General features: G+C 42.8%; 4 protein-coding genes across 4 annotated transcripts in view; all 4 read right to left on the bottom strand.

Annotated features, from left to right (window-relative positions):
* Positions 1-3,392, bottom strand: part of LOC311181659 (SLAM family member 5-like) — a gene marked incomplete at both ends in the record, with an annotated part of 13,325 nt that extends 9,933 nt beyond the window's left edge. The window contains one exon of the mRNA XM_084250101.1: positions 3,347-3,392. Coding sequence (XP_084106227.1) covers positions 3,347-3,392 — 46 coding nt within the window. The remainder of the gene's footprint in view (positions 1-3,346) is intronic.
* Positions 3,393-29,681: 26,289 nt separating this feature from the next.
* LOC311181658 (SLAM family member 5-like) lies at positions 29,682-44,878 on the bottom strand (the record flags this gene model as incomplete). Its single annotated transcript, XM_084250100.1, has 4 exons — positions 29,682-29,725; positions 30,590-30,841; positions 32,166-32,507; positions 44,833-44,878. The coding sequence occupies 4 exons, from the start codon at positions 44,876-44,878 to the stop codon at positions 29,682-29,684; spliced, it is 684 nt and encodes a 227-aa protein (XP_084106226.1).
* An 18,964-nt stretch (positions 44,879-63,842) lies between these two features.
* On the bottom strand, positions 63,843-75,697 carry LOC311181657 (SLAM family member 5-like; the record flags this gene model as incomplete). The annotated part of the gene is made up of 5 exons (XM_084250099.1): positions 63,843-63,886; positions 64,359-64,478; positions 64,822-65,073; positions 66,724-67,065; positions 75,652-75,697. The coding sequence occupies 5 exons, from the start codon at positions 75,695-75,697 to the stop codon at positions 63,843-63,845; spliced, it is 804 nt and encodes a 267-aa protein (XP_084106225.1).
* Positions 75,698-88,637: 12,940 nt separating this feature from the next.
* On the bottom strand, positions 88,638-120,047 carry SLAMF1 (signaling lymphocytic activation molecule family member 1; the record flags this gene model as incomplete). Its single annotated transcript, XM_084250098.1, has 7 exons — positions 119,960-120,047; positions 111,217-111,552; positions 109,080-109,358; positions 98,373-98,475; positions 93,958-94,021; positions 89,081-89,173; positions 88,638-88,688 (listed from the first exon to the last, which is right to left on the bottom strand). The coding sequence occupies exons 1-7, from the start codon at positions 120,033-120,035 to the stop codon at positions 88,638-88,640; spliced, it is 1,002 nt and encodes a 333-aa protein (XP_084106224.1). The 5' UTR covers positions 120,036-120,047.
* Between the last annotated feature and the right edge of the window lie 24,132 nt (positions 120,048-144,179).

Below are 144,179 nucleotides of genomic sequence, written 5' to 3'. Positions count from 1 at the left end.
AGGCTCTTCCGTCTTCTACCCCAGTCAGTGGATGGCAGAGGATCCTTGTGGTGATAGCCAGAGAGAGGCACAATGTCAGAAGTCATGATAAGACAGTTGAGGTTATTGCTTAAGGCTGTGAGTCTTGGTTCTTAGAGAAAACTGCTCCAACCCGGAAGAGTCATGAGTTTGCACACTCAGACTTATTTCCATAATGTCAAGAAAAAATGGGAAATTTCTAACTTCCTTTCTTCACTACTTCTCCACTGACTCAATACTCTGAATTCCAGGGAAGTACATAAGATCAGTGTTGATTCCTAAGCCTAAGGCTAAATTTAAGGAACCATTGTTGCCAGAAAAACAGCAGGAGGAACTTAGGGTGTATTTCTACATCAAAGAAATATTTGTGGATTAATCCGTTAAAGGCAAATAGATAACTCAGCAAAGACAAATTCTATGTGGAAGCACTTCTGTTTTTCACTTCTACAAAAGGAAACCCCAGCTCAATTCAACAGTCCCTGACAATGGATATCGCACCCTTCCTTGGTATCCTTTCTAGAACCCCAAGAGCCCACACCTAAGCAAAAACTCCCACCATTTTCTCCCACTCATTTTCTGTGGATCACCCCCAAACAGAGGCATGTTGCCCAGAACCTCTGGCTTTGGCCTTCACACTTCCTAAAATGATGTTAAAGCAAATCTGAAAACAGAAAAAGCCTTACCTAATACTTGTGCAGCACTTAGTATATGCAGGTACTGCAACAAGTGCTAAACATAGCTTGTAATTTTGATTCTCAAAATAATCATATTGGACTAGTAGTTCCCCATTTTAAAATTAAAAAAAGGCATGTTTATACAATTTCCCCAAAATCACAAAACAAATGGATGATAATTCATGACCGGTTGGATTTGACAAGCTTGATTTCAATTTTAGTAGATGAGGCGCATGTATCTCAGAACTGTCTTTTATTTCAGCATGTGTCAGTCCTCTGTAGAGCATCAAGGGTTTCAATATGTACTGAGTTGGGAAGTCAGAGAGAGCATGGGCCAGAAAGAGGAGCAGTCATGGGATTAGAAGATGAGTTCAATTTCTAATAGTACCAAGTTCAGGTTGTAAAATTTTAGATGAAGTATTTGACTTGAATCTTAATCTATACTTAAAAAAAAATAGGGGGCCTCCCTGGTGGTGCAGCGGTTGAGCGCTGGGTTGCCAAGCTGCCCACAGCCTCTGCACCGCAAGTTCGATCCCCGGCTGCTCCCCGGCCACCGGAGGAGGGTCCCACATGGCGCGCAGACCTCTCCTGCTGCCCGCTGCTCCCCTCAGCAATGTACTTCATCATTCTGCCTGCTCTGCTTTCCCATCTGACTCTGGTGAATTCTCTCACCCTAGCGCACTTCTGACAGTACCCAGTGCTTGTATAAATAAATCTTTTAAAAAAATTAAAAAAAAATGTGTAAAAAAAAAATAATAGGGGCCACCCGGTAGCACAGTGGGTTGAGCACAGCAGATTGAGTGCAGTGCTTGGGGAGCTGTTGCAGCCTCTGCAGCGCGGGTTCGATTCTAAGCTGGCCAAGGAGCTACCCACATGGCGCGGCAGACCTCTCCTATCTCCGCACTGCTCCCAGTTCCATCTGCCTCTTCTGCTTCCTGCTCTGTCTCTGGTGAATTCTCTCACCCTCCTGGGCCTCTGGCCTGTACCCCAGTTCTTGTATAAATAAAAAATAAATCTAAAATAATAATAATAGAATAATAACAGGATTAATAATATTCATCTTGTTTATTTTAATGATTTTAGTATGGATCACAGGAATGTCAAGATCAAAATTGTAGAAGGCTTTGCAAACTAAGTAGTATCAAATGCATGATGGCCAGCCTTCTCTGGAAACTGGGGACATTCCTGTATTTTCCGTGTAGGTTCTATCCAACTGTTCACTATCTACTTGCATTTTCTGCCTCCTACATCAGGGTGACTAGCACAAGCTCCAAAGCCATAGCTTGTCTTGTGGGTGTAATCTCCATGATGCTTGAATTAAAGGAACCACAGCTATAAATGGTCAAGGTAATGCAAGAGACCAAGGTATATCAATTCCACCTTTTCAGGAAATCCTAACCCACTGGATTCTTTATATTCTAAATCATGCCAGGAATATGCTGGTGCTTTTACAGAACTTGTGAGAGATGCTATAGGTAGATTTATTAAATAAGAAATATAGTCAATTTTGACTTTAACAAGGCAGTTGTCTGGATGAAATGAGATAATATATACAAAAATACCTCAGACCTAGATTAATGATACAATTTTCTTTGTGCTAACAACAGCCAGTGGTCATTTTGTCCTTCATAATTAAGCCATAGTAAGAAAAGAGAGTTTTTCATTCAAGTTCTCCATCTCTTTTTTGAGACTTAGCTTATTTGTAATATAGGGATAGCAATGTCATCCCCACTTATTTTAGAGAGATTTTGGAGGATATAAGCAGAGAATAGCTCAGAATTTGCTTTGCAAAAAAAAAGGGAACATACAAAGATTAAGTTTTCAAAGTGATAATTATGATCATGCCTCACGCTAATCTGGTAGAGCAATGAAATATAACTGGGAAGTGCATGTCTGTCAAAAATAGGTAATACATTTTATTTTATTTTTTTCTAATTTTTTATTGTATCTCTTTTTCATTAAGGTAACATTGAATTATTTATTATTTTAAAGATTTATTTATTTGTACAAGCACTGGGATACAGACCAGAGGCGTGGGAAGGTAAGAGGATTCACCAGAGACAGAGCAGGGAGCAGAACAGATAGAAGGACTGAAATACACTGCTGAGGGGGGCAGTGGACGAGACAGGAGAGGTCTGCTGTGCCATATGGATTTCTCCTTGGCTGGCCAGGAATCGAACCAGTGCTGCAGAGGCAGCAGACAGCTTCACAGCGCCGTGCTCAACCTGCTGCACCACTAGGGAGGCCCATTGGTTTAAACATTGCATGTGATTCAGAGGTATAGGTTCATATCTCTTCAAATGTAGGAGGTAACACATTTTAACCCACCCCCCAAAGAATTTGCATTAAAGTTATTCAAGGTTTTGGATGATCTGTTCTTTCTTGGGGGTCTCTGGGAAGTTCAACCAAGTGTTAACTCTCTTAAACAGAAGAGTTCATTGCAGACCTTTGGAGGCTGGGCGGAGACAAAATTTTATTTAGAAATATAAACTCTAAAGCTAAAAATAATTATGTTTCTCCCCAGTCAGATGGATCCTTCTAGAGACCTAGGGTGTGTCTGTTAAGACAGATCAAACGTGCATTTCAGCATCTTTCTGAAGGGAAATTTCTAAAAGTAGAATACTAGTAAGGAGTTAGCAGGGGTCAAAACTCACAGGTTTGCAGGCAAAGGAGCAAGATCCATAGGAGGGGCTGAGCCATCTTCTCCAGGGCTGGTCTTCCGTGGGCAAGAATGGCAGGAACTCTGCTAGCAGGGAGTTGGTTTCACTTGTGTTTTTGTGCTCCATTTATAGACAGATTCAGTAGGAAGTCTGAAAAAACGTCTAATTTTCATCATCCAAGAGAAAATTAACCCCCTTTACCCAGCAAAATGCTGAAACTATATGTTATAAGCCAAAGCTATTTCAATAAAAATTTTTTACAAAAAGGAAGTATGAGTTAACTGACTTAGGAAAAGTTGATCTATACATTACGATGCTCGTTTTTTCCCTATTATATAACATTAATGCCTAGTATTATTTATTCAACAAGTATTTACTGACTGCCTACTAGGTGTCAGGTGCTATTTAGGGAACTGGCAATATAAAGAGCAGGAAAGTAACTATCTTGCTCTTTTCCTGAGCCCATGTTGTTGTGGGGAGCTCAACAATGAAACGGGTAATTTCAACATAGTGTGATAAGGAGAGCAATGGAGAAAATGAAGGGAAATGGAACTTCCTGGATTAATTATTTGATTTCACAGGATTTAACTATATCCCTCTCACATTTTTAGCAAGCTTGATTTCCTTAAATATATAATTACTGCATGTGCAAAAACTTACCTCTGTCATGTATGCACAGAGAAACAAGAAAGAACAACATGAAATTGCCACTTGCTGTTGAAAACCTGACTTTGTATTCCCTTTCTTCCATCTTCTTCTTTCTCAGCAGAATGCATGCTTTTTTAATGTTTTTAATTTTATATATTTTTGACATCATTTTTCATTTTTGAATAATGTATTCATTTTCATCTTGGTTATAGTCCCCGTTAAATTCCCAGCCCCCCTTGTTTTGATTCTACCCTCCCCGCTCCCCATGGTGTGTCTCTGGTTTATCGTTGCCTGTTGATTTTTTTTAAAGATTTATTTATTTATTTATACAAGCATGGGGTACAGTCAGAAGCGTGGGAGGGTGAGAGAATTCACCAGAGCCAGAGCGGGGAGCAGAGCAGGCAGAAGGACCGAAGCACACTGCTGAGGGGAGCAGCGGGCGGCAGGAGAGGTCTGTGCGCCATGTGGGACCCTGCTCCGGTGGCCAGGGAGCAGCCGGGAATCGAACCGGCGCTGCAGAGGCTGCGGGCAGCTTCGCAACCCAGCGCTCAACCGCTGTGCCACCGGGGAGGCCCTGCCTGTTGATTTTGATTTTCTCTTGATTATAATTAGTCTTTTTCCTGGTCTCTTATTTAGGTTTTCTAAATTCCTGCTATGAGTGAGACCATCCAGTATTTTTCTTTTTCTTTCTGGCTTATTTCGCTGAGCATGATCCCTTCCAGCTCCATACATGTTGCTGTAAATAGCATGAGTTTATCTTTTTTGATTGCTGAGTAATATTCCATTCTGCATATGTACCATAGGATGCATATATTTTTTAAGCTATTGCTCAGAGTCAATTATTATCACCTAATTCAGATCTTCAGTTCATTAGGAGACGTTCAGGTTTTGAACAGAATTCTTTTTCTTCCTGTTTTCTTCTTTCTTTTTCTCTTTACCTCTCCTACTTTTTTCAAAAATGATGGAAGTAAAGATAAGAAAAATAACTTAAAATAATAAAATTGATGTTAGGGTCCGCCCTGGTGGCACAAGGGGTTAATCATCAGCACTATGAAGGAATCCCCAGCTACTGCAGCATGGAGCTAACACACAAGGCATGGCAGACCTCTCCTGTCTCTCCTGCTGCTCCCCTCAGCAGTGTATTTCAGTACAGCTACCTGTTCTTCTCCCCACTCTGTTTCTGGTAAATTCTCTCACATTCCCCCCCCCCCCCCGCCCCCGTACCTCTGGCCTATACCCTAGTTCTTGTATGCATAAAAAATAAATCTTAAAAAAATAAAATAAAATTGATGTTAGTTTAAAAAAGTGCATGCTTCTTAAAAATTCCTGCAATCTGGAATTGGAGACAGAGATGAAAAACAAATGGAATTCTCTATGTAGGAAAAAGAATTATTCTGTGTGCACTGAAAGACAAATAATTATGGAAATTAAGCAGAACAGAGAAAGAAAAAATATTTGTTTACCAGGAGGGGTAATATGGCAGCTCTAAGTTAAAAGTGGTTCTTCCCCTTATTCTTTGGATTCTTTCCTTTTTCCTCCTTTCATCCTGCTTCACCAGTTTCTCCCTGATGAGTGGAGGAACACACAAATGTGATTTTTGGTTTCTCTAGTGTGTTTGTTTCATATGCAGATTTGCTGTTGAAAAACCGGCTTGGGCTTTGTCAATATTCTGTGTGTCTGTGTGTAATTTGTTTGTAGTGACTTGCTAAGAGATTTGATTTTGTGGAGATTGTTCTGTGCAGCAGTTTTACTCAAAAGATCAGGTAGTATGTTGGACCAATTGGCCAGATCAAAGATGGCGTCTGAGGCCACTTGGCAGGCTCTTGTAAAATTCAGTGGCTCTTGTTGCTAGGACTTTGGACCTTTTTTTCCCTTTCTTTTTGTGATCTCTGCTGTCTCATTAGCATTTCTAAAGGCAATAATGATTCTTCAGCATATGTTGCTTTGTCTTCAATTACTTCCTGACCTCTGCCTAAGGGGTTTTGCAAGCCAACTGTGGAGCTGTGGCATTTAAATTAGCAAATGTATGTCTTGGTGTTAAGGTAAGAGTAACCTTAAGCAGTAACTGGTAATTGCTGGTAGCCTTGATGGATTCTTGAAGAGAACTTGAATTTTTGCAAAGTCTGGATCAGAAAAATTAAAAAGATTTTGTCTGAGTCTGAAAGGATTTGCTGCCGTGAATTTTGTCTACACAATTTGTTTTGGGCATGTTTGCCATTTGAATTCCGGATTTAATTGCTGTTGTAAGACAAGATTTGAAGTTTCTGCTTCCTACTGAGAAAGGTCTGTTGTGGACAGCACTCTTTATGGTGCATCTTGTAACTGTACCAGGTTTTTGTTGTGCCCAAGGTCAGCAGACTTGGCAAGCATAGCCTCCAAGAACCCAAAGACAGCCGATGCAAACACAAAAGGGAATTTATTACAGACTCGAGTCCGGGCTCATGGCACCTCCCAATGTAGCAGCAGGTATCAAGAGCCCTGAACAAAGGAAGCAGGGTTTTTTTTAATAAGGTTAAATTATCCTGGCAGTTACTGACTACAAGGATACGTTCTCCAACTTTGCCCGGCTATCCTTCTAAGCTGACTGGCCTGGCCAAGATGCAGCTCCAGCCTGCAGCTCCAATTACAGCAACTTCGCCCTCATTGGTGACCAGAGGGCGAAGGTGGAGTGAGGGTCGAAACTGTTGAAACTATCTCTGGTATGCAGTCATCTTTCCTGGGACAGCAAAACCTAAAATTCTAAAATGGCAGTTACACACAAAATGACAAAGCAATGGCTAAAAATACTTATGCTTGGTTCCACAGTTTTCATACCTATGTTGTTGTCCCTTCCCAGTGTGGGGGAAGTGTAATCTGTGCTTTGATGTTGAATCTGCTCTTTCAGCTTCTGTCCCAGAGTGGCTAACAGAAGTAAGGGGATGACTTCTTTTAATTGAAAGTTAATTGCTGATATTTTGATTTTGTTTTTCAGGTTCTGTTCCAGGGAACCCAAGCATAGCCTGCTTGGTGGCTAACAAGAGATGACTCCTTTTGCTTAAAAGTTAACTGTTGCTTTTGCTCTTTCAGCTGCTGTACAGGATACCCTAACATTAGCTTCAAATAAAAAGGCTTAAACACTGAAAATCCTAAAGTCATAAACGAGGTCATGTAACTCTTGTAATTAATAAAGCTTTTTCTTCCTATTTCCAAAGCTTTAGGTTTGTAGGATTGTTATAGGGCAGCCCCGATACAAAACAGGTTGCCTGACTGTGGGTCCTTACCCACGTGCTTAAAAGGACTTATCAATACTCTACTGCAGGCACACATGAAAGGTTAATAAAAGGTTTATTTACAAGGGAAGGGCAAATGAGGAAATGTACAGCTCAGGGAGAAAAATGGGAGACAAAGTTTTAAATGCATCCCACCTGATCCGCCCATCTGGAATCCCAAATGGCACTCTGAGAGATGGCCACAAGCCTGGAGCTGTGAAGCCAGGAGGTGAGTGACAGAGCGAGACCCCAAGGCCCATGTGTTTGGTTTTTATACCCAACCTGGCTGCTTTACTCCACCCTCAGGTCCCAGGCACCTTCCCTTGGTGGTGAAGGGATTTGTCTTTCCCAATGCCTTTCCCAGGAGAAAAGGGAGAAACTTTGTGGAGTGTCTCAGGAGCTCTACTGAGGTTCCACAAAATTTCCTTGCATCAGCCAAATGACAGGCTACCAAATTTTACTTGAATTTAGATTTCTCAGAAGCTTTGCCATAAATATCAGAAAAATAACAGAAACAACAATATTCAATCTCTATGAAGGCACCAGCTTAGTTCAGTAGTACAATGTTGACAATGAAACCATAACCTTTGTGTTTCCTCATAATTGGAGACTCTTTTTTTTTTTTTCAATGTCTATGGTACACCATGTGTACCAATTTGTCAACCACTGGAGGCCAAGACAAGGACACAAGGAAAGGACATACAGACATACAACATATAGACACAAAGAGCTCTTTAGTTACCATTTACCATGCGTGGGATATCTCATCCAACTGCAGTTTCACTCATAGGCCAAAGTAACAAAAACAAGCAGAGAAAAGAAAAAAAAATCTCAAAGTTAAAAACAAAAAGTTGGGGCCTCCCTGGTGGCATAGCGGTTGAGCGCTGGGTTGCGAGGCTGCCCGCGGCCTCTGCAGCGCTGGTTTGATCCCCGGCTGCTCCCCGGCCACCGGGAGGAGGGTCCCACATGGCGCGCAGACCTCTCCTGCCGCCCGCTGCTCCCCTCAGCAGTGTACTTCGGTCCTTCTGCCTGCTCTGCTCCCCGCTCTGGCTCTGGTGAATTCTCTCACCCTCCCGCGCTTCTGACTGTACCCAGTGCTTGTATAGATAAATAAAAATAAATCTTTAGAAGAAAAGAGGAAAAAAAAAGTTAAAAGGAAATACCAAAATCAAGATTGAAAACCTTTCTGTGTAAAAAAAAAAAAATACTGGCAGCATATGCGTGATCCTAGATGTTATTTCATGTCTCCTAAATTTTGAAAGGAAGAAGATTGGTTAGAGCATGTTAGTTTCCTCAGGGTTTCTTCAGAAAAAGTGAGTCCTTGGGTATCCTGCAACAATAACTGGAAAAGAAGTCAGTAATTAATATTCAAGTTTTTATTTGTTTCTTAAACAAATATCTCAAGTCCTCAATGGGTTCACAAGACCAATGGGACTTTGTCTCTGGGTCAGTTCCTCCTGGGGCTTTCTTAACTCTGGAATGATGTACCCAGGGTTTTATGCCCGCAAGTTTCAGAGAAGTATGTGTGCTCAACAAAGCATCATAGGGACCAGTCCATTTTTCTGACAGCTGGTTTTGAGCATCCCCACTCTGCCAAGTCTTCAGTAAGACCTGATCTCCAGGTCTGAAGGGATGCAATGGTTGATCAGGAGGCATAGAGATCCTTGAGGTTGCAAAGTTATCAATTACTGCCAGAACCTCCTGGATGTGTTTCACATATTGTGTGATCCGGCAATCTTGAGCTATTTCCGGACTGGCTTTCAGAACTGAGGCCTGGAAAGGTCTTCCAAACACAATCTCAAAGGGGCTTAATTGTAGCCCACTTCTAGGTGCCACTCTTATGAGGAGGGCAAGGGATAGTACCTGGTCCCAATGAAGTTGTGTTTTCTTGGCACAGTTTTGCCAAGGTTTTCTTCAAGGTGTGGTCCATCTTTTCTGTTTGCCCAGAAGACTGCGGTCTCCATGCAGCATGCAATTTCCAGTTTATCTGTAACACACTGCTTACTGCATGAGTAACATCAGAGAAGAATGCTGGCCCATTATCACTCTGGATGGAGTTGGGCAAACCAAAGTGAGGAATTATCTCCTTCAACAGCTGTTTTGCAACCTCGGAAGCTTTTTCCGTCTTTGTGGGAAATGTTTCCACCCATACCGAGAACGTGTCCACAAAAACCAATAGGTATTTGAAGTTGCCTGTTGTTCTAGACATTTGTGTAAAGTCCACCTGCCAGTCCTTAAAAGGACACTTGCCCCGATATTGAACCCCAATGGCTTTAGGGTGGGAGTCAGTCTTGGGGTTTTTCCGGGCACATAATTCACAACCTCGGGTGATCCATTGTGCTATTTTGTGTAAATACGGGCCCTTCAAATATGGGTGCACTGTTTCTAATAAGGCATCTCTCCCATAGTGAGATCCTTCGTGAAGATGTTTTAGCAGCCGATATACCAGGGCCTCTGGGAGGAGTATCATCCCATGGGAGTTTACTGTCCAAGTGGAGCTGGGGTCAAACTCAATAAATCCCCATGCACGAGCTCTCTCCTCATCCTGCTTGGTGTACTCAGGAGCATACTGAGTCAGGTCCACAAGAGGGATGAGGGCACCCTGGAAAGCAGAACTGGCAGCGCCTTAGCCATCCGATCAGCTGCCCTGTTGCCCTTTGCCATGTCAGACCCACCCTTTTGGTGACCAGGACAATGCATCAAGGCAACAGCTGATGGTCAAGCTACTGCCTTTAACAGGACCAGGATTTCTAATGGGTGTTTGACATCCTTGTTACTGGCAGTAAGGAGTCCCCGCTCTTTCCAAATGGCCCCATGTATTTGGAGAATCATAAAAGAGTACTTGGAGTCAGTAAATGTATTGACTCTTTTACGTTTCGAGAGTTCCAATGCATGGGTCAGGGCTATTAATTCGTCTTTTTGCGCTGATGTACCTGCTGGAAGAGCCTTGGCCTCCACGGTGTTCTGGAGCGTCACCACTGCGTATCCTGCACATCAACAGCCTTTGTCCATGAAGCTGCTGCCATCTGTAAATAGCTCCCACTCTGGATCTGGCAGAGGCTGGTCAGTCAGATCTGGTTGGCTGGCATAAACTGTGTCTATGGTTTCTAAACAGTTATGGATTAAAGTGTCATCCTCAGGTCCATTTGCATTGCTTGGAAGCAGTGTGGTGGGATTCAGGGAATTAGAAACCTGCAGCTTCACATTAAGATTGTCCAACAGAGCTGCTTGATATTTTCTCATTCGCCCGGCAGTCAACCAAAGTCCACCCTTCTGCTCCAGCAATGTCAAGACCTGATGTGGCACCCACACAGTGATGGGCTGACCCAATGTAAACTTCTCCACCTCATGTAGGAGGTCACAAGTGGCAGCCACAGCACGCAAACATGGAGGCCATCCCTTAGTGGTGTGGCCCAATTGTTTGGATAGATATGCTTCGGGCTGCATTTCTGGCCCCAACAATTGGATTAGCACTCCTAGGCCAACCCCCTGTCTCTCATGTACATAAAGTTGGAATGGCTTCCTAAGATCTGGAAGCCCTAATGCTGATGCTGAGATCAACTTTACTTTTATTTCATCAAAGGCCTTTCGACATTCTGGGGTCCAAGACAAAGGCTCAGAGTCCAGGACTTTGAGAGTATCATATAAGGGTTTTGCTATTAATCCAAAGTTAGGAATCCAAATCCTGCAAAACCCAGCCATACCCAAAAATCCGCGCAACTGTCGCTGGTTGCTGGGGACTTTAAGGGCTGAAATTACCTGTTTCCTTTCTGTCATCAAGCTCCACCTGCCTTTCTTAATTTCAAACCCCAAATAAGTCACCGTTTGTTTACAGATCTTTGCCTTTTGAGGTGACACCTTATAGCCACATTCTGCCAGGTGGTTCAGTACCACTATGGTATTTTCCAGACAAGATTTCTAGTCTGGACTTGCAATCAATAAATCATCTACGTATTGCAACAAGATGCCCTGGTTTAATTGAACCTTCCTGAGATCCCTGGCCAGTATTTCCCCAAAAATAGTTGGGGAGTTCTTAAACCCCTGTGGAAGCACAGTCCAGCAATACTGGAGAGTGCTCTTGGACTTAGGGTCTTGCCACTCAAAGGCAAAAAGCAGTTGATCCTGGACATCTATTGGGATACAGAAAAAGGCATCCTTCAGGTCTAATACCGAAAACCACCCAAAGTCACCAAGTATGGCAGTTAATAAGGTGTAGGGATTAGGCATGGTGGGATGTAAATCCCGAACAATGTCATTAATGGCCTTTAAATCTTGGACAAAACGGTACTCGCCTGTATGGGGTTTCTTCGCTGGCAGAATTGGAGTGTTGTACGGTGAGCAGCAGGGCCGAATGAGACCAGATTGAAGGAACCTTTTCAATACTGGCTCAATTCCCCTCAAGGCTCCTCCTTTAAGGGGTATTGCTTCCTCCTCAGGGTTCTGGTCCTCTCTATCACTTCTATCTTTACAGCCTCTGCATTTTTCGCATGTCCTGGGGTACCATCAGCCCATACCCATTTACTTACTCTTTCAACAATTTCTCGAGGTAAAATTTCACCTTTCGGTGGAACATCTTGAGTAAGTAACATCTGGAACATCAGAGCATGCTCTGGAGGTACCTATAGGTGAAGCCTCTGATGTTTAGGTGAGAATATAATTTGTGCATTGAGCTTACTTAAAAGGTCACGACCAAGTAGAGGGATTGGACACTCTTCCATGTATAGGAAGCTAAGCTGGAGCTGTGTGGTGCCCAGCCGGCACTCCAAAGGGTGTAAGAAGGCTTTCTGTTGTGGCCTTCTCATAATCCCAGTGACTGCTACAGTCTCTTTGCTCATTTTAGTTAATTTTGAATTCAAAACTGAGTATGTCGCTCCAGTGTCCACCAAGAAATCAATGAGACGATCCCCCACAGCGAGTGTTACCTGGGGCTCTGAAGGGGTTATTCTAATGGGCTTCTCTAGATCTAGTGGAGCCACTGGGCACCCCTATTCTGCATCTGAACTTTATCCATGAACTATCATTTGTCTCCTATCCTCTGCACTTGGCTCTAGATTCCTTCTACTCTGTCTATATTCCCTCCTATCTTCACCTGAGGCTCTACCCTGTGCTGTCATTTGTCTCCTTTCCTCTGTACTGGGCTCTCGATTCCTTCTCTGTCTGTATTCCCTATCATCATCTGAGCCTCTACTCTAACATTTGTGCTAACATTTGTCTTCTTTCATCTCTCCTTGGTTCCTGGTTCTGTGTACTCCTATATTCCCTCCTGTAACCCCTGCATGAATCATCATATCGTGGTGTTCTCAGTCTTTTATCCTGACTTCTGTAATTATTGCGTCTGCCACTTCCCTGTAATCTGGGACAACTGTACTTCCAATGTCCCTCTTCCTTACAGAAAGCACACTAATTTCTTCCTAGGGGTTCATGTCTCTGTCCATTACTGTTTCCCTGAAACCCTGTTCTGTGCTCTCTTTGTAAGAAAACAGTCGCAGGTTTCAGTCTCCTGTCCTCTCTATTATAAACCCTAAATGCCAAGTCCACTACCTGGGATGGACTCATGTCTGTGATGCCATTCACCTTAGCTAACTTTTTCTTTATGTCTGGGGCACTATGGGTAATGAACGCCATAGTGATCAGACAAGCATTTTCTGGGGCATCTGGGTTTATATCTGTGTGGTTAGTGTACGTTTGAATAATTCTCTCAAGGAACTCTGATGGATCCTCATTAGCTTCTTGTTCGAGTTGTAATATTTTGTTGAAGTTTTTTTGTTTAGGGATTCCCTGCTGCAGTCCTACCAATAAACATTTTTTATACAGATACAGCATCGCCGTTCCTCCATTGTTAGGGTCTCATCCAGGATCTTCCTCTGGGACAACAACCTCTGGCTCTGGGGACTGCCTGTCCTGTTGGTGGAGACAGTCAGTCTCCTCCCTGGCTTTTCTGAATATCATCCTCTGCTCATCCAGAGTTAATAAAGTATGCAGCATGGACTGTATATCTGCCCAGTTAGGGCGGTGGGAGACAAAGATAGAGGCAAACAGGTTTGCCATCCTCTTAGGAGCCTGCCAGTACAAGGGAACAGAGCACCTCCAATTTAAGAGGTCCGCAGTACTGAAAGGATGGTGCGACCAAAAGTACCCAGCAGGTTGCCCATGTTCATTCAAGCCACCCATTGGCATCTGGCGAAGGGGAAACTGTCCTGCCTCAGGGTGATCCTTCCTGCCAAAATGGGTGCTGCTTCTAGTGTGGGGAGGAGATGCCATTTTAGTTTCCTTCCCAGAGGGCAGTGGAGGCTGCGAAGCCTCAGGAGTCTGCATGGGAGGGGCCTTGTCACATGGAAGAGGATTTTGTCCTGATGTATTTAAAGCATTTAAAATATGATGCTCCTCCTCTTCTAACTCTGCCCTCTGGCAGTCCTCATGGGAAGGGGAAGGTTTATCCTTTCTCTGTGCCATCAGCCAAGCCTCCGCCATATCCAATTTATGGAGGGCGACTTCTATCAGGTCCTGCATGCTTTTAAAAGTTTGATCTTGTATGCTTTTATAAACTGACTCAAAGATGTTATGGTTCTCATCTCTCATGCACTTAATAGTTAAATCAAAGGCCTGATTTTGTTGTTGTATGGCCACGTTAAAAGCCTGAATTTGTTGTTGCATGGCTAAGAGCCTGAATGTGTTGTTGCACATTCTCAGTATGTGAAGTAGAGCATCTACCTCTCATAGAAACAAGAATGTAGCAAATGGCACTTACACATATTACCAAAAAAAAAAAAAAACACCCAGAAGCACAGACTGTAAAGGGATGGCTTGTAAACCACCCATGTATGTATACAATAGCAAAATCATGTGCCATACACCAGGCTTCATCAAATTATTTACATTAATGAAACTGGTGGTGATATTTAATGGAAGAAGGCTACTGAAATTCAAGGCTGGAAGGAAACTGAAAGAACTCAAGCTAGGGATGAAACTGTATAAGCTCATGGTTGAGGCCATATTTGAGTCAAAAACACACCCACAAGAGCTGTACGCACAGGGAAAAACCGGACTTTTCAGGACTTGAGACAAAGATTACACTGTGAGTCCTGCAGACCTAGTGCTCTTGTGGTGACCAACGCAAGGGATGTTACTTTGGGTGGTTAACCGTGGGTGTAACTTGGAAACCACGTTGGGTGCCAAACTGTTATAGGGCAGCCCTGATACAAAACGGGTTGCCTGACTGTGGGTCCTCACCCGCGAGCTTAAAAGGACTTATCAGTACTCTACTGCAGACACACACGAAAGGTTAATAAAAAGTTTATTTACGGGGCAGACCGGGCGTGCAGGGGAGTGCGTCCCCGGCACCGGCATTTTGCAGCAGGGACCTTTCTTGCTGGAGACTGTGTGAACCCAGCAGAAGGCTCACCGAGGAGACACAGGTTAAGCTGGGAGGCTTGCCCACGCTGGGCACCTTCTAGCCTGCAGTTCCAGCCCAGAGGGGAGCAGCACCCACCGCTGGGGCAGACCGGGCGTGCAGGGGAGCGTGTTCCCGTATCGCCATTTTGCAGCAGGGACCTTTCTTGCTGGAGACTGTGTGAACCCAACAGAAGGCTCACCGAGGAGACAGAGGTAAGCTGGGAGGCTTGCCCATGCTGGGCGCCTTCTAGCCTGCAGTTCCAGCCCAGAGGGGAGCAGCACCCACCGCTGGGGCAGACCGGGCGTGCAGGGGAGTGCGTTCCCGCATCGCCATTTTGCAGCAGGGACCTTTCTTTGCTGGAGACTTGTGAACCCAGCAGAAGTTCCCCAGAGGAGCCAGTGGTGAGCTGGGAAGGTCGCCCAAGATGCCGGCCAGTACCAGCAACACAGTGTCACAAGGAATACGGCAAATTAGAAAACAGGCAGTAGGGAGTAGAAAAACCACATGCAACCCAGCAACTCCTCAGCAAAAAAGCACACCGCAAAAAGAAAACCATCTACCAGATTGCAACGACAGTAACTTGGAAGAACTTCTCAGCCTTCCAGATAGAGAATTTAAAATTGCTGTGATTAAAAAACTGACAGAAGTCATAAAGGAAAACAATGATATGGGGAAAATAATTAATGACCAGAAGAATGAAATTGAGTCCCTAAAGAGGGAAGTAAAAGAAATGCAGGAGATCAAAGAATTAATGGAGACGCTAAAGAACTCTGGGAAAAGCAATGAAAGCAGAATAGATGAAATGGAAGAACGAATAAGTACTCTTGAAGACACAGAAATAAAAAGAACTAAAACAGAAAAGGAAGGAGAAGTACGAAGGAAAAAGACCGAAGAAAGACTTCGGGAACTATCTGACTCCATGAGGAAAGGAAATATAAGAGTTATAGGAATCCCAGAAGGAGAGGAGAGAGATGTAGGAACAGAGAAAATATTCATGGATATAATTGAAGAGAACTTCCCAAACGCGAAGAAGGAGCTGAAAATTGATATACAAGAAGCAAGAAGAACACCAAACTTCCATGACGAAAGGAAAAATACAGCAAGACACATAATAGTAAAGCTCCCAAGAATCCAAGACAAGGAAAAAATAATGAAACTAACAAGAGGGAAGAAACAGATAACATTAAAAGGGAAACCAATCAGACTGACATCAGACTTCTCTGAAGAAACACTACGGGCAAGGAGAGAGTGGAGGGACATAGTCAACAGACTCCAAGAAAACAGATGCCAACCAAGAATACTCTATCCCGCAAAGCTCTCCTTCTTCTTTGAAGAAAGAATAAGGACCTTCCCAGACAAACAGAAACTCTGGAATTTTATTACGACTAAACCCCCACTCCAAAAAATACTACAAGGAGTCCTAAAGCCAGAACCTCAGAGGGACGAATAACAACAAAAGAAGGCCAAAGAAAGTTATTAAAAGAATAAATAAATAAAATCAAAGGAAAGACAAACACAATGGCAAATACAGGTGCTAACATATCAATACTAACTCTAAATGTAAATGGACTAAACTCTCCAATAAAAAGACACAGAGTTGCAGGCTGGATTAAGAAACAAAACCCAACCTTTTGCTGTCTCCAGGAAACACATTTAGCTGCAAAAGATAAAAATAGACTCAAAGTTAAAGGATGGAAAACAATTCTACAAGCAAATGGACCAAAAAAGAAGGCAGGAACAGCTATACTCATATCAGATAAAACAGATTTCAAACTTAAAAAGATAAAAAGAGACCCCAGTGGTCATTACATTATAATCAAGGGGACAATACTTCAAGAAGAAATAACACTCATTAACATATATTCACCAAACGAAGGAGCACCAAAATATATCAGACAACTATTGTCATCTCTGAAAACAGACATCAGAGAAAACACATACGTAGTGGGAGACTTCAACACACCACTATCAACAACAGATAGATCAACGAGACAAAAAATAAGTAAAGACACTAAAGCTCTAAATGAGGATCTAGAGTGCTTGGGCTTAACAGACATATATAGAACACTAAACCCCCAAAAATCTGAGTATACATTTTTCTCAAGCGCACACGGATCATTCTCTAGGATCGATCATATACTGGGGCACAAGACAAACATCAACAGATACACCAAGATTGAAATCATACCAACCATCTTTTCTGACCATGAAGGCATCAAACTAGAAATAAACCATAAAAAGAAGGCAAGGTACTCTCATACCTCGTGGAGATTGAAACCCACAATACTGGAAGTCCACTGGACTAATGAGGAGATAAAAGAAGAAATTAAAAAAATTCTTTGAATTGAATGACAAGGAGGACACCAATTTCCTAAATGTATGGGATGCAGCAAAAGCAGTAATAAGAGGAAAATATATAACAATAGATGCTCACATCAAGAAACAAGAAAGAACTCAAAGAAACAACCTAATCTCGAAGCTCAAAGATATAGAAAAAGAACAACAAAAAAACCCCAAAACCAGCAGAAGAAAAGAAATAATAAAAACCAAAGCAGAAATAAATGAAATCGAAACTAAAAAAATAATCCAAAAGATCAATGAAACCAAGAGCTGGTTCTTCGAAAAAATAAATAAAATAGATAAACCCCTAGCCAGGCTCACAAGGGCAAAAAGGGAGAAAGCACAAATAAATAGGATAATAAATGAAAGAGGAGAAATCACAACGGACACAGCAGAAATCAAAAGAATAATTAATAACTACTATGAACAGTTATATGGAACAAGTTCAACAATCTAGAGGAGATGGACAAATTCCTAAAACTCTACAATCACCCAAAGCTAGATAAAGAAGAAATAGAACACCTAAACAGACCAATTACAAGCAGCTAAATTGAAATGGTAATCAAAAACCTCCCCAAAAACAAAAGCCCAGGACCTGATGGATTTACAAATGAATTCTACCAAACATTCAGAGACGAATTGGTGCCTATCCTTCACAAACTCTTCCAAAAAATTGAGAAGGAAGGGATAATACCAAACACGTTCTATGAAGCCAACATTACACTAATACCAAAACTGAACAAGGACAACACAAAAAAAGAAAACTATAGGCCAATCTCCCTAATGAACACTGATGCAAAAATCCTCAATAAAATTTTAGCTATCAGAATCCAACAGTGTATCCATAAGGTAATTCACCACGACCAAGTAGGATTCATTCCAGGGACACAAGGATGGTTTAACATCCGAAAATCAATCAACGTTATCCAACACATCAACAAAAAGAAATATAAAAACCATATGATAATATCAATAGATGCTGAGAAAGCTTTCGACAAAGTGCAACACCCATTCATGATAAAAGCCCTTGAAATTCTTGGGATACAAGGAATGTACCTCAACATCATAAAGGCCATATATGACAAGCCAACAGCCAGTATCATTCTCAATGGTGAAAAGCTGAAAGCAATTCCATTAAGATCTGGAACAAGACAAGGATGCCCACTCTCACCACTGCTTTTCAATATAATACTGGAAGTCCTAGCCAGGGCAATAAGACAAGAGAAAGACATCCAAGGAATCCAAATAGGAAAAGAAGAAGTCAAACTATCACTCTTTGCAGATGATATGATATTATACATAGAGAACCCCAAAAACTCCACAGAAAAGCTAATTCAACTCTTCAATCAGTTCAGTAAAGTGGCAGGATACAAAATCAACACGCAAAAGTCAGTAGCCTTCCTATATGCAAACAATAAATCTGAAGAAGAAGAAATAAAAAAAACCATCCCTTTTATTATTGAAACAAAAAAAATCAAATATTTGGGAATAAATCTAACAAAAGAGGTAAAGGACCTATACAAAGAAAACTATAAAACACTGTTAAAAGAAATAGAAGACACAAAGAAATGGAAAAACATCCCCTGCTCATGGATTGGGAGAATAAACATTATTAAAATGGCCATCCTACCAAAAGCAATATACAGATTCAATGCTATTACAATCAAAATTTCAATGTCATTCTTCAAAGAAATAGAACAATTACTGATGAAATTCATATGGAATCACAAAAAACCCCGAATAGCCAAAGCTCTCCTGAAAAAAAAAGAAGGGAATGGAGGCATCACACTCCCAGACTTCAAACTCTACTACAAAGCCATAATCATCAAAACTGCATGGTATTGGAACAAGAACAGACATACAGACCAATGGAATCGAATAGAAAATCCAGAAATAAACCCACAGATTTATGGTCAACTAATATTTGACAAAGGAGCAAAGACTATGCATTGGAGCAAAGAAAGTTTGTTCAATCAATGGTGCTGGGAAAACTGGGTCGCTACATGCAAAAGAATGAAGCTTGACCACTACCTCACACCATATACAAAAATCAACTCAAAATGGATTAAAGAACTAGACATAAGACCTGAAACCATAAAATACATAGAAGGAAATATAGGCGAAACACTACGTGATTTGCATATCAAAGACATCTTTACAGACACATCACCCAAAGCAGTGATAGTGAAGGCAAAGATCAACAGCTGGGACTACATCAAATTAAAGAGCTTCTGCACAGCAAAAGAGACAATAACAAAAACAAAGAGAAACCCCACCAACTGGGAGAAAATTTTTGCACACAACACTAATGATAAAGGACTGATCACAAAAATCTACAAAGAGCTGATGAGACTCAACAACAACAAAGAAAATAATCCAGTCAAAAAATGGATAGAGGAGCTAAAAAGAAACTTCTCTGAAGAGGAAATGCGAATGGCCAACAGGCATACGAAAAAATGTTCAACATCACTTGCAATCAGGGAAATGCAAATCAAAACTACCATGAGATACCATCTCACACCAGTGAGAATGGCACATATTAAAAAAAACTAGCAACAACAAATGTTGGCGAGGTTGTGGAGAAAAAGGAACTCTTCTGCACTGTTGGTGGGAGTGCAAACTGGTCCAACCACTATGGAGAGCTGTGTGGAGATTTCTGGACCTACTAAACATAGAGCTTCCACAGGATCCAGAAATTCCACTCCTAGGTATTTACCCAAAGAACACAGAAACATCAATTCCAAAGAACACCTGCACCCCTATGTTTATAGCAGCACTGTTTACAATAGCTAAGCTTTGGAATCAACCCAAATGCCCAAAAATAGATGACTTGATCAAGAAGATGTGGTACATATATACCATGGAATATTACTCAGCATTCAAAAAAGATAAACACATGCAATTTGCAGCAACATGGATGGCACTGGAAGGGATCATGCTCAGTGAAATAAGCCAAAAAGAAAAAGAAAAATACCGGATGGTCTCACTCATAGCAGGAATCTAGAAAACTTAAATAAGGGACCAGGAAAATGAATAACTATAAGAAAGTGAAAATCAAAATCAACAAAAACTATGAACCAGAGACACTTTTTGGGGGGTGGGGGGCGGGAGGGGAGGGATTGGGGTCAGAATGGGGGGATTGCAATTGTATGGGGAATATAAAAATAAAATTAATTAATTTAAAAAAAATAGAGGAATGTTACAAATTTAACACTAAAATGTGTCATTCCTATAATAAAAGAAAGAAAAGCATTGGTTTCTAATCAATAAATATGATCTAATAATGATAAAATTTTGAATATTTTATGAACCAAATAAATATTTTACTAAAAAATGTTAGTAAAACATAAATAGTTAAAACACATTTCTATTGCAGGGCCTTTTTTTCCGCTCTATTTCTTCATTCTATCTTTGTTTTCATAAATCAGTTGTTTCAATTAAAAAAAAAAAGTTTATTTACAAGGGAAGTGCAAATGAGGAAATGTACTACTCAGGGAGAAAAGTGGGAGACAAAGTTTTAATGTGTCCTACCCAATCTGCCGATCTGGAATCCCAAATGGCACTCTGAGAGCTGGCCGCAAGCCAGGAGCCGTGAAGCCAGGAGGCGAGTGACAGAGCGAGAGACCCCAAGGCCCACGTGTTTGGTTTTTATACCCAACCTGGCTGCTTAACTCCACCCTCAGGTCCCAGCCACCTTTACTTTGGTGGTGATGGGATTTGTCTTTCCTGATGTCTTGATGACTTTGATCTGGAGTTGTGGTGGAGACCACAAAGCCTGTATGGGATTAGCTCAGAACATCCTTTCCCCCTAATAGGATGACAACTGGAAACTGATTTCTGCCAGCAACACTCCACATTTTTTCTGGAGTTTGAGATTTTTATCTGAGCCTATGGAGTAAAACTGCAGTTACATAAGATATTCCATGTGTCATAACTAAAAAAATTATCTGTCTGTATGTTGTATGTCTATATGTCCTTGTGTCTAACTGTCTTGGCCTCTAGAGGTTAAAAAAATTGGTATACATGGTGCCTATAGACATTTAAAAAAAAAAGTCTCCAGTTATGACCAAAAAAACCAAAGGTTATGGTTTGAGTGTCAGCATTGTACCACTGAACTAAGCAGGTGATTTTGTAACAGGGTGGTCCCCAGAAAATAGGGAGGTTCCAGGTTCCCTGCTCCACCCAAAAGGAGGGTGGAGCTGAGCAGAGAGAAGAAGCTGCAGAGGAGACTGTGGAAGGAAGTAGGATGCAGAGTCAGAAGGAGACCTGGAGGAGGCACATGGAGCCAAGACATGTGAAGAAACTACACTTGCTTTTGGTCGTGGACTGGGTGACACAGATGTGGGTGAGAGACCCATGGGGAGGTGACAATGGTGGTTTTTGTCTTGATTTTGATTTTGCTCTTTTCCCTCCAGATTTGTCTGGTTGTTTCTGATCCTTTTCTGTGGGTCCCCAGTGGAAGATGCTTTAGACTTGTGGCAGGCTTTAGGGCCTTGCTCTGGGCCAATCCCATTTAGATGGACTTTTACCCACGAGGGGACGGGTAACTTTGGGTGCTTATTTAGAAACTATATTCTTTGCCTTTTCTGTATTGTTTCCTAATTGTATTAAAGTTACTTCCCATTAAAGTCTCATATGTTTTGCGTTGATGCAGCAGATGACAGAATCCATTTAGAGTAGGCAGGTTTGCGGGATCTGGGCTGCCCCTCTCCCTGCCCTGTAACACTTTCATAGAGATTGAACATTGTTGTTGCTGTTGTTTTCTGATAATTATGGCAAAGTTTCCCAAAAATCTAAATTCAAGTAAAACATTTGGTAGCCTGTCATTTGGTTGATCTAAGGAAATTTTGTGGACCCTCAGTAGAGCTCCTGAGGCACTCCACAAAGTTTCTCCCTTTTCTCCTGGGAAAGGCATTAGATGAATTTGTCCTATTTGGTTTAACTAGTAAAGTAAAACTAGAAGGGAAGCATTGTCACTTGGGAAAATGGTAAATCTTTGGCAGATACAGAAATGTTAACATTGGTTTTCTAAAACGTGTATACAACCTCTCAAAACCTGACATGTATGTAAATTGTCAGTGGTGATTGTCGCCTTGTAATATTGTATACTTCAATTGTTTGATATCTACAGAAATTGTTTCTGTGAAAAAAATAGGGGGTGAAGGCCTCAACAGATTCCTGTTGATGAACTTTTGATGGGTAAAAAAATTTTACTACAAAGCACTGAATAGACTATTGGAGATACATCTGACGTTTCCTAAGTTTTGACATAATACTGGAAATGTTGTTGCATTTTGTTCTAATTCAACAGTTTTCTTGTTTTGACTGACCAGGACCTGCACCAATGTTAAATTATTTTTTTTTCTTTTTTCAGCAGAGCTAACTTGCGTTTGCATTTTTTTTCCCTTGATACCAACACAGCATGAAAATAGTGGTAGTAATTTTTACTACTCCTGTCAGTGTCTATTTATGCATAACTTCCATAGGGATTTTGTCTGCTTAAAACAAAAACAAATGGAGATGAGTTTCACTGTGTGGCTTTGAGTGGAGTTCTTTCAGGAAGTTCAAAAGGAGCTGAACCAACAAGAGGAGAATTTGTTGCTTTGTTTGTAGGGTTCCAGAGACCTCCAAAGACGGTGAGGAAGCTTGCCTCCATTGGCAGGACTGGACAACCCAAAAAATGAAAAAACCCTGGTACCCTCAAGAAGAGGAAGCCCAGGTGGAGTCTGGCGAGACCAACTTTGTTCTTGAAGCTTACGTGGACTGGATATCAAGAATTTGTTCTGATCCTATATGGAGTTTTCCAACAAAGTGAGCTAAAATTGCTGTTTGGTTATTCTGCTCTGATTTTATGCAAAAATGGGTAATATGGTTTAAAAGTACATTGCCTTTTGGTCGTGGACTGGTTGACACAGATATGGGTGAGAGACCTGTGGGGAGGTAACAATGGCGGTTTTTGTCTTGATTTTGATTTTGCTCTTTTCCCTTCAGACTTGTCTGGTTATTTCTGATTATTTTTTGAGGGTCCCCACTGGAAAGTGCTTTAGACCTGTGGCAGGTTTTGGGGACTTGCTCTGGGCCAATCCTGCTTAGGTGGACTTTTACCCACAAGGAGACAGGTAACTTTGGGTGCTTGATTTAGAAACTATATTCTTTTCCTTTCCTGTATTGTTTCCTAATTGTATTAAAGTTACTTCCGAATTGCAGTCTCATATGTTTTGTGTTGATGCGGCGGATGGCAGAACCCATTTAGAGTAGGCAGGTTTGTGGGGTCTAGGGTGCCCCTCTACCTGCCCTGTAACACCTTCTACCCCAACTTTGTCACTTTTTTGGCTATTCTGTCTGAAATTTCACTGTCACCCACACACTTCATATACCTTTCTCTTCTTGAATTATTTTCCTTGCCATTCATCACTACCCAATGTACAATTTCACTAATTTATCTTGCTTAGGGTTCATTCTCCCTCCGGAAGTCCTAAGGCAAACTTTTTTTTCCTGCATTGTTCATGATGTATTGTTAGAAACTAGAACAGTGTCAGGCACCCAGTAGATGCCCAATGAATATTTACTGAATGACTTGCCGAATTCTCCTTTCTTCTCATTCCCACTGGCAGCCAATCTAGTTTATTTTACATCTATGATGATTCCTGCTTCTCTCCTTTCTCATGTGCTACTACTACTGCCATATTGGTTCAATTGTCCTGTTTCTCAAAACTATTGCAAGACCTTGCCATCGGCTGGCTAAAGAAATTTTTTTTAATTTAAAAATTTATTAAATTTATATGTTTTCTACATCATTATTCATTTATAAAAAATGCTTGCTTTCTCCCCACCACCACCACCTCCACCCTGGGCTAATGAAATTTGAGCAAATTATTTTACTTCATTTAACTCCTCACTTAGAAATCAGGATAATAATAGTATAAATGCATAGAACTTGTGGATATAACCCAGGAAACTTGTTTATATAATGCATAGACATAACTTGACCCAGTGTCTGGGATAAAATAACCATTCAATGAATATTGACTATTTTTAGCTGCTCAGCAGGACTGAGTCTGGACTAGCTTCCCTGTCTCATGTCCTGCGCCACCTGCCCCACAATCCTATACTTCGACCCCAATGGATCCCTTGTAATTTTCCAAACAAGACATGAACTTTCAAATTTTCCACATAATGCACATCAGGCAGGACCAGCTCACATTTTTCTCTCTAGCATTCAAAGCAGAGTGGACAAAGTAGCTCTGATTTACATCAAAGGAAGTGACAGGTGGAGAACGTATTTCACAGTCAGCAAAAGCTAAGAAATCTGTACCTAGCGTTTTGTTTGGAAGCATCAATTTTGACTAAACTGTACTATAATTTTTTAAATTAGGATAATGAAACTCAGGAAGAAACAACAACCTACCTGCAGTTATACAGCAAGAGAGGAACTACTTTGAAGGAAGACTTATATAAACTTTGTACTCTTCACACAACAAAAGCCTGGGTATAAACCCCAGTGTCATTTCCCAGGCCTCAGCATATAATTCCCTTAACTGAGGACACACTTGAAGTTGCTGACTTGGAACCATGCCAAGGCAAAACATTTTCAACGTTAAGTAAAGGAGGCATCTTCTCAGGCACCACCATGAACCCCACACAGCACCTCGGCAGAGAGACAGATAGATACCTATATAAAATGTTTTAGGTTAAGGCAAGCTGCACAAAAATCAGAGCGTCACTCACTGACTAAATGAGTCACTTTGACATTTACCTGAACCAAGGCAGAAGATCAGCGTGAAAAACTGGAACAGCCAGTTCATGCTCCCAGCAGCGGAGATGTGCTAGTCACTCCACTGCCTTGTCATCTATCACATAACTGAAAGCAATTCTTTCTGAGACTTCCTCTACCTCTGAGAGGTCTAATAAATATCATCTCCCACACCAGCAGCACCAACCTTTAAAAAAATATTTATTTATTTCCTTTTTTTCTGAGCTAGGTACAAAAATCTTAAGTATGTAATATGATTGGAAATTTTGATATCTACATACATTTTCATTTTGGGGGAATTTTAAAACTTGTGGTAAAAAAACCATAAATTACATATTGTGGATATATACCCTAAAATTTATGTTTTTGCTGTGCAAGTGGTATTTAATTATATTAATTATATATTTACTGGAATTAATCATATTCACAAAGTTGTACAAACACCAACATTTTCTATTTCTAAAAAAGTGTCAATCCCTGTGATAATGTGATTTTTAAAAAAATATTGGAGAGTGATGTTACTAGGATGGAGACAGAGGTTGAGTTATTCCTGAACAACTATTCAGGAATAAGATACCACTGAGAGAATCCTTGAACATGGGAGTGAGGCTGAAGCATCCACCTGCATTAAAGAGACCAACATAGTCCACATGAGAATGGTAAGAGGAGCAGCTATGTGATGACCAAATTGTGCCTCCCCTAGATGGCTCAGCACCTCATGCAGAAGTCTCCCTGTGCCTTAAGTGGAAAAAAGATCCTATCAATTTAACTAGTGATTCCAAGGATGGTTTCCTAGAACAGTGACACTGAACAGGGCACCAAAGTTGTGTAAGTAGATGGGGTGGGGCACATTCCAGCCAAGGTCTGGACCTACAAAGACAAAGGACCATGGACATGCACGAGGTGTCAGGAATGAGTGGTGGGGATGTAGGGTGGGGTGTGTGGGGTGGGGGGCTGTGTCCAAATCATCATACAGATCCAGGTCCCTGCTTTTTCCATGTGTTCATCACCTGGAAGCCCTCTTCTTTCTACGCCAAATCCCACCCACTCTTAAAGGCTCAGCTTTAGCTCTGTGTCCCCCAAAGGTCTTTTTCTACAATGCTGGCTCATTATACTCTGGAGTTCAGAATTTAACTGCAGTGGCAGTGCTGGAGCTGCATCCTCGCTTCACCAGGGTAGAGGAAGGTTGCCTTACCCTTTGGGCCCTTGCAGCCCCCAACACAATGACAATGATTCATTCATTGGGACTCGTGCCTTCATCCTGTCTGCATGTAGTCCATTTCTGTTGTCCAGTCTGGGATTATTCATGGGATGTAATTTGGCTGATTGTATTTGCTACATACGCAGGAAACAATTTCTCAGATGTTCCCGCCAATGTTCTGCTTACTTGGTGGGGGTTTCTCAGCACTGCAGCTGGGTGGCGGAGGGTACAAAAGTCAGCTGAACCCCGTGCCCTCTGGGCTGAGCCTCTGGAACTGCCCCCAATTTCATCACCTGCACCTTCATCTCCTGAGTGTCCCCCTGTAGAATAACTCTGCTTCCTTCAAGTTCTCTTGTTTTGATATTTGGGTTATAGTCAAGTCCTTGCAAGTACCAGAAAAATAGCTCATCAAATCCTTTTTTTTTTTTTTAGTTTTATTTATTTTTATTATTATTTTTTTAATATTAAATTTTATTTTTATATTCCCCCATACAATTGCAAACACCCCATTCTGACCCCAATCCTTCCCCTCCCGCCCCCCACCCCCCAAAAAGTGTCTCTGGTTCATAGTTTTTTGTTGATTTAGATTTTCACTTTCTTATATTCATTTTCCTGGTCCCTTATTTAAGTTTTCTAGATTCCTGCTATGAGTGAGACCATCCGGTATTTTTCTTTTTCTTTTTGGCTTATTTCGCTGAGCATGATCCATGCTCATCAAATCCTTTTAGAGATGGAAGCAATGGGTATGGTTTCTTCTTGCTGAGGCTGCTTGGAGTATATTAGTCTGGTTCTGCAGAGAAACAGAACCAAAAGGAAAAATAATAATAATAACGGTGATGATGATGATGCTGTTATGCAGGCCAAGATGTCCCAAATCTGCTGTCTGTTAACTAGAGACCCCAGAGAAGTGATGGTAATGGTTTCCATCTGAGTCAGAAGCCTAAGAACCAGGAGAGGTGATGGTGTAAGTTCCAGTCAAGTCCAACCTCAAAGAGAGGAGAAGACCAACATCCCAGCAGAAGGCAGTGAGGCAGAGAGAAAGAGCTCCCCCTCAGCCTGCCTCTTTGTTCCATTTAAGCTTGCAATGGGAATGGTGATGCCCACCCACACTGGTGTGTGTGTGTCTCCTTTATTCAGTCCATCAATTCAAATTCAGTGATAACACCCTCACAGACACTGAATAATGTTTAATCAAATATCTGGGTCCCATCAAGTGGACCCCTCAATCAATCATTACAGAGTATTACAGAAGATAAGCTTGACTGGAGGGAAAATCCCACAAGGCTTTGGAAGCCTGAAGAAAACGCCCAACAGTGTGGTCCCCAGCAAAGGGATCTTTTCTAACCCTCCCTGGTGAGTGTCTGCATGGCAGACAGTCCCAGCCCAGGCTCCCCCAGCACTGCCCCATGCCCCTCCGCTGGTGGAACCCCACAGAAGTTTCCAAGACAGAAGGCAAGTAGAGTTCAGGGCATGCATTTGGGGAGGTTCCTGGGGTGCTGTGTGGACTGGCACAGGCCCTGTACCAAGCTTCTCGCATATATTGAGTGTGGGCAGGCCTCCTCGGTGGAGTGCTATGGTGTATTACAGGCACGCGAAGTTAGTCTTCTGGGCACTTGGGGTTGTGGGAAGAGTCACATCTTTGGTCACAAGAAACTCCAGTCATGAGCAATCTTGAGCATTGACCCCACTGTGCCATAAGAATCCTGCTTTCTACATGTGCTGTGGTGTGAAGAAGGCTGGGAGGCCCTGTGCTGGCACAATCATCCACTCCTTAGAGGAGAAGTCCCCTCCCTGGGCCAGACTGACTTTCCCTCCATGCGTATTCCAGGCAGCGGCCGTCCGGAGATCACTGCAAGAGCCTGTGCAGGCTGATCACCATGACCATTGCTGACAGAGCTACCAGGAGTGGGCTTCAGCTTTCCATCTGCTTGCCAGTCTGTTCCTGCTGTGGGCCTGTGTCTGCCCGGAGCTGGCACCTGTTTTCTAATTTTCATAACATGACCTAGCAGTGTGATATTACAGGCTGGAGTTTCCACAGAGTTCAGAGGCTGGGGGCACCGGCGTTTAAGAGTGGGATTAGTGTCACGGCCCATGGCTGGCATGGAGCTGGGGCAGGGCTGTGTGTGTATGTGATGGACTAGAGACCACAGCTCTCAGCACTCAGTCCTGAGACGGGAAGGAAGAGCCCAGAGTGCCCGCTGCCCCAGCTTGGGCAGACAGGGAGGGAGCACACAGGACAACAGGTGAAAAGTCAGGAGTGTTTACCTTTTCCAAGGGTTGCACTGTGTAATACACTGAGTTCACTGCTTCCTCCTTGGGCAGGGACACCTATAAAATACCCGTCGACCAATTCGTGAGGGAGCTCTGGAAAATATTAAGAACCCATGCTGATTCTGCTCTACCTGTCACTCCTCACTTGTGTCACTTTCCCCAGGTGGCTGCCTCTTGGGCCTCAGCTCTATTTTGGAGAGGATGGGGGTCAGGCAGAGTGGGGGTGGGACAGTGGGCACTAACTGAACAGAAACCTCTGGAGACACAAGGAGGGTTTGCATGGTTCAGACTGAGTTCTGCTTCCCATGTCCTGTGAGTCCAGCTGTGTTGTCCATCGAAATACAGTGCTCTAAGACCAGACTGAACCAGTCTTCAGGGATCAGGCTAGTGGAGATACAGAAAGTGATGCAGTGTAGACACCTGCTCCAGGATGGAGTTGAACAGGACAGGTGACAAGGCAGGTGACAGGAAAGGATGAAGATAGAGTGACTGAGTCTGAGGGAGGTGATCTCCTGCCACCAGGAACCCTCAGCACGCGTCATGCAGGTGTGGGTGAGGCTACATCAGAGCCTTCACCAGGGACTCCCTTAGCTTGGCCCTTTAGGTAGCGCTCTTCTCCTAGTCCTGACTCACCTGAAAGTCCAGCCCAGTGTGGAAACTCAGGGCCTCCAGCCTTGGGCACCAAAAGCTACCAGGGAAACAGTTGGCTACTTTCTGTCCTCCTAGAAGGACTCAAGGCACTGTTATCCAGAAGTGGCATTTCCAGTACGACCCTCCAGATCTTTGGTCATGGCCCTGTTCTAGGCTATTGTTCACTCCCAATCTGGGTGGGCAGATCACGAGAAGTGTGGCTTACCGTGGTCTGGGGGATTTAATCAGTCTATCCTGGATTCTGTTGGCCAGGTGGTCCTTGGAACATTTGTGTATATTTTCTTTGCATCAGCATCTGTGTCACAAATAAAAGTAAAACCACGGAATGTGAAAGGAAGAGGATTTTATGAATGATCTCTCTTTAAGATGAAGTAATGAGGCCTACCAGATTAACTAGTGCCGTCTCCTAGAGGAATTGCTATGGTCACGAAGACACTCAGGTTAGGCCTCCTTAAGCTCCATAGGAATTCTCTTCTACTCAGGAATCTACTTTAGGCTGAAGGGATTCTCCCTTTCCTCATGCAGGTACTCACAATAACTCTCCCACATGAGGTCTTTCTTAGGGTCTCTATATAGCTACTTATCTTTTTACAGGAGATCTCAGGTTTTCAATTAGGAGGTTTCTCTCCAGTTATATCTGTGTTAGATTCTTCCAGTGGGTACCTTATTACCTTAGTGTTGAACACATAGTAGATGCTCCTGCCTACCTTGCTTGATTGAGTCATAAAGTCAGACATTTATTAAGCTCCCTCCTGTGCCAGGAGTTGTGAGGTGATTGGTAGAAAAGGGAGATTTGAGGTGGACATGGGTAAGAGAAATAGGGGTTATGGGGGTATAATGATCTCCTTGGGGCCCAAGATAAGGTTTCCTGAATTGAGAATGGCATCATACAAAACGTCCCAGAGGGACCTTATGACAACCATGGAATACAAATGAGTACATGTCCCTTAATGACTCCCCAAAGATCGTGGTCAAAACTCAGTGGAACTGAAGTGAACCCGGAGACCCCTGGAGACCCTCTAGTCCAAACCTCACTTCACACATGAGAACACTGAGCCAGAGATACTGGTCTAATGAAGCACAGCTTGTTAATGTCAGCGCTAAACTTGAACCCAAGTTCCAGGCCCACCAGACTCTGGGGAACCCAGAACAGCTCTGAAGACCATTCAAGGCAATGTCACACAGTCCTTGGGGACCTCATTCTGACACTGGTGAGGTGGCAGGGAGGGGAGTGCAAGAGGGTTGATTCTCTAGAACAAAGGACCTCTCCACATCACTGGGGAGAAATAACTTTGGTTCCAGAGAGTAGGAAAATGCTTTCCCACATTTTTACCTTCTTGAAAAATCCTACCTTGACCTCTTTTGTACAGAAGCAGAAATACTGGCAATTTGATGATCATAAGCAAGGAAAACACAGCCATTGTACTCAGCAGCCCAATGTGGCGTCTCTGGTGGCTCAGCCCAGTGTCTGGAAAGAGAAGTTACAGTGGGACTACCTTCAGGGTGTGCCAAAGCTCCAGGAGAGCACTTCTTGCTATTAGAAAACTAATCAGAGGGGGCTGGCAACTCTCAGAAGACTCTGGACACTTTCAGGGCACCTTGGAGGAGACACCCTAGGACCAGCCCACTACAAGGGAGGTGTATACCCCTGAGAATGAAGCCCAGACTCAGACCTTGCAGCTCTTCTGAGTGACTGCTGAGGGCTCCGGGAGGACAAGACTGAGCTGCTTACCTGAGCAGAACTGCTGGGCAGAGATAGACTCAGAGCTGTTGCTGACAGGGTTCCAGGCTGTGCAGGTATAAGTATGCTCTGGGTCTTCGTGGCTCTGGAAAATTCGGATGATGTTCCCCTCTCTCCCCAGGGAACTCCAACTATATGTTACATTTTTGTCTTCTTCCTCCACAAAGCATGTCAGTGTGACATTACAGGTGCTGTTCACAGATGTCATTAAACTCGGAGTAATTTTTGGCTTCCCAAGCCAACCTGTGAGGGAAAACATGAGCAAGAAGTCAACTGGGGCTGGTTATACCAGCTGTGAGAGTCAACTGTTACATTTCAAAAAAACTGTCAAGATGGTGGTTAAATAGAGCTGTCACAAAATATTGAATTATAAAGACTTACAATTAAATTATATTAAAAACAAAACTAATAAATACTCAAAACTCACCACTTTCTATTTCCTTTTGGACATTTTGCTGTAATCTATGCTCTCAAAGTTATTTCACCTATTGTATATGTCCTTTGTAATGATGAATGAACTATTCCCAACTCCATATGTCTTTAAAGCAACCAGGATGAGGGCCTCCCTGGTGGCACACGGGTTGAGCACCACATTGTGAAGCTGTCCTCAGCCTCTGCAGAGCGGGTTCGATTCCTGGCCAGCCAGGGAAATTCGCACATGATGTGGCAGCCCTCTCCTGTCTTGTCCGCTGTTCCCTTCAGCAGTGTATTTCAGTCAGTCTGCCTGTTTGCGCCCCGCTCTGTCTCTGGTGACTCCTCTCATCCTCCCGCACCTTTGTCCTGTACCCTAGGTCTTGTATAAAAATAAATAAATCTTTAAAAAAAAAAAAAGCAACCAGGATGAGAATAGATGCACCAGAGAAAGTGAATAAAGTCAATCTTAGAAGCATGCATACTGCGTGATTCCCGATATATAACGTCTGTGAAGTAACATAATCATGTACATGAAGAAAGGATTTGTCTTCCAAGAATTTGGGAGGGAGAAGGGGTAAAAAGTGACTCTGAAGGGATGAATGAATCTCGTGGCCATGTTATTCTTAAGTGTGATTGTGGTAGTGCTCACGTGAAGCTACATGTGTGATTATGTTGAAAAGAGCTACTCCATGCTCACACATGTGAGTAAATGTGTAACATGTGGTGACATCTAACTACACTCTGTAGGTGGACCCAAGGTTGATTTTTGGTTTTGATGCTGTATTGTAGTTAGGTGAGATGTTACTATTAGGAGAGGCTGACTGAAGTGTACACAGAACCTCCTCACACGTTTCTTTACACTTTCTTTTGCATCTATAATTATTTCAAAATAAAAGGATCTTTTACAAAAGGGCTTTACATACACCGGTCCTCACAAGTGAGTGCTGTGATTGTTCATGTTTTATAGGAAAGAAAAGCAAGGCCCAGGGGACAACCGTTATGGAAGATTCCATGGGTAAAAGCAAAGCCACACCCTCTTTTTATAAATGTTGATAAAATTAACCAAGTTTATGTATAAAAAGATTTAGGGAATCCAATTATCAGAAAAATAGCAAAATTGCAAAGCAAAACCTTCAATTTACCCACAACTCACGGTAGATTTGAAGGTTGTAACGCTTGGTTTCGGTAGCGCTTGAGGTCTTCAAAGTTATGTAGGCCGAGTAGATGCCTGCATCTTCCATCCCAAGATTTCTCATCTCCAGGTTGTAGTTCTGACCTGAGACATTTATTCGGTCTTTATAATTGAGGTGAGTCACAATGACTTTGGGTACTGTCCCTGAGTCTCCTGGTTGTACAAAAGCAATTGATGTTTTGAACTGCCAAACAATGCTTCCAACTTGCTGTGATTCTTGGATATTCAAGGGGAAAGTAACTGACTCCCCCAGGATCCCATTCACGGTGCAGACATCTGTGTTACTTCCAGCTGGTTCTGGCCCTGAGAACACAAATAGAAAAACCACTGTGCCTGTTAGAGTCCCTTGTCCTCCCATCTCATCCACTTTCCTGAGAATGCTTCTTTTCTTGGGCATCGACTTTGGAAGGGGGCATTCTACTCAAGGTATGTCTAATATGTTATGATGACCATGTAGTTCCTAAAAATTCTCATTTAAAAAAAAATGTATTCATTTATGTGTAGGGTGTAGGCCAGAGGTGTGGGGGTAAGAATTCATCAGAGACAGAGTGGGAAGCAGAATAGGCAGACTGACTGAAATATGCTGCTGAGGGGAGCAGCGGGCGAGACAGGAGAGTTCCTTTGTAGCCATGTGGGTTACTTCCCTAGCCAGGGATCGAACTCATGTTTCAGTGACTGCCAATAGCTTCATAGTGCTGAGACTTAACACCTTGGGCCACTAGGGAGGCCCGAAGATTCTCATTTAAAAATAAGTTTCCGGACCTCCCTAGTGGCGCAGGCGGTTGAGCACCAACTGTGAAGGTTTTTGCAGCCTTTGCAGAGCAGGTTCGATCCCGGCCGGCCGGCGAGAATCCCACATAGCAGAGCAGCCCTCTTCCTGTCTTGCCAGCTGCTCCCCTCAGCAGTGTGTTTCGTCAGTCTGCCTGTTCTGTTCCCCGCTCTGTCTCTGGTGAATCCTCTCACCCTCCCGTGCGTCTGGCCTGTACCCTGGTTCTTGTATAAAAATAAATAAATCTTTATTTTTGTGATAAGAATTCTTAGGATTTACCCTCAATTATCATATAGATATACAGATATTTTAGCTATGGTCATAATGAGCTATGCACATTACATCCTTGATAGTGTTTTTTAAAAATAAATAAATCTTAAAAAAAAATAAAAACTAAGTTTCCAAGTCAATTTCAAGGCTCCACTTTATTTAAAACTCCTCTGGACTTTAAGACTCAGAACTAAAAGAAGTTTGAGAGATGAAGACCACAAACTCAACGAGGTCCAAGTTATTAAATGTCTTTCTTTCCAGATCACATTGACAAGCAGGAGAGCTGGGACAAGAGCCAGGGTTGTTGTTATTGCTTCTTCTCTTGTGATCTTTGCTGAAAGGTCATTACTACACTCCTCTTCCTAGAAGATACTGGAAGAGCACTTTAGCAGATCTGGAGGAGACATGCTCCAAATTGGTGATTTCTTATATATTTTGTAGTTGTTCACTACTATATCCCCAGTCTCTAAAAGAGTACCTGACACGTAGCGGGTGCTTAGTCAATACTTATGGAATGAATTAACAAGTGGAATTCACTTACCGTTGCCTAAAATCTGTTGGAAAAATTTCTAAAGTAAGCAAAGTACATTCATTCACTCACATTTATGAATGAGAATGCTCGCCTTCATTCAAAGTCCACTTTCTTTCTGGACACCACAGTAGGTGTTCATTAATATAATTTATGGTACAAGTGTTTATTGAGCATCTATTCTGTTAAGCATGATGTGAGGCGTTGTGGATACAATGGTGAGTAAAAATAGACTTGGTGCCTGCTCTCTGAAGCTTAGCAGTTTAAGGAAAAGACCAATGTTGACCAGTGGTTAGAAACCACTTGTTCCTGGAAATCCAAGAACTTTGTCCAGGAAAGACTAAAGGATGAGTGCTCTTAAAATATGACATGGGGGGTCCTCCCCAATGGCACAGTGGGTTGAGCGCAGCGTTGTGAAGCTGTCCGCGGCCTCTGCAGCGCGGGTTTGATTTCTGGACGGCCAGGGAGGTTCCCACATGGCGCAGCAGACCTCTCCTGTCATGCCCGCTGCTCCCCTCAGCAGTGTATTTCAGTCAGTCTGCCTGTTCTGTTCCCCACTCTGTCTCTGGTGAATCCTCTCATTCTCCCATGCCTCTGGCAAGTACCCCAGTTCTTGTATTAAAAATAAATAAATAAATCTTAAAAAACAATATGACATGAGGGAAATGAAGGTTTTATGTTCTTCTCTTTCTTTACTTTTTTATTGCCATATAAAGACAACATTATTATAAGGTGCTTTTTCTTCTCTTCCTTTTCCTCTTCTTTTGTTACCTGTTATTGTCTCTGAGCTCTATTTAGTGAAGAATAGCTTTGGACCAGTAAGGGTGATATTCAAAATATTTAATTACTAATTAAAGCATTTAACCAATCAGGAAGGGCACCAGCCATTAACAATAATTGGATTATTCTGCTGAGTACTAGCTGCATGTTAGCACCCAAGAGCAGGACATAAGTATTCCACATAGGTGGGTTCAAACTGCTCCTAAAGTTTACCCAGGGTTTGGCATAAAGAGGGAAGGAGAAGGATCCTTGAGAATGCCAGTCATTTTGAAGTGTCACAAAACCAAGGGATTTCTCAAACACATGGCTGCCCTTGCCTTCCTGCACAGTAACTCCTGAATGGGGCTGGGACCTGCTAATATCTTTCTTTCCTTTTCAGATAAACCAAGTCTTTCCTTAGGAAGAATATTCCAGGCAAGATCTGATGACCTAGTTGGGGTGCAAGTTCAGAAGGAGACGGTACAGGGCCCTTGGAGGGTGGGGAGGGAAGAACAAGGACCCTTATCTACTGTCATTAAGGGCTGTGTGCCAGGGGCTGGGTTAGGGACTCAGAGGCAGGTGTAGTCCTGAGAGCTCACAGCCCAGAGAGTAAGACAGATGCATATACAAATGAAAAATAAGACCAGGGGGTGAGTGTTAGGTGAAGGAAGCAGAAGGGGAACGGAAGAGACTAAGGCTGCCTTTGGTGGCAGGAGGTATAATTTGTCAATATTTATTTCCTTGAACATTAGTTCTCTGTAGATAAGCTGATGAGGTCTGGTGGAAGGACCCGAATCCCTGGACCAACAAATGTGTACGTATGATCTGTGTGGTCACACAAGCCTCCAGCCCAGAAAGACAATGAGCTTCACTTAACATGGCCCTGCACCTGGACATTCTTAGTGATATTTGAACAAGGGCCTCCACATTTTCATGTTGTGCTTGGCTCCCCAAATTGTATACTTGCTCTTGGTCTCAGACCTCCCATGTCTGTGAAGGCTTTTTGAAGTTAGGTCCAAGCACCTAAATGCCTTTCTACTCATCAGATTCAGGTTAGGTGTGAAAAAGAAAGGACAGGATGTGGGTGCCATAGACTCATGGTTCTGGTAGGTTCTGTCATCAAACCCAGGAAATGTGTAGGCCTTCCGCTAAGGCTGAGATCTTAGTATCAGAACAGTGTACAGCCACAGGATGGTATGAGGGTATGATGTGTATTTGTCTTATCTCCTGTAAAGTCATTCAGGAAGCGATGCTGGGGTGGCAGATATGGGGAGCTGGGGATGTCCTGCAGCTATTTGTGCTGTTGGTGTTATTCCTGAGAATCCTGTGCATGCTGAGAAAAGGCATGGAATGTGAACAGTCCTAAGATGAAGATTTTGCTACCTTCAAACACACCAAATGTGGTGTGAGAGAAAAGCCATTACGCATAGCTGTGGTTTTGTAATCCCAAAGACACTGCATGTAGGGGAAAGATAGGAGACTAAAGATGTGGGTGCTGGGATGGAAGATAGTGGGGAAATTCTGCACTTACTGGTGCTGCTAGTGTTATTCCTACCTATAAGTTGGGCACTTAACAAAGCCATAGAACCTTTATGAGTCAGTTTCTTCATCCATAGAATGGAAATAATAACTATAAAATGTGCTCAATCTAATTAGTGATCAGTGAACAGTATGAAATACTCTGTGAATCATCACGGCAATATAAATCTTAGTTATTTATGAAGTTGATAATGAGAATGAGGAGTATGATATCCATAATCATCATCATCTTAATAATTGGTACATCCACTTTAAGGCTTCCCTAGTCCATCTGTGAGGGCCTGTTGACACCATGGTCACACTGACAATGTATGAGTCATTATTAAGGGAGTTTAAGTAAAGCCACGAGAGATAATTTTAGGTGGCACTCCACTTGGTGGAGTTTATTCTTTCTTTAAACACTTCAGACTTTTTTTTTTAATCTTCCTATTAATCAACCTCAATATTATTTTTCTGAGCTTTCGACAAAGTGCAACACCCATTCATGATAAAAGCCCTTGAAATTCTTGGGATACAAGGAACGTACCTCAACATCATAAAGGCCATATATGACAAGCCAACAGCCAGTATCATTCTCAATGGTGAAAAGCTGAAAGCAATTCCATTAAGATCTGGAACAAGACAAGGATGCCCACTCTCACCACTGCTTTTCAATATAATACTGGAAGTCCTAGCCAGAGCAATAAGACAAGAGAAAGACATCCAAGGAATCCAAATAGGAAAAGAAGAAGTCAAACTATCACTATTTGCAGATGATATGATAATATACATAGAGAACCCCAAAAACTCCACAGAAAAACTAATTCAACTCATCAATCAGTTCAGTAAAGTGGCAGGATACAAAATCAACACACAAAAGTCAGTAGCCTTCCTATATGCAAACAATAAATCTGAAGAAGAAGAAATTAAAAAAACCATCCCTTTTATTATTGAAACAAAAAAAATCAAATATTTGGGAATAAATCTAACAAAAGAGGTAAAGGACCTATACAAAGAAAACTATAAAACACCGTTAAAAGAAATAGAAGACACAAAGAAATGGAAAAACATCCCCTGCTCATGGATTGGAAGAATAAACATTATGAAAATGGCCATCCTACCAAAAGCAATATACAGATTCAATGCTATTACAATCAAAATTTCAATGTCATTCTTCAAAGAAATAGAACAATTATTGATGAAATTCATATGGAATCACAAAAAACCCTGAATTGCCAAAGCTCTCCTGAAAAAGAAAGAAGGGAATGGAGGCATCACACTCCCAGCCTTCAAACTATACTACAAAGCCATAATCATCAAAACTGCATGGTATTGGAACAAGAACAGACATACAGACCAATGGAATCGAATAGAAAATCCAGAAATAAACCCACAGATTTATGGTCAACTAATCTTTGACAAAGGAACAAAGACTATGCATTGGAGCAAAGAAAGTTTGTTCAATCAATGGTGCTGGGAAAACTGGGTTGCTACATGCAAAAGAATGAAGCTTGACCACTACCTCACACCATACACAAAAATCAACTCAAAATGGATTAAAGAACTAGACATAAGACCTGAAACCATAAAATATATAGAAGGAAATATAGGCGAAACACTATGTGATTTGCACATCAAAGACATCTTTACAGATACATCACCCAAAGCAGTGATAGTGAAGGCAAAGATAAACAGCTGGGACTATATCAAATTAAAGAGCTTCTGCACAGCAAAAGAGACAATAACAAAAACAAAGAGAAACCCCACTGACTGGGAGAACATTTTTGCACCCAACACTAATGATAAAGGACTGATCACAAAAATCTGCAAAGAGCTGATGAGACTCAACAACAACAAAGAATATAACCCAGTCAAAAAATGGGCAGAAGAGCTAAAAAGAAACTTCTCTGAAGAGGAAATGCAAATGGCCAACAGGCATATGAAAAAATGTTCAACATCACTTGTAATCAGGGAAATGCAAATCAAAACTACCATGAGATACCATCTTACACCAGTGAGAATGGCACATATTAAAAAAACTAGCAACAACAAATGTTGGCGAGGTTGTGGAGAAAAAGGAACTCTCCTGCACTGTTGGTGGGAGTGCAAACTGGTCCAACCACTATGGAAAGCTGTGTGGAGATTTCTTGACCTACTAAACATAGAGCTTCCATATGATCCAGAAATTCCACTCCTAGGCATTTACCCAAAGGACACAGAAACAGCAATTCCAAAGAGCACCTGCACACCTATGTTTATAGCAGCACTGTTTACAATAGCTAAGCTTTGGAATCAACCCAAATGCCCAAAAATAGATGACTGGATCAAGAATATGTGGCACATAGACACCATGGAATATTACTCAGCATTCAAAAAAGATAAACACATGCAATTTGCAGCAACATGGATGGAACTGGAAGGGATCATGCTCAGTGAAATAAGCCAAAAAGAAAAAGAAAAATACCGGATGGTCTCACTCATAGCAGGAATCTAGAAAACTTAACTAAGGGACCAGGAAAATGAATAACTATAAGAAAGTGAAAATCAAAATCAACAAAAAACTATGAACCAGAGACACATTTTGGGGGGTGGGGGGCGGGAGGGGAGGGATTGGGGTCAGAATGGGGGGTTTGCAATTGTATGTGGAATATAAAAATAAAATTTATTATAAAAAATAAATAAATACATCAAGTAGTAAAAAAAAAAATACTTATTTTTCTGGATGCTAAAGGGACTTAAACATTTTATTAGTGTTGGTGGGGGCATGGCAAGCCAGGAAAGAAGCAGCAGACAGTCAACCATTGAGAACTCTTGCGTCATTCTCCTTGAGGATAGAAAGTTCTTGGTCACAGGATTTTTAAGAAGTGGAAACTACCAGCCCCAGAGAATAGTTACTATATTCTTTATTAATTGATTTTTATCATCTTTATGAGATTTGAGTTAACTTGAATCTTTTTCTTTAAAACAAAGATGCACAATCATGCACACACACAAATTCGAAAATGAATATAGGATAGTGGCCATGCATTATTGTATCTTTATTCCTCTGTAATTGAACACTTTTATCACTTATATATTTATTATTAATTATTGAGCATAAAGACGGAAATAAGGAACATAAAGAGCTCCAGTAATATCAATCCTCCAACTGATTTCCCATACCTCTTTCTAGCTTCTACACAGATGAACCTAGGTGCTTCCAAACTTGCAGATTTTTCCTCCTGAGTTTTAAGACAAGAAAGGGTTGATTCAGAAGATACTTTGGTAGACTGATTACCAGCATTGACCTTGGGTTCCTGCTGAGGAGATACTTGGCTACTTTGTCAGTCACTATATTGATAAGAAGAGCTTTAGGGGTAGATGGCAATACTGAGGCAAGTCTCTGCTTCTTCCTACTGGTGTCCTGTGTCATCAAGATGTGCAGTTTCACAACCTTTATTTGGAAACTGGATTTTTTTTTTATTTTTATATTCCCCATACAATAGCAACCCCCTGATTTTGACCCCAATTTCTCCTTTCTCCGTTCCCACCCCCAAAGTGTGTCTCTGGTTCATATTTTTTTGTTGATTTTGATTTTTTCTTTCTTATAGTTATTCTTTTTCCTGGTCCCTTATTTAGGTTTTCTAAATTCCTGCTATGAGTGAGACCATCCAGTATTTTTCTTTTTCTTTTGGCTTATTTCGCTGAGCATGATCCCTTACAGCTCCATCCATGTTGCTGCAAATTGCATGAGTTTATCTTTTTTGAATGCTGAGTGATATTCCATTGTGTATATGTACCACATCTTCTTGATCCAGTCATCTATTTTTGGGCATTTGGGTTGTTTCCAAAGCTTTGCTATTGTAAATAGTGTTGCTATAAACATAGGGGTGCAGGTGCTCTTTGGAATTGCTGTTTCTGTGTCCTTTGGGTAAATACCTAGGAGTGGAATTGCTGGATCAAATGGAAGTTCTATCTTTAGTAGGTTGAGGAATCTCCACACAGCTTTCCATAGTGGTTGGACCAGTTTGCACTCCCACCAACAGTGCAGGAGAGTTCCTTTCTCTCCACATCATCTCCAATATTTGTTGTTGCTAGTTTTTTTTTTTAAGTTTTATATTCCCCATAAAATTGCAACCCCCTGATTTTGACCCAAATCTAGTTTTTTTAATATGTGCCATTCTCACTGGTGTGAGATGGTATCTCATTGTAGTTTTGATTTGCATTTCCCTGATTGCAAGTGATGTTGCACATTTTTTCATATGCCTGGTGACCATTGGTATTTCCTCTGTGAGAAGTTTCTTTTTAGCTCTTCTGCCCATTTTTTGACTGGATTCTTTTCTTTATTTTTGTTGAGTCTCATCAGCTCTTTGTAGATTTTTGGGATCAGTCCTTTATCATTAGTGTTGGGCAAAAACTTTCTCAGTGGGGTTTCTCTTTGTTTTTGTTATTGTCTCTTTTGCTATGCAGAAGCTTTTCAGTTTGATGTAATCACAGGTGTTTATCTTTGCCTTCACTATCACTGCTTTGGGTGAGGCATCTGTAAAGATGTCTTTGAGGTGCATGTCATGCAGTGCTTTGCCTATATTTCCTTCTATATCTTTTATGGTTTCAGGTCTTATGGCTAGTTCTTTAGTGCATTTTGTGTTGGTTTTTGTGCATGGTATGAGGTAGTAGACAAGCCTTCATTCTTTTGCATGTAGCGACCCAGGGAAACTGGATTTTTGCAGTTATGTACCAATATCCCATGTTCCCCATTCACAATTCATTCTTCATTCTATGACTGGACATCTGCTTTTGACCCCTTTGTGAATGCAGCAGCAGCCTGTTCAAGTCTCTTTCTAGAACACAGAATGTCTTTATCTTCAGGCCCCTCCATGCAAGGATGTTGGGTCAATGACAATTTCGCTCTTGCACACACTCTTCTCCAAGCATGAAATCTTCTAACTTGCAGGCTCATCATTGGGCTCTATTTAACCATGGGCAGATACCCACTTGGGTCTACACACCTGTTGGACTTTTATGTATCAACTGCTAGAATACCCAGAAAAGGTGTTTTCTCTTCAACAGGGCTTCAAAGTCCTGTCTATATTGGACCCTTGTTTGTAGAAGTTAATTTAAGTTAGCTGAAATCAAATAGGTGAATGGAACCTGTATGATGTCTATATTTACTCATTCTTTGAATCTTCTGCCTAGTGCCCCTACCTTAATTTCTGATGTTGGTGAAGACCTGCCCACCAGCCCTCACACTCCTCTGCAAGTAGTTGTGAGATAGGTGCAGCCTATGACTGAACTATCCTGACTTGATGGGAATAAATCACGACTTTTCACTGAAAAATCACCGAATGGAAATGAATGATCGGCAGAGGGACAATACTTCGTTATTAAAGTCGGTGAAGGCAGAAATGGCCAGTGGTTAAGTCCAAAGACATTTGTGTTCAAATCCTACTTCCTTTAGTTTTTAGCTAAATTAATTCTAAAGGTCTGTGTGTCAATGTTTTTATTCAAAAAATTGGGATATTAATAGTAGTCCCACCAGAGGGTGAGGATTAAACAAAACAATAAGGGTAGACTACTTGGAACAATACCCAGCTTATGGTGATTGCCCCATCGATGGTTAGTATTACTATTATTGATGGGAGAGGAGTGATTGCAGGGGAGGATTTGAAGAAACTGAGCAAGAAAGGTGTAGAGAAAAGGAAAAATTAAAAAAGTGTGGCAAAGAACATGTGGAGGGGGATGGTTACAAAGCACAAGTGGTGGGCTCTTCTGTCTTCTATCCCAATTGGTGGATGGCAGAGGATCCTTGGGGTGATAGCCAGAGAGAGGCACAATGTCAGAAGTCATGATAAGACAGTTGAGATTAGAGCTTAAGGCTGTGAGTCTTGGTTCTTAGACAAAACTTCTCCAACACGGAAGAGTCATGAGTTTGCATACTCAGACTTATTTCCATAATGTCAAGAAAAAATGGGAAATTCCTAACTTCCTTTCTCCACTACTTCTCCACTGCCTCAATGCTCTGAATTCCAGGGAAATACATAAGATCAGTGTTGATTCCTAAGCCTAAGGCTAAATTTAAGGAACCACTGTTGCCAGAAAAACAACAGGAGGAACTTAAGGTGTATTTCTACATCAAAGAAATATTTGTGGATTAATCCGTTAAAGGCAAATAGATAACTCAGCAAAGGCAAATTGTATGTGGAAGCACCTCTGATTTTCACTTCTACAAAAAGAAACCCCAGCTCAATTCAACGGTCCCTGACAATGGATATCGCACCCTTCCTTGGTTTCCTTTCTAGAACCCCAAGAGCCCACACCTAAGCAAAAACTCCCACCATTTTCTCCCACTCATGTTCTGTGGATCACCCCCAAACAGAGGCATGTTGTCCAGAACCTCTGGCTTTGGCCTTCACACTTCCTAAAACAATGTTAAAGCAAATCTGAAAACAGAAAATGCCTTACCTAATACTTGTGCAGCACTTAGTATACGCAGGTACTGCAACAAATGCTATACATAGCTTGTAATTTTGATTCTCAAAATAATCATATTGGACTAGTAGTTCCCCATTTTAAAATTTAAAAAAAGGCATGTTTATACAGTTTCCCCCAAATCACAAAACCAATGGATGAACGATTCATGACCAGTTGGATTTGACAAGCTTGATTTCAGTTTCAGTAGATGAAGTGCATGTATCTCAGAACTACCTTTTATTTCAGCATGTGTCAGTCCTCTGTAGAGCATCAAGGGTTTCAATATGTACTGAGTTGGGAAGTCAGAGAGAGCAGGGGCCAGAAAGAGGAGCAGTCATGGGATCAGAAGAATGAGTTCAATTTCTAACAAGTACCAACTTCAGGTTGTAAAATTTTAGACGAAGTATTTGACTTGAATCTTAATCTATACTTAAAAAAAAATTGGGGCCTCCCCTGTAGCGCAGTGGGTTGAGCACAGCAGATTGAGTGCAGTGCTTGGGGAGCTGTTGCAGCCTCTGCAGCACGGGTTTAATTCCCACTTGGCCAGGGAGCTACCCACATGGCACGGCAGACCTCTCCTATCTCCGCACTGCTCCCAGTTCCATCTGCCTCTTCTGCTCCCTGCTCTGTCTCTGGTGAATTCTCTCACCCTCCTGGGCCTCTGGCCTGTACCCCAGTTCTTGTATAAATAAAAAATAAATCTAAAATAATAATAATAGAAAAATAACAGGATTAATAATATTCATCTTGTTTATTTTAATGATTTTAGTATGGATCACAAGAATGTCAAGATCAAAATTGTAGAAGGCTTTGCAAACTAAGTAGTATCAAATGCATGATGGCCAGCCTTCTCTGGAAACTGGGGACATTCCTGTATTTTCCACGTAGGTTCTATCCAACTGTTCACTATCTACTTGCATTTTCTGCCTTCTACATCAGGGTGACTAGCACAAGCTCCAAAGCCATAGCTTGTCTAGTGGGTGTAATCTCCATGAAGCTTGAATTAAAGGAACCACAGCTATAAATGGTCAAGGAAATGCAAGAGACCAAGGTGTATCAATTCTACCTTTTCAGGAAATCCTAACCCACTGGATTCTTTATATTCTAAATCATGCCAGGAATATGCTGGCGCTTTTACAGAACTTGTGAGAGGTGCTATAGGTAGATTTATTAAATAAGATATAGAGTCAATTTTGACTTTAACAAGGCAGTTGTTTGGATGAAATGAGATAATATATACAAAAACACCTGAGACCTAGATTAATGATACAATTTTCTTTGTGCTAACAACAGCCAGTGGTCATTTTGTCCTTCATAATTAAGCCATAGTAAGAAAAGAGAGTTTTTCATTCAAGTTCTCCATCTCTTTTTTGAGACTTAGCTTATTCGTAATATAGGGATAGCAAAGTTATCCCCACTTATTTTAGAGAGATTTTGGAGGATATAACAGAGAATAGCTCAGAATTTGCTTTGCAAAGAAAGGGAACGGACAAAAAGATTAAGTTTTCAAAGTGATAATTATGATCATGCGTCATGCTAATCTGGTAGAGCAATGAAATATAACTGGGAAGTGCATGTCTGTCAAAAATAGGTAATACATTTTATTTTATTTTTTTCTAATATTTTATTGTATCACTTTTTCATTAAGGTAACATTGATTTATTTATTGTTTTAAAGATTTATTTATTTGTACAAGCACTGGGATACAGGCCAGAGGTGTGGGAGGGTGAGAGGATTCACCAGAGACAGAGCAGGGAGAAGAACAGATAGAAGGACTGAAATACACTGCTGAGGGGGGCAGTGGACAGACAGGAGAGGTCTGCTGTGCCATATGGATTTCTCCTTGGCTGGCCAGGAATCGAAACAGTGCTGCAGAAGCTGCAGACAGCTTCACAGCGCCGTGCTCAACCTGCTGCACCACTGGGGAGGCCCATTGGTTTAAAAATTGCATGTGATTCAGCGGTATAGGTTCATATCTCTTCAAATGTAAGAGGTAACACATTTTAACCCACCCCCCAAAGAATTTGCATTTAAGTTAGTCAAGGTTTTGGATGATCTGTTCTTTCTTGGGGGTCTCTGGGAAGTTCAACCAAGTGTTAACTCTCTTAAACAGAAGAGTTCATTGCAGACCTTTGGAGGCTGGGCGGAGACAAATTTCAGAAATATAAACTCTAAAGCTAAAAATAATTATGTTTCTCCCCAGTCAGATGGAGCCTTCTAGAGACCTAGGGTGTGTCTGTTAAGACAGATCAAAGGTGCATTTCAGCATCTTTCTGAAGGGAAATTTCTAAAAGTAGAACACTAAAAGGGAGTCAGCAGGGGTCAAAACTCACAGGTTTGCAGGCAAAGGAGCAAGATCCATAGGAGGGGCTGAGCCATCTTCTCCAGGGCTGGTCTTCCGTGGGCAAGAATGGCAGGAACTCTGCTAGCAGGGAGTTGGTTTCACTTGTGTTTTTGTGCTCCATTTATAGACAGATTCAGTAGGAAGTCTGAAAAAACGTCTAATTTTCATCATCCAAGAGAAAATTAACCCCCTTTACCCAGCAAAATGCTGAAACTATATAATGTTATAAGCCAAAGCTATTTTATTTTTTTTAATAATAAATTTTATTTTTATATTCCCCATACAATTGCAACCCCCCCATTTTGACCCCAATCCCTCCCCTCCCGCCACCCACCCCCCCAAAAGTATCTCTGGTTCATAGATTTTTGTTGATTTTGATTTTCACTTTCTTATAGTTATTCATTTTCCTGGTACCTTATTTAAGTTTTCTAGATTCCTGCTATGAGTGAGACCATCCGGTATTTTTCTTTTTCTTTCTAAGCCAAAGCTATTTCAATAAAATTTTTTTACAAAAAGGAAGTATGAGTTAACTGACTTAGGAAAAGTTGATCTATACGATGCTCGTTTTTTCCCTATTATATAACATTAATGCCTAGTATTATTTATTCAACAAGTATTTACTGACTGCCTGCTAAGTGTCAGTTGCTATTTAGGGAACTGGCAATATAAAGAGTAGCAAAGTAACTATCTTGCTCTTTTCCTGAGCCCATGTTGTTGTGGGGAGCTCAACAATGAAACGGGTAATTTCAACATAGTGTGATAAGGACAGCAATGGAGAAAATGAAGGGAAATGGAACTTCCTGGATTAATTATTTGATTTCACAGGATTTAACTGTATCCCTCTCACATTTCAGCAAGCTTGATTTCCTTAAATATATAATTGCTGCATGTGCAAAAACATACCTGTGTCATGTATGCACAGAGAAACAAGAAAGAAGAACATGAAATTGCCACTTGCTGTTGAAAACTTGAGTTTGTATTCCCTTTCTTCCATCTTCTTCTTTCTCAGCAGAATGCATATGTTTTTTTTTAATGTTTTTAATTTTATATATTTTTATATCATTTTTCATTTTTGAATAATGTATTCATTTTCATCTTGGTTATAGTCCCTGTTAAATTCCCACCCCCCTTGTTTATTTTTTTTTTATAGAGGCATGTTTTATTTATTTGTTTGTTTGTTTGTTTGTTTTGTTTATACATGCACTGGGTACAGTCAGAAGCGCGGGAGGGTGAGAGAATTCATCAGAGCCAGAGCGGGGAGCGCAGCAGGCAGAAGGACAGAAGTACACTGCTGAGGGGAGCAGCGGGCGGCAGGAGAGGTCTGTGCGCCATGTGGGACCCTCGTCCCATGGCAGGGGAGCAGCCGGGGATCGAACTTGCGGTGCAGAGGCTGCGGGCAGCTTTACAACCCAGCGCTCAACTGCTGTGCCACCGGGGAGGCCCTGCCTGTTGATTTTGATTTTAACTTGATTATAATTAGTCTTTTTCCTGGTCTCTTATTTAGGTTTTCTAAATTCCTGCTATGAGTGAGACCATCCAGTATTTTTCTTTTTCTTTCTGGCTTATTTCGCTGAGCATGATCCCTTCCAGCTCCATACATGTTGCTGTAAATAGCATGAGTTTACCTTTTTGATTGCTGAGTAATATTCCATTCTGCATATGTACCATAGGATGCATATATTTTTTAAGCTATTGCTCAGAGTCAATTATTATCACCTAATTCAGATCTTCAGTTCATCAGGAGACGTTCAGGTTTTGAACAGAATTCTTTTTCTTCCTGTTTTCTTCTCTCTTTTTCTCTTTACCTCTCCTACTTTTTTCAAAAATGATTGAAGTGAAGATAAGAAAAATAACTTAAAATAATAAAATTGATGTTAGGGGCCTCCCTGGTGGTACAAGGGGTTAAGCATCAGCACTATGAAGGAATCCCCAGCTACTGCAGCATGGAGCTAACACACATGGCATGGCAGACCTCTCCTGTCTCTCCTGCTGCTCCCCTCAGCAGTGTATTTCAGTACAGCTACCTGTTCTTCTCCCCACTCTGTTTCTGGTAAATCCTCTCACTTCCCCCCCCCCCGCCCCCGTACCTCTGGCCTATACCCTAGTTCTTGTATGCATAAAAAATAAATCTTAAAAAAATAAAATAAAATTGATGTTAGTTTAAAAAAGTGCATGCTTCTTAAAAATTCCTGCAATCTGGAATTGGAGACAGAGATGAAAAACAAATGGAATTCTTTATGTAGGAAAAAGAATTATTCTGTGTGCACTGAAAGACAAATAATTATGGAAATTAAGCAGAACAGAGAAAGAAAAAATATTTGTTTACCAGGAGGAGTAATATGGCAGCTCTAAGTTAAAAGTGGTTCTTCCCCTTATTCTTCAGATTCTCTCCTTTTTCCTCCTTCCATCCTGCTTCACCAGTTTCTCCCTGATGAGTGGAGGAACACACAAATATACTTTGTAACTTAATTCCAAATGTTGCACATCTTCTGCTAAACACTCTCTTCTTTCTTTGCTCCCATTAAAAGCAAGTCTTCCATGTTGCTGCAAATTGCATGTCTTTATCTTTTTTGAATGCTGAGTAATATTCCATGGTGTCTATGTACCACATCTTCTTGATCCAGTCATCTATTTTTGGGCATTTGGGTTGATTCCAAAGCTTAGCTATTGTAAACAGTGCTGCTATAAACATAGGGGTGCAGGTGCATGGATGGCGCTGGAAGGGATCATGCTCAGCGAAATAAGCCAGAAAGAAAAAGAAGAATATCGGATGGTCTCACTCATAGCAGGAATCTAGAAAACTTAAATAAGGGACCAGGAAAATGAATATCTATAAGAAAGTGAAAATCAACAAACAACTATGAACCAGAGACACTTTATGAGGGGAGGGGGGCGGGGAGGGAGGTATTGGGGTCAAAATAAAGGGGTTGCAATTGTTTGGGGAATATAAAAATAAAAAAATTAAAATTAAAAAAAAACCCTACAGAAAATGAAAAAAAAAAAAAAAAAGCAAGTCTTACTGAAATGACACCATGGTCAATGTTTCGGTTCCCTTATTTCTCAAATCAACGCTTTCCAAGGCCTCTCCCGACTCTATTGAAACTCCTACTGTCAAGTTCATCCACAACCTCCTCATTGTGAATTCTACCGGTGAAAAGGAGTGAGGGATATCAGGGGAATAATGACTACTTTGATGAAATTATTGACCAAAAGTCTAGGATGTGTGACATCAGTCAATAAGACACAATAGGGGCATCCTAGTGCCATAGCAGGTTGAGTGCAGAGCTGTGAAGCTGTCTGTAGCCTCAACAGTGCTGGTTCAATTCCCGGCCGGCCAGGGAGATACCCATGTGGCACGACAGACCTCTGCTGTCTCACCTGCTGCTCCCCTCGGCAGTGTTTTTGGTCTGCCTGCCTGTTCTGCTCCCCATTCTGTCTCTGGTAAATCCTCTCACACACCCCCACACCTCTGGCCTGTACCCCAGTTCTTGTATAAATAAATAATCTTAAAAAAAAAAGACACAGTGTTAGTAGTTATAATGGCCTATCCCTCAATAGAAACACCAATAAATAAATAAATAAATAAGATAATAGTATAAAGAATAACAAACACTTCCTGAATCAACTTTGACAAAATTGTATAAAGTAGTCAAAGGTTAAAAGCAACCAAATCAAGAAAGAAGCAATTTAAAATTGAGAGGAGAGCTTTGCAGCATTTTATTTGCTTTCCCCTTCCCTGGCTTGGTTGCACACTGCTAAGATCATAGTCCTCAATTCCAGAAGGCTGCCATTATTCTGTAAGAATTATATTTGTCTGTTTTGACCTGTCTGGGTGCTGTCTGAGAACTGATGGAAGGCACCTGCCTTATTTTAACTAAGTCAGCACTCTCAAGTGGAAAAGTAGCTATGCAGAGGGTATTCTTCATAACCATTGAGAGGCAAATGTGCTACCCATTGCCATTTGGCACAAAAGACTACAGTCAAGGTAAACATTGGAGAAGCTGAAAATCTGGAACAGATTCATTGATATAGTAACAACATTCTTCCCTGAGAAACAGGCAAGTACCACACTTATTAGACGTTAACAAGTCCAGAGCCCGCCGGTTTTGGAGCGTGGCCTGTGCCAGGGAGGTGAGCTGTCTTTGTAATGATGCTAAAGACCCAGACGTTTTTCTAAGGAGGTATCTATTGGAGTTCCATAGGGGGGACTGAGAGTTGGGGAATCTGGCATGGGGCAAAAAGCAAAAATAAGGAGTTTAGGATCAGAGGCCCTATGAGTGGTAATACCTTGCCCGAGGCTGCGCTGATCTGGAATTGCCAGGCATAGACAGAAGAACGGGAAGTGGCTTTAAGAGATGGGATTAGGGGCCTCCCCAGTGGGTGGCGCAGAGGTTGAGCGCTGGGTTGCAAAGTTGCAAAGCTGCCCGTGGCCTCTGCAGCGCCGGTTCGATCCCGGCTCCTCCCCGGCCACCAGAGGAGGGTCCCACATGGCGCGCAGACCTCTCCTGCCGCCCGCTGCTCAACTCAGCAGTGTACTTTGGTCCTTCTGCCTGCTCTGCTCCCAGCTCTGGCTCTGGTGAATTCTCTCACCCTCCCTCCATCGCTTCTGACTGTGCCCAGTGCATGTATAAATAAAAACAAACACACACACACAAACAAACAAACAAATAAATAAATAAATAAAAATACAGGCCTCTTAAAAAAAAAGAGAGAGATGGGATTAGGAACAGAGGAGGGAGAGTCAGAAGAGTGTAGGCCGAGTGGAACCTGGACTAGGGGCGCAGTGATAGGTACCTGAGTTGGGCTCAAGTGCTCGCATACATACTGTTTGTCCACAGGGACCCTGTTGCTCATCTGTCAATAACAGGAATGGCTTTTCCGGGTCTGGGATAGCTAAGGCTCATCTCAGAGATCTTTGCCTGGATAAAACAGAGAAAACAGGGTGTAGAAACAAAGAAAAGCATGATCATTATCACCGGGCCTACTAGGGGCAGGATCCATGGTAGTAAGGGAGTGCTGGTCCAAGTCTGGTAATCCTGGCCCCAGCTTCAGCTGACAAAGAGTTGGTCAGAGGGGGTTTTGCTGGTCAGATGAGCAAGTCCATGAACAAGTCCATGAATGTGTTGGAGGAGGGGGAGACTCCTGAGTACACACGATTTCTCACCAAAATCTCTCTCAGACCTTTAATGCTTTCTTTTGCTTTCTTCCTTTCTAATATCATTTCATTTTACCCATTCTACTTTAAATTATTTTAAGGAGCTTTAGAATATTTATCTTTAATACATTTTTTTTTTCCAACACACATATCTCCCCTTACTTGCATTTACAAAACCTTAGTTTTATAAGGGAATTTAACACCATCTAAACAATGATGAAAAAAACACAAATTTAAGATAGATATTTATTGTAGCTTTTTGTTCCTGTTTCCAGTGATTTAACTGGCAGAGAATGGTGTCCAAAGCCTGCATCTGTTGGGCAATATTAATGTTTTCAATTTGGCTAAGGTCACCCTGTAGGGTTTTGAATTGTGGGAGGAAGAGGGGTGGATGGCTGTCTGTAAGGATTTTTGAAAGGGGAAATCCCAGCTGGGCTGACACTGTGTAAGAATCCCAAGCTGAAAAGGTTTCCAGGTGACACTGGATTCTAGGCGTGCTCACTGCGGGACTGAGATTGATCATAACCTAGGGCTTGCTGGAGTAGGAAGATGTGTGGATTTTTCAGCTGAGCAGGTCCATGGTGGAGTAGGGCTGGTTGTTTGGATTCTAATATACTGGTCCCCGAGTCTTTTTAAAGGGGAGCTAGAGAGCCTCTCTATTTGTTCCTTGCAACTTACACGTTTTACCACCTGGGACATAAGAACTGTTGGCTCCAGAGAGTCAGGACTAGCAGGAGACAGTTGAGACTCAGATTTAGATGGAGTAAGTAGATGGGGCTCACTCAAGTGGGATTCCTGGGAGGCCGGTAGAGGAGGATACAAGGGGGGCCTTCAGGGTGCCCAGGCATATGGTTGTGGCTGTTCTTTATCATCAGTGGATGAAAAGACTCATTTTGATTTAAAAGGTTGCAGCTGAGGTTGTAAAACAGAAAGAGGTTGTACTGCAAATTCTAACCAAGGTGGCTGGGAAAGGACTATAGTAAGCCAGGAGGCTGTATATAGAAATTGGTCTGGGTGACCTGGGTTGCCCATGACCACTCTGTAGGGGGTGGTGAGTGGCCACAACTGGGGTAGAGGTATGCCAGACCATGGGGTCGACAGTGGAAGGAGACAGAGGGTAGTCCTGAGAAGGGTTAGGAGATTTTGGATGTGAAGGGTGAGAGCAACACTAGGGTCTTAGAACCATGGGAGAGTAGCCTCGAGTTTGGTTAGGAGGTCACGACCCAGGAGTGGTGTGGGGCAAGAAGGCATGACTAGGAAAGAGCAGACTGGTTGTCTTGGGTTGAGAAGGAAGGCTGTCAACACCCATAACCGAGGCCTGAGAAGGATAAACTTGACCGGAATAGGAGGGGAGGACAGAGAAGGCAGCCCCCGTGTCAACCAGAAAGGAGATGGACTTACCTGCTACCTTGACTGTTACCCTGGGCTCCTCGAAGGTTATCGGAGTCGTTGAGTCCGGGCCTCTTCAGTCCAAGACCGCCGGTGGCAGGGTTGCAGGGACTGGAAGGACTGGCCCACCAAGGCCAGGCCCACCACAGCCAGGCATGGTGGGACAGTCACTTTTTCAGTGACCCCAGATGGTTCTGGCAGAGGGTGGGGGTTGGGGCAATGTTTGGACCAGTGGCCCTCCAGGCCACACTTGAAGCAGGCTCCCAGCAGCAGTCGGTTGGGGCCCATGGGGCCCATTGTTGTCCTCTGTCGGGCGGCAGGTGCTGTGGTCGTTGGAGGAGCAGGGCCTGGCAGTCTCAAGGCAGCTACTATGTCCTGAGCTTGAAGCTCAGCCTTCTGGTGACTACGGAGTTCCCTCTTTGCCCTGTCCTGTTCCTCCCGGTTAAATACTGTAAAGGCCATGTTCAGCAGATCCCGGATAGGGATTTGAGGACCATCCTCAGCCTTCTTAAGCTGTTTTCTAATGTCTGGGGCTGACTGAGATATAAAATGGCTACTGTGGCGCCTCCAGGCGAGTCAGGGTCAAGCCTGGTATAGTGCTGGAGCACCTCTGTCAGGTGGCTAAGGAAGGCAGCAGGGTTTTTTGAGGCAGACTGGGTAATCTTCCTGAGCTTATGAAAGTTTATAGGTTTAGGCGCTGCTGAATTGGACACCAGCTAGGGGACAGGTAATAAAATGGTCTAGGTGAGCCCAGCCCCCGGCAACCCGCATCAATGTTAGTCCGGAATTCCCAGCCAGGCACCTGGCAGGGAACTGCTTCAGGGCCGGAGGGCATGGTTGTGTTAGTTAAGTGGATCTGATCTGCATGGTCTTGAGCAGACCGAAAAACACGTTCCTTTTATTACAGGTCAGGGTGGAAGAGAATATAACACGTAAAGCACGACTTGTAAGGTCATAGACTTGGGTAAGATAACGAAATTTTTGGGTGTAGGTAGTGAAAGAGCCAAGACGCTTTTTTTAGAGGATTAGAGAACGCAGAAGAGGGGTTTGGAGAGGGCGAAGAGTGAGAGGACTCGCAAGACTTTGAAAATATGGCAGGTTTTCAGGAGGGAGGGAAGGGGCGGAGCATAAGAGAAAGATAGCCTGGCCCTAAGGGAATTTCGGGCCACTTTTTCTGCCTACGGCAAAAGTTGTCTAAGTCGTTTAGAATTTTGGGGCCAAAAGAGCCCATTTTCAGCCACCTAGAGCCATTGTCCAATTCATATTTGGGCCAGGCCGTGGTGCAATAAAAATGAGGTGCTTAGATCTCACATCCAGCTTTAAATGTAGAGGACCAAGGGCCTTTAGGAGGCACCCCAAGGGGGTGTCTGCTAGAATGCACGATTGTGTTGATCCCATAGTGAGTGTCCCTGTTAGGATCTCAAATGGAGGGTCGGGGAGGGAGGCCGGCGTCCCAGCGTCCCTGGCCCGATCCTCAGGAAATTGAGTGGGAGAGTGAAAGGGGAAGGTGGCATCCCGCGGTCCTCTTTGCCTCCAAGAAATAGGACAGGTCGTCCCTGTGAGGAGACATCTCACCTCAGAGAGAGCCCCAAATGGAAGGTGCTGGTCGAACTGTTACAGGGCAGCCCCGATACAAAACGGGGTGCCTGACTGTGGGTCCTCATCCACGCACTTAAAAGGACTTATCAATACTCCGCTGCAGGCACACGTGAAAGGTTAATAAAAGGTTTACTTACAAGGGAAGGGGAAATGAGGAAATGTACAGCTCAGGGAGAAAAGTGGGAGACAAAGTTTTAAATGCGTCCTACCTGATTCGCCGATCTGGAATCCCGAATGGCACTCTGAGAGCTGGCTGCAAGCCAGGAGCCGTGATGCCAGGAGGCAAGCGAGAGAGCGAGCCCCCCTAGGCCCACGTGTCTGGTTTTTATACCCAACCTGGCTGCTTAACTCCACCCTCAGGTTCCAGCCACCTTCCCTTTGGTGGTGACGGGATTTGTCTTTCCTGATGTCTTGATGACTTTGGTTTGGAGTGGGGGTGGGGTCCACAAAGCCTGCATGGAATTAGCTCAGGACATCCTTTCCCCCTAACAGTTCCCCTGAGGAGACGTCTCACCTCAGAGGAAGCCCCAAATGGAAAGTGCGGATCAGGAGGGGGTAGCGCTCGCTGAATAAAAAGAAGTGACCTCCTTGATCCGAGGGACCCTAGAGGCAACAACTCACCCTGGGGGAGTCAAGAGTTAAGCGCTGGTGGTCCACAGGCAGGCCGAGTCTTTTCATTCTTTGTGATTATTTGGTGAAGTGCCTTAGGAAGAGAAGGTGGGCCAAAAGGAGGGAGAGGAGGATGGCCTTGTTAGGGGGAAGTGATGTCCTGAGATAATCTCATACAGGCTTTGTGGACTCCACCCCCACTCCAGACCAAAGCCATCAGGACATTGGGAAAGACAAATCCCATCACCACCAAGGGAAGGGTGGCTGGGACCTGAGGGTGGAGTTGGGCAGCCAGGTTGGATATAAAAACCAAACACGTGGGCCTTGCTCGCTCTCTGGCTCACGATCGCTCGCCTCCTGGCTTCACCGCTCCTGGCTGGTGGCCAACTCTGAGAGCGCCATTTTGGGATTCCTGCTCAGCGGATTGGGTAGGACTCATTTAAAACTTTGTCTCCCACTTTTCTCCCAGAGCTGTACTTTTCCTCATTTCCCCTTCCCTTGTAAATAAACCTTTTATTAACCTTTCACGTGTGCCTGCAGTAGAGCATTGATAAGTCCTTTTAAGCGCGCGGGTGAGGACCCACAGGCAGGCACCCCGTTTTGTATCGGGGTTGCTCTACAACAGCCTCTCCAAGGGAGATGAGAAGAAGAAGTTGTTGAGGTGGAAGTGGCCACATGGATTGGTGTTACCAGGAAAGCCCAATAAGGGACTAGAGCAAGTCTCTGCTCCGCTCACATGGCAATAGAGGCAGCGAGAGCCCATTCTCCCGCAGGGAGGGGTGCCCCGGGTAGCATACCAGCGGCGGCCGTTAAGCCTTAGTGAGCTCAGAGGGCTTCCTGGCTTCCAGTTCCATGGGGAGAGGTATAGAGAGAGAGAGTGAACGAGAGGGAGAGTGGAGGGTTCGCAATGGGCAGGGTCCACTCGTGGGATTGAACCACATTCCTGGCCAATGCCCCAGATGAAAGGTTCAGCGTGGTAAAGAAAAGGAGAACCAGGCTAAATTTCTCAAAGGAAGGGAAAACTTATTGTGCCCTGGCGGACCTCACTGACCCAAGGTGGGCGTCCGTGAAGCAGCGCCCATGGTGAGGAGCGATGTCCCTTTTATAGGGGGAGGAGAGGTTAGGCAGGAAAACTGGGTTGGCAGGGGGGAAACAGGTTTAGGCAGAACAAAGTTGTTTTGGGTGGAGCCAAGTTGTTTTCTCCTGTTATGGCTTCAGTTTAGGTATGATGGCATCAGTGGTCCTGGTGTCAGGGTCATCTTGTGTTTTTCTGTGTGGGCTTCCTCATTCCTGGCCCCTGCATCGACTTTTCATTACCTAATTGTATTAAAGTTCATTCCCATTAAAGTCTCATATGTTTTATGTTGATGTGGCAGATGGCAGAACGCATTTAGAGTAGGCAGGTGTGCGGGTTGGGGTGCCCCTCTCCCTGCCCTTTAAAAGATTTGGCGACCCCAGATTTGGCACCCAATGTGATTTAGGACAGAGCCGTCTGTGTTTAGTCAGCCTCATAGGGAAATTGGGCTTCTCTGTGGCACTGGCTACTATAAGCACAAGTGTGATTTTTGGTTTCTCTAGTGTGTTTGTTTCATATGTAGATTTGCTGTTGAAAAACCGGCTTGGGCTTTGTCAAGATTCTGTGTGTCTGTGTGTAGTTTGTCTGTAGTGACTTGCTAAGAGATTTGATTTTGTGGAGATTGTTCTGTGCAGCAGTTTTACTCAAAAGATTTTTATCTGAGCCTATGGAGGAAAAACATAAGATATTCCATGTGTCATAACTAAAAAAATTGTCTGTATGTATGTTGTATGTCTGTATGTCCTTGTGTCTAACTGTCTTGGCCTCTAGAGGTTAAAAAAATTGGTATACATGGTGCCTATAGACATTTTTTAAAAAAAGTCTCCAGTTATGACAAAAAACCCAAAGGTTATGGTTTGATTGTCAGCATTGTATTATTGAACTAAACCGGTGCTTTTGTAACAGGGTAGTCCCCAGGAAATAGGGAGCTTCCAGGTTCCCTGCTCCACCCAAAAGGAGGGTGGAACTGAGCAGGGAGAGAAGCAGCTGCAGAGGAGACTGAAGAAGGAAGGAAGCAGGATGGAGAGCCAGAAGGAGACCTGGAGGAGGCACATGGAGCCGAGACATGTGAAGAAACTGCACTTGCCTTTTGGTCATGGACTGGGTGACACAGATGTGGGGAGGTGACAGTGGCGGTTTTTGTCTCGATTTTGATTTTACTCTTTTCCCTCCAGATTTGTCTGGTTGTTTCTGATCCTTTTCTGTGGGTCCCCAGTGGAAGATGCTTTAGACTGTGGCAGGCTTTGGGGCCTTGCTCTGGGCTAATCCCATTTGGATGGAATTTTACCCACGAGGGTATGGGTAGCTTTGGGTGCTTGATTTAGAAACTATATTCTTTGCCTTACCTGTATTGTTTCCTAATTGTATTAAAGTTCCTTCCCATTAAAGTCTCATATGTTTCGTGTTGATGTGGCGGATGGCAGAACCCATTAAGAGTAGGCAGGTTTGCGAGATCTGGGGTGCCCCTCTCCCTGCCCTGTAACACTTTCATAGAGATTGAATATTGTTTTTGCTGTTGTTTTCTGATATTTATGGCAAAGCTTCCCAAAAATCTAAATTCAAGTAAAACATTTGGTAGCCTGTCATTTGGTTGATCTAAGGAAATTTTGTGGAACCTCAGTAGAGCTCCTGAGGCACTCCACAAAGTTTCTCCCTTTTCTCCTGGGAAAGGCATTAGATGAATTTGTCCTATTTGGTTTAACTGGTAAAGTAAAACTAAAAGGGAAGCATTGTCACTTGGGAAAATGGTAAATCTTTGACATGTACAGAAATGTTAACATTGGTTTTCTAAAACGTGTATACAACCTCTCAGTACCTGACATGTATGTAAATTGTCGATGGTGATTGTCGCCTTATAATATTGTATACTTCAATTGTTTGATATCTACAGAAATTGTTTCTGTAAAAAAAAATAGGGGGTGAAGGCCTCAACAGATTCCTATTGAGAGAACTTTTGATGGGTAAAAAAAATTTTACTACAAAGCACTGAATAGAAGGTTGGAGATACACCTGACTTTTCCTAAGTTTTGACATAATACTGGAAATGTTGTTGCATTTTGTTCTGATTCAACAGTTTTCTTGTTTTGACTGACCAGGACCTGCACCAATGTTAAATTATTTTTTTTTCTTTTTTCAGCAGAGCTAACTTGTGTTTGCATTTTCTTTCCTCTTGATACCAACACAGCATGAAAATAGTGGTAGTAATTTTTACTACTCATGTCAGTGTCTATATTTGCATAACTTCTATAGGGATTTTGTCTGCTTAAAACAAAAACAATTGGAGATGTGTTTCATTGTGTGGTTTTGAGTGGAGTTCTTTCAGGAAGTTGAAACAGAGCTGAACCAACAAGAGGAGAACTTGTTGCTTTGTTTGTAGGGTTCCAGAGACCGCCAAAGAAGATGAGGAAGCTTGCCTCCATTGGCAGGACTGGACAACCCAAAAAATGAAAAAAAGCCCTGGTACCCTCAAGAAGAGGAAGCCCAGGTGGAGTCTGGCGAGACCAACTTTGTTCTTGAAGCTTACGTGGACTGGATGTCAAGAATTTGCTCTGATCCTATATGGAGTATTCCAACAAAGTGAGCTAAAATTGCTGTTTGGTTATTCTGCTCTGATTTTATGCAAAAATGGGTAATATGGTTTAAAAGTAGATTGCCTTTTGGTTGTGGACTGATTGACACAGATATGGGTGAGAGACCTGTGGGGAGGTAACAATGGCGGTTTTTGTCTTGATTTTGATTTTGCTCTTTTCCCTTCAGACTTGTCTGGTTGTTTCTGATTATTTTTTGAGGGTCCCCACTGGAAGGTGCTTTAGACCTGTGGCAGGTTTTGGGGACTTGATCTGGGCCAATCCTGTTGGAGTGGACTTTTACCCAAGAGGGGACAGGTAACTTTGGGTGCTTGATTTAGAAACTATATCCTTTGCCTTTCCTGTATTGTTTCCTAATTGTATTAAAGTTCCTTCCCAATTGCAGTCTCATATGTTTTGTGTTGATGTGACGGATGGCAGAAACCATTTAGAGTAGGCAGGTTTGTGGGGTCTAGGTGCCCCTCTACCTGCCCTGTAACACCTTCTTCCCCAACTTTGTCACTTTTTTTGGCTATTCTGTCTGAAATTTCACTGTCACCCACACACTTCATATCCCTTTCCCTTCTTGAATTATTTCCCCTTGCCATTCATCACTACCCAATGTACAATTTCACTCATTTATCTTGCTTAAGGTTCATTCTCCCTCCTGAAGTGCTAAGGCAAACTTTTTTTTCCTGCTTTGTTCATGATGTATTGTTAGAAACTAGAACAGTGTCAGGCACCCAGTAGGTGCCCAATGAATATTTACTGAATGACTTGCCGAATTCTCCTTTCTTCTCATTCCCACTGGCAGCCAATCTAGTTTATTTTACATCTATGATGATTCCTGCTTCTCTCCTTTCTCATGTGCTACTACTACTGCCATATTGGTTCAATTGTCACAATTTCTCAAAACTTTTGCAAGAGCTTGCCATCTGCTGGCTAATGAAATTTTTTTAATTTAAAAATTTATTGAATTTATATATATTTTACATCATTGTTCATTTTTAAAAAATGCTTGCTTTCTCCCCACCACCACCACCTCCACCCTGGGCTAATGAAACTTGAGCAAATTATTTTACTTCATTTAACTCCTCACTTAGAAATCAGGATAATAATAGTATAAATGCATAGAACTTGGGGATATAACACAGGAAACTTGTTTATATAATACATAGACATAACTTGACCCAGTGTCTGGGATAAAATAACCATTCAATGAATATTGACTATTTTTAGCTGCTCAGCAGGACTGAGTCTGGACTAGCTTCCCTGTCTCATGTCCTGCCCCACCTGCTCCACAATCCTATTCTTCGACCCCAATGGATCCCTTGTAATTTTCCAGACAAGACATGAACTTTCAAATTTTCCACATAATGCACATCAGGCAGGACCAGCTCACATTTTTCTCTTTAGCATTCAAAGCAGAGTGGACAAAGTAGCTCTGATTTACATCAAAGGAAGTGACAGGTGGAGAACTTATTTCACAGTTAGCAAAAGCTAAGAAATCTGTACTTAGTGTTTAGTTTGGAAGCATCAATTTTGACTAAACTGTACTATAATTTTTTAAATTAGGATAATGAAACTCAGGAAGAAACAACAACCTACCTGCAGTTATACAGTAAGAGAGGAGCTAATTTGAAGGAAGACTTATATAAACTTTGTACTCTTCACACCACAACAGCGTGGATATAAACCCAAAACAGTGTCATTTCCCAGGCCCCAGCATATAATTCCTTTAACTGAGGACATACTTGAAGTTGCTGACTTGGAATCATGCCAAGGTAAACCATCTTCAACGTTAAGTAAAGGAGGCATCTTCTCAGGCACCACCATGAACCCCACACAGCACCTCGGCAGAGAGACAGATAGATACCTATATAAAATGTTTTAGGTTAAGGCAAGCTGCACAAAAATCAGAGAGTCACTCGGTGACTACATGAGTCACTTTGACATTTACCTGGACCAAGGCAGAAGATCAGTGTGAAAAACTGGAACAGCCAGTTCATGCTCCCAGCAGCAGAGATGTGCCAGACACTCCACTGCCTTGTCATCTATCACATAACTGAAAGCAATTCTTTCTGAGACTTCCTCTTCCTCTCAGAGGTCTAAGAAAGATCATTTCCCACACCAGCAGCACCAACTTTTAAAAAAATATTTATTTACTTTTTTTCTGAGCTAGGTACAAAAATCTTAACTATATAATATGATTGGAAATTTTGCTATCTATATACATTTTCATTTTGGGGGAATTTTAAAACTTGTGGAAAAAAAACCCTAAATTACATATTGTGGTTACATACCCTAAAATTTATGTTTTTGCTGTGCAAGCGGAATTTAATTACATAAATTATATGTTTAGTGGAATTAATTATATTCACAAAGTTGTATAAATACAACATTTTCTATTTCTAAAAAAGCTTTCAGTCCCTGTGATAATGTGATTTTTAAAAAAATATTGGAGAATGATGTTACCAGGATGGAGACAGAGGTTGAGTTATTCCTGAACAACTATTCAGGAACAAGATACCACTGACAGAATCCTTGAACATGGGAGTGAGGCTGAAGCATCCACCTGCATTACAGAGACCAACTTAGTCTACATGAGAATGGTAAGAGGAGCAGCTATGTGATGACCAAATTGTGCCTCCCCTAGATGGCTCAGCACCTCATGGAGAAGTCTCCCTGTAACTTAAGTGGAAAAAAGAGCCTATTAATTTAACTAGTGATTCCAAGGATGATTTCCTAGAGCAGTGACACCTGAACAGGGCACCAAAGTTGTGTAAGTGGATGGGGTGGGGCACATTCCAGCCAAGGTGTGGACCTGCAGAGACAAAGGACCATGGACATGCACGAGGTGTCAGGAATAAGAGGTGGGGATGTAGGGTAGGGTCTGTGGGGTGGGGGACTGTGTCCAAATCATCATACAAATCCAGGCCTCTGCTTTTTCCATGCGTTCATCACCTGGAAGCCCTCTTCTTTCTACGCCAAATCCCACCCACTCTTAAAGGCTCGGCTTTAGCTCTGTCTCCCCCAAAGGTCTTTTCTTACAATGCTGGCTCATTATACTCTGGAGTTCAGAATTTAACTGCAGTGGCAGTGCTGGAGCTGCATCCTCATTTCACCAGGGCAGAGGAAGGTTGCCTTACCCTTTGGGCCCTTGTAGCCCCCAACACAATGACAATGATTCATTCATTGGGACTCGTGACTTCATCCTGTCTGCATGTAGTCCATTTCTGTTGTCCAGTCTGGGATTATTCATGGGATGTAGAATTTGGCTGATTGTATTTGCTACATACGCAGGAAACAATTTCTCAGATGTTCCCGCCAATGTTCTGCTTACTTGGTGGGGGTTTCTCAGCACTGCAGCTGGGTGGGGGAAGGTACAAAACTCAGCTGAACACCATGCCCTGTGGGCTGAGCCTCTGGAACTGCCCCCAATTTCATCACCTGCACCTTCACCTCCTGAGTGTCCCCCTGTAGAATAACTCTGCTTCCTTCAAGTTCTCTTGTTTTGATATTTGGGTTACAGTAAAGCCCTTTCAAGTACTAGAAAAATAGCTCATCAATTCCTTTTAGCGATTGAAGCAGCAGGTATGGTTTCTTCTTGCTGAGGCTGCTTGGAGTATATAGTAGTCTGGTTCTGCAGAGAAACAGAACCAAATGGAGAAAATAATAATAATAATAATAATGGTGATGATGATGATGCTGTTATGCAGGCCAAGATGTCCCAGATCTGCTGTCTGTAAACTAGAGACCCCAGAGAAGTGATGGTAATGGTTCCCATCTGAGTCAGAAGCCTGAGAACCAGGAGAGGTGATGGTGTAAGTTCCAGTCAAGTCCAAGCTCAAAGGCAGGAGAAGACCAACATCCCAGCTAGAAGGCAGTGAGGCAGAGAGAAAGAGCTCCCCCTCAACCTGCCTCTTTGTTCCATTTAAGCTTGCAATGGGAATGGTGATGCCCACCCACACTGGTGTGTGTGTGTCTCCTTTATTCAGTCCATCCATTCAAATTCAGTGATAACACCCTCACAGACACTGAATAATGTTTAATCAAATATCTGGGCCCCATCAAGTGGACCCATCAATTAATCATTACAGAGTGTTACAGAAGATGAGCTTGACCGGATGGAAAATTCCACAAGGCTTCTGAAACCTGAAGAAAATGCCCAACAGTGTGGTCGCCACCAAAGGGCCTTTTACAACCCTCCCTCGTGAGTGTCTGCATGGCAGACAGTCCCAGCCCAGGCTCCCCCAGCACTGCCCCATGCCCCTCCGCTGGTGGAACCCCACAGAAGTTTCCAAGACAGAAGGCAAGTCGAGTTCAGGGCATGCATTTGGGGAGGTTCCCGGGTGCTGTGTGGACTGGCACAGGCCCTGTACCAAGCTTCTCACATATACTGAGTGTGGGCAGGCCTCCTCGGTGGAGTGCTATGGTGTATTACAGGCATGCGAATGTTAGTCTGCTGGGCACTTGGGGTTAAGGGAAGAGTCACATCTTTGGTCATAAGAAACTCCAGTCATGAGCAATCTTGAGCATTGACCCCACTGTGCCATAAGAATCCTGCTTTCTACATGTGCTGTGGTGTGAAGAAGTCTGGGAGGCCCTGTGCTGGCACAATCATCCACTCCTTAGAAGGCAAGTCCCCTCCCTGGGCCAGACTGACTTTCCCTCCGTGCGTATTCCAGGCAGGGGCCATCCCGAGACCACTGCAAGAGACTTTGCAGGCTGCTCCCCATGACGATTGCTGACAGAGCTACCAGGAGCTGGGCTTCAGCTTTCCATCTGCTTGCCAGTCTGTTCCTGCTGTGGGTCTGTGTCTGCCCGGAGCCGGCACCTGTTTTCTAATTTTCATAACGTGACCTAGCAGTGTGGTATTACAGGCTGGAGTTTCCACAGAGTTCAGAGGCTGGGGGCACCGGCATTTAAGGTTGGGATTAGCATCACGGCCCATGGCTGGCATGGAGCTGGGGCAGGGCTCTGTGTGTATGTGACATACTGGAGACCACAGCTGTCAGCACTCAGTCCTGAGATGGGAAGGAAGAGCCCGGAGCGCCCGCTGCCCCAGCTTGGGCAGACAGGGAGGGAGCACACAGGACAACAGGTGAAAAGTCAGGAGTGTTTACCTTTTCCAAGGCACTGTGGAATACACTGATTTCACTGCTTCCTCCTTGGGCAGGGACACCTATAAAACACCCGTCGACCAATTCGTGAGGGAGCTCTGGAAAATGTTAAGAACCCCTCCTGATTCTGCTCTACCTGTCACTCCTCGCTGGTGCCTCTTTCCCCAGGTGGCTGCCTCTTGGGGCCTCAGCTCTACTTTGGAGAGGATGGGGGTCAGGGAGAGTGGGGGTGGGACAGTGGGCACTAACTGAACAGAAACCTCTGGAGACACAAGGAGGGTTTGCATGGTTCAGACTGAGATTTGCTTCCCATGCCCTGCGAATCCAGCTGTGCTGTCCATCTACATATAGTGCTCTACGACCAGACTGAACCAGTTTTCAGGGAGCAGGCTAGTGGAGGTACAGAAGGTGATGCAGTGTAGACACCTGCTCCAGGATGGAGTTGAACAGGACAGGTGACAAGGCAGGTGACAGGGAAGGATGGAGACAGAGTGACTGAGTCTGAGGGAGGTGATCTCCTGCCACCAGGAACCCTCAGCACACGTCATGCAGGTGTGGGTGAGGCCACATCAGAGCCTTCACCAGGGACTCCCTTAGCTTGGCTCTTTAGGGAGCGCTCTTCTCCTAGTCCTGACTCACCTGAAAGTCCAGCCCAGTATGGAAACTCAGGGCCTCCAGCCTTGGGCACCAAAAGCTACCAGGGAAACAGTTGGCTACTTTCTGTCCTCCTAGAAGGACTCAAGGCACTATTACCCAGGAGTGGCCTTTCCAGCAAGACCCTCCAGATCTTTGGTCATGGCCCTGGTCTAGGCTATTGCTCACTCCCAATCTGGGTGGGCAGATCACGAGAAGTGTGGCTTACCGTGGTCTGGAGGATTTAATCAATCTATCCTGGATTCTGCTGGCCAGGTGGTCCCTGGAACATTTTTGTGTATTTTCTCTGCATCAGCATCTGTGTCACAAATAAAGGTAAAACCACGGAATGTGAAAGGAAGAGGATTTTATGAATGATCTCTCTTTAAGATGAAGTAATGAGGCCTACCAGATTAACTAGTGCCGTCTCCTGGAAGAATTGCTATGGTCACGAAGAAACCCAGCATAGGCCTCCTTAGAGCTCCATAGGAATTCTCTTCTACTCAGGAATCTCCTTTAGGCTGAAGGGATTCTCCCTTTCCTCATGCAGGTACTCAGAATAACTCTCCCACATGAGGTCTTTCTTAGGGTCTCTGTATAGCTACTTATCTTTTTACAGGAGATCTCAGGTTTTCAATTAGGTGGTTTCTCTCCAGTTATATCTGTGTTGGATTCCTCCAGTGGGTACCTTATTACCTTAGTGTTGAACACATAGTAGATGCTCCTGCCTACCTTGCTTGATTGAATCATAAAGTCAGACATTTATTAAGCTCCCTCCTGTGCCAGGAGTTGTGAGGTGATTGGTAGAAAAGGGAGATTTGAGGTGGACATGGGTAAGAGAAATAGGGGTTATGGGGGTATAATGATCTCCTTGGGGCCAAAGAAAAGGTTTCCTGAATTGAGAATGGCATCATACAAAATGTTCCAGAGGGACCTTATGACAACCATGGAATACAAATGAGTACATGTCCCTTAATGACTCCCCAAAGATCGTAGTCAAAACTCAGTGGAACTGAAGTGACCCCGGAGACCCCTGGAGACCCTCTAGTCCAAATCTCACTTCACACATGAGAACACTGAGCCAGAGATACTGATCTAATGAAGCACAGCTTGTTAATGTCAGCGCTAAACTTGAACCCAAGTTCCAGGCCCACCAGACTCTGGGGATCCCAGAACAGCTTTGAGGCAATGTCACACAGTCCTTGGGAACCTTTTTCTGACACTGGTGAGGTGGGAGAGAGGGGAGTGTAAGAGGGTTGATTCTCTAGAACAAAGGACCTCTCCACATCACTGGGGAGAAATAACTTTGGTTTCCAGGGAGTAGGAAAATGCTTTCCCACATTTTACCTTCTGGGAAAATCCTACCTTGACCTCTTTTGCGCAGAAGAAGCAGAATTACTGGCAATATGATGAACATAAACAGGAAAAGCACAGCCATTGTACTCAGCAGCACAATGTGGTGTTTCTGGTGGTTCAGCCCAGTGTCTGGAAAGAGAAGTTACAGTGAGACTAGGACTTTAGGAAACAGGCCCAAGCGGCTGGGCAGGCTTGGTACCTTCAGGGACACAATCAAAATTAGGTGACCTTCAGGGTGTGCCAAAGCTCCAGGAGAGCACTTCTTGCTATTAGAAAACTTGCTATTAATCAGAGGTGGCTGGCAACTCTCAGAAGACTATGGACACTTTAAGGTCACCCTGGGAGGAGACACCCAAGGACCAGCCCACTGCAAGGGAGGTGTATACCCCAGAGAATGAAGCCCAGACTCAGACCTTGCAGCTCTTCTGAGTGACTGCTGAGGGCTCCGGGAGGACAAGACTGAGCTGCTTACCTGAGCAAAGCTGCTGGGCAGAGATAGACTCAGAGCTGTTGCTGACAGGGTTCCAGGCCGTGCAGGTGTAAGTATGCTCTGTGTCTTCGTGGCTCTGGAAAATTCGAATGATGTTCCCCTCTCTCCCCAGGGGACTCCAACTATATGTTACATTTTTGTCTTCTTCCTCCACAAAGCATGTCAGTGTGACATTACAGGTGCTGTTCACAGAGGTCATTAAACTCGGAGTAATTTTTGGCTTCCCAAGCCGACCTGTGAGGGAAAACATGAGCAAGAAGTCAACTGGGGCTGGTTACACCAGCTGTGAGAGTCAACTGTTACATTTCAAAAAACTGTCAAGATGGTGGTTAAATAGAGCTGTCACAAAATATTGAATTATAAAGACTTACAATTAAATTATATTAAAAACAAAGCTAATAAATACTCAAAGTTCACCACTTTCTATTTCCTTTTGGACATTTTGCTGTTATCTAGGCTCTCAAAGTTATTTCACCTATTGTATATGTCCTTTGTAATGATGTATGACTTATTCCCAACTCCATATGTCTTTTTTTTTTTGTGGTTTTTTTTTTTTAAATTTATTTTTATTATTTATGCAAGCACTGGGTACAGTCAGAAGCGCAGGAGGGTGAGAGAATTCACCAGAGCCAGAGCGGGGAGCAGAGCAGGCAGAAGGACCGAAGCACACTGCTGAGGGGAGCAGCGGGCAGCAGGAGAGGTCTGTGCGCCATGTGGGACCCTCCTCCGGTGGCCGGGGAGCAGCCGGGGATCGAACCGGTGCTACCGAGGCTGCAGGCAGCTTCGCAACCCAGCGCTCAACCGCTGCGCCACCGGGGAGGCCCAACTCCATATGTCTTTAAAGCAACCAGGATGAGGGCCTCCCCAGTGGCGCAGCAGGTTGAGCGCCACATTGTGAAGCTGTCCTCAGCCTCTGCAGTGCAGGTTCGATTCCTGGCCAGCCAGGGAGATTCCCACATGGTGTGGCAGCCCTCTCCTGTCTTGTCTGCTGCTTCCTTTAGCAGTGTATTTCAGTCAGTCTGCCTGTTTGCGCCCCGCTCTGTCTCTGGTGACTCCTCTCATCCTCCCGCACCTATGTCCTGTACCCTAGGTCCTGTATAAAAATAAATAAATCTTTAAAAAAAAAAAAAAAGCAACCAGGATGAGAATAGATGCACCAGAGAAAGTGAAAAAAGTCAATCTTAGAAGCATGCATACTGCATGATTCCCGATATATAATGTTTGTGAAGTAACATAATCATATACATGAAGAAAGGATTTGTCTTCCAGGAATTAGGGAGGGAAGGGAAAAAGTGACTCTGAAGGGATGAAAGAATCTTGTGGCCATGTTATCTTAAGTGTGATTGTGGTAGTGCTCACATGAAGCTACATGTGTGATTATGTTGAAAAGAGCTACTCCATGCTCACACATGTGAGTAAATGTGTAACATGTGGTGACATCTAACTACACCAATGTTGATTTTTGTTTTTTTTTGTTTTGTTTTTTTTGTTGTTGATTTTTGGTTTTGATGCTGTACTGTAGTTAGGTGAGATGTTACTATTAGGAGAGGCTGACTGAAGGGTACACAGAACCTCCCCACACATTTCTTTACATTTTCTTTTTTATCTATAATTATTTCAAAATAAAAGGATCTTTTACAAAAGGGCTTTACATACACCGGTCCTCACAAGTGAGTGCTGTGATTGTTCATGTTTTATAGGAAAGAAAAGCAAGGCCCAGGGAACAACCGTTATGGAAGATTCCATGGGTAAAAACAAAGCCACACCCTCTTTTTATGTGTTGATAAAATTAACTAAGTTTATGTATAAAAAAATTTAGGGAATCCTATTATCAGAAAAATAGCAAAATTGCAAAGCAAAACCTTCAATTTACCCACAACTCACGGTAGATTTGAAGGTTGTAACGCTTGGTTTCGGTAGCGCTTGAGGTCTTCAAAGTTATGTCGGCTGAGTAGATGCCTGCATCTTCCATCCCAAGATTTCTCATCTCCAGGTTGTAGTTCTGACCTGAGACATTTATTCGGTCATTATAACTGTTGTGAGTCACAATGACTTTGGGTACTGTCCCTGAGTCTCCTGGTTGTACAAAAGCAATTGATGTTTTGAACTGCCAAACAATGCTTCCAACTTGCTGTGATTCTGGGATATTCAAGGGGAAAGTAACTGACTCCCCCAGGATCCCATTCACGGTGCAGACATCTGTGTTACTTCCAGCTGGTTCTGGCCCTGAGAACACAAATAGAAAAACCACTGTGCCTGTTAGAGTCCCTTGTCCTCCCATCTCATCCACTTTCCTGAGAATGCTTCTTTTCTTGGGCATCGACTTTGGAAGGGGGCATTCTACTCAAGGTATGTCTAATATGTTATGATGACCATGTAGTTCCTAAAAATTCTCATTTTTAAAAAAATTGATTCATTTATGTATAGGGTGTAGGCCAGAGGTGTGGGGGTAAGAATTCATCAGAGACAGAGTGGGGAGCAGAACTGGCAGACTGACTGAAATACGCTGCTGAGAGGAGCAGCTGGTGAGACAGGAGAGGTCTGCTGCAGCCATGTGGGTTACTTCCCTAGCCAGGGATCGAACTCATGTTTTAGTGACTGCCAATAGCTTCATAGTGCTGAGACTTAACACCTTGTGCCACCAGGGAGCCCTGAAGATTCTCATTTAAAAACTAAGTTTCTGGACCTCCCTAGTGGCGCAGGCAGTTGAGCACTGCACTGTGAAGCTTTTTGCAGCCTCTGCATCGCGGGTTCAATCCCGGCCAGCTGGCAAGAATCCCACCGGCGCAGCAGACCTCTCCTGTCTCGCCAGCTGCTCCCCTCAGCAGTGTGTTTTGTCAATCTGCCTGTTCTGTTCCCCGCTCTGTCTCTGGTGAATCCTCTCACCCTCCTGCCTATCTGGCCTGTACCCTGGTTCTTATATAAAAATAAATAAATCTTTTTTTTTTTTGTGATGAGAATTCTTAGGATTTACTCTCAGTTATCATACAGATATACAGATATGTGAGCTATGGTCATCATGCTGCACATTACAACCCTGATAGTGTTTTTTAAAAATAAATAAATCTTAAAAAAATAAAAACTAAGTTTCCAAGTCAATTTCAAGGCTCCACTTTGTTTAAAACTCCTCTGGACTTTAAGACTCAGAACTAAAAGAGGTTTGAGAGATGAAGACCACAAACTCAACGAGGTCCAAGATATCAAATATCTTTCTTTCCAGATCACATTGCCAAGCAGAAGAGCTGGGACAAGAGCCAGGGATGTTGTTATTACTTCTTCTCCTGTGATCTTTGCTGAAAGGTCATTACTACACTCCTCTTCCTAGAAGATACTGGCAGAGCAATTCAGCAGATCTGGAGGAGACATGCTCCAAATTGGCGATTTCTTATATATTTTGTTGTTGTTCACTACTATATCCCCAGTCTCTAAAAGAGTACCTGACACATAGTGGGTGCTTAGTCAATACTTATGGAATGAATTAACAAGTGGAATTCACTTACCATTGCCTAAAATCTGTTGGAAAAATTTCTAAAGTAAGCAAAGTTACATTCACTCACTCACACATTTATGAATGAGAATGCTCGCCTTCATTCAAAGTCCACTTTCTTTCTGGACACCACAGTATGTGTTTATTAATATAATTTATGGTACAAGTGTTTATTGAGCATCTACTCTGTTAAGCATGATGTGAGGCGCTGTGGATACAATAGTGAGTAAAAATAGATGTAGTGCCTGCTCTCTGGAGCTTAGCAGTTTAAGGAAAAGACCAATGTTGACCAGTGGTTAGAAACCACTTGTTCCTGGGAATTCAAGAAATTTGTCCAGGAAAGACTAAAGGATTAGAGCTCTTAAAATATGACATGGGGGGCCCTCCCAGTGGTGTAGTGGATTGAGCATAGCGTTGTGAAGCTCTCCACAGCCTCTGCAGCACAGGTTTGATTCCTGGCCAGCCAGGGAGGTTCCCACATGGCGCAGCAGACCTTTCCTGTCATGCCCGCTGCTCCCCTCGGCAGTGTATTTCAGTCAATCTGCCTGTTCTGTTCCCCACTCTGTCTCTGGTGAATCCTCTCATTCTCCCGTGCCTCTGGCAAGTAACCCAGTTCTTGTATTAAAAAAAATAAATCTTAAAAAACAATATGATATGGGGGAAATAAAGGGTTTATTTTCTTTTCTTTCTTTGCTTTTCCATCACCTTGTAAAGGTAACATAATTATAAGGTGCTTTTTTTCCTCTTCCTTTTCCTCTTCCTTTGTTACCTGTTATTCTCTCTGAGCTCTATTTAGTGAAGAATAGTTTTGGGCCAGCAAGGGTGACATTCAAAATATTTAATTACTAATTAAAATGTTTAACCAATCAGGAAGGGCACCAGCCATTAACAATAATTGGTTCATTCTGATGAGTACTAGCTGCATGTAAGCACCCAAGAGCAGGACGTAAGTATTCCACATAGGTGGGCTCAGACTGCTCCTAACTTTTACCCAGGGTTTGGCATAAAAAGGGAAGGAGAAGGATCCTTGAGAACACCAGTCATTTTGAAGTGTCACAAAACCAAGGGATTTCTCAAACACATGGCTGCCCTTGCCTCCCAGCACTAACTCCTGAATGGGGCTGGGAGCTGCTAATGTCTTTCTTTTCTTTTCAGATCAACCAAGTCTTTCCTTAGGAAGAATATTCCAGGCAAGTTCTGATGACCTAGTTGGGGTGCAAGTTCAGAAGGAGATGGTACAGGGCCCTTGGAGCGGGGGAGGGAAGAACAAGGACCCTTATCTACTGTCATTAAGGGCTGCGTGCCAGGGGCTGGGTTAGGGACTCAGAGGCAGGTGCAGTCTTGAGAGCTCACAGCCCAGAGAGTAAGACAGATGCATATACAAATGAAAAATAAGACCGGGGGTGAGTGTTAGGTGAAGGAAACAGAAGGGGAACAGAAGAAGAGACTAAGGCTGCCTTTGGTGGCAGGAGGTATAATTTGCCAATATTTATTTCCTTGAACATTAATTCTCTGTAGATAAGCTGATGAGATCTGGTAGAAGGACCCAAATCCCTGGACCAACAAATGTGTACGTATGATCTGTGTGGTCACACAAGCCTCCAGCCCAGAAAGACAATGAGCTTCATTTAGTATGGCCATGCATCTGGACATTCTTAGTGATATTTGAACAAGGGCCTCCACATTTTCATGTTGTGCTGGGCTCCCCAAATTGTATACTTGCTCTTGGTCTCAAACCTCCCATGTCTGTGAAGGCTTTTTGAAGTTAGGTCCTAGCACCTAAATGCCTTTCTACTCATCAGATTCAGGTTAGGTGTGAAAAAGAAAGGACAGGATGTGGGAGCCATAGACTCATGGTTCTGGTAGGTTCTGTCATCAAACCCAGGAAATATGTAGGCCTTCCGCTCAGGCTGAGATCTTAGTATTAGAACGATGTACAGCCACAGGATGGTATGAGGGTATGATGTGTAGTTGTGTTATCTCCTGTAAAGTCATTCAGGAAGCGATGCTGGGGTAGCAGATAGGGGTAGCTGGGGAAGTCTGCAGCTATTTGTGCTGTTGGTGTTATTCCTGAGAATCCTGTGCATGCTGAGAAAAGGCATGGAATGTGAACAGTCCTAAGATGAAGGTTTTGCTACCTTCGAACACATTAAATGTGGATTGCGGGAAAATCCATTACACATAGCTGTGGTTTTATAATCCCAAAGCCACTGCATGTAGGGGAAAAATAGGGGACTAAAGATGTGGATGCTGGGGTAGAAGATAGTGGGGAAACCCTGCACCTACTTGTGCTGCTAGTGTTATTCCTACCTATAAGTTGGGCACTTAATAAAGCCATAGACCTTTTATGAGTCAGTTTCTTCATCCACAGAATGGAAATAATAACTATAAAATTTGCCCAATCTAATTAGTGATCAGTGAATAGTATGAAATACTCTGTGAATCATCACGGCAATATAAATGTTAGTTATTTCTGAAGTTGATAATGAAAATGAGGAGGATGATACCCATCTTCATCGTCATCTTAATAATTGGTACATACACTTCAAGGCTTCCCTAGTCCATCTGTGAGGGCCTGTTGACACCATGGTCACACTGACAATGTATGAGTCATTATTAAGGGCTAGTTCAAGTAAAGCCATGAGGGAGAGTTTTTGGTGGCACTCCACTTGGTGGAGTTTATTCTTTCTTTAAACACTTAAGACTTTTTTTTTTAATAAAGAATCTTCCTATCAGTCAACCTCAATACTTATTTTTCTAGATGCTGACGGGACTCAAACATTTTATTAGTGTTGGTGGGGGCACGGCAAGCCAGGAAAGAAGCAGCAGACAGTCAAGCATTGAGAAATCTTGTGACATTCTCCTTGAGAATGGAAAGTCCTTGATCACAGGATTTTTAAGAAAAAGGAAACTACCAGCCCCAGCGAATAGTTACTATTTTCTATATTTCTTGATTTGTATCATCTTTATGAGATTTGGGTTAACCTGAATCTTCTTCTTTAAAACAAAGATGTACAATCAAGCACACACGCAAATTCGAAAACGAATGTAGAATAGTGGCCATGCATTATTACATCTCTATTCCTCTGTAATAGCACACTTTTATTTTTTATATATTAATTATTATTATTGAGCATAAAGTTGGAAATAAGGAACATAAACATCTCTACAGATATCAGTCCTCCAACTTTTTCCTGTACCTCTTTCTAGTTTCTACACAGATGAACCTAGGTGCTTCCAAACTTGCAGATTTTTTTCTCCTGAGTTTTAAGACAAGAAAGGGTTGATTCAGAAGAATCTTTGGTAGACTACCAGCATTGACCTTGGGTTACCAGCATTGACCTTGGGTTCCTGCTGTGGACGTACTTGGCTATTTTGTCAGTCACCATATTGATAAGAAGAGCTTTGGGGTACATGGCACTCCTGAGGCAGGTCTCTGCTTCTTCCTACTGGTGTCCTGTGTGATTAAGATGTGCAGATTCACAACCTTTATTTATAAACTGGATTTTTGCACTTATGTACCAATATCCCATGTTCCCCATTCACAATTTATTCTTCATTCTGTGACTGGGGGTCTGCTTTTGACCCCTTTGTGAATGCAGCAGCAGCCTGTTCAAGACTCTTCCTAGAACACAGAATGTCTTTATCTTGAGGCTCCTCCATGCAAGGATGTTGGATCAATGACAAATTGGCTCTTGTACACACTCTTCTCCAGGCATGAAATCTTCTAACTTGGGCCCTATTTAACCATGGACAGATACCCACTTGGGTCTACACACCTGTTGGACTTTTATGTATCAACTGCTAGAATACCCCACAATGGTGTTTTCTCTTCAACAGGGCTTCAAAGTTCTGTCTATATTGGACCCTTGTTTGTAGAAGTTAATTTAGGTTACCTCAAATCAAATATGTGAATGGTACCTGAATGATATCTATATATAGTCATTCTTTGGATCTTCTGCCTAGTGCCCCTACCTTAATTTCTGATGTTGGTGAAGACCTGCCCACCAGCCCCCATCCTCCTCTGCAGGTAGTTGTGAGATAGGTCCAGCCTCTGACTGAACTATCCTGACTTGATGGAAATAAATCACAACTTTTCACTGACAAATCACCAAATGGTAATGAATGATCGGCAGAGGGACAGTGAGTCTTGGTTCTTAGACAAAACTTCTCCAATACGGAAGAGTCATGAGTTTGCACACTCAGACTTATTTCCATATTTTCAAGAAAAAATGGGAAATTTCTAACTTCCTTTCTCCACTACTTCTCCACTGCCTCAATGCTCTTCTTCCAGGGAAGTACATAAGATCAGTGTTGATTCCTAAGCCGAAGGCTAAATTTAAGGAACCACTGTTGCCAGAAAAACAGCAGGAGAAATTTAGGGTATATTTCTACACTAAGGAAATGTTTGTGGATTAATCCATAGAAGGCAAATAGATAACTCAGCAAAGGCAAATTGTATGTGGAAGCACCTCTGATTTTCACTTCTACAAAAAGAAACCCCAGCTCAATTCAACGGTCCCTGACAATGGATATCTCACCCTTCCTTGGTTTCCTTTCTAGAACCCCAAGAGCCCATACCTAAGCAAAAACTCTCACCATTTTCTCCCACTCATGTTCCGTGGATCACCCCCAAACAGAGGCATGTTGCCTAGAACCTCTGGCTTTGGCCTTCACTCTTCCTAATATGATATTAAAGCAAATCTGAAAACAGAAACAGCCTTACCTAATACTTGCGCAGCACTTACTATATTCAGGTACTGCAACAAGTGCTAAACATAGCTTGTAATTTTGATTCTCAAAATAATCATATTGGACTAGTAGTTCCCCATTTTAAAATTAAAAAAAAGCATGTTTATACAGTTTCCCCAAAATCACAAAACAAATGGATGAATGATTCATGACCAGTTGGATTTGACAAGATTGATTGCAGTTTCAGTAGATGAGGCGCATGTTATCTCAGAACTGCCTTTTATTTCAGCATGTGTCAGTCCTCCTTAGAGCATCAAGGGTTTCAATATGTATTGAGTTGGGAAGTCAGAGAGAGCATGGGCCAGAAAGAGGAGCAGTCATGGGATCAGAAGAATGAGTTCAATTTCTAATAGTACCAACTTCAGGTTGTAAAATTTTAGATGAAGTATTTGACTTGAATCTTAATCCATACTTAAAAAAAAAATAACAGGGCCTCCCCTGGTGGCGCAGCGGTTGAGCGCTGGGCTGAGAAGCTGCCCGCAGCCTCTGCAGCATCGGCTCCATCCCCGGCCACCGGCAAGGGGATGGCGCGCAGACCTCTCCTGCCGCGTCCGCTGGTCCCCTCAGCAGTGTATTTCATCAGTCTGCCTGTTCTGTTTCCCGCTCTGGCTCTGGTGAATTCTCTCACCCTCCCACGCTTCTGACTGTACCCAGTGTTTGTATAAATAAATAAATAAATCTTCACACACACACACACACACACACACACACACAAAATAACAGGGGCCTCCCTGGTAGCGCAGTGGGTTGAGTGCAGTGCCGGGAAGCTGTTGCAGCTTCTGCAGTGCAGGTTCGATTCTCAGCTGGCCAGGGAGCTACCCACCTAGCGCGGCAGACCTCTCCTGTCTCCCCCGCTGCTCCCAGTTCCGTCTGCCTATTCTGCTCTCCCTCTGTCTCTGGTGAATTCTCTCACCTTCACGGGCCTCTGGCCTGTACCCCAGTTCTTGTATAAATAAAAAATAAATCTAAAATAATAGTAGAAAAATAACAGGATTAATAATATTCTTCTTGTTTATTTTAATGATTTTAGTATGGATCACAAGAATGTCAAGATCAAAATTGTAGAAGGCTTTGCAAACTAAGTAGTATCAAATGCATGATGGCCAGCCTTCTCTGGAAACTGGGGACATTCCTATATTTTCCGTGTAGGTTCTATCCAACTGTTCACTATCTACTTGCATTTTCTGCTTCCTACATCAGGGTGATTAGCACAAGCTCCAAAGCCATAGGCTTGTCTAGTGGGTATAATCTCCATGAAGCTTGAATTAAAGGAACCACAGCTGTAAATGGTCAAGGAAATGCAAGAGACCAAGGTGTATCAATTCTACCTTTTCAGGAAATCCTAACCCACAGGATTCTTTATATTCTAAATCATGCCAGGAATATACTGGTGCTTTTACAGAACTTGTGAGAGGTGCTATAAGTAGATTTATTAAATAAGAAATATAGTCAATTTTGACTTTAACGAAGCAATTGTTTGGATTAAATGAGATAATATATACAAAAACACTCAGACCTAGATTAATGATACAATTTTCTTTGTGCTAACAACAGCCAGTGGTCATTTTGTCCTTCATAATTAAGCCATAGTAAGAAAAGAGAGTTTTTCATTCAAGTTCTCCATCTCTTTTTTGAGACTTATCTTATTTGTAAAATAGGGATAGTAATGTCATCCCCATTTATTTTAGAGAGCTTTTGGAGGATATAAACAGAGAATAGCTCAGAATTTGCTTTGCAAAGAAAGGGAACATACAAAGATTAAGTTTTCAAAGTGATAATTATGATCATGTGTCACTCTAATCTGGGAGAGCAATGAGATATAACTGGGAAGTGCATGTCTGTCAAAAGTAGGTAATACATTTTATTTTATTTTTTCCTAATTTTTTATTGTATCACTTTTTTCATTAACGTAACATTGGTTTATTTGTTTTTTAAAAAGATTTATTTATTTGTACAAGCACTGGGATACAGGCCAGAGGCACGGGAGGGTAGGAGGATTCACCAGAGACAGAGCAGGGAGCAGAACAGGTAGAAGGACCAAAATACACTGCTGAGGGGAGCAGCGGGCGAGGCAGGAGAGGTCTGCTGCGCCATATGGGTTTCTCCCTGGCCGGCCGGAAATCGAACCAGTGCTGCAGAGGCAGCAGACAGCTTCACAGCGCTGTGCTCAACCCGCTGCACCACTGTGGAGGCCCATTGGTTTAAACATGGTATGTGATTCAGAGGTATAGGTTCATATCTCTTCAACCCACCCCCCAAAGAATTTGCACTTAAGTTAGTCAAGGTTTTGGATGATCTGTTCTTTCTTGGGGGTCTCTGGGTAGTTCAACCAAGTGTTAACATTCTTAAACAGAAGAGTTCATTGCAGACCTTTGGAGGCTGGGTGGAGACAAAATTCAGAAATATAAACTCTAAAGCTAAAAATAATTATGTTTTTCCCCAGTCAGATGGATCCTTCTAGAGACCTAGGGTGTGTCTGTTAAGACAGATCAAAGGTGCATTTCAGCATCTTTCTGAAGGGAAATTTCTAAAAGTAGAACACTAGAAGGGAGTCAGCAAGGGTCAAAACTCACAGGTTTGCAGGCAAAGGAGCAAGATCCATAGGAGGGGCTGAGCCATCTTCTCCTGGACTGGTCTTCCGTGGGCGAGAATGGCAGGAACTCTGCTAGCAGGGAGCTGGTTTCACTTGTGTTTTTGTGCTCCATTTATAGACAAATTAATTAGGAAGTCTGAAAAAACGTCTAATTTTCATCATTCAGCAGAAAATTAACCCCCTTTACCCAGCAGAATGCTGAAACAATATAATGTTATAAACCAAAGCTATTTCAATAAAATTTTTTTACAAAAAAGGAAGTACGAGTTAACTGACTTAGGAAAAGTTGATCTATACTTTACGATGCTCGTTTTCCCCCATTATATAACATTAATGCCTAGTATTATTTATTCAACAAGTATTTACTGACTGCCTACTAGGTGTCAGGTGCTATTTAGGGAACTGGCAATATAAAGAGCAGCAAAGTAACTATCTTGCTCTTTTCCTGAGCCCATGTTGTTGTGGGGCGCTCAACAATGAAACGGGTAATTTCAACATAGTGTGATAAGGAGAGCAATGGAGAAAATGAAGGGAAATGGAACTTCCTAGATTATTTAATTTCACAGGATTAAACTGTATTCCTTTCACATTTTTAGCAAGCTTGATTCCCTTAAATATATAATTACTGCATGTGCAAAAACATACCTCTATCATGCATGCACAGAGAAACAAGAAAGAAGTCATGAAGTTGTCACGTGCTGTTGAAAACCTGACTTTGTATTCCCTTTCTTCCATCTTCTACTTTCTCAGCAGAATGCATATGTTTCTTTCTTTTTATTTTTTTAATTTTATATATTTTTTACATCATTTTTCATTTTTGTGCAATGCATGCATTTTCACCTTGGTTTTTGGCCCGTAAAATTCCCACCCCCCTTGTTGTGATCCTTCTCCCTTCTGTGTCTCTGGCTTATAGTTGACTGTTGATTTTTATTTTTACTTTATTACAATTAGTCTTTTTTTAAATATTCTATTTTATATAATTCTTACATCATTTTTCATTTTTGCACAATGTATGCATTTTCACTTTGGTTATATTCCCCACACCATTGCACTCCCCCTTATTTTGACCCTAACCCTTCCTCTCTCCTCTCCTCCCCCCCAGTAGTGTGTCTCTGGTTTATAGTTGCTTGTTGATTTTGATTTTTACTTTATTATAATTAGTCTTTTTCCTGGTCCCTTATTTAGGTTTTCTAACTTCCTGCTATGAGTGAGACCATCCAGTATTTTTCTTTTTCTTTCTGGCTTATTTTGCTGAGCATGATCCCTTCCAGCTCCATCCATGTTGCTGCAAATGGCATGAATTTATCTTTTTTGATTGCTGAGTAATATTCCATTGTGTATATGTACCCCAGGATGCATGTATTTTTTAAACTATTGCTCAGAGTCAATTATTATCACCTAATTCAGATCTTCAGTTCATAAGGAAAGGTTCAGATTTTGAACAGAATTCTTTTTCTTCCTGTTTTCTTCTTTTTCTCTTTACCTCTCCTACTTTTTTCAAAAATGATTGAAGTGAAGATAAGAAAAATAACTTAAAATAATAAAATTGATGTTAGGGTCCTCCCTGGTGGCACAAGGGGTTAAGCATCAGCACTATGAAGGAACCCCCAGCTACTGCAGCATGGAGCTAACACACATTGCGTGGCAGACCTCTCCTGTCTCTCCTGCTGCTCCCCTTAGTAGTGTATTACAGTAGATCTACCTGCTCTCCTCCCCACTCTGTTTCTGGTAAATCCTCTCACACTGTCCACTACTCCGCACCTCTGGCCTATACCCTAGTACTTGTATGCATAAAAAATAAATCTCAAAAAAAATAAAATTGATGTTAGTTTAAAAAAGTTCATGCTTCTTAAAAATTCCTGCAATCTGAAATTAGAGACAGATAGAGATGAAAAACAAATTGAATTCTATATGTAGGAAGAAGAATTATTCTGTGTGCATAGAAAAGACAAATAATTATGGAAATTAAGCAGAACAGAGAAAGAAAAAAATACTTGTTTACCAGGAGGAACAATATGGCAGCTCTAAGTTAAAAGTGGTTCTTCCCCTTCTTCTTTGGATTCTCTCCTTTTTTCTCCTTCCATCCTGCATCACCAGTTTCTCCCCGATGAGTGGACAAACACACAAATATACTTTATAACTTAATTCCAAATGTTTCACATCCTCTGTTAAACACTATCTCATTTCTTTGCTCCCATTTCTTTGCTCTCATTTCTTCGCTCCCATTAAAAGCAAGTCTTACTGAAATGACTCCATTGTCAATGTTTCCGTTTCCTTATTTTTCAAATCAGCCATCTCCTAGGCCTCTCCCGACTCCACTGAAACTCCTACTGTCAAGTTCATCCATGACCTCCTCATTGTGAATTCTACTGGTCAAGTCTTGTTCTCCTCATTCTAGAAGAGCCATATTATGTATCGTTCAAGTCAGCGGATGCTTGAGATCAAATGAGGGTCCTAGGTGGTGGAGTCCAGAAGATGGCAAGAGAGTGAAGATGTTGGAGTTCCACTGCCCTGTTTCCTACCTAATACCCCTTATTGGCACCTGGTCACTTGAACAGGTATAGATCTCTGAAAAACCAGACGCCTAAAAGTCCTGGGTTAAAAAAACAAACAAAGATTAAACCTAGCTACTTGTAGGTGGCGTATAAAGCCACTTTATCAAGAAAAAGGAAGCTTCCTTTTTACAACCAATAAAAATAGACTGGGTTGGGAAGATGGTGTCAGAGGAGGTTCCCTGCTTCGCTTTTGGGAGGATAATCAAAAGTAGCTTTAGAATCACTGGACCCAGAGGATCCCTTGATTTGAGGAGAAACTAGAGCACCTTCTGAACATTGGAGACCAACACTGACTACAACAGAAGAGACAGAAGAAATTCAATTCTACACAACCAAAGGGGGCAGGGACTCAGTCAGGACAGGAACTAGTGGTGCAAATCAGTGTTTCTGTGTTTAGCTAGTGGCTCTGGGGAGGGAGAGCTGATTGTGTGGAGGCAGTCCCTCCACTGAGGGGAGATGCAGGCAGAGGTGCTGGGGTGAGCCAGGTGGGATGAATCCCACCTGGACTGGGCACAGAGAGACCTCCCCTCCCCCGCTCCCCTAGGACTTGAGCTGATCATGTGAAGTGTCACTGAGCATGACCCTAAGATTCTAGAGATGAAAAGCCACAAAGGAGAGCCATCAGTGGCGACACAAATATAGAGATGGAAAGCCACAGAGGAGAGCCATCAGTGGTGACACAAACATGTGCCACCCTCACTCACCACTTTAACCAGCAACTGCACCACTCCAGGCCCTTCCCCTACCCGGGACTCAAAAGCTACAGATCAGTTCTTCCTGACATACAGCATCATACAATATGAAACACCAAGCCAGGACAAGTTAAAACAAACACAGCGCAAACACAAACCCAAAACAACCCCCCACAGCACCATCTGCTGGAAAAGGAAGGTTCTGCACCCTTTGGACGCCCCCCCCCCCAAAAAAAATAGCAAAATAAGCAGAAAACTCCAACATATGAGTCCTCAAGGGAATAGTTTACATCAGAGAGAGAACAAATCTACAGAGTTCAACCATAAAGTGATCTCTTTTTTGCTATCATATATAGAATTCAAAATTGCCACACCAAGAAATTCAAAGAAATGGACAAAACACAGAAAATCAGAACAGATATATACAAGGAAAATCAGAAAAGCAAATCAATGTCCTAAGAAATAAAATTAGTCAACGGAAATAGAAACTGAAACTTTAAATAATAAAATAATGGAGATGCAGGATGGAAAAAGATCAACAAAGGAGATCAAAAATTCTGAGGAAAGCTGTGAAGGTAGAATAAACCAAATGGAAAATCAAATCAGTGACCTCCACGGTGATAATACATGAAGAATCCAGGTGGGAGAAGAAAACCAACCTAATGAAGCTCACTCCTATTGCACGGAGGTGACTGGACTGTCTGCCTAACAGAATGAAATGGGAGATCCTCTCTGGTGGAGTTAAAATAATTTTTAGCCATTTTGGTCCCTTTATACACAATATACAGCATTCAACTGAAAAAACCCAGGCAGACAAAAATGTTTAATAATCAAGAGAAAAAGTAGACAGTAGAAGCTGACCTATACAGGTACAGATTAGTATATACAATTTTAAAAATAGTTATGGTTAATATTTTTATGAAAACAGATCAAAAAATACAAATCAAAAAATACAGAATTTTGATAGACAATTGACTCTATTAAAACTGATTAATGGTACTAAAACTATTAGATGATGATGTAGAGGAATGTCTTTATAACCTTAAGGGTGATGCCAATTTTTAACCTACATACTAAAAAAAAAAATAATAATAAAGTGAAAAGTTGATGACTACATCAAATTAAATTTTCTCCCTGGTGAAAGAGACTCTGCACAGTGTTAAAAGACAAGTGTATGTAACCAACTAAAATTTAGTATCCAAAATATACAGGGATGACCTCTACATTATCAAGAGAAAGTTATTTAGTGGGAAAATGAGTCAATACTATGCATAAGCAATTCATAGAATAGAAACTGGAACACCAAATAATCATATGGAGACTCACAATACACCAAATTAGAGAAATGATTAGCCAAAACTTCAGGGAATTTCAAGTGCTGATGAGGAAGGGGACTAGGAAGAGCTCTAACGTACTATCAGGAGGAGCATAAATTTTGCAGAACAATTACATACATTTAGAGAGTTGAGTGTTGAGTATTTGCATAATTTATGACCCAGCCATTCCACCCCCCAGTACTGCCCAGAGAATCACTCACATAAGTACCAAAAGAGATATTAAAAAAAAAAACAGAAATGATTGTTTATGTTAACATTGTTAGTAATAACAGAGTTATAAAAATGAAAGTGTTTGCCAACAGAGAAATAAAGTGTAGCATATCTATAGGATATAATACTAGCAGTATTCAAAAAAATTGAATTAAAGCTACATATTTCAACTTGGAAAGGTCTGAAAATGTGCAATATTGAACAATAAAAACAAAAATAGACTTGAGAAGCAGAATGAGATGTTTCTCTAAGTGTGCATGCAAGCACGTGCATGTGTGTGAAAGTAGTTCCAGGTATTTGCAGTGTAAACACTCACACAAATAGAAGCAGGCAGTGGGCTAAATAGGCACACATTTGACAGTTGTGTCTGTTCAGGGACATGGAGGTGGAGAGCAGAGAGAGAACAGAGGATGGGGTATGAAAAGGGAGAATAGGGCCTCCCCGGTGGTGTAGCAGGTTGAGCACAGTGCTGTGATGCTGTCTGCAGCCTCTGCAGCACTGGTTCAATTCCTGACCGGCCAGGGAGATACCTGCATGGCGTGGCAGACCTCTCCTGGCTTGCCCGCTGCTCCCCTCAGCAGTGCTTTTGGTCTGTCTGCCTGTTCTGCTCCCCGCTCTGTCTCTGGTGAATCCTCTCACTCTCCTGAGCCTCTGAACTGTACCCCAGCTTGCGTATAAATAAATAAATCTTAAAAAAAAGAAAAGGGAGACTATAAGAATAAGATAAAAACAAGACAAAGAGGTGCAACACCTGGACCAGTGATGATTCTATGGCATGAATTGAGGAATATGATTAACAGACTATCAATCCATTTCTGTGACTTGAATTGCAACTCAAAAATCAAAAAGAATGCACATTATCACGTCATGGACAATAACAGCTCTTGTCTGCCTGGGTGTATTTTGTGTCTGAAGCAGAGTTCGGTCTTGAGTAGCAAAGTTTAAGACACATTGACAAGGTTGACTGTGTTCTAGAAGAACAGACAGGACAGTGTGAAAGCCATGAGTCCTGTGAAGGATGGCTGAGGAAAGTCTTTGACACAATAGACTTTTAGGAGAAGGAGACCATGGGAATTACTCAGCTCATTTTCCCATCACTCCATTCAAAGTAATGAAGACGTGAACTCTGGAGGAAGAGGGCAGTGCTCAGAGGCTTGGTCCACAGTCAAAGGTCACATTGAGGTTACAGTCACATTCAGATACTTTAAAAATTGTCATATGGAAGAGGAATTATCCAGAGATATTCTCTGAATACCTTCTCATTTGGAGAAGAACCAAGATAAAAATAGGCAAGTTTCGGGAAGAGGGATTTTAATGTACACTGATTTTCCAACTTGACCTCTCTAAAGGGGAAACTGAGATGTCTGGGGAGGGAGGTGTAGGGAAGGCTTGGCAAATAGTTAACCAAGGTGTGAGGTTTCCGGGAGGAGGTGATAAATCCCATCTGCTCTTCTTCTGAGTTGGGAATCAATTTTGAGATACACAGAAGTAAAATAGATGGTGAAAAAAAGTCAGTTTTTTTACTGATGAAACTGATGGGCAAATGCAGTATTAGGTGACCAGCACCCAACAGTGCTTAGCCCATAAGCACCCCTCAGTGCTATTGAGTACGTTCATGCTACTGTTATCATTTAATATTGTTGATGAGGCCTAAGGGGGAAAAGAGAATGGGGAGAAGGAGGAAGTCACGCGAGCTCAATCCTGTCTCCCCACAAGAGCACAACTGCCCTTGGAGCAAATGTGAGCCCACAGCGCGCTGCTTCCTGCAGATAGGCCACCCCCGGAAAGACAGCTCAGCAGGCTGTGCTGAGTTCACTTAGTTCATCTTCCCAAACTCACAAGCCAGTTTCTATACTCCTCACCTCTGAGGTGGTGTGAGCGAGGGCCAGGAATGGCTGGGAATGTCTCTGGAACTGAAGTGTCTCCCCCTGAAAGAGATGCCTACCTTGGGTCTAGGGTTGGGGTAAGAGATCGCTAAGATCCCTGCCACTTGTTTAAGTGTTTGAAGCTATGTATATTAAAATACATTCTGTTGTCACCTACCACTGCTTTCCTTAGTCTCTCTGTTCTCCTGTTACCACTTTATTCAGATTTTCTTGAAGCTTCATTTCCCAGGTGACTTAAACTTGATTGAATCTCTTTCCAAGAGTGAGTCATTCATGGTTCCTCTCTGGTTGGCAGTCAAGAGTCGCTAAGATACTACACCAGGCCATCATGGGGAGCCCAGAAGAGCCCCCAGGGGACAGAAGACAAGATTCTCAGACAGGCCTATAGTAGGTGCACCGCAGAGACAGAGGACACAAGATCCAAAGAGGACCCAAGGAGGGTCCCTTCTGGTGAGATCCCTTCTGGTCCCTACTGTGCAGAACCCCGATACCCCCATTCACACATTACTGTCTGGCAGACAACGGTAAAAGCAAGAAGGGCAATTTGTTTATTATAAAGAAAATAGGATAATTTTAGGAAAGTTGTGAGCAGGAGAAAAGGTGAAGAATCAATGCCTTTACATGTTTGGAGGATTTTAAGATAGAACAAGTGGATTTTATTTCATTAACTCCAAGAAGAAGAGTGAGCCTAGTGGAGGCACTGGGTGCGTGGAGGGGACTGTGATAGGAAGGTGGATGTCTATTCAATTTAAAGAACTTTGCAGCAACCAGGGATGCCTGCTACCTTACTGAGAGAGTGTCTCCTCACTACTCAGTGTGGCAAAGCCTGTTACAATGTTGGGGATACAGTAGAGGATATTGGGGACATGGTATTGGACAGCCAGGAAGGAACTGTGTGATTGTCTTATATAGTCCTTCCAACCGTGGCTGCCTACAATTCTATGAATAAGGGTGTTTGAGTCACATCCCCAAAGGATCTTTTGGGACCAGAACTAGCAAGAAATTTAAAATCAGTTCCACACTTCACTTACCTAAAAATCTTTACCTCATTTATTTTTTTCTTTTTACTCCCTCATTTTCCAAATCATCTCACAAAATCCTCACTAAATCCAAAAACAGTGACCTTTCTCAGCTCCCTTTCTCTTTAGCCGCTCCTGAAATAGGCACCTGGCTTGTCCTTCCGACTTCTGGGATCAGTGATCTTATTTGTGTCCTTGGCTGTTGTTTTACATTCTGCCCTTTATTTTTTTTTAAGATTCATTTATTTATTTATACAAGAACTGGGAGACATGCAAGATGTGCGGGAGGGTGAGAGGATTCACTACAGACAGAGCGGGGAACAGAACAGGCAGACTGATGAAATACACTGCCAAGGGGAGCAGCGGGCGAGACAGGAGAGGTTTGCCGTGCCATGTGGGACCCTCACCAGCCGGCTGGGATCGAACCGGATGGAACCAGCGCTGCAGATGCTGCGGGCAGCTTCGCAGCACTGCGCTCAACTGCCTGCGCCACCAGGGGAGGCCCCATTCTGCCCTTTAAATGTGGGTACATCATTATCAAGAGCCCACCTTTTATTCTCTTCAGTCTCAGGTTGAAAGTGTAACTGCCATGAAGGTAGCCCTCAGAACTTGATTCTATTTTTTTTTCCTGAGCTGAATGAAGTCTTATCTTTGGTTACCCCCTGGGAGGTTTCTAATTCACTTCCACTGCAACTTTAAACTTTTTACCTGAAATCGACTTACTCTCCTTACTCCTGAGGTCTAGTTGGGCGCACCTCTCGTGTGCTTTACGAAGGTCAGGCACTTCCTCTGTTGCTTGGGTAACTAATAATTGTTTTAACCCACTATGCTTCAGAGTTATTATAATTTCTTCTCATTTTCAAGTGTGTCCCAGCAGATCATATTTTAATTGCAAGTATACTTTGGATGACCCACGGATCATGCCACTAACACTTAGTAGGAATTTAATAGCTATTTGTTGAGTGAGTGAAGCTTTCAGTTGAACTGGGACTCTTCCGTGAAATAATTAATTTCAATTAGCCTTACTGCAATTAACCTTGAGTAGAGTCTGTTGCTGATTCACATTGCATCTCCTTATCTCCGAGGGGCAGGGGCAATTCTTCCCCCACATGCAGGTGTTGGGAACTGATAGAATCCAGTCACAGTTCAGTGAGTCTATGACTGAGTCCACATCCTTCAGATGTGGAAGAGGTGTTGGGGGCCCTGGAGTGGCTGGACTGTGCTGCTGTGTCTCCCTCTTGTGGCTGCCGTGTGGAACTCTTCACAAAATCCTTTATGGTTGTAACTATAGTCTCTAGGTAGGTGGTTCCTTAGACCTTAATTCCAATTCAGGTAGGGCTTGGGCATCTGTATTTTAAAAGTATACTTAGTTAACTAATATTTAGATAACCTTGGGAATTGGCAAGTGCTAGTCAAGCTTAAGTTACCAGTTGACCACTTTCAAAATATGATTTTTGATAGATTTTCTTCTTGGTTTAAAAGCATAGTTAGCTATGCAAAGATGACAAGGCAGCCAGTATGTTTCTGAATTGATGGTTTTTTTTTTAAAGATTTATTTATTTATGCATACAAGAACTGGGGTACAGGCCTGAGGGGCCAGGGGTGAGAGGATTCACCAGTGACAGAGTGGGGAGCAGAATAGGCAGACTTGACTGAAAGACACTGCTGAGGCGAGCAGCAGGCAAGACAGGAGAGGTCTGCTGTGTCATGTGGGTTGCTCCCTGGCCGGCCCAGGATCGCACTCGTGCTGCAGAGGCCGCGGATTTCTTCATAGTGAGATACTTAACCCCTTGCGCCACCAGGAAGGCCCCCTGAATTAATGGCTCTTAACTGGTGGGACATTTGGCCATTCTGAAGACATTTTTGATTGCCGTAACTGGGGGACAGGAGATTTGCTAATAACAGCTAAAGGGTAGTGGCCAGAGATGCTGCTAAACATCACCCAATGCACTGAACAGTCCCATTGCAAACACTTATCTGGATCAAAATGTCAGCAGTGCTAAGGTTAAGAAACCTGTTGTAGGTCTATTCCACAAGGGGAATTTGAAGATGTTCAGGGAAGGGAATTACTATGGCAGTGACAACAATTAAACAATCCTCTAAACATAGTTTTCTTGTGTACTTGTAAGAGGTTCCTTAGCTGTGTGCAGAGGGCACACAGCTAAGCCTTGCCCACACCCTAGAAAAGGGACAAACTCACAGCTTATAACCCAGACCCAAGCCCATGCAATGTAACACAGGCTGTGCTACAAGTACTCTAGTAACATTAGACAAAAAGGGTGACTCCCTCGATTAATTATGTGTATTTTATTCATTGCAAGGAGGTAGTAACAAGAGCTTCAGGAAGAGCAGTGATTTGCAGTGATCAGCGGTGGCCCAGTCAGCAGACATTCCCTTCGCCATCACATCCTGGCTGTGTGACAAAGCCCTAAAAAGGGCTGAGGCTCCACCAGTTGTGTTTTGGAACACCAGTTCCTTAAAAAAGAGAATGGGTCTGTTCCTTCTCAGTTCTCCAGAACTGAAAATGCTCAGTCAAAAGAAAACATTAGAGGAGAAACCAAGGAAACTCTTATCTGTTGTTTGTGTACGTGTGTGTGAGTGTGTGTGTGTGGTTTAAGCCTGAGGAAAAGGAGAGCTCCAGCTCAGCCATAGGGGTTTTGGAGAGAAGGGGAGAGGTAAGGGTATAATCTGCAGGGTTCTCTGCTTTCCCTCTCAAGCCTGGGCTGGTGGTGGCAGACATATATCCAGCATGGTATGAAGGTTACCTGAAGACTTCCACTGACTCAGCTGTCTTCCCAGTGAGGACTTGAGCAAGGTCAGGGACTTCCAAGGGAATAGCCTCTTTTTTTCTGCACTTCCACAAGATAGAATTCAGTCAGAAGAAAAACCCAAGTGATAGGAACTGAGCTGTCTGAGCAATCAGAGTTGTAGTAAAGGAGCAAAGAGTCAAACCCAGAGGGCACAAGCCTTTGTTAGTAGCTGCTAGATTTTCAGAACAGCTAGTGAATGCATTGGGCATTTTCTTGCGTGTTCAATGTCACATTTCATTGAATTCCCTTACTCATAATAGGCAGAGCCCACCAGCCATGGTGAAAGTGGAAGATGCAGATATCCTTGGAGGTAGAACATGGACATGTAACCAAAGATGCCCACGCAGTCCCAAACTCTGAATTAGAAACTAGAGATGAAAAGATGAAGGGACACTGGATAAGTCACTCTGGTACAGACAAAGCAATAGCAATATTGAGTGCCCCAGTCTCTTGGAGACAGAGGGAGTGGCAGAGTGTGGGTCCCGTCCTGGGCCAGTGGCAGTGATGTGAGCGGGCATGGTCACTCCTCTTCTGGTTTGTGATTTGGACTGTCCTCCCAACCACAGCCTCACCTCCTTTCTCCTGTGCATATTCAAAGTTTGGTTTTACAGCAACTTCTAGAGTTATGTGAACCAACCAATATCTTCCCAGTAGACTTCTTTTCACATAAAAAAGTCCAGACTCGATTTCTGTTGATTGTAACTAAGAACACTATAGTTGAAATTGGTACCAGGAAATGAGATACACCAGAACTAAATGTGGACAGAGGTAAGACTCAAGGTACTAATGTAACAGAGGCAGCTCCATAAAAACAGAGGCTCCATATATCCTGCCCCACCTACTGAGGGGTGGAGCTGAGTGGCCAGGTGAAGATATATAACACAGAAGGCAGATGGGCTCAGGAGGAGACACACAGACACAGGGAGAGATATGGGGAGAGAGACATTTGGAGAAGAAGGACCTGCTTGCTTCTCAGCATCGGACTTGCACAGGGACTTGGAAGGGACACATGGAGGAGAGACATGAAGAGACCCTTAGTAGAGACACATGCATCACACACACACAGGGAGGTTGACAATGGCAGGCTTTCCTTGATTGGTACTTTAATGTTGCTCCTTTCATCCCAGACTTGCCTGGCCCCTCCTGTCCCTTTCCTATGGTTTCCTGCCGAAAGGTACCTTTGACTGTGGCAAGGTTTTGCGCCTCAGAGGCCCTGCGTTAGGCCAGCTCTGTTTGGCTGGACATTTACCCACAAAGAAATGGGTAACTTTGGGTGTTTGGTTGGGAAATTACTATCCTTTCTTCTCCTCCCTCTCTCTGCACAAAATTATATTAAAATTCTTTTACACACTCAGAATTCCTTTGCCTTTATGCACATGGATGGCCAGACCCCTTCAGAGGGTCTTGGGGTACCTCTCAATCTACCTGCTAACAGTAAAGACCATGAACCAAAAAGTTGTCACCTCTGTTAAGTGATTGTAAGATAGATGATTTCTTAATGTCCACTAAAGTCATCCAAGAATCTACAAGAAAGGAGAGTTTAAATTGAAGAGGACCTGTTTGAAAGCAGAGAATAGAACTTTCCTAAAAGAGATTTTTGCCATAGAGACTCTTTGTTGAAGCTTCAGGTTTGTTGTCTAATGGAGTTAGAAAAAACTAGGATTTAAAAATTATTTGGGGGACTAAAAAAGCATCTGAGACAACTTCTGATTATCCCAAATTCCTCCATAACAGCAGCACGCAACACTTGCTGCTTTTCTATAAATCTGAAAGCCCTTTGCACAGAACTGTGCTGTTAAGAATCAGAAATGATTTACATTCCATTATTCAAAACTCAGAGAACTCAAAGTTGTGTTTTCAGTTTATTGACTGTTTAACTTCTGGGCTTTACAAATAAAATACTATTAGCTTCCTTTATAAAATATATCTGAGTGTTTTACATATAACAAGGAACTCACCCCTTATTACCCATCCAGAGAGAGAAACTGACGTACAGAGCCTTGACAGGTCTGGGCCTTGATGGGAATCAGCTCCGGCAGCCAAAATGTAAACTATTCCCTGGCTTTGTGGCTGGTGGTTAGCAGACTAAGATGGGCACAGGATGGCCTGGCCTTCTGCCATTCAGCTTTATTGTCCCGTCCAGCAAAGAGCAGGCACCTGGCCTTCTGGACTCTGCTGGATCCACACTCTCCATTGTCTCTTCCACCGCGGAGGTGGGAGCTGTGTTACCCTCTCTGCTCTGGGCCTGTCCCTGTGGAGCAGGTCAAGCCCCATTCAGGAAGCCCCACATCCTGGTCCATCTCACAGGTGGAATTGGAGAAGCATCACCAGGGAGTTGATCAGAGAAGAGAACAGATGTTAGAGCAGCACGGGGAACTTGGGACCTGGTACCAAGTTCAGCATTTATTTCAGTTCCTGCATTTTCCTTCAGAAAATCCCTTGGCTTGGCCTGTGGTGTCAGCTCTCTGGAAGCGTCACATTGGCATAGACTGTGATAGAGGTTAATTCCTGGGGGCAAAACAGATGTCATAAAGGAGGGCCTGGCACCCACCCTACAAGTGCAAATACAAACAGCTGCTTAGGAAAAGACAAAGGTCTCAGGGTCAGGCAGCATTTGGAATTGTCATGGGGTCGGTGACCTTTAGACATTGCCAAGGTCCTGGGCTGCCTGCTCCCCTTGTAGGGAGGGTTACAACCCCACCTTTTGTTTTATGCCCCAGTAAGCAGCCTCTAGCAGTTTCCCTGAAACGCTGCAACTAAGGTTGCAGTGTCCCTTGCTGCCTGCTTGCTGGGCCTGCCTGTTTCATTTCGGGCTTCTGTTTCATTTCAGCTCCACCCAGATGGCACCCTCTCCCCTCCCCCAATATTCCTCTACAGAGTGGGGCACAGCTAGATCTCACCTGGGCAGGTTCCAAGACAGGCTCTTCGGCAGCAACATAAATGGTGGTACAGGGGTCTTGGGCTGGCAGGGGATCTGGTTTCTTGTGAACAGACTATAAGAGCAACAACAATAGCAAGAGATTAGCAGAGCAGGGAATTATTTCCCATCCTACTGTCTTTTAGGAGAAACACAGTTTAATGAAGCTTTCAGTTGGAAACTTTTCCTTAGAATCTTTGGTCTAGCCTCTTTCCCGGGCGGAAGATCTTCCCCCACCTTCCCCATTCCCTGGCACTTTGTGAGAACTCCCCAGTGACACTGGAGCTCACAACCTTAGGAGCAGCCTAATTCATCACTAGCTCTTCCCAGGGCTTCTCATGCTCTTCCTCACAGTGGGTGTGGCCCTAACAGGCCAGCTGAAGGGAATGGGGTCTTCTTGGTGTTTTGGTCTCCCTCCCTCACTATCAACCGCAATATACAGAGCTCATTCCACCCCTCGCTGCTGTTCCTGCTGTTTCTCACTCTAATGTGTCTCACTCTTTCTCTGTCCTGCCCAGATACTGAACTTAGTGATAGTGAAGTTCACATTCTTTGCCTCACAGCCCCTCTCTATGCGAAATGCTGCTGCTACTCATCTCTATTAGATGAAGAAGCTAAAACCCAAAAATATTTGGTACTTTCCTAATGGACACATTCGAGAAGTATCAAAGCCGGGAGTCCCACCTAGTTCTTGTAACTTAAAGGCTTTTCGGAATATTCTTCTTCTTTGGTTAGCCTGACTTAAATGCCCTTCCCTATGCCCACATTCCTCAGGTGTTTAAGTCACACTTTATGGCACTCAACTGTATGCTGTATTTAAAACACATGATATATTCACCTGTTGTTTCTCTAAACAGACTGTAAATTACTTGAAGAATAGCCTACATTTCTTTGCATTCCCTACAAAACAGAGCTGGACATATAATCTCCTCCCCTCACACCTCCCCACTGCCCTGGCCCAGCTGATGTTTGTTGATGTTACTTTGAGTTGTTCTAAATTTACGATGCCAGACCAAGCACGGTAGGCATGAAGGAAGGCTACATCCCTGTAAGGTAAAACCAGCCTTTCAACACCCTTTGAGGGCCTGGGTATAAGGTGCGCTGCCCTCTTCTTCTCCTGGAAATAGAGCAAGACTTGAAACTACAGCTCAAGGTTTTAATGGGAGACAACTTGTTATCTTGCTATCTGATGGAAGAGGTAAAAAATGGGAAAAATTTACAGGAGTTCTTTCTGTTCATATCGCTGGTGGATTGCCATATAGACGAGGAATTAGATTTCTTCTGTAGACTATTTCTGGTTTAAACAACGACTGGAATTTTAGGGACACATTTTGACTCAAAATAATATCTTCCTAGAAGTTAAAAGTGCTCAAATGCGGAATGAGTTGCCTTGGGAGGCAATGATTTTCTGATTACTGGAAGTGCTTGGGTTAGATCAGGCTTCTCATACTTTAGGGTGCATGTGAAGTACCTGGGGATCTTGTTAGAAGGAGGTGGCTTCTATTTTGGAAGGTCTGGGTTGGGACCCAAGATCCTGCATTTCTAGGAAGGTCCCAGTTGATGCTGATGCTACTTGTTCACAGATATTTTAGTAAGTGGAGGAATATTGCAAGAAAAGACAGGCAGTAACTGAATAATTCAAATAGATGACTTTCAAAACAAGGTCATCCTAGAGTAGGATATTAAATCCAGTGACAAGTACCCTTGTAAGAGACAGAAAAGGAGAAATAGAAACAGAGGGAGAGAAGAAAGTTATGTGGAGATGGAGGCAGAAATTGGAGTGATGCAGCTAAAAGCCAGCAAATGCCAAAGAACACCTGGAGCCAGCAGATGATGGAAATGTAAAGGAAGAGGCTCCCTAAAAGCCTTCAACAAGCATGGCCCTTGCCTGGCTTACAACATCACATGTGATTTAAAGGCATAGGATCATACCTTCTCAGATAGATGTCAAATTTTTAAAAAAGGATAACAAATGATGATAGTATACTACAGTATCAAATGCTCAAATGGCAAGTAGTAAATTGTAAGGGCTATGCAAGTCCTGTTATGCAGAATAATATAAAACATCATTTAGAGAGGTTAAAGAAGACAGGAAAGAAAGGACATGTCATTTTGTGAATTAAAAAACTCAATACTATAAATATTCATGTTCTCTTCAAATTGATCAATGCAATTCTAATTAAAATTCCAGCAGAATTTTTAGGGAGAACTTGACAAACTGAATCCAAAATATATATAAATTGAAAAAAGCCAAAAATGGCATAGAACTCTTGAAAAAAGGAGATGGAGAAAAAGAGAAATAACTCATTTTACCAGATATCAAAGCCTATAATAAATCTGTAATCACAGATTTGTAAAGACAGCATGGTAACTGTGCGTGTACAGAAACAAATAGATGAAAGGAGAACTTCAAAATAGAGAACTATTTTGAATAGAGAACTTCAAAATAGATCCACACTTATAAGGACTCTTGGTTTATGATCAAGGTGGCCCTGCAGGGGGGCAAAGATGATCTTTTCAGTAAATGGCCAATAGGATATTTGCTAACATATAACTGCTCCAAAGCTAAAACCTTTTTAAAAAAAACGAATGTATCAAAAGTCAGAAACTCAAAGAAAAATGGACAGATTTAACAGGTGATTTAAATAAGAGGATTTTTTAAAATAAGAGGATATTAACATGACCAATAAAAACATAAAATTTTGTAAAATTCCCTTAGTAATTAGGGGAATGCAAAATAAAACCATAAAAAACACATCCAACTGAATGAGTAAAATTAAGAGGACTGATAATGTCAAGTTTTGATTAGTAGCAACTGGAACTCTTATAAAAATGTATCTGGTAGAAAAGTAAATCGATCCACCTACTTTAAAAACAGTTTGGCCTTATCTAGTGAATTTGAGGATATGCATACTCTATGATTCATACTCTACTTCTAAGTATAATACCCAACAAAAACATGTGTGCACATTGACCAAGAGAGATAGCTGCAATTTTCATAAAGCCTGCAATTGGAAATAACCCAAATGTCCATCCACAGTCACCTGAATAAGTAAACTAGTATATTTATATATGGATATTCCATAAAGTGTTGAAAATGAATGCATTATATCTAAGCTCAAAGACATGTATGGATTTGATAAAGATAAACTTGAGAAAAAGAAAAAAAACAAGAAGAAAGATACTATAAATTCCATTTTTATAAAATAAAAGAAAAAAAGGCAGCAGAACACTAAGTCATATTTTTAGAAGTGGTATCTGTGGGGAGGAGAGAGTGGATCTGATTGGGAGGAGCAAACTCTGGGGGTGCTTGCTCTGTTTTTTGTTCCTTGTTCTGGGTGTTAGTTCCATGGAATTAGAAGGTTAATAATGAAAGATGTAATTTCTCCCCAAATATATCTGTTTATTCAATGCAGTCCTAATAGGAATATTTTTCCCTTTTGTGATACATGAGAAGCTGATTCTAAAACACAGATGAAAGTACACAGGGACAAAAAAATAGTAAAAAATAAAATTAACTTGAAGAAAAGCAAGGTGGGGAGATTTGTCTTACTAGACACCAAGATGGGGTAATTCATGGAGCTGACATTTATATATTGTGCACTTTTTTGTATATATGTTATACTTGACAGTAAAAAGAGGGATCCTAGCAGCCTGGGATATAGAGGATAGGGAAGACATTACATCAGAGTTAAACCTGGTTACTTGAATGTGTGGAGGGTGGAGGGTAGAGGTTGTTCTTGGGGGTCTCATAAATGAAATTTAGTTGTCAGTGGCGGCCAAGATCTGTGTAATTAACCCTCCACACCACTAGGGGACAGTAGAAATAATTTTTTTTTAAGATTAGTTTTATTAGAAGAAAGGAAGGGAGAAAAAAATATGCTTGCACAGACAAAAAGGAGCAGAAAGAGCTGGAAATAAGAGCTTTGTCCAATAGTTCATCTGTAGTTATCAGAAATGCATTTATTGCTACTGATGGAATTTTATAAGGCACTAATCAAAGCTGTCTTTACCTTCACTTCTTCCTTTACTCCAGAATTTTCCCCACCCCCACCCCCCCAGCCCTGGGCACACACACACAGAGGGAATGGTCAGAGCCTGGCCTCTATATCACCTTGAATTGCTCAGTAGACACAGGCTACCATACTAGACAGATATGAAACATTTCATCATCACAGAAAGTCCTATTACACAGAGTTAGTCTGGAAAGGATATTTTCATATCAAACCATAATCTCCTACCTTCTTCCTTTTGGCACATCTACTCCTCAATTTCATCAAGACTGTTTTTTTTTGTACCTCTCTTCTGTTTCAGTCCAACTCCATCAAAGTTTTGCTTTCTTTTCTCTCCAACTTACATGGCATTTTCCATCTCTTAACCACCCTCTAGCTATTAACTGAATCCTCAAGAGCCTCCTTCCTTGTCTCTTTAGCACTTTGCAAGCTTCCCAGACTTGGATCAGCCCAGTGCATCATGCAATAGTGTTTCTAAGCCTTTCCCTTCTCTTCAAGCCTGCCCCTTTTCCTAGAGAAATAGTTTGATAACATAGAACAATCAATTCTAGATTGTCAGAGCAAGAAAGTGTCATAGATCGTGTATCTCTAGCTTCCTCATTTTTTTCCTAAGAAGAAATAGATGACCAGAAGATTACCCAGTGTTTTCCATTATTTCAAATAACAAACAGTCCCATCTAATATCAAAATTTCATGCCCTTATAAAGCACTCCTATACTTGACTTCTGCTTCCCTAATTTCCTTTTGCTCCCATGTAAATGAATGTCCAACATGCAAAGTGGACTGGCCAGGAATCATATGGGAAATGTGATGGCTTCACCCAAGAAAAAGAAAGTATAGAACTTACACCTGATTTCTGGACTTGGGCGTAGATAGTACGGTTTTTTTCTTCCACTGTTGGTTGGTCTGTTCTACCTGGTAAGAAGAAACCACAATGTTTATTTCTCTCTGGTTCTCAATGTGAACACCGGGCTCAGAACTGTCTGGTTTCTATCCCTTCTCCCCCTTCTCCAAGAGCAGAACAGGAACAAATCCCTGAGTCGCAATCCTCTGTTTGCTTGTCACACAATATTAGGTTATTGTCATGATACTGGGGTTCAGAAAATTGCGTGACACATAGCAAATCCCCAACATGTGTTAGGTATAATTGATAACCATTCCATTTTTATTTTGATATCTATTGTTTGATGTGCATTATCTGGTCTCCTAATAGAATTCTGAGTTCTTTGAGGGCAGGACTAGTGATTTACACCTATTTTGTATTCTCCCAGTTGTAGCATGTTGCTTCTCTTGCAGCTTTCTTGCCTCCTTATTTCTTGGGGACTTGGTGTGTGCAGTGGAGAGCAGGTATAAGGAGGCTAATACACCTGCTACCATTTGGAAAATAAACTTACAGTGAATTATTATAATGCCTAGTATCTGGAAATTTTGCTCAGAACTTAGAATCTTTGGAATATTTTCATTTTAACCAGTCTTAATTTTTTTCTTTTAAAATTATAGAAATAATCCATTCTCATTACAAAAATTAAAATCATATAGAGTAAAAATTAAAGTCATATAGAGTAAAAATGATGTTCCCTGCTTCATTAGCCATCACAATTTCATTTCCAGAAGTAATTGCTTTTAACTGTTCAACACATATCCTTTCCAGACTAACTCTGTGTAATAGGACTTTCTGTGATGATGAAATGTTTCATATCTGTCTAGTATGGTAGCCTGTGTCTACTGAGCTGTGGCTAATGCAACTAAAGGACTGAATTCTAAATTTTATTTTATTCTAATCAACTTCAAACAGCCACATTTGGCAGAGACTACCAGTTATACAATACAGTTCTAGGTGTTGCTATATTTTTATAGATATTTTTAATTCTAATAGGTCATTCTATACACACTTCTCTGTAACTTGACCTTCACATTTATTTACAATGTGTTAAGGACATTTTCCCCAACAGTGCAGTGGGTCTATCTCATTCTTTCAGATGTTTCATGCTATTCTTTGCATGTGTCATGTAGTGGAGAGAAAGATGGAGTGAAAGTAACAGACTGAAGCGTGGAGGTTGAGGACAATTGCAAAGTCTAGGCAGAGACAAAGGAGGTTTGACCTAGACGAAATCACACAAAGTGTTTAGGGTAGACTTATTTTAACATCAATTAATTTATCTTCTTTTTTAATTTTTTTATAGAGGCATGTTTATATTTATTAATTTGTTTGTTTGTTTTGTTTATACATGCACTGGGTACATTCAGAAGCACGGGAGGGTGAGAGAATTCACCAGAGCCAGAGCGGGGAGCAGAGCAGGCAGAAGGACCGAAGTACACTGCTGAGGGGAGCAGCGGGCCACAGGAGAGGTCTGCGCGCCATGTGGGACCCTCCTCCGGTGGCTGGGGAGCAGCCGGGAATCGAACCGGCGCCGCAGAGGCTGCAGACAGGTTCGCAACCCAGCGCTCAACCGCTGCGCCACTGGGGAGGCCCTAATTTATCTTCTTTAAAAGCTAAGAGCATGTCTCTGAGACAGTAGAACTTATGAGAGGCCAGTATCAATTTGGAAGGAACAGGACTTAATATGTATGTATGCATAAACATGTGTATGTATGTGTGTATGCATACATGTATATAAGTATGTATGTGGTGAAGGAGGTGTAAGGGCAGCATGATTATGTGATCCTTGGGGATATAGTGATGGGCAGCCAGTGGGGCCCTCAAAAATGACTGAGGAATGTGTGTGTAGAATGAAAGCTAGCAGCTGGGTGAGCAGAGAAAGTAACAGAGGGGATTTCAAATTAGTTCTATGAAATATATACTTTCTGTTCTGATCCACAAATGTTTGCAAAGCTAGAAAATCCCACGCAACACTAGTCTTAGTCCTATAAAAGGAGCAAATCGAGAATAGGGCTTTCCATCTGTCAGGTCAAATCAGGCTGAAATTTAGAATGGAGACAATATGAAATGGTAGGACAGATGGAAAAAGTAGGTCAAACATTACTTCTCTCAAAAACACTGGGTTGGGATAATTTAGTTTCATGTTTTTCTTCCCAGTGCAAGGTTTTCAGGAGCTAGCTCAACATGCCTCAAAGTTAATGAGGTCTTAGTATCCACCAAAAAAGGTCCTGGCTTTAGGATTAGGCTGTCTACCTTCTAGATCTCATTGGCTGTGTGGCATTGGACAAAATGTCATCTCATTGGATCCCCTCTTACCATAAGTGAAAAATCAAAGTGTAGACTGACTCTCGTCCTCATCAACTCTCAACTGAGTTGATGTGCTGCCAAGAGTTAAATTCTTTAATCTGCTGAGTGCTGCTTCCAGTGCTGCCCTCTGCAGGTTGTAGGACTTATACATTGAAGCTTTAACTTACCTATATAAAGGAATTTTGTGTGTTTGTGTGTGTGTGCCTGTGCATGTATGCTCTGTCTCTATATCTGTGTATTTATCTCTCTCTATCTCTATCTATCTATCTATCTATCTATCTATCTATCTATCTATCTATCTATCTATCACCTATTTGCCTGTCTCTCATCTATCCACGAAAAACACTGTGTTATTGCTTTCCGGGTACTGACTCATAGATTCCTACCACAAAACTATGATAATATTATTACCACTTTACAGAAGAGAGGTTAAGTCATTGTTTAGTCACAAAGCTTATAAGTGACAAAGTTTACATTTGAATATGTTTGTCTGATACTAAACCCATGCACTTAACCAGTGTGTTCTCCTGGACGTGGACTTGCCAGAGTTCATTTGAAAACCTTAAAAGTTGGACCAAGTCTTGTGTGTATGTGTGTGTGTGTGTTGGTGGGGGAGGAGGTACAGTTATTAAGTATAGATTTTTCCATAGCTTTGAGGTAGAGTTTGTGTGATCTTTGTTTATAAAGAATACTAGATTCCTGGAGATAAGGATGAGGATGTGTGTGGGGAGAGTGGTAGGGATCACAGTAGGGTGGCAAGCACTAGTCCCTTAGAGCACAGCCACAGGACAGGCAGAAAGTAGCTGAGGAAGGAGTGCAGGTGGACCCAGCACCTCAATAGCCAGATGGTATATTATAATCTCAGTTTTCTCAACACCTGTATTTCAGCATTTTTATTACCCAAGGGAATAAAGGAGAGAAGGGGGAAGGTCCCTTCTCTTAAGGCTCTTTTCATTATTTCTATCTGAATCACCCCGGCCGGTCTCCCCCACAGCTAACTCTTGGGTGGAGGAAATGAGACAAAAGTGGGCGGCTGAGCTGTGTTGTAGATCTTCTTATATAAGCAAAACCAAGATCACAGTGCTGAGGTAAGGGCTTTTCCGAAGAGGCGGCACGTGGAGAATATTGATTTACTTGAGAATGAGATCGGCTGTCTGCTTGGTGCCGTGAGGACTGAGTTCACCACGGGAGGGGAGCCCTGGATCTGTCCTGGTCTGGGACAGCACTTTCAGACTCCTGTGTGGGTGGGAGGTGGACAGTGTGCCCCTGAGATCATGAATTATTGGCAATTTGGAAAAGGCAGAAGATATTAAAGGGCAAGGGAATAATTGGGCCGTGATGGTTTGGATCCTTCTGCTTACTTCCCATCCTATTTAGTGTGACTTTAAGCAACTCATAAATTGCACACTGTCCCCATTGAGTAGAAACTTGTGTTAAAATCTTAGTAAAGAGAGTTCTTTACTGCTCTTCTCTGACAACCTATGGGTCTTCCCACTGGAACCTACCGTGCTAGAGGGGAGATGTGGTTAAGGTTCTGGTTTCTTTATCAACCAGTTAACCTTATATGAATCACTTAGGCTGTCTGCAGCTCTGTTACCCCACTGCTAAGCCACACAGAAGCAACTGCCCTACTTCTTCCAGAGAGCATTGAAAGTTTAAGAAGACATTGTTGAAAGGTATCAACCCTTGGATGAAAGCATCTTAGAGTGTCTTTTTATTTGTCAGTAATTAGAACTTTTCTTGGATGAGATCCAAGAGTACTATTTCTGTGAGTACTGTTACACCTCTTGCCTGGCCCCATAGGCAGCCTGTATTACCTCTACACAGGCTAGTCACATTGGATTGAAATGAGCTGCATAATGTCTCCTTGGCAGATTCAGCACTTTCTATCCCCATAGCCTACTAGCCAAGATGTTCAACTGGACCATTCTGTGAGGTCCTAAGATATATTTATTTAGTGTTTTCACAAAGGGCTTCATGCATAAAACCCAAATGGTGAGAGCAAGTCTGTGCTTGTGGAAAGAGGTCCCCCGCTTACCACAGAGCCTGATAAGAATCTCTTTATTGTCAGACACTTACCTCTTCTTCTCAACAGTAGTATTATTGCTGGGAGAATCATGACAACACCTAAGATGCCCACTGAGACCAGCCCAGCATACAGTCCCCAATCCGGTGTTACTGAAAAAAAAAAAAATCAAAAGGTATTCTCCAAAGTACTGTGGATTTAAAAACATCTTACATAAAAGGGGAAACAGAGCCTCCCATCTCTCGCTACCTGCTCTCTCAAGGGAGACATTCCTTCTGATGGCTTTAGAGATGAGCTTTAGGTCACTGAAGAGGGCTATTTTCTTCTCCTAATTTCTCTCACTAGACTTCCTTATCATATTCCTAATTTCTGTAATGATTTTTCTACTCAAATACTTAATTCTTGCCTCAGCTACCATATGTCTAAAATTAGACTTATCTCTCTCCCCTGAGTGAGGCTCTCTACTCAGATTCTCTGTTTCTAAATCTCAGATGTGTCCTATGTCCATTTTGGTACAAAGAACATGATGGCATCACATATTGTCCCCAAACTCCCACACAGTCTCATGAGACACTTGGAGGAAGAAAGAGCTACTATTTTTTTTAAAAAAAAAACCATAAACACAATCGTGCTATTAGCATCCTTCCTTACAAATAACTGTACTGAACCCACTGGTCCTGAACTGAAAGAAAGACACGTGGCTTTTCTTCTCAATCATAAATCCCACATTTGTATTAGCCCTGGAGAACCACTCACCCAGACTCAACATCGGAGAGCCAATTTTTACTGCTTTCTTTCTTTTACCCACTACCAAATCCTTCGAAATCAGGAGCAGCAATTGGAAAACAGTGAATGAGATCTATTGTTCCAGTAAGCAAGGCATCTAGCTCAATAAGATAATAGCAAACTTAGTGTATCAGGCTTGTCCCCAAGTCCAAAAGTCTCTCCAGCTCTCCAAGAATTCTGTCTTCAAATTCAGCCACATTTCTACTCCTAGAAGAAGCTCTGGTTCTTGGGGAGCTCAATGCCTGCTTCCTTAGCCATAAGCTAGGATGCTCAGTAACTGCTAAGCATTTACAACGGGCCAGCGTTTTTTTCCAAAGTGCATCATATATGCTATCATATTTTATCCTCACAACAATCCAATGGGGTTGGTACTCTCATTATTCCTAGCTTATGGCTAAGGAAGCAGGCATTGAGCTCCCCAAGAACCAGAGCTTCTTCTAGGAATAGAAATGTGGCTGGGTTTGAAGACAGAATTCTTTTTTTTATGATTTGTATTCTTTTTATTTTATTTTATTTTTTATTATTTAATTTTATACATTTTTTCACATAATTTTTCATTTTTGCACAATGTATGCATTTTCATCTTGATTATAGTCTCCATACAATTACCACCTCCCTTGTTTTGATCCTACTCCCTCCTCTCCCCCCTCCAGTGTGTCTCTGGTTTATAGTTGCTTGTTGATTTTGATTTTTACTTTATTACAATTGGTCTTTTTCCTGGTCCCTTATTTAGGTTTTCTAGATTCCTGCTATGAGTGAGACCATCCGGTATTTTTCTTTTTCTTTCTGGCTTATTTCGCTGAGCATGATCCCTTCCAGCTCCATCCATGTTGCTGCAAATGGCATGAGTTTATCTTTTTTGAATGCTGAGTAATATTCCATGGTGTATATATACCACTTCTTGATCCAGTCATCTATTTTTGGGCATTTGGGTTGTTTCCATAGCTTAGCTATTAAAATAGTGCTGCTATAAACATAGGGGTGCTGGTGCCCTTTTGAATTAATGTTTCTGTGTCCTTTGGGTAAATACCTACGAGTGGAATTGCTGAATCATATGGAAGCTCCATCTTTAGCTTTAGGTTGAGGACTCTCCACACAGCTCTCCATAGTGGTTGGACCAGTTTGCACTCCCACCAGCAGTGCAGGAGAGTTCCTTTATGCTCTTTTTTTGGTTTTTGGTTTTTTTTTTTAGACAGCATTTTTTAGATTTTTTTTTTTTTTATTTATTTATACAAGCACTGGGTACAGTCAGAAGCGCAGGAGGGTGAGAGAATTCACCAGAGCCAGAGCGAGGAGCAGAACAGGCAGAAGGACCGAAGCACACTGCCGAGGGGAGCAGCGGGCGGCAGGAGAGGTCTGCACGCCATGTGGGACCCTCCTCCGGTGACAGGGGAGCAGCCGGGGATCGAAATGGAGCTGCAGAGGCTGCGGGCAGCTTCGTAACCCAGCGCTCAACCGCTGCGCCATCCGGGAGGCCCGAGAGTTCCTTTTTCTCTACATCCTCGCCAACATTTGTTGTAGCTAGTTTTTTTTTTTTTTTTATAGAGGCATGTTTTATTTATTTTGTTTTGTTCGTTTGTTTGTTTTGTTTATACAAGCACTGGGTACAGTCAGAAGTGCGGGAGGGTGAGAGAATTCACCAGAGCCAGAGCGGGGAGCAGAGCAGGCAGAAGGACCGAAGTACACTGCTGAGGGGAGCAGCGGGCGGCAGGAGAGGTCTGCGCGCCATGTGGGACCCTCCTCCGGTGGCCGGGAAGCAGCCGGGGATCGAACCGGCACCACAGAGGCCGCGGGCAGCTTCGCAACCCAACGCTCAACCGCTGCGCCACCGGGGAGGCCCTGTAGCTAGTTTTTTTAATATGTGCTATTTTCTAACTGGTGTAAGATGGCATCTCATGGTAGTTTTGATTTGCATTTCCCTGATTACAAGTGATGTTGAACATTTTTTCATATGCTGTTGGCCATTTGGCTGTTGGTCATCTTTGGAGAAGTTTCTTTTTAGCTCTTCTGCCCATTTTTGACTGGATTATTTACTTTGTTTTTGTTGAGTCTCATCAGTTCTTGGTAGATTTTTTGTGATCAGTCCTTTATCATTACTGTTGTGTGTGAAAATTTTCTCCCAATCGGTGGGGTTTCTCTTTGTTTTGGTTACTGTCTATTTTGCTGTATAGAAGCTCTTTAATTTGATGTAGTCCCAGCTGTTTATCTTTGCCTTCACTATCATTGCTTTGGTTGATGTGTCTTTAAAGATGCTACTGAGGTGTATGCCATGCAGCGTTTTGCCTGTATTTCTTTCTATATTTCATGATTTCCAGTCTTATGTGAAGACAGAATTCTTGGACAGTTGGAGAGACTTTTGGACTTGGGCACAAGTCTGATACACTAAGCTTCCAAGTAAATTAATAGCAGTATTGTCCTACATAGTATCTTACAGATGTTCATATTAATGTGTAAGGGTCACTGTAAAGATGGTTGTGGGAGAAACCTGCATTTTGTTGAATCTGTGATGGATTTGTTGAAGGGAAGGAAGAGATGGTTACAAAATACCAGAGTATTGGAGACACAATGTAGAAGTTTACAGAGTTGACCAAAGCCACAGACTGAAGTCTCAGTGAATTGATTAAAGGCATCCCACCAAAATCCAAGTGGACCTCCAGCTGATAGCCGAACAAAAGTTGCCTCCTGGTTTTGAAAAGATTCTTTTCTTCCTAGGCTTTTAACACATCATGTTGTCTCAAGGTCTCTCACTAGATTGGCTTTGTGAACATCTTGATTTATATAGATTCTCTTCCCAAATTAAACATGTTATATTCCTGTCGGTTACCAGCATCAGCAGTGTCCTATGACCTGATCAAAAGCCAGTGGCAAGCAGAAAGCATGAAACCCCTGAGGAGGCTGGGGCTGCCTGGGAGCCAGTCTACTCTGAATGGCCGCAGTACAAACTGATGACCACTGAGAGCCTTCTGTGTGTGTGGGGGGGGGAGAGAGAGAGAGAAGGTAGGAGAGAGAGAGAGAGGAGAGAGAGAGAGAGAGAGAGAGAGAGACTATGAATGTGTACGTGAGAGAGAGATAGGGACTGAATAATGATTGATTACTCAAAATTTATGTCACAACACTGGGGCCCCTGGACAAACCATAGAACCCTGAAATGAGGTGTGTAGACAGCAGCTTACACTCAATGTTTCATCAGCCCATGGAACTAACCCAACAAATTGCTACAGTATTTCTTCCTCTTTTTAGACTATTTCCTCTTTCTTCTTCCCTCATATATTTTGAGAACTTCTAAAACAACAGTTAATTTAAAAGCAAACACTCTTTTAAATCATTTTAAAAACTGATGTTTTTCTCAAATTTCATTTAAGATAAAAATAAAATAAAACCTACATACAAGGTGGTGCCTCTAGAGCCAGAAAATGGCACCCTTCAAGCCCTGGGAAACTTTCTCTTGTCCCCAGGGCCTGGGGAGCCCAGCCCTGCTGCCCGCTGCTCACACAAACTAACAGCGACAGGAACACATCGCTGAGGCCTCAGGACACAGGGGTGCCAGCCTCTCTTTCTTTCCATGGGTCTAGGACGATGAAGGTCATCTGCCCCCCTTGTCCTGGCACATAAAAGACCAGCCTGGAAGGGCTTGCACTAAGTGAAGTGAGCCAAAGGAAGAAAGATAAATACTGGCTGAGCTCACTTATATGTGGAATAGAAAGAAATCAAACAAATGGTCAGACAAAGGCAAACTTTAAAACCAACCCTTGAGATTTGGGGGTGGGGGGAATAACTATAAATTAAAAAAAAAAATTAACAGGCAACTATAAATCAGAGACATTCTGCAAGGGAGGAGAGGGGAGAGGGATCAAAACAAGGGACTATGGTGGGCCTCCCCTGGTGGCGCAGCTGTTGAGCACAGGGCTGTGAAGCTGCCCGCAGCCTCTGCAGCGCCGGTTTGATCCCCGGCCACCAGGAAGGGTCCCACATGGTGCACAGACCTCTCCTGCCGTGCCTGCTGCTCCCCTCAGCAGTGTATTTCATCAGTCTGCCTGTTCTGTTCCCCGCTCTAGCTCTGGTGAATTCTCTCACCCTCCCGCACTTCTGACTGTTCCCAGTGCTTGTATAAATAAATAAATTTAAATAAAAAAAACAAGGGACTATGGTGATGGTGCACGGGTGAATTGGTGGTGGGAATTCTATGGGGGCTACACCTGAGAGGAGAAAGCAAACATTGTATAAAAGTGAACAATGATATAAAAAATATATAAATAAATAATTAAAAAAATTTAAACAGTTTTAAAAAAGAAATAAAGCCATCCCTTGAAAGGTGACCATAGATCTGAGGCATGGGGGGAGGGGAGAGGAGAGGAAGAGGAAGGAGAGACAGAAGGGAAGGGCCATGCAGGGGGGAGGGGAGAGAGCACAATAGAGTGACCTGGTGCTTTGCTGGTGGGAGAGCCACAGTGCCCACATCTGAAGGGAGAAGTCCTGTACACTCACAGTGTTAACAAAGATGTCAAACAATGGTACTTCATTAACATTAAGAAGAAAAAAGTCGAGAGGGAGGGAGGGAAAAAAAGACCAGCTTCTGCCACTACAGCCACATCTGAGAGACAACCCGTCCTAGTCCTGAAAGTTATTTCACAAACCCAAATCTTTCTCTAGTGGTTGGATGCAAAGTAATAGGAATTTACTGGGAGAACCATAGATTTTTTTTTCTTTTATGTAGCCTAAAAGGATTATAGTGCTTACCTCCCCTAACCCAGTAATTTTGTGTTGAGGAGATGGAGACTCAGGCAACTATACCTGGAGCCTCAGAAATAGTAGTCAGAGCCGGAGAGATGGGATCACAGGCTTTGCAGTTTCTGCTTGCAGTCTGTGGGGCTGGGGCCCCACAAGGAAGTCAAAGGCAGCCTGTGACCTGTGATGCCCGGGAGACAACCTGGGCCCCTAGTGGGCCCCTGCCCCCCACATCCACACCTGCCCTCTGCCCCAGCTAGGCCCCAGGCCAGCTATACTCCCAGTGTAACTTTCCCTGACCATTCCTGCCACTGTCCCCTGTCCCTTCAACTCTGTGGTTTATGTCCTGCATCTTAGAATCTGAGTTGTGACCACACTTTTTTGGCCATGAAGACCATTTTCAGTGAGGGCACTGGGAGCCAGACAGATGGATTCAAGGTCCAGGGTGACCGAGGACAGCTCTACGATCTCAGCAAGGCTGCTCAGATACTCTGGGTCCTCAGCTTCCTTCCTTATCTGCACAGCGAGCTCAGCAGCATTGAGTTCACAGAGCTGACCTGATGAATCAATAAAATAATGTGGAAAGGTCTGGCATAGTGCTGGATCCAACAAGTGGTGAATGAGCATCAACTCCTCCCTGGGGCCCCATCCCCCAGACAGCTGCGAGGTTCTCAGAGCCAGAACGTGTCTCTTCTCTCCTCCTGCAGCTCTCCTAGCATGACATGCACGGAAGGCCTGGGCCATTCTTGTGGGTTGATTGGAAGGACAAGGAGAGAGGTGACCTCAAGGGCAGAAGGACCCTTCACGGATGTTCACAGGTGCTTCAGCCCTTCCTGTTATTGCTGAGGATTCAGTCTCCTTGTCTGTCTCATAAGCCAAGGTGTTTTTGAACATGAACTCCTCTACTTGGTGCTATAATCTGATTAGGATATTAATATGGAATCTAAGTGCCAGGGATTCTATGGCCTCAGGAATTTGGATAAATATGGACAAAATACTAGCTTTACAGTATCCAGGCTGCCCATGATTTCTGTACTTTCTGGGATTGGCTTTCTCGTGGCCTCAATGTCATTGCTCCCTCAACTTGCCCTACCCCGGTCTGGGTTGCCCAGGTGCAAAGTTCAATGCTTTTCTCAGTTTCCACAAAAAAGAAAACCAAAAACCTTCACCAAGGGCATTGTGGGCTTGAATACTCTCCTGAAGAGCTGCAGTTCTGTCATAAGATGAGCAGAGTTGTGCATGGAAGCCTCAGGGCCTCTCCTTTTCTCCTCTGTCTGCATCAGCAATGTCTTCCCACCTGTCACACAGAACCGCCTGGCCATAGCTCGAGTCTTGGGGCTGGGTGTTGCCTTCTGCCCTCTAGCATTTATGAAAGTATTCTCCTAGACACACACTGCTCCCTTCCGAGTGGGAATTCTAGCAGTGTCACTTCAATATGCAACTACTTTCCACCTAGCAAGACCCAACTTAATTGTAAATTCCTGGAAGGCAGACCCTGTGCCTTCTGCTTTATCTGCATCCCGCGCTTCAGCCGGCACAATGTAGGGCAGGGACACTCAATAAACACACGATGAACTAAGTTAAATGAATTTAGAGGACATGGAATGAAGCTGGGGGAAGATGATCACTTTTTAGAAAATTAAAGACACTGCATATACAAAGATCTTAGAAGGAATGCAAGATCAGCTTCTGAACATCCCAACGCAGGAATCAAATGGACCAAGCTGTGACCTAGTTGGCAAAAGCATCACATAACGCAGTGGAACCAAGAGGAGCGTGGGTCCGCTCTCAGCCCGCCAGCTCCCACATTCAAACCCCACTTCCTGGGGCAGAAACTCCCACTCTCCTGCCTTCTGCTCAGTCATACAGTGAGGCCTCGGCATGGCGGTACCAGAAACCAGACCAAAGTGGCTGTGGGCCCCCAGGCCCCGTTCTTTATTCACAAAGAGGCCCAACCTGACATCCTTAAATAGGAGACGTGGGTGTTGACCCTGGAGCCTCTGAGAGGTAGCTGCGCAGGCTGACTGAGATCTCCAGTGCCATTTCTGGAGAGTTCCTGGCAGGAAACTCTCTCTGCCCCTTCTTTTGTGCTAGATGTGGCTATGTGGGTAGCCATGCCGCCAAGGAAAATGCTGGAGGCCCTTTTTATCTCTGAAAGCTTATGGTGACAGAAAGAAAAGCTTGTCTCTCTCCTCAAGTCGACAAACCTTATTCTTTAAGGGAGATAAAGAAAAAAACAAGAAAGAATCTGAGAGACAAGTGGAGCTCGGCCCAGGAGATGCTGAGATGCTAGTGTAACGGTCTGAGCGTGCGAACTCCTTCCTGCCTTTCATGTGGCTGCGCACACGGCACACACCTACTGGGAAGGCAACTGCCATCAAAGGATACTTTCTTACTGGTGGCGGTTTCCACCCAAAATTGGGGGTAGGGGAGGATGCTCACAAATTGTATACTGATTTAAGGTCTGAGACCACCCCAATAAAAATCACTAGAGTTCACAGGAAAGTCCTATACAACCATGTGTCCCAGCCAGTACCGTGTTGCCTGCTGCCCCAGGCCATGTGCCCCACGATTCCACCATATTGCAGGTCTAGCCCGGTCACATGGCTGCCCAGCCAAGGACTACATCTCTCAGCTTCCCTTGGAGCAGGCATGGCCATGTCATGAGGCCCTACCAGTGAAAGGCGCCAAGTGCCCTCTTCCGCGGCCGTTGCCATGCTCGCTGGATTGGGAGTCCCTCAAGAGAAGAACCCGGCTCTGTGCAAAGAACATCTAGAGCACTCGATACCCATGGGAGCTCCCTCTCTGAAAAAAAGGGCCTTGTTAGAAAGGGGGAGCCCCAGAACTCACTGGCAGGTGTCGACTTGTCTTCCACTGAGCCAACCCAGACTTGCTGAGCCAGCTTTTTGCAAATCTACTCTAAAGGGCCCTCTTTTCAAACAAGCCTCCAGGGTCATTCCCTCTGAGTCAGAATATTTGAGGTTTACATGATTCACGCCAGCACAGACAGAAGTATTTCTGAACATGGTGTGACAACCAGTCCCACACCACATCATGATCTAGGGAGAGTGCATTGTCCTACTCAAAAGCTTGGACTTTGCAATAAAGAAGCTTCCTAACAATCGAGAATGAGGTGTTTCTTACTGCAAAACACTGAAATCACAGTAGACATCAGGATGAATATGTGACAGAGGGCCTGGACAAGTGTCATTAGGAAAAAATTTTGAGGAACAAATATGTTCTTGTGTGGTTCCATTTAAAGGGAACCCTGCTGAGAGACCTTGCGGCTTTGGCTTTCATCCCTCACTGAGCTGGCTCTCAGTAGGGAGTACTGGATTCTCAGAACAGGTGTGTAAGAGCATCTCACATATTTCTTAGAGCATTGTGAACCATGTACCCCCAGTGTAAGCTATATGGCCCACCAGGACTTCGGAATGCACTAATTCCATTCTCATTAAGCCACTTAGACAAGCATGGAACATGGAAGGAGCTCTCTTTATGTATTGAAATAGGCCAGGGTGAAACATGTGGAGTCCTGTCTGTATTCTAAGAGGGTTGGTGCCCCCAGAGAGGGCCATATGGGGTGAGGACCACTGCTTCCTCAGCCTCTAGAAAAAGCCCACATCTTATCATGATTACAAGGCATTTTAGTGTGTGATGTCTTCCACTGGTCCAAGAGGACTCTGGATTGGACAGCTGTGCTCAGTCACCTGCTCTGTGTGACCTTTAATGTCTTTGCTTCCACACTTGTAAGGCAAGGTACTGACACTATCGATGTTATCTGTTTGCATGAGAATTAAATGAGCTTCCACATAGCTGGCACTTAGTAAACAAGTAAGGCTTCAGGTAAAGAACTTATGTCTTAGACAGGTTAAGGGAGTCATTCTGGTCAGTAGAAAGGGTTGCGTGGGTTCCAGGACCCCTAGATCACATCCTGCAAGCTCTAAACTATGCAACTTTGACTTCCTGGTCCCACCAGCAATGGCTGTGAGCAGGGAGAGAGGTCTAAACTGGGGAATGGCCTCTGGTGTGGATGGTATGCACAGCAGGTGGGCACATAGCAGGTGGGAACATACATCTGGTCGGTGGACAGGAAACTGACTCTGCCACAAGTATCAGGTGAGGTTCATCAGAGAACTCTGATGCAGACTGGAGGCCATCCCTCTGGGTACTGCAGGGGAATCTCTGATGGGAAGTGCTATGCTGAGGGCATTACCTGGCTGGATCCCTGTCTCCCATCACTGGTCATGGGGAAAACCACTGGTGTGGGAAAAACCCCACACACAGATGTCAGGTCTACTATAGACAGGAGTACCCTTGGAGTGAATCCTGTTCCCTGTGGATGCCAGGAGAATGTCAGGGTATCAGAATGCCTTGGTGGACAGCACCCGGTCCTTCCGTCCCTGAACCTACCGAGGAGGCACAGGCACAGCTCTACTGGTGAAAAAAGTCTGGTCTGGTCTGTTTCCAACCTCAGGTAGATAGCAGGCTTGCTTCATCGACCCTCCCCTCCTCTCAATAACAGAATAAGGACACTTTTCTTTCTAGAAAAAGGTCAAAACCTAATCCTATAAATGAGGAGGATGATTGCTCTTACCTGTAAGATCATTGTGAGGATCAAAACAGATGACACAGTTGAAATTGCTTTGCCAATAAAAAAATTGCCACACAATGTGCATCATTAGTCTCAAAGCCTCAGTCTAGGTCTTAGAAAGCCAACTTCTGAGCCCTCTGACCTGATATGGATTCACAGTCCATTCCATCAAGTGTGGCCCTTGATTCTATTCTGTTTTTCACTGTCAAGCAAATGTTTCTTATCTTATCACTACAACATGTGTCGGAAAACAAAGATCGGACATCACACCTCTTCCCAACTCCCTACGGCACTGGTGATTGATGGAGACTGGTGTTTTCAGCTTAGACCTGGAGTCAGGCCCTGCCATCTGCACTCCCTCGCACAGCCTCCTTTGCAGGTGGGAAGGGAGAGGAAATGTCGCTCTCTGGGGAACTGGACCCTGGGTCTGAATTCATCATTTGGTACTGAGCCCCTCAACTATGAACCAGGCATTGTAATTACCATGTGGTCATAATGTGCAGAGGGCTCTCCCTGGATGCACATGGGCAGCTTATAGAAACTACAGAGAAAATGGAAAGTGTTGTCACCAAAGAGAGGGTCATCACTATAGAAGCAGAGCTATAATCCAGGTGGGGACATGGCATGCTGGCACCCTCCCAGGACACTCACCTGACTTCATGCATTTGTGCCTGGCGTGGAAGGTCTGGGAGCTGGTGCTGACAGGGTTGCTCACAGTGCAGTTGTAGGTGTTGTCTGCATGCTGAGGGCCCAGAGTGAGGTGCAGGAGTTGGGACCCATTGACTAGTCTCAGTGCATGGGTGCCTGCCACCTCATACCAGTTGTAAGTTACTTGGTCTCCCTTCTCCACCTGGCAGGTCAGCGTCAAGCTGCAGTTCCCGATTTCCTGGCTGTAGTTCAACACCTTAATTTCTGGAGTGGAGACCTGCTCTGTCAGGAGAGGGAGGAAGGAGTCATCACTGAAATGAACCCCTTGGAATTCTGACTTGATCTCTTTCCCAGAAGCCAATGCAGCTACACTGGAGTTCCTCCTCCCTGTGGGTCTTCCACGTGAGTTATTTCAGGCGAGGACCTTCTGCCTCACACTATCCCTCTCTCCGCCCTACACTCTTTTCCAGGACCATCTGGAAATAAAATAGAGAACAGAAATGTGTCTTTTAGTCCTCTCCTGCTGATACTGTCAGGGCTTCGCTTGCCTTTCCTGATGCTTCTGGATCATGTTGCTCCCCTGGATTCTATCCACAAAGCTCGCTGTCAAGTCATCCTCCACAGACTGTACTTGCCACTAGCTAAAGCATCACCTTCTAGATCTAAAAATGACTTTTTAGTGATGGGAGTGTGTGTGTGTGTGTGTGTGTGTGTGTAACAGGTCCTTTAGTGCACCTGAGAAGTGATTGCCATAGGCCCAACCAACCTGTCTCACTCTAAGGTCATGGAGTAGGCAAGGTAAAGGGCAAGTCTTCTTTTTTAGCAACTGCCATAGGGTGGGCACAATGCTGGAATTTCACATTCATCATATTCTTTACCCTTTCTTAATGATTGAAACCTAATTACTTGGTAGATGAGAAAACTGAGACCCAGAAAGGTGGAGAGTCTCATGTAATCTCACACAATCTCTGAGCAGCAGGCTGAGATGTGAAGCTAGGTCTGTCTGATTACAAAATCCAGCCTTTTTCTTTGACTTGAGAAGAAGACCATGGTTGCAGAGACCACATTTTTCAAGGTAAGAATTTGACCATAGAATGTGACAGAGGGAACAGAGGTAGTAGAATGTTCTGGGACATGCATGTTGCGTGGGCTCCTGGCTGACCACAGCCTTGTCCCAGGGCCATGATAGAGTGACTGTGACTTCCTGGTGCCTAGAGGAGCGCTGTGGGGGGAAGGGTAATGCTTGGGACGGGGAACTTGGGAAAGAGTGTGGCTGTCTCTCCTGTGGGAAAGAAATGCCGGGTGGGTGGGCTCCTGTCCCTCATGAGACATAAGGAGTCAGTGTGCAGAAGAGCACAGCCCACATGGCTGCCAAGGATGCCTGAAATTCAAGGGAACCTCTGGGTCTCAAAGACACAAACTCTGGTACATTCAAGGAGGGTTGGCAGTTAAAAGAGGCTCAGTAAAGAACTGCCTTGGGTTCACATGGACCTGGGTTCTAGTATAAGCTGGGCAACTAAGGGATTTTATAACCAGAGATTTTGTTTACATGGGAAAAGGAGCCTCTTCCCCAGGAAGATGCATTCTCTGTGGGGTCAGGGCTTGGCAGGTGGTGTGTGGACTGAGGTTTGGCTCACCTTTTCCCAGAACTCCCATGCAGTGAGCACCCACAGAGGTGTATGCACATCTACAAACCATCCTGTCCTCACCTATGAAAGAACGACTGAGCTTGATTTGTGGTATTCAGTTTTTGAAAATCAGGAGGAAAAACACTGCTTTTTTTTTTTTTTTCCAAACCATTCTCCTCCGTTCTCCAAGTAGCCCAGAGAATCCCCTTCCATGTGATGGAAGTCTGTCCTATTTGCAGACAGACTTTTGGGGATCCAGGCCCCCAAGCCCACAGGCTACTGAGCTCCTTTCTTTTGGGGCTAGTGCTCTTTGGCCGCCATCAATGAGCGATCTGGACCAAATAATTTTTAACCTCTGAAACTTCTTCCTGAAGCCCAGTTTAAATACCCTGAGCTACTGCTCTTCCAGTTGTTCCCAATCCTGAAACCCCCTTGCTTCTGAAAGAGCCCTGAATTCTTGGGCAAGGCACCATCCCACCCTCCGGGAGGGTCAGGGAAGCCACCACTGTTACCATAGAGCTCCAGCTGCAGACAGAGTTGCTGGATGGAAACATTTCCCTCCTGGGTCATAAAGTAGAAGCCCTTATCCTCCTTCTTGCTTTCTAGGATCTCCAGGCTCAGGTTTTCCAAGTGAAATTTGTAACCATTCTCCACGTAGCCAGGAGAACCCCCTTCCGATTGATGATAAGACACAATTTTCTTCTTGACGTTGCTTCCGAGTGATTCTTCCCTGGCGACAAGGATGAGCTTGCTCTCGTTCATGCTCTTATTTATGTGTCCAGATGTGAAGGGCAGCAGCACGCTGTGTCCCAATGTTCCTGTGATCTTTTGACAACTCGAGCCCTCACCTGTAGAAAAGAGTTGCTGTTACGGAGACCTTTGTGAATCACACACATCTATGGGCCAGGAATGGTAAAGTGGAGGCTCTCTCTTTTCCTCTAGCTCTCTCCCTAGGTTGCCTTTGTGGCCTCTAAGGACTGTCACCAAGGCATCACTATAGTCTCAATATTTCAAAAATCTCAGTGGAAACCTTAAAATGACAGTAGAGTTGTGTGACTAACTTAACTAGACACTGGGCTTCTTCTGGTAGAAAAATCTCTCAACTAAGACTTAAAGTTAATGCATCAAAATCGCAGATAATTTAGGGGACTTCCCTACAGGCTATACTATTTCCCACTAGCAACTAGACTAGAATCCAGGCAACTCCTCCATTAGACGTCTCATTCCCATTGGATGTGTAACAAGAGGATGGGCAGTAACTGGACGTGATGATGAGCTCGTGAGACCAGAAGACCAAGGTTATATAATGACAAGGGTGGAAAGAGATGATGACGAAGAAGAAAAGTCTGAGGGTGTGGGGTGAAGGGGTAGGGCACTCACTGTTAACACTCTGGAGTCCTATCTCTCCAAAACACTGTTGAAATTATTAATAATAGGGTGAGAAATTACTTTGTTCTCTTAAAAAAAAAACATGGAGCCAACAACAGCTACCAACAAAAAGGAAGAGAGAAAAATCCAAAACCCCAAACCTACCAAACCACTGTGGGGTATCTATTGCTGACTATTTAACACCTCCTGTCTCCTCAAACCCACAAACTCAGCTGATTACCCTGCTTCTTATTTCACTGAAAAAGCAGAAGATACTTCCATTTTGTGCCACTACTAAATCAGCCACCTACCTTGATGGAGGGTCCAGTGCTCTCAGGTAAGATCAGTATCTCCTTCATGGAGCATTTTCCTACTCCAGGCTTTACTCGGGCAAAGGGCACCACCCTTTGCATCCTTTCCTTTATTGCTGGCATAGTAGATGGTGGGTTATTTCCATCAACACACAATATGCCAACACATCATTTACCTCACCTTCAAAACCCTCCCTGATCCCAGGTCCATCTCTAGCAACCTCCCCGTTTCTCTGTTTTTCTTTACCCCAAAGCATGAGTTCCAAACTCCTTTAATGTGATTTACTCTCTCTGGCCTCATTTCCTGACCCACTTTTCCTGTACCGACTCCAAGCAGGTGTTTTTCTCTGCTATTCATTGGAACCACTCTTGTCAAGGTCACTGGAGACTCCTCCACCCTCATCTTTTCTCAGGTGCACTGGACAGAGTCCATCACTGCCTCTTTGAAAAACTGTCTCCACTTGGCCCCTCAGCCCCGTACTCTCCTGGCTTCCTTCCTATTTAATTGGCAGCCATTTCTCCATCTTTTTGACTGGAAACTTCTACTCTTCAAAGTGTTTAATTATTGGAGCATCTCAAACTTAGTAAGTTCTTGCTTCCATAGTCCCTACTGCGAGCCACAGTACAATTCCCCTAAATTTCTCAGGCTCAAACATTAGGAGCATCCTTGACTCCTTCCTTTCTCTCACATTTCACATTCAGTCTATCAGCAAATCCTGATGGCCCTGCCTTCAAAAAATGTCTGGCATCTGAATGAACCTCCTTCATTTCTATTACACAGCCTGCTGAGCTCCTTTCCTTTGGGGCTAGGCAAGGGCTGCTAGTGCTCTTTGGCCACCACCAATGTGGTGGCTTGGGCACTAATCTCCTGCCATTGTGCAGAGGATGGAGTAATCTTTTGAACTATGTTATTTTGTATCTCTCCTGCTTTTAAAATCCCAGGTTCTGGGCCTCCCCGGTGGCGCAGCGGTTGAGCGCTGGGTTGCGAAGCTGCCCGCGGCCTCTGCGGCGCAGGTTCGATCCCCGGCTGTTCCCCGGCCACCAGAGGAGGGTCCCACATGGCGCGCAGACCTCTCCTGCCGCCCGCTGCTCCCCTCAGCAGTGTACTTCGGTCCTTCTGCCTGCTCTGCTCCCCGCTCTGGCTCTGGTGAATTCTCTCGCCCTCCCGCGCTTCTGACTGTACCCAGTGCATGTATAAACAAACAAACAAATAAATAAAATAAAATAAAACATGCCTCTATAAAAAAAAAAAATAAAAAAAAAAAAATAAATAAAATCCCAGGTTCTCTAGCACTCAAAGAGTAAGAATACAGAGTTCTCATCGCAGTCATGATATCCATGACTGTGAATAACCGGTCCCCCCTGCATCCCCCACGTCTCTCTGTCCACTCTCCTGTGCTCGTTGCACTGTGACCACATGCACTCTGACTGCCCTTAAACACACCAGGAGCTTTCCTATCTCAGAGACTTTGCATTTGCTCTCTACTCTCCCTGGAAACCTCTTCCCTTACCTGTATGGAGAGCTCATTTCCTCACTGTGTTTTAGGTTTCTGCTAGAAAATTTACCTTCCCTGAGTGAGCTCCTTTGCCATCCCATCTAAATAGCTTGCCCATTCTTACTGACCTTATCCCTACCTGATGTTATATTATATATTCGTTTATTTTATTTTTGTCTCCCTCCCCTGCACAATATACTCCTCAAGAGGAAGAATTGAATCATGTTCACCGTTTTGTCACTAGGGCCTAGAGTGTTTATCACATCATAGACTTTTAATAAATATCTGTTCGATTTAGGAACGCCAAAAACTGTATTATGTGACTAAAATCTCTCATGTTTCACTTTGTCCAATATGCCATGTAATTGAACATAATCATAAGCTAATGTTCATAAAAGGAACTCTTGACTCAGAAAGAGCATAGATTGTTCTAGCTGATAAGAAAGATAGAGAATAAAATCAAACTGTCTGCTTTAGTAAAGCAGTCACCGAGCAAAGACACAATAGTTAAGATGAGTTGTTAGAAAACTGGACAAACTGGTCAAAATCTTCAATGCCAAAATGCCCTGAAATGCCAACACTGGCCTGCAAAGGGGCCTGTTATTGGACTAGAGATTTGAGATTGAGGAACAGGGAAAGCAGTCTTAAAATCAGAATTAGGATGGTTGAGGCTCGTGATTATTAACGAAAAGTGGGAAAGACAAGGAGACATTTGTTCTTTTTAATATTGCTAATACACCAACTCTGAAAGTGCTGTTGTTGCTTAATTGATTAGACGAGGAATGATGTTGTCGCAATTTTTACAAAGACAAATTGGGAAGCGTGTTGGACTTTCTTCCAGCCACATTCATGAATGCCCGATTCTCCAGGCAACATGGTGGGGGCAGTACCCCAATAACCCCTCGTATCCTGAACTTAAACTTCTAGACAGAAAGAGATAACACAAAACCAAGCCACACATGCAAGTAGAAATGTCATGAGGTACAAGGGCCCCAGGAAATGGTGGACAAAAACTGTGAGTTAAGCATATGTACATTTTCCCATAAGCGCCTTCCTAAACATCATCTCTCAAAGGGGTCTGAGGTTCAAAATAAGAATAAGAATCATCTTCGCACTGTTGATTTTTTTTTTTTTTGGATTCATTTTGATTTGAAGAAAAACTGATGGCTGATGGTAATGACTCCATCTCAGGCCACAGCCCCCTCCCATGTCCTCCGTCCCCTCCCCCATCTAATCCATAGAATCTTTGGACCAAAGCTGTGGGGAATGAGAAGAGAGACTATGGGATGAGGTAGGGAGCAAACAAAAAGTTTCAAAGAAAACAGAAAAAAAAAAAAAAAAAAGGAATATAGGAGTGGGCCTCCCTGGTGGCGCAAGTGGTTAAGACATAACCTATGAAGCTGCTACAGCACGAGTTCAATCCCCCGGGCAGCCAGGGAGCAACACACATGGCACAGCAGACCTCTCCTGGCTCGCCTGCTGCTCCCCTCAGCAGTGTGTTTCAGTCAGTCGGCCTGTTCTGTTCCCCACTCTGTCTCTGGTGAATCCTCTCACTCCCCCCATACCTCTGGCCTGTACCCCAGTTCTTGTATGCATAAATAAATAAATCTTAAAAAAAAAAGTATAAAGGAGGAAAAAGAGAAAGAGGGGGTGGAGTGCCGTGTACACACTCATCACAGGGAGTGGAATTTAAGCTTCACCAGGAAGAGACCCTCACGCCCCGCCACCCACATGAAACGTGACGATGCAGCCGAGTGTGTGAGTGGCTGGGTGGTGGGGTGAAGGGGCACTTGAAACTAAGTGGAAAATAAGTGGGAGCTTTAATGTGGCATATACAGCCCTTCAAGTGGAGCTGCAGCTCCTGAGCTCCCCCTTCACCCGCTGAGGGTTTCCCAGTGGGCCTGTGATTCAGTCGGCCCTGAAAAAGAGTCTGGAGGAAACATTTGTACTGTGAACACCAACTCACTTTCCTTCATGGGTAATTCAACTTAGAAAGCAGAGTGATTCACATGCACCAGGCACATTTTCCTGAAATCAGAAACACTCAGACAATCCTTGCATAAGACAGGATACCCCCTAAAAATAACCCCTTGCTTCTGCCTAGCCCCCCTTCATTCACATGTGCTAGCAGCACTTGCCATGGCCTTTCTGTCATGCCAAGAGGCAAGACTTCTTCATTGGCCTCATAGTTTCCATGGTAACCCTGGGGCCAGAAAGAAAGCATGAGTGTCTAAGGCTGCTTTTTCAACTGCTGCCTAGTAGCTGTCTCCTGGTTCCCATGCCTTAGTGCTGTTGGGGATCCCAGAATATTTGTACTCATTGCTCCCCAACCTGACAGCCTGTCTCACCCTTTATTTGCCTGGCTAACCGCTCCCACCCTCTGGCCTCTGTCTCTGCCCCTCTCTTAGACAAGGCTTCCCTGCCCTGCTTTGCATCTCTCCTCCATTTCACCCATCATTTTAAACTAATTCATCCTTACTCCGCGGTTAGTTTCCAGGTATAGGGCTGTTTTGTTCACTATTTTTTATCCTAAACCCAAGTGGGACAGGTAGGAACTCAATAAGTCTCATTGCTCAAAAGAATGAAAAAAACCTAATAATCAAAAATAGAATGAGGGGGCTCCCTGGTGGCACAAGGGGTTAAGACGCAGCACTCTGAAGCTGTCCGCAGCCACTGCAGCACGAGTTGGATCCCTGGCCAGGGAGCTACCCACATGGCGCAGCAGACCTCTCCTGTCTCGCCTGCTGCTCCCCTCCGCAGTGTATTTCAGTACATCTGCCTGTTTCACTCCCCACTCTGCCTCTGGTAAATCTTCTCACTCCCGACACCTCTGGCCTGTACCCCAGTTCTTATATGTATAAATAAATAAATCTTTTAAAAAAATAGAATGAAAGGAAGGAAGAAATGAGGGAATAAGAAAGGAAAGAAGAAAGAGAGGGAGGAAGAGAGTCAGGAAGGAAAAAAATTACAACAGAGGCAAAGTGCTCCTTTCTCCAACGTCAAAATTCACTCGGTTTTTCCTGATACTGTCCTTAAAAGGAAAAACACAGAGGATGGTGGGGGTCTTTCTCAGGCACAACAGACCACCTACCAACCAACCACCCCCTCCCCGCAAATACTCCCTGTACTTCACCTTTGCAGCTGCACCTTTATCTACATATGCTTTTCAAGTCCAATAAAACCCAAGGCGTATATTTGGAAGGACGCAGAAGAAACCTCTAACAGTATTTGCTTCCAGAGAGGAGTCAGGAAGAGAGATTTGTCTCCATTCTATATTCTTCTGCATGTTGAAATTTTTTAGACCCACATGTGCTACTCTTCCAATAAACAAGCTAGCTAGCAAAAAGATTACATGAAAACTTACACGATGAAAGACATTCCTGTCCATTTTCCAAACGCTTGCCTGTGCCCTCTATTTCCTTCTATGATTTTATCAACTTCTCTCACCTTTTGAAAATTCTTATACTTCAGTTCATTCCATTTCAACTAAAATCAACTCATGTGCTTCAATTACAGATAACATTCTAATTTTTACCATGGGGTCTGAACACAAATTTTAACCTTCCTCTCCCTAAACATCAATTTCTCTTGTCTCCCTCATTAAGGTTATGTGACCATAGAGAAGTGACTGAACTATTCTCTGCCCTTTTTCTCATTTACAAAATATCAATGGTAACAATAATAAACATTTCATGGGGCTGGGGTGAGACGTGAATAAAACACATAAATACACATCTAGAGCAGTGCTTGGCATATAGCAAGCATAATGAGCATACTATTGTTACTTGTTCAACAAACATTTGTTGGGTCTCATGCATTAGACACTGTGTCAGGTGCTGGGCAGAGGCTTTTGCTTCTCTGACGCCTCTCACAGTGCCCACCCCGTCATGTGCCCTTAATGAATAGTGGCTGAATGGAATTGCCCGATTGATTTGCATTAAACCAAATAACCCTGATATTTTGATTGCAAGTATAGCACTGGAGACAGTGAAGGTGATGGTTTTATATCACAGTATTTAAGCTTTTAAGAAATCAATCTACATGGTGGGAGAGACTGCATAGTGAGCATACAGGTTGCACCAAGTCTAGAGCCCACATTTGTCCCTCGTCTCTCCTCTCTGGATGTAAAGGAGGCAGGGAGGACCTGCGTGGAAGAAAAAGAACTCCCACTGGGGTAGAGCATCCACCGTAACAGATGCACTGTGCTGGTGGGGGCTGTTGCTTGTGGGGGTGGCTGTGTATGTGTGGGGGCAGAGGGAAATCTCTGTACCTTCCATTCAAGTTTGCTGTAAACCCAAAACTATTCTGAAAATAAAGTCTATTTTAAAAAATACCATTGGGGGAAATGGAAAATTTGCTTTATTGGGGAAAGGGACATGTGGACTTTTTGATTTTTACAATTCTGACTGAGTTGAAAAGTGAGCTGAGTAGTGCTGGGAAGGGGGGTGGTACTGATTTTACAAGAATCAGGCTTCTTGGCTGGGTAAATCTGTCATGGCTGACCTGTCCTCATTTGCACATCACTACTGTCTGGGTTTTATTGAGGTTTCACAAAAGAATGCACATTTAAAAATAAAAATACTGTAAAAGTTTGTGTGTATTTCAGAGAAGATGGGGAAAAAAAGGGGGCTGTGCAGATTGGATGGGCACGTATGTTGGAGCAGACCCACCACCCTTCGGGGGACAGCAGCCAGCAGCACTTGGGCCATGTGGGCTAGGTTGGCCAGGATGAGCACAGAGGGAGATAAAGCCCAGCCCAGAGTCCCCCCCATCACCCCCAAAGGTGGAAGCATCACACATGGCACCTCCAAGGGAAGGCTTGGCTTTCTCTGTGATGCTTACAGGGGTTAGATTTGGCTTTCTGAGCCCTGGGAGCAATCATTCCTCTCCTAGACCTCAGGAAGCAGAGCCCTGGGTCTGCGTCATTCAGAGGGAAATTGGACCAAGTTTGATTCTTCATTCAGGAGTCTGGTACAAGACAGATCCCAGGCATGTGCCCCCCACCCTGACCCCAGTGACACCCCAACCCCCACGACCCCCATCCCCGACACACCTCTGGGCTTTTCCTGGAAAAGTCCTTAATGGATTTGCGGTCTTGAAAACCCCGAGGGCAAAACACCCAGGGCCTCAGGATTTCCCCCCTTCCCTAATGCCACTTCTACTCCAAGCAAGCTGCCTTTCGTGGTCTCACCAAGGTTCCAAGGCACTCAGCAGAAAGGAGATACTCACTTTGCTCCCCAGGGAACCCCGACCCCATTTCTTGCTTAGCTTTTTCTTTCTCAAATGTCCTTTCTCATAGCCCTGATACCTTGAGCAGAGAACACCAGGTCACCTTTTTGAGGAAGACAAGCCAGAAAGAAAGGCGCAGAGCACAGCTCCAAAAGCTCTGTACTGGTCTCACCTTACCGCGAAGCTGCCCTAGAGGCTTCCTGATTTGCATTTCCCACTTGCTGATGCAGCCCTGGGCTCCAGAAATTCTGTCCTTTACCCCTTAGCTGCCTTGGAACCTTCTCTTCTGGGAAAGTAGCCACCAGTATGACCACACTGTGGCCACTGTCAGTTCTCAACCCAATGCCTGGGATTTTCACTTCTACCTTTTCTCCTTACTACAGCCCTTCCTGTTGTTGGACCATGTTTCTGGTTTGTGGTTCTGGGGTGTCCACTTGTGTGTGTGAGGACTCCATTCTGGGGCAAGGGTGTAGGAGCAATCTTTTCCCAGAGCTCCATCCCCATAGCTCAGTCTCCCACCCTGCAAAGACCAGCCCTGCAAAACCAGCCATTCAACCCGACTGGAGTGGAGCCTCTCACCTGAATGTGGCTGGTGCCCTTGGCTTTAGAGTTCTGGTTTCTCTGGAAATTAGAATTGATGGCACTAAGCCTTAGGATCCAGGGGCCCAGGAACTCCAAAACTTCCTTCCTCTTTGAAAGAGACAAATGAAACTCAAAGCCAAGCCCCAGGAGGAGACAGTAGAACCCCAGTCCCCAGGCCCCAGCCCCTGCCGTCTCCTCTCTACACATGGGACTTGCTTGTTCTTGGCAGCAGCCGCAGGAATCAAAGCCCCAAGCCGAAGACCACTCACCTGTTGTGCAGCTCAGCTCAAAAGCCAGGGAGAGAAGCAGCAGAAGGTTCAAGGAGAGATGCCCCTTGGGATCCATCAGTTCTGAGGAGAGGGAAGGGCCTGGAGAAGGGCTGTCTGCTCACAGACGCCACCACAGTTACTCTGAGTAGACAGAGCAGCCTCTGCTATTGAGTTTATGCATCAGGAACCGGCAGCTTCCTGTGTCCCCGGGACTTTTTCTTTTCTACTCGTGTCTGGGGATTGCTCATCTGCTTTCAGACCTTAAATCATTTTTTTGTTCCCAAGAATTTCGAGTCAAGTGCTTAGACCATTGGAGCTGGGAAAGGAGCTGTGTCACTTCGCCCAAACTCAGCCACGGGCAGAAATGCTCCCCCCACCCCCATTTTCTCAGCTGTCTCAGCAAATCAAATGGGCAGTTTTGTCTGGTAACTTTTCTTAAAGTTAAAGAAAAGATAGAGTCCTGTCAGTCCACCCCCAAATTTGTATTAGTTAATTCAAAGCTGAACTTGAGTGACTGAGGATTAATAAATGAGGAACCTCTTATTTCTGATTTGTTCCATAGGTTCAGAGAACTCACCTGTCCATGCATTCAAGTCCTGATGCCAAAGTCATAGAGAAGAGGTGGGGACCAGCACTACAGTTGGCAGAAACCAGTTTCCCTGTTGGATAAAATGCGGTGGAATTTAGAGAGCCCTGCCTGTGTTTGGAGGGGCTACCTTTATTTGGGGACTTAAAGGGACTAGAACTGACAGATGAAAGCCTCTGTGCTCCATGGGATAAACTATAAGAAGGAAGCACTGGAAAGGTGCTATTATGGTACTAACAAGATTTTAAAGGCCAGAGAATGTTTTTAAAGTTCATTTTAACAAGTCTAGGGCAGTTTCCAGTGTGCTACATAAGTGAGTGGGGTAATAAGAGCTAATGACACGTGTGAGCTTGTTCTTTGTCCCCGGTTTCCCCCTCTCACCTGGGACCCTGCCATCCTTTCCCCAGCACTAGCCGACATGTACCAGCTCCGGAGAACTCGTGGCTACATTTTCAAGAATGGTGTGAGTTGGTTTACTCATAAATGTTACTATTATATAAAAATTGAATTATATAAAATTAAAATTAAATGATATTAAAAAGAAAGGAAATTAAAAACTTAAAACTCATTACTTCCTAATTGTTTGAGAACATTTTACTATTATCTATGTTCTTAGAACTTTACATCTACTGTATCTCTAGTGGAAATAAAATACCACACTGCGTGGGTTACTTCATCTCTCCTTCCAGCTCTGCATGTAATTGGTAGTTTGAGGTTGACCATGGTAGGAGTATATAAACTATGGGATTTGGAAAATGTTATAATCAGTGCTTTGTTTTTTTTCTGTTGCTGTTGCTGATTGTTTAAATGTAAGAGTGAGAACAAAAGTAATAATGGGGATTAACCTTAAAAAGTGGGTCATGGGCCTCCCCCCGTGGCGCAACAGTTGAGCGCTGGGCTGCAAAGCTGCCCGCAGCCTCTGCAGCGTTGGTTCGATCCCTGGCCGGTGGGCAAGGGTCCCCCATGGTGCGCAGACCTCTCCTGCTGCCTGCTGCTCCCCCCAGCAGTGTACTTGGTCAGTCTGCCTGCTCTGCTCTCCGCTCTGACTCTGGAGAATTCTCTCACCTTCCCGTGCTTCTGACTGTACCCAGTGCTTGTATAAATAAATAAATAAATCTTTAAAAAAAAAAAAAAGGTGGGTCATGATGTAGCTATTCCATTCTGAATAGCATAAAAAAAATCAGAAAAGATATTTTTCCAGTATTCAAAAACTGTCTTTTAAGAAAAAAGTCTATAGTGTCACAAGCAATTACGTTTTTGCTGTTTTATATTTCTTTAACTTAAAACCAAGCAAGATGGGGATGGGATGAAATATTAAGTGTTGAGAGAAAAATAACACCAACCTAAAATTCTGTATCCTGTGAAATAATCCTTCAAAAGTGAAGGGGAAATTAATACTGTTGCAAACAAACAAAATTTCAGGGAATTTGTTGTCAGTAGTCCTACCTTGCAAGACATGTTAAAAGAAGTGCTTTAGAGAGAAGGGAAATGAGACAGATCAGAAACTCAGATCTATAGAAAGAAAGGAAGAACATCAGAAATGGAATAAGTGAAGGCAAAGTGTGGTTGGATTAGTTGTATATGTGTATTGCAACAGTAGGACACTCACTAGAAGAGTTTTTTTAAGGGGTCTCCCTGGTGGCACAAGGGGTTAAGACACAACACTATGAAGCTATTCGCAACCACTGCCACACAAGTTCCATCCCAGCCAGGGAGGTGACCTACATTGTACAGCAGACCTCTCCTGACTTGCCCGATGCTCCCCTCAGCAGTATATTTCAGTCAATCTGCCTGTTCTGTTCCCCACTCTGCCTCTGGTGAATCCTCTCACCCCCACCTCTGACCCTCCACTGCACCTCTGGCCTACACCCCAGTTCTTTTACGTAAAAATAAAATTTATAAAAAAAGAAAGAGTAGACAACAAAGAAAGCAATTTAAAAAGTGATGTTTCAAACACCAGTACACCTATGTTTATTGCAGCACTATTTACTATAGGTAAAACCTGGAAACAACCAAAATGCCCAAAATTAGATGACTGGATCAAGATGTGGCATATATACACAATGGAATATTACTCAGCAATCAAAAAGCTAAACTCATGCCATTCCCAGCAACGTGGATGGAACTAGAAGGAATTATGCTCAGTGAAATAAGACAGAAGGAAAAAGAAAAATACCAGATGGTTTCACTTATAGCAGGAATATAGGGGAACCCAATAAGACATCAGTGTAAAAAAATAATAACAGTACAAAACACAATAAAGCAAAAATGGACAATTATAAATCAGAGACATACTGCAGGGGAGGAGGAGGGAGAGGAATCAGAGGGAGGGAGGGAGGGAGGAGCACAAAGGACTGAGGTGATGATGCATGGGTGCATTGGGGAAGGAAACTATGGGGACTACACCTGAGGGGGTGGGGGAAAGCAAATATTGTTTAAAAATGAACAATGATGTAAAGAAATCTGAAAAGAAATATAAAAAATTTAAAAAGTAAAAAGTGATGTTTCATAATGACAAAAGAGTCGATTCTCCAAGAAGGCATAACAGTTCTTAACAAGCCTTTAGTGTCTGACAGCAGAGCTTCAAATATGTGAGGCAAAAATTCATAGAACTGCCAAAAGAAATAAATAAACTTACTACTATCGTTGGAGACTTTTAGAACCCCTCTATTAGAAATGGACAGATTCAATAAGATCCAATAAGCAGAAATCCAGTGAGGCCATAATTGAATTCAACACCACAACCAATCAACTGGATATAATGAATATCCTCAGATTTCTTTACCCAACAATAGCAGAATACACTTTCTTCTCAAGCCCACACAGAGTGATACCAAGATAGACAAGCTGCTGTTCATAAAACACAACTTAACAGATTTGAAAGGATAGAACCATACAATGTCTACTCTAAGACTGAAGTGGGATTAAACTAAAAATCAGGGCCTTCCCTGGTGGCACAGGCGGTTGAATGCTGTGCTGTGAGGTTGTCCACAGCCTCTGCAGTGCCGGTTCGAATCCCGGCCGGCCACCGAGGGTCCCACATGGCACAGCAGACCTCCCTGTCATGCCCGCTGCTCCCCTCAGCAGTGTATTTCATCAGTCTGCCTGTTCTGCTCCCCACTCTGTCCCTGGTGAATCCTCTCACCCTCCCGCGCATCTGGCCTGTACCCTGGTTCTTGTATAAATAAATGAATAATTTAAAAAAAAATAAAAATAAACTAAAAATCAATAACAGAAAGACCACTGGAAAATTCCAAAGTACATGAACTTTAAACAACACATTTCTAAATGATACATGGGCCAAAGAAAAAATGCCAGGAGGAGTTTTTAAACATTTTGAGCAAAATGAAAATACAACTTACTACAATTTTTGGAAAGCAACAAAAATAGTAGAGAATTTCTTTCTAATTCTTTATTATTTTTATTTTATTTTACTTTTTTATTGAAGTAACTTTGCATTATAACATTATTATATAAGTTCCAGGTGTTCATGATTGAGAATCAACATGTGTATATACTAAGTTAAGTTAACCACTGAAAGTCCAAATCTATGTTTTACCATACCATTGTTCCCTGTTCTAGATTTACCTACTCTCTTTACCTCTTCCCTTCTGATAACCATTAATTGGTCTTTTTTTAAGATTTATTTTATTTATTTATGCATACAAGAGCTGGGATGTAGGCCCGAGGTGTGGGGGAGGGGAGTGAGAGGAGTCACCAGAGACAGAGTGGGGAGCAGAACAGGCAGCTTTACTCAAATACACTGCTGAGAGGAGCAGTAGACGAGTCAGTAGAGGTCTCCTGCACCTTGTGGGTCTCATCCCTGGCTGGGGATCAAACTCGTACTGCAGAGGCCCTGGGTAGCTTCATAGTGCTGACTTAACCCCTTGCACCACCAGTGAGATCCACCACTAATTGGTCTTATAGTCCAAAAGTTTATTCGTGTTTTATTTAGTTAATCTGTTTATTTTGTTTTTTATTTGTTTTCTATATAAAGCACATACCAATGAAATCTTAATCTGTTTGCTTTCTTTTTTTATTTGTTTGTTTTCTATATATACCACATATGAGTGACATTTTACTGTGTATGTCTTTTGTTCTGTCTGGGCTATTTCACTAAACATAGTTCCCTCTAGGTCCATATATGTTGTTGCAAATAGCAGAATTTCATCTTTATTTTCTAAACAATGTTCTGTCTTCTTTATCCATTCATCAATCAATAGGTGCTTAGGTTGCTTTAGTTCTTAGCTATTGTAAATAGTGTTGTAATCAACATGGTGGGCATATATCTCTTCAAATTAGTGTTTTTATATTTTTCAAGTAAATACCCAAAATGGATAATTGAATCATATGGAATTTCTATTTTTAATTTTTTAAAGTCTCCACACCATTTTCCCTAATGGCAGCCCAATTTACATTCCCACCAACAGTATCTAAAGGTTCCCTTCTCTCCACTACCTCTTTAACACTTGCTGTTTTTTGTCTTTTTTGAATAATAGCTATTTTTTTTTTAAGATTTATTTTTATTTATTTATTTATTTATACAAGCACTGGGTACAGTCAGAAGCGCGGGAGGGTGAGAGAATTCACCAGCGCCAGAGCGGGGAGCAGAGCAGGCAGAAGGACCGAAGGACACTGCTGAGGGGAGCAGCGGGCGGCAGGAGAGGTCTGCGCGCCATGTGGGACCCTCCTCTGGTGGCCGGGGAGCAGCCGGGGATCGAACCGGCGCTGCAGCGGCTGTGGGCAGCTTCACAACCCAGTGCTCAACCGCTGCGCCACTGGGGAGGCCCAGAACAAAAGCTATTCTTGCAGGTGTGAGATAGATATTTTGTTGTTTTGATTTGCATTTCTTTAATTAGAAGAGATAATGAGCAGGGAGGCCCTTTTCTAATTCTAATTTCATTACCTCTTGGCCACCTATATATCTTCTTTGGAGAAGGGTCTATTTAGATGCTGTGCCCTTTTTTTTTAATCAAGTTTTTTTTTATTGTTGAGTTTACGCATTCTTTGTATATTTTGTCAGACAAGTGTGCAAATATCTACTCCAGTCAGTGGTATGTCTTTTCATTTTAATGCAAGTTTCCTTTGCTGTGCAGAAGCTTTTTAGTTTGATATAGTTCCACTTGCTCATTTTTGCTTTTGGTTCCTTTTTGCCATTGGACTCGAGTGCCCAAACACATTAGAGAGAAAATTATAGTACTGAAAACAAATATTAGAAAAGAAGAAAGGGGCCTTCCTGGTGGCGCAGGCGGTTGAGTCAGGCTGTGAAGCTGTCTGCAGCCTCTGCAGCGCCGGTTCAATCCCTGCCTGACGTGGAGCAACCCACATTGTGCAGTGACCTTTCCTGTCTCACCCGCTGCTCCCCTCAGCAGTGTATTTCAGTCAGTCTGCCTGTTCTGTTCCCCACTCTGTCTCTGCTGAATCCTCTCATCCTCCCGTGCATCTGGCCTTTACCCCAGTTCTTGTATGTATGAATAAATAAATCTTTGGGAAAAAAAAAGAAAAGAAGAAAGATCTAAAACAAACAATGTAAGCTTCCACCTCAGGAAACTAGGGAAAAAAAAAGAAGAAATTAAATCCAAAGTAAGCAGAAGAAAAGAAATAATAAAAGCCAGAACAGAAAGCAATGAAATTGAAAATGGGAAATCAATAGTGAAAATCAATAGAACCAAAAGCTGGCTGTTCAAAAAGAGCAACAAAATTGATAAACTCCTAGCCAGGCTAGTTAAGAAAAAAAATGTAGAGGACACAAGTTACTAATGTCAGAAATGAAAGGGAGACATCAGTACCATGGACATTTAATGGCTAATAAAGGAATGCTACGATCAGCTCTATGTCCACAAATTTGATAACTTAAAGGAATTGCACAATTCCTTGAAATACACATCGGCTAAAATGTATACAAGAATAGGCCTATATCTATTAAACAAACTGAATCAATAATTAATAACCTTCCAAATCATAAAAGACAAGGCCCAGATGGCTTCACTGGTGAATTATATTTAAAGAAGAAATTATAGAAGATTGAAGTGGAGGGAATTCTACCAAACTCATTCTTTGTTATATCCTAACTCACTCCAATAACAAAACCAGACAAAGACATTACAAGAAAAGCACAAACTAATATATGTCATGAACATCGATACAAAAAATTTTGACAAAATAATAGCAAATTTAATCATTAATGTATAAGAGATTTACAGATAATCTCCGACTTAGGATGACATGCCTTAAATTGTTTTTCACTGAATGAAAGGGCAAAAATGATACATATTTAGTAGAAATCACGCTTCAAATTTTGAATTAGGGCATCTGTTTTTCACTTTCAGTATGGAATTCAATAAATTACATGAAATAGTCATGCAACACTTTGTTATAAAAATAGACTTTGTGTTAGATGATTTTGTTCAACTGTAGGCTAATGTAAGAGTTGTGAGCACATTTAGGATAATCTAGGCTAAGTTAGGTTAGGTATATTAAATATATTTTTAATTTTGATTAAATTCAACTCAGGATAGGTTTATTAAGATGCAAACTCACCTTAAGTTGAAGAAGAACTGTATACATTCTAACCAAGTAGGATTTATCCTAGGTATGTAAGACTGGTTCAACATAAAAAATCAATTAATGGGATCCATTATATTAGCAGGCTAAAGAAGATTCACATGGTGATATCATTAGATGCAGAGATACTCTTTCATGATTAAAGTTCTCAACAGCTAGAAAAAGGGGGGACTCCCTCAACTTGAAGAAGAATATCTACAAAAGCCTGTGATCAAGCCATTAAGTTAATTTGTTGTGGTAGCCATAGGAAAATATAGGGTCTGAGGTGCAAGGTGACTAACCTAAGGTTTGCAGTTATTATACCAGGTACTGTTTCCTTCTGTTATAAAGAGCAGACTTTGCTAGATCAACAAAAAAGATATACAGGTGATTATATCTTATATTTACAAAGCCATTTTCAAAAGCTCACTTTCACTATCCTGTTTGGAATTTATGGCCTCTAAGAAGGAGTCTGAGGGGCAGTGGGGTAAGGCAGGGCCTGGATTAAATTTAGGAATTGTGACTCTGGTCAAGAGCTCTTGTTTCCCTGGAGTGTACTCTTGTCTCCATGAAGGTTCAAGAGGGCAAGGAAGAAGGAAGTTTCATCAGCTGAACTCCCTAGATGCCTGCGGCGTCCAGCTACACTATTCCATTCATCTCTGTAACAGTATTAAACAGAAATAATTATCAACATTTTACAGATTGAGATGGAGAGTGGCTAAAGCATCCAATAACTCAAAGCCAAAAAGTGGAAGCACTGGATCCAAACCCTGCATTATCTGTCTGAAGAGTCTGCCCTCTCCCCACTCACCATACGACATAGGGCAAGACTGTACCCAGACTTCAGGCTCCTGTTGACTGATAGCCCATTACCTGTGGAATGTTTGCTCTGACACACAGACATGTTGGCCAGGTCAACAGAAACTGCTGGGCTAGCACCATCTCCTGTTCCTCACCCCCAGCATCCGTGACAGTCACTATGTCCTTCTCTTTGGCTATGTGAGATCCCACCCTGAGGATAAGGAGGGTGGATTTCCGCCCTGCAAGTGAGGAGAAAAGCAGCCTCGCAAACAATCTCAGGGGGCTGCACAAGGCGATCATCTTTTCTTTCAACACAAGGTCGAGCATGCCCCTCAGACTTGTGTACTCTCCCCTGGCATTTCATGGCTGGGGGTGGCAGTGATCAAGGTGCCTGGAGCTGGGCTGCCTCTGAGTACACCTGGCTTTCCAGCCCCACAGGGAAGGGTCACTGAAAGACAGGTCAGACCACCTGTTTTCACGAAGCCCATGATGAGTCATTTATTTGTATGTGTGTGTGTGTATATGTGTGTGTATATATACACTCTATCTATAGATACATAGCATATCTAGATATAAATATATCTAATATAACTATATTAGATATTCATATATTTAAATATACATTTATTATTTATATATAAATATAATAATATAAATAAATATAAAATAATTTATATTATTTTAAATATTTATTTTATTAATAAATATATAAATATACTATATGCATATATAGTGTATAAAATACTATAAATAAATTATCATAAAATATATAATATAAATATAGTTAGATATAAATATACTTAGATATGCTATATATATCTATAGATATATATATATAATATATACTATATACATCTATATACTATATATGTCTATATGCTGTATGTGTCTATATATCCATATACTATATATCTACAGTATATATATCTATATACTATATATATACTGTATATCTATAGATACAGTATATCTATAGATACAGTATATATATAGTATATACATATATATATATATATACACACATACACATACACACACACACACAAAACTACCCACAAAAACAAAATGAAAATACAAAATTTCCCCAAACTCTTAAATATCTCCTAGGAGACCTGATAGTAGAGTCTAAAATTGGTCTGGGGAAATCACTGGAAAAAACACCCTGGCGTCAGCCCACTGGATGAGGAAGGCCACGGGACAGGTGTCTGTCATGGGGACTGAGCAGACCAGTCAACCAGACAGCCCTGTTGTAGGCTGGGGTGTGGGGATGAGGGGTGAAGGGGAGGAGCAGGGCTGTAAGTTGACTCTAGCCGAGACCCAGGTGAGGTTTCATCTGCCATCTTAACCTGAGCAGATGGATGAGCTGAGTGACCCAGAAGGGGGACTGGTGACATGACCTGGTATGCCAACTGACCTTATGGGGATGGAACTCAAAATGCTGGACAAGAAGCCTTCACTAGTTTCCCCTTTCTGTGCCTCCTCTGGGTTCAGATCCAGTTCAGAGCCTAGGAATCTGGAGGTTGAGGAGAAATGTCTGAGGGCATCTAATCTAAGGATTTCCTTCCCAAACTCTTATAATTTCCACAGATGCTTACACCATCCTTCTAGAGCCCAGGCCCCTGTATGGGGCCCTCTCTGCTACTGAACCTTCACTGCACAGACCCTGAATTTCTCACATTCCTGCAGTTTCCACCGCAATTTGAAAAACAGTCTTAGTAAGGTTAGGGTGCTTCCTAATTTCCTTATATTACACTGACACATCAGATATGAATTTGCTGGCCTGCTTTCTACTGGCATAAGCTGCCACAGAGAGAAATATCCATGCTGTTGTACTCCTTCTAGAATGAACAGGGTGTAGGGACCAGTCACAGTGGCTGATGAGTCACCAGCCTTTTCTGTTTACCAAAACAGCCTTCCATAACTCTGATCTGTCTTCTTAGACAACATGGCAAATATGACAATCATTTGCAAAGTACCTTAGAAACCATGGATCACCATCATCAGCCTCGTTCTTCCCTCCATGCAAAGCTCAAATGAAGATCTCTTCTTTGGCAGGTCTAGATGGCTCTTTGGCATGTCCACTGTGTACTCTTCCTGCAAAGACTGATGAGAGGCAGGGTTCACTGTTTTCTCTCTGAATAATTCTGACCCTAATCAAAAGTTGCTTGCCTAGGAGGCAGAAAAACCTTGGAAAGTGGGAGCTGCATGCTCTGGGATGTCGCCCAATGATCCTCTGGTATGTTCCTGGGCCATAGATGCTGCCCAGAATAGGGGTTTCTGAGCTGCTGCACTGATGATGTGGCTGATCTGAGGGAGTCCAAGGAAGAGAGGAAAACTTGGAAAACTCAACTATAGATGAGAAAGCTCCAGTGAAGAACAAGCTGGATCACTGAGAGCAACAAGATGAAGCTTGGGGGGCTAGCCCGGGTAAGGGGGCCTTGTGGAGAAGTCCAGTAACTTCCAATTTCCTGTCACTTGCTGGCCACAAGCACTTGCCTGTGAGGAAACCACTCCACTCAGTTAAAATATAATGACTGTACCATTCTTTAAGGGTGTAACCATGTAACGACTGACACGGTTAATTGTCAGACACGTGAAGGATTTTGTTAGATTACATTTCCAGTTAAGAGCAAGAAATTTAGGAAATGGTATTTTTAAATATTAAGGCTTTATTCTGCTTTTTAGGAAATGCAAAAGTAATACAGAATTGAAAAAAAAAAACAAAAAGAAGAAAGGAAAATCTTCCATAGTTTTCTAACATTATCATAATTGTTTTCAAGTTTGAAAATCTCCTGCAAATCATTGTTTATTTGGCATCAAAGTTAACTAATTATGACTCTGACTCCATTCAGAAACCTGGGTTCAAGTCCCAGATCTGTTATTTATACATCCTGTGATCTTAGGCAGGGCATTTCATTTCTCTGAGCTTTTCTTTCCTCATCAGTAGCGTAGTTAGATGAAGAAACACCTTCTTGGTTGTTGGGAATACTCGATGGCATCAGTGGAGGAGCCTAGTACCATGTCTGGCATGTGACATTTGCTGCCCCTTGTTTTCACTGATTCCTGAGGATGAGTGTGAGTGATTACATGATGACACTAATGTAGTTGCACTTGACTTCTAACAATAAAAAAAGTAAATAAAGTAAAATAAGATCAGGGACAAACTTCAAAGCCCTGCAATGGAAATCTTCAGACACCCCAGAAATGAAAGTCATTCCTGGGCTTCTCTGTAAGAGGCAACGTTAAATCTTGCAGTGTAAATTAGAGATGATGAGCTTTTGAGCTATTAAGGTGTTTTCACAATTGGAGACAGAATGGTGGATTTCTTGTTATAAGCGTTTAAATGTCTGTTATAAAAGAATCAAATATTCTCAGAATAAAGAAAAACATTTCATAAAGAAAAACATCAGTGCATACAACAGAATAAGAACAATAAAGTAAAATATGAATCAGAATCAGAACAGAATTGTGAAACAGGGTTGAAATATGAAACTGAGTCTTCAGTTGCAACTGACTTAGCTTTACAAAATCTACATGTGGAAGAATTTGAAGTCAATATCAAAATCACACAGGATAGTAATTGTAGTTACTGTTTATTCAAATTGTAGTTGTATAAAATATTTATAGGGTTGTAATTCTGTAGGGTGGACTTTGTCGCCTCAATTTACTCTTTTGCTCTGAGATTGCAAGTCAAAAGGACTCTGCTAGTATCAGACTTACATAAATTCATAAGAGTAGGGCTAATTCCAAATAATAATCAGAGTTAGGCTCCAGTGCCCAGGGTGGACACTGAGTAACAAAGCTTCTCACCCAGTGGCAGTGGCTTAAGTAAGGCTTTTTCTATTTCAGCAGGCTACTCATCCCATTAGCACATTTGTAACAAAAATGACTGAGATGTCCTCATTTTTGTGTTCTTTCTTTATTAAGCATAATACACAAACATGTTTTATTATATGTTCTTGCCTAGTTTTATGACCAGAGATTTCTAAAGCAGCAGTATGTTCATTATCTGGCCTTGAAAAGAGCAAATAAAGATCACGAGGTTATTTAAAAGGTTGAGTTAAAAAGGCATATACCAGGGTAAAAGAAGGTTTATTCCAGACACCAGAGCTGCCTTCTTTAGTTTTACTATTTCTGAACCCTGCTTTGCTTAGCAAGACAGCAGAGATAAAGCAGTGAGGAGCAGGACCCACCCCAAGGCATTTTCCTAGAAGTGAGTAAATCATTTAAGAGGAAGTTTTGGTTTCTGTTGTACTGTCTTTAAGGAGGGCTCACAGCTCCTACTTCTGAAGACACATTCAGTATAAAAGTCATTCAAATGGCCTGCCTGGGTCTGGGCCACTGGCTTCTGGAATCCCATTTGCGCAGAGGGCATCCTGAGGCCTTGCTATCCTTCTCAGCCTTCCTCCAACTGAGCTTTCAGCAGGGGCTGCTACAGACATTCTCTGCTTCCAACATCACCCACTCTTCCTCCACATGCAGACTCCCACACAATGAGAATCCTTGTCTGGGATGGAGGCTGGGAGAAAGGCGACCAAATCGCCTTGCTTGCTGAACGCTTTAAAATACAAGACTGGTGGGTTAGACAGTGGGGAATGGTAGTAGCATTTTGGTGGAGGGTAGACGTGATTTATGCTAGTATCCTGAAAACTACTCAGTTTTGTAAACCCATGGTCAACCAATTAGATAGACAGATGGACAGACAGACCGGTAAATAAAATAAAGTCAATTCTCAAAGTAAAATACAAGACTTTAAGAGCTTGGGCTCCATATTTAGTTTATCTGCACCAGAGTGTTACATCCTGGGTGTACACAAATATGAGAACCCCACAATGGAAATTGAGCCTATCCTTCAAGATTCTAAATAGCTTGTTTCCCACAAACTTTGCACCAAGTCTAGACCTTACTATTGTCATCCCCAATTCACAGAGGAGGAAACTGAGGCTTAGTGAGTTCAATAACTTGCCTAAGGTGACACAGTAAGAAGCAGGAGCAGCTCTACTAGGAGACCTAGGAGACAGGCTGCCCAGCAAAGCCCTTATCAGAGCCTGCTGTCCCCAGAGAAGGTGGGCAGGAGAGACCAAGAAGCAAGAACAGCCATGGCTCTATGAACTCAATCAATCATATTCTTTCTGGGTGCTGCACCTCCTTTCCTAATCTATTTATCATGAAGGCCACATTGACTCTTGACTTCCTTTGGCATTTCCTGTCCTCTTCCTAGAAACCACCCCCATTTTGAATTTGACTGTCTCTCTCTTCCCCTCTTTCTGTCCCACTCCCATCTGTTCTTTGAGTTCTCTAGCTCCCAGGCCATTCTGGCCACTGGCCAAGGTCTGCAACTGCTGCTTTGCTGATTTTTTAAACTTCCAGGCTTCTAAAAAGACCTCTCCTGCCATGAACAAGGTCCAGTGATACTGTCTTGACTTTCACATGAGGCCCCTGATATGCTGTCTGCCCTCAGAAATCTCTGCCTAGGACCTTAAATACATGGTCCCCCTATTCTCAGCTTTAATTCTTCTGCTAAGGCTCAACGTGTGTGACAACTTATACCATCACCCAAATTATCTGAAAGTTCAAGGTTGACCTTACTATAATGGAAATTTTTTTTTTTGTCATTGCAAAACTAACCAAAGGTGCATGGAGTCAGAAAAATGAGAATTGGAAGCAGCGATTTTTCTCACCTACTTGTATGATCTTGGGCTAGTGCTGGTGAAAACATGTTCTTGTCCATCCCACAGTTTCCTGAAGAATGGAGGAGATGCTTTGAGAGCTGATCCCATCTCTTTCTCAGAATCAGAGCAACCCTCCCCAGTTACTGGAAGCATCAGTGACTGACAGCTCTCAGCTAAGTCCCTCTTCAGGAAATACCCTCAGACAATGCCTTCCTGGAGGATCACCCACATGCAAGAACTGGTCACTGAGGGCCACCAGCTCCAGAGCCCTCTCAGGAGCCAGCTTAGGCCTTTGTTAAAACTGCATAAATGTCTCCCTCTGCGCCATCCTCTGACTTCATTCTCACAGGTGTGAGTTGACAATAAACTTGCTGTACAAACCCCTCCATCTCCATATTTGGAGGAACCTGACCTGAAAGGCATATTTTTTGAGTTGTAAAACCACATAGTATATACCATGTAGAGTATACAGAGCAAGTCACGCAGCATTTGCCAGTCCCCCTCTCTTCCTCATTGTTTTGTCTTTCATTCATTTCCAAGAAGATGCTCAGCCAAATGAACTTAGCCCTCCCCATGGTAGTCCGGCCCTCCTCCGACCTGGTCAAAACTCCTCACGTAAAAATAGTGCAACGCATTCTTAGAAAATCTTTCATCCTCTTGATGGGAACTACCAAAAATTTTAAACAGGTGAGTGACCTGATTGCATTTCTGCTTTAGAAAGATCACTTTGGTCATGATTGGGAGACATTTAGATGGAACTAGAGGCTAGAGCTGTGTGAAAGATAGAACCATCTCCACTACTGGCCATGAGGTGAGAGAGGTGCTAGAGATTTAGTTTTCTTTATTTTTTTTTAAAGATTTATTTATTTATGGAGCCTCCCTGGTGGTGCAGCAGGATGAGCATAGCACTGTGAAGTTGTCTGCAGCCTCTGCAGTGTGGGTTCAATTACTGGCTGGCCAGGGAGAGACCCATATCGTGCGGCAGACCTCTCTTGTCGTGTTCGCTGCTCCCCTCAGCAGTGTATTTCGATCCATCTGCCTACTCTGCTCCCTGCTCTGTCTCTGGTGAATCCTCTCACCCTCCCATGCCTCTGACTTGTACCCAGTTCTTATATAAAAATAAATAAAATCTTTTTTAAAAAGTAGTTTAAAAAATAAAGATTTATTTATTTATGAATACAAGAACTGAGGTACAGGCCAGAGGTGCGGGAGGAGGGGGTGGTGGTGGTGAGAGGATTCACCAGAGACAGCATGGGGAACAGAACAAGCAGGTTGACTGAAATTCACTGCTTAGGGGAGCAGCGAGTGAGTCAGGAGAGGTCTGCTGCACCATGTGTGTAGCTCCCTGGTCGGGGATCGAACTCATGTTGCAGTAGTTACAGATAGCTTCATAGTGCTGACGCTTAACCCCTTGTGCCACCAGGGAGGCCCCCATAGAGATTTAGTTTTCATATGTGGAAGCAGGGTTTGATGACTGAATGCCTGTGGGTACGAAGGAGAGGGGCCTGTACACTGTGACTTTTACACAGGTGTGTAGAAAGGCCATTCTCTGAGATAGGAAGGATGGGATGGGGAGATAACTTTGGGACAAAATTGGAACATGGGTATAAGGTAAGTGCATTGTCTTGGGTACATTCTATTGAAGTGTTTATGGTTCATCAGATGGAGATTTCCAGGGGTCCTAGAATATATTAGAGAGAGGTGGTACAATCTAGAGAAAAATGAAAAATAAAAGACCTTAGAAAAACAAAAGACCTTAGAATTGCCTCACCTCACCTTCTGGAAGTTAAAACTTGAGATTAACACCTCTGAGGGACTTGCCAGAAGCCACATGGTCAGATTTTGCAAAGCCATGACTAGAAACCGGATCTAGGCCAGTACACATCACATATCTGTTTCATTTTGTTCTGTTTGCCTTCATGTTTCCCCAATCTAACAATGCCTGACATACAATAGGTATTAAAAGTGTTTGTAAATGAACATTACTAATACGGCCATTCCTTGAGGTAGGGCTGTCCTCTCTACATCATCACTGGAATTATATCTTAGCAATATCTTGGAAGTCATCAGACCTAGGGAAGTCCTATTTAGCCACCAATTTGCATTTCCCCAGGTACCTCCCAGCCTCTCTTCACTTCCTCTGAGAGTAAAGCCACTATTGTACAGGTCACACCCATGGACAGGTCTGATAACAGCAAAGAGAGCAGAAAGTTTGGGGCACAGAGGTTAATTCTCTCTTCTTCTAATCTTACAGAAACTGAGGTTACAAGTTCTTGTCTTGATTCAGTCAAATTAAAGTCCTGAGCCTGGGAGAGAGGGAAGGGAGTAGCATGAGACAGAGGAAGGCAGCTAATCCTTACTGAGCACTTGCTGAATGCCAGCCCTGGTGCTGCATGGTTTCCTGAGGTAATCTCATTGAACTGTCATTAAAGAAATCATCCACTTTTTTCATACAAGAGACCAAAGACTAGAAATTTACTTCTTCTCATATTCTAAAACTGATAAATAATGGGTTTGGGACTCAAATCCAAGGTTGTCTGGCTCCAAAGATTATGCTATTTATGCCATACCATGCAGACTTCCAGAAGCTTCTATTGTGGTTACAGGTGTTATCTATAAGCCTGAAGACTGAACAAACTGATGTAAGTGCCTTCTCTAGGTGCCAACATGCCCATCGATACAGCCATCTTAGCAAGCACTACAAAAGTCAGTGGCCTGAGTATTAAGGGACCAGAAGACTCTTACGAATATAAGATGAGTCATGGGCCAGCTCAAGCCCAGTGGGCACCAGCAAGGCCCAAAAAAGAAAGCATCTTTGACTTCAGCCTCAACTGCTGATAAGTTGAAGAAAATATGGGGAAATGCAAATTTTGTGGACTTCCCTCCTGATAATTTCCAAGCTTTCTCTATAATAATCATCCCCATCACATAGTGGATGGAAAGAGGTGATGTCCCTGAGAAAGGCTCCTCCCTAAGTAGTAATTTCCAGGCTTTGGAGAAGTAACAATAAATCTGAATCTTAACAAATGAGTAGGAGTTTGTCAGACAAACCAGGAGGAGGAGGGGAGATTCCAGGAAGTGCAAAAATTTGAGCGAAAGGATTGGGTGCATTTGGGGAACTGCAAGTAGTTCAGGAACATTGCAGCCTTTGGTGCAAGGGAGGTACCTTGCTAGAAATCAGACAGAAGAAATTTATAACACCAAGCTGCATAGGATCAGTAATAACCTTTTAGACTCTCTACAACATCTATCTGTGAAAATTCTAAGCATGGAAATATCACCCTTAAATTTATGTTTTAAAAAGACCCTTCTTGTGCCTCCCCAGTGGCGCAGCAGTTGAGTGCTGTGTTGAGAAGCTGCCCGCAGCCTCTGCAGTGCCGGTTTGATTCCCGGCTGCTCCCTGGCCACCGGAGCAGGGTCCTGCATGGCGCGCAGACCTCTCCTGCCGCCCGCTGCTCCCCTCAGCAGTGTACTTCGGTCCTTCTGCCTGCTCTGCTCCCTGCTCTGGCTCTGGTGAATTCTCTCACCCTCCCGCACTTCTGACTGTACCCAGTGCTTGTATAAATAAATAAATAAATCTTTAAAAATAAATAAAAATAAAAAGACCCTTCTCCTAATACTCCTGCCCTCTGCCAGAGACTAGCACAACAGAAAAAGAAACTGTTGTAGTTACCCAAGAACTGGAGTGCAGAGCCCTGCAGCCCCCACCTATCTGTTATTCATGGAAGTATTACTTCTTCTTGATTAAGTCAACAGAAAAAAAAGAACTGTTGTTATCCAACATCTCAGAGAGTTGCAAAGCTAACCAACTGCCCTCATTGTTTTATGACAAACACCCACATGGAAAAGACTGTCTACACTGTGTCATTTCCCAGTCAGTTCCAATAAAGACAGCTTTGCAAGGGGGATCTTTCAAAGAACCACCAAATAGATCCAATAATGACACTTTACTGGAATGCAGTTGTGAGGGTGCTCCATTTTTTGCACCTCCTGCGGTTGCCAGACAATTGGTTTTCACCATGATTGCGGGCTGTTGGTTTTAAAGGCAAGATAGATGCTAGAGAGAGTGAGATGGAATAGAGTAAGTTAAGATGTCATGAAGCTCACTGTTCTTACTTGGATTTAGCCATTTTTTGAACACTCCCCAAATTGCTGTAAGCCTTTGGTTAATTTCTAGAATTCTGAAAAAAAAGTTGATACTGATTATTTTTCCCCCAATTTTCTCATTGTCTTTATGTGTGGCAGAATTTTTGGAGATCCTTACTCTGTCATTTTTTTATATATATTACTGCCTTTTGGTTGAATCCTCTTTACAGATTGAAAGAGTTCTTATATTGTATCTTACTATGTTAACAAATTCAATTTGGCAATTTTTTATTTTAGAATTTCTGTTCACAAGTAATTCGTATGCAGAGAATAAAAAGAATAGTGATTATTTGTTCAAATGAATTCTAATATCCATGGTATGATTTCTATATGCAAGAGTTAGCTATAACTTTTAGTTGGTGCCTTTTGCAGTATAGGTAAATCCATTTGAGACTCTACATGATGACTAAGGTAGGATTAGGATTAGAATTAGGTGAGTTTAAGAGACCCAAAAAAGAGAGTCTTAAACAATATATGTATTTATCATTCTCTCAACTATGAAGACAAAGGTTAGGCAGTTTCATTTAGTGTGCTGATTCCTCAGACATCATGAGGATATCTATTCTCTCTCTAGGATGTGGTGGTTCTTTCATTCTAAGGTAGAGACCTTTGTTGTCAAAATGACTATTGAAGGTCCATCCACTATTTTCTCCAAGGCAGCAGGATGAAGGAAATGGAAAATACCTTTCTATCCATTCCTAGAAATCACACAAAATTTTTACCTATATAGCAACAGCTAAAACTTAGCTACATAATCATGCTGAAAAGTAAAGGACTTAGGGAATGCAACCTTAGATGAATGGCAACCCAACGAAATATCAGAGTTTGCTCACTTGAAAAAAATGGAGGACAAATATTTATTTATATAATCAATTTATTTTTATAATCAATAAGAAATGACTGCCACCCAGAGAATGTTTTAAACATGGGACAGGATGTCACTGTCATCAGAGGTCTAAGAGGCAGGTGTGTGCGTGCATGCTCATGTGCTTGGCTGTCAAGGAGAATGAGGACAATATCGACCAACCTGTGTGCTCATCTACTTTTCCTGAGAACAGTGTCACAATAGAATTTATCCCTCACATTTATTAAAATTAATCACAAATTTCTTGATCTGGATGTTAATTACAGAAGAATGTTCACTGTAGAAATTTACCATGCGTTTTTCAGTACCTATGTAATCATTCATTAAATAATGATAAAGGTTTCTGTGAGAAAACATTAGCTTTTGTGATTTTATTTCAAATTCTTTGCTAGTTTTCTCCATTTGAGTCACATAATTTAGATCTATTTTCCTCTTTTCTGGAAATATACAATTATTTATTATGTAAATATATTTGTATTTATTTCATCATCCTCTGAAAGTACATAATAAAATTTATACAAGCATTTATATATTTGCCAGGATCATTTCTGAGGCTGATGGGTCTACGAGTAAAGTCTCCATCTACCCTATAATTATCCCACATATAGAAAAAAAAATGAATGAAATGAAGCCAAATTACTATCTAGAATTTTTCAACAAGATATTTCAAATTTTACAGTTGCTCACTCACCTATTCATCCTACAAAGGTTTACATAGAACCACTTCTGTCACACCTGTAACATCCTTGAGTGTTTCCACAGATTGGTGACAACAAACTTTCAAAGCACAAATCTGGCCATGCAGCTTCCCTGCAGTAAACCCATTAACTACTTGTTAATATTCTTAGACTAAAATTCCCAAGACCCTACAGGGTATTGTAACAGAGGCCTCTCCATAAAACATGGGGGAGGTACCATGTTCCCTGCCCCCACTTACATGCAGCCATCTTGAACTAGCTACTGGGAACTGGGGGGCAGAACTGAGAAGCCAGGGGAAGCTACATAACATGAAGGGCGGGTTGGCCTCAGGGAGGGAGATACATGGAAAATGGTGCCCTTGTGCCTCAGCTTTGGACTTGTACCAGGAACACAGGTGGTTGACATGTAGGTGAAAGACACATGGGGAACCTGACAATGGCACCCATTGATTTTGCTCCTTTTGTCCCAGCTTTCTGGGACCTGCTTCAGAACCCCCTTCTTATGGTCCCCCACCGGAAGATAGATTTTTGGCAGGATTTCGGACTCAGAGGTCCCCTCTGGGCCACCCCTATTTGCTGGGTATTTGCCCACAGTGGGATGGCAATCTTGGGTGTTTTCTTGGGATCTATTATCCTCTCTTCTCTTTCTTTGAACACTAATTCTATTAAAGATCTTTCACACTAAGCGTCTGCCTTGTCTTTGTGTGCACAGATGACTGGGTCACTTTAGAGTGAGCAAGTTTGGGGATTACAGGGTACACATATGTTGTACTAATGCTAATAGCACTAACAATGTGACCCCTACTACCCTCCCTGTCCCATCTCCCTCGGTGCTTTCTCTAGCTTTTCCAGACACACTGGACCTCTCAGTCTCTTAGGACTGACAAGTTTTTCTTCCTTTTTCTGAATTAGGGTATCTGGAATTCAGTTTTTTATCTGGTCCTGGAGCACAGAAAGAAGGTTTAGGAGACGGGAATTAGGGCAACCACTATAGGTGCTGGCTTGTGGATCAGTCAATGCTGCTTTAATGACCCGTTTCATCTACTCAGAAAGTCTTAAGAGAGTGGGTTGATTTTCTCCTCCCTCTGTCCCTCTCCAAATCCGTCACAAGAGACTGGAGAGGGAGTGCTGGCCCTTCTCTGTATTGCCCTTTTAGTTTTTCTCAGAAAAAGAATCCCAACCCTGCCATATATGTATAGAAAGGTCTTAATGAATTGTCCATTTAATCTCAAAAGCCCAGGGGACTTCAGAAGGAACAGCAATTTTAGGAATTTACATATGAAACAATGTCATAAATCTGAACAATGTCATAAACCTGATTCATCTTGGTGGGGAACCTTGAATTTTTGGCAGTGTCTAGCTTTTTCTCTCGATGCTTCAAGGTTTTCCAAAAAGCCTTAGCAAATTCTCCCTACCTTTTTGGTGTAGGTGTCTTGCACACAACAGCTGACCCAGGAGGCACCCTTTCTGGCTTTTCAGTCCTTTCTTGTCTTTTGCAAATACAAATGCCTGATTTGGCCCAATGCTTACAGAAATTCTCATTTGCTTATTACAGTACTGATCTTGGAGTAGGGAAATGTCCACTCAGTGTAAAGAAAACAGAAACAGTCCTCTCCATGTTAACTGAGGGTCGCTGCTAGTGACATTTTGCACTGATCTCCTTACTGGTTTTCCTAAGGAATAAGCAGGTGGCAGTCACATTAGGAAAAAGGTTTCTGTCATGGATGTGATGTTGTTCTTTTGAGATTAAGTATGCTAAAGCACACTGGATTCCTTGACAACTGGCTTGTTCTTCAAGAGCCACTACCCAGGACAGCTCTGCCATCTAGAAACACGGGACATGGCTTTATATATATTTTCATTCAAACCTCTCCAGCAACCAGGAGCTTTTTTCTTGTAGAGCCCTGAGTCTCACAGCCTTTCCCTCTTTCTTGACGGATCATCCTTTGTTCAGTTCCAAAGGGAAGTTCTCTGGGACCCTCAAAGCTGGATGTGACTTTTCTTACACTTACCATGGCCTCACCAGCCCTTCTCTCTAGCTGTCATCATATCTGACGCCTGTAGTAAAGAAATTAAATTACTAATTTTCCTTAAGGCTGTCTTTTCCCCCAAAGTGTAATCTGTAAAGGCAGGAACAGTGTCTTTTTCAGTGCTGAACTAGGCACTGTGTCACTCAGAGCAAAGGCTTCATAAATACATGCATCAGTGTATTAAACAATCTGAATATCTTGTGGAATACTATTTAGCAGCAAAAAGGAACATGCGTTGGATATATGCTTCTCTGGATGAACCTCAAAAATCATTATGCCAGGTGAACTAAATATAGAAACCACATACTATGTGATACCATTGCTATGCAATATCCTGAAAAGGCAAAATTATAAAGAGAAAAAATTGTGGTGGTTTGATTTGTGTGTGGTAGGAAATATACATTAGCAGTAAATGCATAAGAGATCATAGTAGGGTGATGAAAGTGTTTTAAAACTGATTTGTGGTGATGGATACACAACTTAATAAACTTACTAAAAATCACTGTTTTGTAAAATAGAAAATGATGAATTATATATGTAAACATGGTTTATAGGGTTATTAAAATGTACAGCATATCAGGTATACCTCAAAATATGCTGCATATGTTTACATTGTCAATTTATTAAGTTTTGCTATACATATACACTTGTGAAAACACCACCAGTCAAGATAACACGTCAAATACCCTCCTTTGCAATATCGCTTTACCACCCCTCCCCCTCTATTCTTTTCCCCAAGGCAATTACAGATCTGCTTTCTTGCTATATGTTACTTCTCATTTACCTTACTATATTCCATTTTTCTTATTTGTTTCACTCAGCACAATTATTTTTAAAAACATCTATGTTAAAACATGTGTCAATAGTTTCCCTTTTATTATTGAAAGAATATTCTACAGTATAGAACTATTCCTGAACTATTTGTTGAAAATTCTATCATTCGCCATTAAAAAAAGCCTTTTATAAAAAAAAGAAAAGAAAACCAGTCTGAGTTTGGCTGATGGGGAATTAATGTCAAAGAAAGCCTCCTCCTTCCCCCTCCCCCCTTCGCATGAGGACTGTCAAGCCTGCCTTCCATAACTTAAATCCCTTTTGGGTAAATCCCTCAGTTTCATTTCTGTCACTTCTAGTAACTTAACCATGCAATTCAGTGTAAAACTCCCCTAACCTCTTCCTGTCACTCCAGCTCAGTTAGTCTCATGGTCCAAAATTCTGAAATAGGGTGGGAGGTATAGGCTGCCCCTCTCACGCCATATTACATCATCTGTTTCCAGCTTCTCAGGTGTTTAAGACAGGAGGGACAGAGGCAAACCCCTTCACAGTTACCTGGCTGTTATTGGTTGTTTGGGGTTCTCTTGCTAATGCTGAGCCGCCTTTTCTGACGGACTCTGAAATTGGCTCTTGTGTGCAGCCGGGGGCCAGCGCCCTTGGGGACTAGCTCGGTGGGGTGGAAGCCAGCCTGACACGAGTGGATGGGGGCGTGGCCTCCCGGCGCTCCTCCCACAGGCTCCCGGTGGTGATGACGTAACTGTGACCGGCCTACCTGGTGGCCAGTGGCCAGAAAACTGAAGCTTCTGCCGTCCTCGCTGCCCACCCTGGGACCTCCACTTCCTTCACCCCCCACCCCAGGCAGCAAGTGTGCAGCCTGCTCCCCAGTTAGTGATGTTGTTCTACCTCGGGGAAGGCCAGCAGATCCCCTGCCTGACCAGGGGGTGAGACATAATCTCCACTTCTTCCACACCTCGAATCTCTCAAGCAGTGCTTTTAAAGGCCTTGTCGTTTGCTATGAGGAAATGCAAGAGGACAAATAATGGCCTCTCAAGGCCGGCACTTCTGATCATGGTGAAGCCTACACATGCCTGGGTTCTCTGCTTCTAGAGAGGTGGGACTAGTGTGGGGGATGGCCAGTGTAGCAGCAGCAGCTACCCAACCCCCCCACTAAGCCTGGGGAGGGGGCTGCTCTCCCCATCTTGTTTGTAGATCCTCTTAGAATGTGAAGCCTGTGTCTTAGCTCTAACTTTGAGGCAGCAAAAAAGACCCTAAAGTAAACCTGTCACAAACATCTCCTAGAGAATGACCACTGTGTTTGCTGTGCTGTGGGCTCCACAGGGAACCTGTGCCCAAGGGGGCTCCTGGCACTGAGGTCACTTATTGAGGCATTTTTGGAAGGGACCATAGTTTCGATTTTACTAAGGGGGGAAAGATGCCACCCAAGACACCACCTCATGGCAGGTGGACCATCAGAGGCAGGACCAGGCAGGGCTAGGGCTGGTTGAAAAGCAGGTGTGATGAAGAAATGAATCAGCAGGATGAGGTGGAAATTTAGAGTGATAAATGAGAGGTGGGAAGATGGTGAGGATAGAAGATGAGGGTGACAGGAATTGGGGAGATGATGGAGGAGGAGGAAGACATAGGGAGCGGCTACGGGAAGGGGACTGGGAAGAGGTACAGGGCTCTAGCTTGCCCAGTTTGCACGGGGAATGGGCAGAATAGCTGTTAAAAAAAAAGGAAGGCCTGCCAACAAGCATATGAAAAAATGCTCAACATCACTTATAATCAGGAAAATGCAAATCAAAACCACAGTGAGATGCCACCTTACACCAGTGAGAATGGCACGTGTTTAAAAAAAAGGAAACAAATGTTGGCAAGGATGTGGAGAAAAGGAACTCTCCTGCACTGCTGGTGGGAGTGCAAACTGGTCCAATCACTATGGAGAGCTGTGTGGAGGTTCCTCAGACTACTAAAAGTGGAGCTACCATATGACCCAGCAATACCACTCCTAGAATCTACCCAAAGGACACAAAAACATTAATTCAAAAAGATACCTGCACCCCTGTGTTTATTGAAGAATTAGTTACCATAGGTAAGCTATGGAAATG

The sequence above is a fragment of the Talpa europaea genome (genome assembly GCF_964194135.1).
Source record: "Talpa europaea genome assembly, chromosome: 12".
In the NCBI taxonomy this organism is placed as follows: Eukaryota; Metazoa; Chordata; class Mammalia; order Eulipotyphla; family Talpidae; genus Talpa; species Talpa europaea.
The sequence above is the reverse complement of the archived record's forward strand: the minus strand, read 5'-3'. Positions and strand labels throughout refer to the sequence as shown.